The 130,376-nt window shown below is 52.8% G+C and overlaps 5 protein-coding genes across 8 annotated transcripts; 3 read left to right on the top strand and 2 right to left on the bottom strand.

Annotated features, from left to right (window-relative positions):
- Positions 1 to 13,368: 13,368 nt before the first annotated feature.
- TMCC2 (transmembrane and coiled-coil domain family 2) lies at positions 13,369 to 39,961 on the bottom strand (the record flags this gene model as incomplete). Of its 2 annotated transcripts, XM_082330110.1 has the most annotated exons (6): positions 39,851 to 39,961; positions 31,068 to 31,574; positions 23,953 to 24,117; positions 14,720 to 15,654; positions 14,266 to 14,401; positions 13,369 to 13,680 (listed from the first exon to the last, which is right to left on the bottom strand). In XM_082330110.1, exons 1-6 carry the CDS (start codon positions 39,932 to 39,934, stop codon positions 13,369 to 13,371), a joined length of 2,139 nt encoding a protein of 712 aa, XP_082186236.1. In that variant the 5' UTR covers positions 39,935 to 39,961. The 2 variants fall into 2 exon arrangements, with proteins under 2 accessions (XP_082186236.1, XP_082186237.1); XM_082330111.1 differs by lacking the exon at positions 23,953 to 24,117 and having other exon boundaries at positions 39,851 to 39,960.
- Positions 39,962 to 41,020: 1,059 nt separating this feature from the next.
- On the top strand, positions 41,021 to 68,966 carry DSTYK (dual serine/threonine and tyrosine protein kinase). Its single transcript, XM_082330475.1, has 13 exons — positions 41,021 to 41,398; positions 48,944 to 49,329; positions 55,525 to 56,188; positions 58,685 to 58,959; positions 59,336 to 59,419; positions 60,595 to 60,771; positions 61,057 to 61,186; positions 61,441 to 61,597; positions 62,339 to 62,471; positions 62,658 to 62,771; positions 63,261 to 63,375; positions 64,290 to 64,424; positions 65,456 to 68,966. The coding sequence occupies exons 1-13, from the start codon at positions 41,158 to 41,160 to the stop codon at positions 65,641 to 65,643; spliced, it is 2,799 nt and encodes a 932-aa protein (XP_082186601.1). The 5' UTR covers positions 41,021 to 41,157; the 3' UTR covers positions 65,644 to 68,966.
- An 892-nt stretch (positions 68,967 to 69,858) lies between these two features.
- On the top strand, positions 69,859 to 81,487 carry RBBP5 (RB binding protein 5, histone lysine methyltransferase complex subunit). 3 transcript variants are annotated; one of them, XM_082330472.1, is made up of 15 exons: positions 69,859 to 69,922; positions 70,048 to 70,073; positions 70,193 to 70,365; positions 71,184 to 71,324; positions 71,812 to 71,974; positions 73,030 to 73,139; positions 73,317 to 73,436; positions 73,728 to 73,881; positions 73,992 to 74,063; positions 74,631 to 74,748; positions 75,550 to 75,619; positions 75,743 to 75,972; positions 76,243 to 76,437; positions 79,267 to 79,341; positions 79,638 to 81,487. In XM_082330472.1, the coding sequence occupies exons 1-15, from the start codon at positions 69,904 to 69,906 to the stop codon at positions 79,664 to 79,666; spliced, it is 1,695 nt and encodes a 564-aa protein (XP_082186598.1). In that variant the 5' UTR covers positions 69,859 to 69,903; the 3' UTR covers positions 79,667 to 81,487. The 3 variants fall into 3 exon arrangements, with proteins under 3 accessions (XP_082186598.1, XP_082186600.1, XP_082186599.1); XM_082330474.1 differs by lacking the exon at positions 79,267 to 79,341 and having other exon boundaries at positions 79,641 to 81,487; XM_082330473.1 differs by lacking the exon at positions 79,267 to 79,341.
- A 1,519-nt stretch (positions 81,488 to 83,006) lies between these two features.
- TMEM81 (transmembrane protein 81) lies at positions 83,007 to 83,977 on the top strand. Its single transcript, XM_082330435.1, has one exon. The coding sequence runs from the start codon at positions 83,117 to 83,119 to the stop codon at positions 83,933 to 83,935; it is 819 nt and encodes a 272-aa protein (XP_082186561.1). The 5' UTR covers positions 83,007 to 83,116; the 3' UTR covers positions 83,936 to 83,977.
- Positions 83,978 to 99,274: 15,297 nt separating this feature from the next.
- CNTN2 (contactin 2) lies at positions 99,275 to 111,677 on the bottom strand (the record flags this gene model as incomplete). Its single annotated transcript, XM_082329919.1, has 22 exons — positions 99,275 to 99,384; positions 100,098 to 100,266; positions 100,355 to 100,467; positions 100,834 to 101,020; positions 101,384 to 101,499; positions 101,942 to 102,176; positions 102,369 to 102,439; positions 103,185 to 103,334; positions 103,477 to 103,635; positions 103,917 to 104,037; positions 104,176 to 104,351; positions 104,724 to 104,851; positions 105,134 to 105,284; positions 106,168 to 106,297; positions 106,809 to 106,945; positions 107,650 to 107,825; positions 108,098 to 108,197; positions 108,800 to 109,009; positions 109,336 to 109,431; positions 109,757 to 109,932; positions 110,216 to 110,378; positions 111,653 to 111,677. 22 exons carry the CDS (start codon positions 111,675 to 111,677, stop codon positions 99,275 to 99,277), a joined length of 3,099 nt encoding a protein of 1,032 aa, XP_082186045.1.
- Positions 111,678 to 130,376: the final 18,699 nt, after the last annotated feature.

Genomic DNA, 130,376 nt, shown 5'->3' with positions numbered 1-130,376 from the left:
TGCTGCCCTGGCTGCCTCCAGGCTGGGCCCTCGGGACGTGCTGGCAACGGGGTCCAACCACCCATGCCCCGGCTCTTCCCTCTCCTGCACTGAGAAACCCAACTGGATCTGGCCGAAACCCCAGTCTGAAAACACGCTCTGATGCCAACATCTATTTTGTTTTTTTTTTTAATGTTGAAAGGAGGAAAAAAAAAAGTGCCTTTGGTGAGGCACCGCTTCTTTATTTATTGCATTTGTCCAACTTGATGTAAGACTTCAGCAGCGCGGGCTGTGTCTGGCTCCGTAGCGGCCACCCAGATGTCTTTCACAGGGGGGTGGAGGGGTCTGTGCCGTTGTCTCATGTGCCGCACGTCGAAGCTCCGTTGCACTATTGCCATGTGTTCACTGGCCCTTTCCCTTCTCCAGGGAGTGTGTGTTTTCCCCTCCTTCCTACAAAGTGATCTTGAGAAAACCATTAAATTAAAAGCAAACCGTAGCTGTGAGTTGTTCTCTTGATTGCTGTGCTGCTGCAGCTGGAGGGCAGGGAGGTGGGATGGGGTGCTGCTGCCTTGAGCTGCCTGTCCCGGGCTGGTGTCTCATGGCTTGTGCTGGGACAGGGCTTTGCATGGCACTGAGCCTGCTCTGGGGGCTTAAACTGGGCTTAAACTGCTGCCTCCGCCCTAGTGCTGCATGGTGCTGAGCTGCAACTTGGTATAGCCGTTATGTGGGGGCCCAGTACCCCCGGGGAGGGTGAGTGGCTGTAGTTTTTAAGGCTGAGCTGCTGCTGGCAGCATTGACAGGGGCCTGGCTGGAGGCAGGACTTGCTGTCAGGGTACCATGGCGCTGGTGCAGCGATGCTGCCCGTGCTGTGCCCTGACCCAGAGGGGAACGAACCAGCAGAGCCCAAAGGTTGGGGGAAGCCGCACTGGAGGTGGGTGGCTGCTGAGGATGATGCCCCCTCCCCATCGCGGGCAGCCCTGCTGTCCCAGCTCTGCTCCCAAACCGCTTTCACAACGCTGGTGGTTCATGGGTTTAGATTTGTGGAATACCTGCGGGTCTTGGCGGCAGGAGCTCCCTCCTGGGGGGAGCCGCCCTCTCCTCTCGCAGTGCCTGCAGGTGCCTCCGCCGGAGGAAGGACCAAGGGAGGCTGAGCCCCAGCAGCCAGCACTTGGCCGTGGCACGTACCACGGGGCTGTGTCCTCTCCGGCCCTTTCCCCGGCTTCCTTTATCTTCTCCTGCTGTGGCATTGAAACCAGTTTTATTGCTCTATAAAGCACTGTAATGATTTCCCGTTTCCAGTTGGGTTAATAGGAGACATTTCGGGTCTCCTCCGCCCCGCTGCGGAGAGGCTGAGCCGCAGGGGCAGGACACAGGGCTGCCTGCCAGGAATGCTGCCCCTCGTCCGCGCAGCCGAAGCCTCAGCCCTGGGGGGCCACGCACGCTCTGCCCCCCGCCGCGCATTCCCCGCGTGCTTCCCGCGCCATTAAGAAACGCTGGAACGCTTAAAGCCGCTCCGAGGGCATCCAGCTTAGCCAGGGCAAAGTCCCGGTGCCCTGTGGGCTGCTGAGGTGGGATGGGGCGAGCTGGGGGCTGCAGCACCCATGGGTCCGGGGCATGGCGCGTCCCAAGGCGGAGGTCAGGTCGGGCTGAGCTTTTAGCAGCCACTGAGGGACAGAGCCTCCTTTTTGGAAAGCGTCTGTGGGTTTGGTTCCGGAGCATCCTGGGGTGCTGCGGTCCTGTTTCATTAATGATTTGCAAGAAAATGTTTTTGCATGCTGGCTTCAGCGCTGGACTGAGCTGCAGCAGCTCCGGGCGGGCACCACATGGGTGCGAGGCGCACGCTGACCGCCCCATCCCGCGTGCCCCAGCCGGCAGCAGCTCCTGTTTGCACTGGTTTAGGAGCGGTGTCTTTGTCGGCTCAGCCCAGCCCTGGCTTGTGGCAGCTCCCCGGGGCTGTGGCGGCGAGCGGAGCCCCTGCCCACCCTGTCCTGGGCCGCAGCAATGTGCAAGGGTGAGAAACGCTGTCGGAGGCTCCCAGGGCTGGATGAGCAAGTGAAAGAGGTAGTCCCAGCCCGAAGGCACCTTGGAGGCGGTGGGAGGGGGCCGCAGGGACTGTCCCCATCCCTGCTGGTGCCCCCTCCCCGCGCTGTGCCCGTGCTCCCGGCATTCCCCTGCCAGCCCTTGGAAACAGCCTTTTCATCCCAGCCCTGTTTTCCGCTGCCTCTGCCCCCCGTACGGCGGCTGCCCCCCACAGCCAGGGGCCGAGCCCCCCTTTCAGGCCACGACTATTATTAACGGCTCTCTTTTATTCAGCCCTTTCATCCCGAGGATTTGCAAACCCTCTGCTTCCCTCCTGCCTCCCCAGCTCCCGGGACTCGCTTGGCGCAGCCCCGGCCCCCCCGTGGGTGTTTGAAGTGGGTGAAAATGACCTCAGCGTCATTTTGCTGAGAAAATGCCATTTTTTGGGGGTGACTTCAGCCGACCTGCTGTGTTTGCTGCCAGCGCAGGCAGCGCTGCCTCGGCATGTGGGAGCAGAGCTGTGTTCCTGCCAGGCTGGCTTGGGGGAGAGGGAAACGGGGAGATACACCCAAAGATAAATTGTCCCAGATGATGAGGTGATGCTGGAGTGCTTGGAGTGGAGCACATTGCCCTACAGATTTATACCAACCCCGTGCAAGCTTCCTTTGTCACTGCCCCGAGGGGTTATCCAGGTGAAGCCGGCCCGCAGCAAGCGTCGTGGCTGCTGGGGGACAGCCTGGCCCCTCTCCTGCTGGTCCTCAGGGTGCTGGCTTCTTACTGGGGACAGCTGGTATGTCCCCATGGCCTGCACCTCAGGGACTGGTGCTGTGGACATTGCCAGAGGGCAGGTGTGGGGATTTTCAGGCATGAAAATTGGGCATTTCCAGGGATTTTTCAGGTGGGGGGCGTTGGGGTGGATGGTGTGGCTGTGGCTTGGTGGGTCACTTGCACCCCAGGCGTGCTGCACCATGCACCAGCCCAGACCTATAGCCCCACTCATCTGGGGGCTCTTTTGGGAGCCACATCCCCATGCAACATCCATGAGCAGCCCCAGGGCCCGTGTGCCCTGAAAAAGGGGAGAAAAGGGTATTTTGGGGCTGGGGCGGCTGGCTGGAAGAGGGGAAGTGAGCAGCTCCGCCGCCACTCCCAGCAGCTCCTGCCCGGGCCGGGCTGGGTTTCCCGGCGGAGGGGAGCTGCCGGCGCTCCCCTGGCCCCGGGGAGCTGCCGGGGCCCTGAGTCACCCCGCGGTGCCGCGCTCCTGTCCGGGCTTGTGCCGGGGAGCCCGGATGCGCCGAGCCCATATTTGGGGCTCGGAGCGGGGCAGGCGGAGCAGGCTTGGGGGGATGCGGCGTGGGAAGGGAGACATGTGCCTTCCCGGGGGATGGATGCCTGTCACCCCCAGGGACAGCCTGCAGCAAAGGCCACCTGCACATAACTGTTGAGAAAGCGGCTGCAAGCAGCACGGGGGTGCAGCTGGCATCTCCGCTGGCGCTTGCAAGAACCGTTCTCCTATCAGTGGAAAGGAGACGGTGGCAGGGCCACAGGCTGCTCTCGTCAGCAGCCGGCTCCTAACGATGCCCAGGGCACAGAGCAGCTCAAGGAAACGTGGGTGGATGCCCCAGGTGCTCTGGGGTTTTCCTATCAGCTGCCCGCCGGCTGCCCTCTCCCCGCCGGCCACGACTGAGCCGTGCCGCTGTTCCTTCCTGTAGAAAGCTCCTATTGTTGGTTTGCTTTTCCTCAGGTTTTCTGCTTGAGTTTTTTTTTGTCTGTTTGACACATCGCGGGCCCAGAGCCAAAAATATTGCTAAGACATTTTGTCGTAACTTTGAGTGCCAGAACAATTAAGACAACAAAGTTTAGATGTTTCTTTTGCATGTGATGCTTTCAAAGTAGGGCTTTTTTTTTTTTCAAGGTGCCTCCACAACTACCTGTTTGATTGCTGGATTTCTTTGAAGATCTGAAGAAGAGAAATCCCCACATGAAAGTCCTCCCATCTTCAATGGCACTTTGCTGCAGCCTGGAGCAGCTGAAAAAGGGGAGAAAGCGGCACCCAGAAACTTTGATCCCATTTCCCTGGAGCATGAGGAATGGCTGCATCACATCTGAGCCTGAAACCTAAAAATGTAATCCCGGACCCTGCTGAGGACCCAGATAACCAGGCGCTGGTAACCACCCTGAAGCCCCGGTGCCCTCACAAAGCCATGGCGGTGCTGGGTCTCTGCCGGAGGAGGCAGCCCGCGGGATTTCTCCGAGCAGGACGACTCTGCCCAGCTATCCAGACCAGCAGCTCCACAGCCTTGGGGCGTGCAGTGCTGGGGCTGTGGTCCTCTCTGCAGCAGGATGGGGCAGAGGGGATCAGGGAGAGGGTGCTGTGCTCTGTCAGCACGGCTGGAGCGCGGTTTGCAGCGGAGGGACCGTGCGGCCATCTCTGTCCTGCCCGTCATTTGCAGGGCCATCCACCCCACCGGGCCTGCCATGAGCTGATGGGACGTGAAAGCCGCACTTGCATCGCGGGACCCACAAATGCTCACTGGACAGCCGTTTGCCCGAGCACCCTGCCCAGCACAGCCCATCCCTTGCCGAGCCCCTGCGGGGGCCGGGCACGGCTGCATGGACAGCTGCCATATGGCAATAAAACCCCATATGCTCCTCAAGTACTTCATATATGTGCAAAGCAGGCACGGGAGGCACAAAGCTGGCGGGGCTCCCGCGGAGACACGGCGAACCAGCCCCGCTGGCTCGACCGCCCAGCCGGGTGCGCCGTCACCGGCTGCCTGCGCCGGGGGCTGCCGGCTGCTATCGCCCAGCGAGAGCAGGGCTGTGATCGGGCGCTGCAGGGACGTGGCACACCCAGATGCTGTCTCCTTGCCAGGCTGCCAGCTCGGCCCTCCCTGCCGGAGCCGGCTGAACTGCTTTCTCTGGGTGCAGGCTCGGCTTCTTGCAAAAGCAGGTGAGGCAAGAAAGGACCGCATTTTTCCGGAGGCAGCGGCTGGGGGGGTCGGGGCTCAGCACCGCTCGCACGCAGGGCAGTGCCGCTGCAGGAAGTTCCCAGCTGGGATGCAAACCTGCTCCTGACATGGCCATGGTGTCCCAATCTATGCAAACACTGTGAGCAAGAAGCAGGCCTCCTGGCAACTCTGCGGTAGGTCTTGTGGGTAGATGGGTACTGGCGTTCCCATTTTACACCTGAAGAAACTGGAGTCACACAGTTACTTGGGTGCCTAAAGATGCAAAGTGTTGCCTCACTGGATCGTCAGGACTGCCTTGGTTGGCTGGGTACCAACCTCCCAGAATCAGGACCCGCCAGCTTCAGCCCTCCGAAAACACCCGTCTGGGTGCTTCTTTGCATTCACAGGCAACCAGATACGCTGGGAAAATCACCCTCCCCTGCACCTCCCAGCGGTCCTGTGCTCTCTTCCCATGTGAGACACGGGACAAGCTCCCTCGTGGTGCCAGGCTGGGGGATGGATGGAGGCTCCCAGCCGATGCCGAAATGGCTCCTGGCAGAGGTGTTTCAGAGCCTTCTGTTCCCTCTGTGCTGGCTAATGGCAGCCCTGCACCTGCTGCCGTGCAGACCCGGCCGGGAGGGTCACGGTGTGCGGGTGCAGCCTTGCTTGGGATCTGGCTTTCCCCCAATGCACCAACCTCAGCACCCGGCCGGAGGGGTGCTGACCTGGGCGCTGCAGAGATGCCATCGGCGTGACACAGTGGTGAGAGGTGTTGCAAACCTCGGTGTCCCACGGGGCCACCTGAGTCACTGCGCTGTCAGGGCTTCGCCCCAGACGGGCCACCCTGGGAACCCGCGCTGCCCGAGGGACAACTGCCAGCGGCTTGTGCAAACCCACAGTGCTCCGCAGGCAGCCCAAGGGCCGGGATGAGGGTGCCTGTAGCCAGGGAGCTGCCCACAGTGCAGCCCCGCACCTCTGTGCCCTGCCTGCTTCTGCCCACAACACCCTGCCCTCGGCAGCCGGGAGGGCACCAGCCCACGTGCACAGGGCACGGGGACGGCAGAGCCATCTCGGAGCCTCCAGGAGGCCTGGGAGGGTAGCAGGACCCTGAGCCTTTGGCCAGTGCCTTTGGCCATTTGGTGCCTGGCATGGGGCACCGAACGTTTAATTTGATTTACGCTGGGACCTGTGCATCGCTCCTCGCTCAGCCCCGCGCGGGTGACTGGGGATCGGCACAACCAAGCCGTGGTCTCAGCTGAGGGGTGCCCAGCTGGTGCTCGGCTGGGTCGGTACCGTGGGATACGCCAGTCCGAAAGGGAGGGACGGCGCTGCCCCTTCCCTCTGCTCCTGCCCGGTGGCTCTTGCCAGGCAGGAGGCAGCCGGGGGCGGTGGGCAGCCAGGGAGACAGCGCAGACCCCCCCAGCCTCCACCGTGCTCTGCTCTGATCGACCTGCGAGTCCGGGCCGCCCTCGGGGAGCTACGCAATCAATTATTTTTCTAATCTCATCTAGCTGTCTTTCTCCTGCTTTCTCTTGTGTGCCTTTCTCTCCCTGCCTTCCCCTCCCTCCCCTGCGCTTTGTAGCCGCCCGACAGCCCCGCTTCCCCCCTCCAGCCCTTCGCTTTGATCCTAGGAAGAAGCAATTGATCCTCCTTATCTTTATTGTGGTAGAGACATTCCCAGCACTGCCCTTAATTAAATTCCTCTTCATTTTCTTCCATAAGCCCTTCTTTCCCCCAACCCCAGACAAGTATTTATTTTTAAACGTGCAATTAAATTATTAGATTGGCCATGAGTATAACAGCAGCCAGACTGACCGGGGCTCTGCTCTGCACAGTTTAGGGGGTAACCCCGGGGCTTTCCCCCTGCTCTTCCTCCCCGCGCAGCTGAGCCGTGAGCTGCCGGGTTCATCCGAGCTCAAGGTGCTGCTGTTCACCCCGTGTGCCCAAGCATGGGTGCATGGGGCAGGGAGCTCAGGCTCAGGGGCTGGCAGCTCCTGTGCTGCTGCAGGGCCTGGGACCAGCCTGTGGCAGAGGGACAGCATGTTTCCAGCAGCCAGCACCCACAGGCATTGGCCTTTCCAAAGCCCAGTGTCACCAGGAGCTGCTCCACGGTGTGGCTGATGTGCCTCTGATGGCTGCAGATGATGTGCCTGGGTGCCCCGGTCCCCCCGCCTCACTGGCAGCAGACCCAGAGAGGGAGAAAGTTGCAGCCCATGGGGTGATGGTGTTCACCGCTGGGTGCTGAGCTTGCCGAGAGCAACTCCTGGGAGGGCTCTGCACACCCCCGGGGGCAGCCGAAGCGCCTGTGTTGGCCAAGAGCATGAGGGCATACGGCAGCAGAAAGCAGGCGATTCCCAAACCCACGTCACCGGTACGGTGCAGGCAGGCGGCATCTGAGACTGCCCGTGCCGACCTACCTGTCCCCGTCTCTGTCTCCAGCCAGGACTCGCCCTCCCGGAGCGGCTGCAGGGGCTCACAGCAGCAGGCTGGGCTCACGAGCCGTGGTTTTAACTGCGGTGGCTCGGAGGAAAGGGGCTGCGTGGGGCGTTTTTGGCTCCCAGCACTGGCTCCCTCCCCACCTTTCCCTGGCCACAATAAAGAAAAGTGAAGCTGCCCGCGGGGGCAGGCAGACACCCCCGGCCCCGATGGGGATGAGGGAGGCGGGACGGGCTCACAGGATGGCAGCAGCAGCCTCCTGCGCCCTGCCGTGCCCTGGCGAGGGCCATGGTGCCATTGGCACCGGTCACAGTGGCACGGGCACTGCCTGCGGTAGCACAGACACTGGCCATGGCGGTGCAGGCACTGGCCATGGTGGTATTGGCACCAGCCATGGTGGCACAGGCACTGGCCACCGCCGCTTGCGCCAGGTGAGACCCGAGCGCCCCGGAGCCAGCCGCCGGCTGTGGCTCTGCACTGCTTTAAGCTTTTCCGCTCGGAAATTTTTCCTCCAGACACTTTGACCTCGGGGGCAGCGAGTATTTTTCATGTAGATCAGTCGAAATTCCCCCAGAGACAGCGCAGGAATGTGAAGCATGTTATCCTTGGTACCAGCTCTTTCTTTTTACGGCCTAAGCTTGGCCACGACGGCGGGGGGGAGGGGACGTCTGGGGTCCCGCCGTCTTTCCCATTGATGATTGCCAACATCCCCCCCCCAAACCCCTTTCCTCCTCCTCCTCCTCCTCCTTGGGAAAACTCCCCCTCTGCGTTGCACCCCCACGGTGCGTGTGTGTCGGCCGTCCCGGCGGGTGCTTGGGTGAGGGTCTCCGTGCCGGGGTTTGCAGCGGGGTGAGCAGGGGTGAACCGGGGGTGAGGCAATGCCAGCAGCACCCCAAAAAGGAGGGGAGCGCCTCTGGGTCCCTGCATGAGGGAGCAGCCTCCAGCTCTTGGGGCTCCTCTCTTTGGGCACGCATGGAGGTCCCTGGAGCAATGGGGATACTGCGGGGATATTCGGGAGATCCACCAGTAGAGTGGAGGGCAGCAAATACATTATTTTATCATCCGAGGCTCGTGCAGCTGGAAACCTGACGGCGTAATGCTAGCGAGATAAATCGCTGCCTCGTTCGTCTCCATTAAGTGCAATTACCCCTTAGATACCAAAATAATTTATTATTATTACTTCTTCCAAGCTCGCTGCAGTGACAGGCGATCACACACACGAGGCAGGGGAAGGGGGCCAGTGCTGCCTGGCCACCCCTCGCCCCACGCCATGGGGCCCGGGCACCCTGGGGGGCCTTTGGGTAGCACCGCGGTGTGGTTGTAATGCTGCAAACCGGCCCCAAACGGGGAGCGAAGGGAAACGCTCCCCCAGCTGTGCCAGTCGGAGAGGTCCCACCCGCGTTGGTGCCCCTCACCCCTGCAGAAACCCCCCGGCCCATCTCCAGCTTTCCCCACTGGGCTCCCAGTGCCTGCCCTCCCAGCCTGCCATGGGCACCGGCCTCTGCGTGCACCCGTGCCAGCCCCAGGCGATGCATCTGGCAGTGGGTGCGAGTGGCTCCCCACGCTGGGGAAGGGGTGGCTGTGCCCCGGGACCCCAGGGTGCGGGCCCATGAGGGGCCCACGCCTGGTGGCACCAGCTCGGCGTGCCTCGCAGCCACTGGCGCTGCCCGGGCCCCCGCCGCCCCTGTCACTCTCTCTTATCCCGCTCTCAATAGCGGACTGGGAGCCCAGCTGCAGCTATTACATAAAATGCAATTAGCAACGCGGGCGAGGGAGGCCTGAATGGCATTAAGGAATTCCTCCCGGGCTGACGTCAAAGCTTCACCTCTCCTCCCGCCACCCGCACAAAGGGGGCCGTTATGAGCCCCCCTGGCCCCGCTGTGCCGGTGCCCACTGGGAGAATGCGAGTCCTCAGGGAGCCCCAGGCTGCACATGCCATGCGGGAATTGTCCCTGCGACCAGCACGAATGTCACCGGCAGCTCCCTGGCTCCCTGCGCAGGATTTTCTGGCTCCTGCCTCCCCCATGCTGGGCATGGGAAGATGCCGGCAGGCCCCGTCTGCCAGCTGCTCGCCCACGAGAGGGGGGCTCGGCCGGGTGCCCGGGCCCGGGGAGCGGGATGATGCTGGATGCTGGAGGGGCAGCAGGGATGGCACTCGTGGCTGGCTGGCACAAGCCAGCCCACGGGCTCTGCTCTCCCCGGGGCACGGTGGAGTGGAAGTGGGGACCAGCCCAGGCAGCTGGGCGGGGGGGACAGGCAGGTCCGGGAACAGGAGGTATCAGAGGTCCTGAAATTCCTGCTGGGATGGCAGTCGCCCAGCAGGCTGGAGGAGCTCTGCTCACTGCCCCAGCACCGGGGCCTCCTCTGGCCGCTGCCAGGACATGAGCATCTTGATGTGAATGCCCCAAAGTGTCACAGGCTGCTCCTCCGCCTTCAGCCAGCTGCGGCCCTGCCTCTGCTGCCGGGGGCTGCCCAGCTTTGCAGCGCCCCCCGGAGCCAGGGGAGGGAGCAGGGCTCACGCACGGTGCTCCTACCCCAAAACCTCCTCCGCTTTGCAGAGGACACAGCGATTGCTGGTGCTGAGCTGTGGCACACAGCCTCTCCGTGCTTGGACACCCTGTTGCACCCATGTCCTGCTGCAATGGGGGCCTGCAGCCTCCTGAGACAAGGTGCTTGCTGTCTCCATCAGAAATCCCCTCCTTTCCAGCGAGCTCAGGGACCCCAGCCCTCCCCCTCCACACCCTGGGCAGCCCCTCCAGCCCCTCCATGCCCTGGGCATCCCCTCCTCGCCCTGGGTATCCCCTCCAGTCCCTCCTCGCCCTGGGCATCGCCTCCAGCCCCTCCGCACCCTGGGCAGCCCCTCCATCCCCTCTGTGCCCTGGGCAGCCCCTCCAGCCCCTCCGCACCCTGGGCAGCCCCTCCATCCCCTCCGCACCCTGGGCAGCCCCTCCATCCCCTCCGCACCCTGGGCAGCCCCTCCAGCCCCTCCGCACCCTGGGCAGCCCCTCCATCCCCTCCGCACCCTGGGCAGCCCCTCCAGCCCCTCCTCGCTGCTCCAGACCCCCAGGGCAGGGAAGATGGGGCCGTGCCGCGCTGCAGGCAGGAAGGGGTTAAAGCGCTCACCGCGGGGAGGGCCCCCACCCTGCCCCTGGCGGCACTTCGGGAGGATGCTCCGGGGCGGCTCCCGGGCCGCCGCCCACCGCCGCGCTCCCTGCGGCGGAGGCCGGGGGCCCCCCTGCGGCCGCGGGTCCGGCAGCGCCGCGGCCCCCTGCCCGGTGCGCTGCCCGGTGGGATGCCGAGACCGGCAGGAAAGAGGCTTTTCCCGTCCTCCTCCTCCTCCTCCTCCTCCTCCTCCTCCTCCTCCTCCTCCTCCTCCTCCTCCTCCTCCTCCTCCTCCTCCTCCTCCTCCTTCTCCTTCTCCTCCTCCTCCTGCGGGCATGCGGCTCGCAGCGTTGGGCAGCTGCCCCCCCCTGCCCCGGGCTCTCAGGGTCTGGGGTCGGGCAGGGCCAAGCAGCAAAGGGAGCTGGGTTTAGGGAGCTCAGACTTTGAAAATTAATTCCTCCCTGTTTTGTTCTTACAGGTATTTAATGGCATAAAAGGTGAGCGGGCCCCGGTGCAGCCTGTGCTCGGGGGGGTGCGGCAGGGCGGCTAGCTCTGCTGAACCTGAGGCTGTGCCAGGCTCCCCAGCCCTGCGCCTGAAAATCGCTGCGGCTCTGAGCAAGCCCACCTTGCTCAAATGAAGTTCACGGAGATACGACCGTTCCCTCCGGAGAGGATGTGCCCTGGGTGTCACCTGCAGCAACGGGCCAGGCTTCAGGGAGCCCCCACAAAGGTCTGTACTGTCCCTGCCTGCCGGTCTGGGCACGGCCTCTGCTCCTGCTGTGTCCTGTGCACTGGGGCTCGGCTGCCGTGTCTCGATATTAAACCCCTGTCACCTCCTGGATGCCCTTTCCAGTAAGTACAGGGGATGCCTGGGAGCGGGGTCCATCCTTGTGCCCCCAATCCATCACCAGCCAGAGGTACTGCTAGGCCCTCAAGCCCCACCACCGCTGCCTTCTCCCCACTCGTATCTGCTCAGCAGCCAGTTCAGATCCATTTGCCACCTTCCCAGGTCAAAGCAGCAGAAACCCAGCCTGCTGCTGGGTTCAGAAACAGTGCAGGCTTATCTCCCGGCTGCCCCCCTGCTCCCCTGCGCTGAGCTCGCTTGCACCATGCGTGGTGTAACGTCGGTGCAAACCTGCGGGCTGGGATGCAGCTGGTACCTGCTGGCCCTGCTGCCAGGTCTCCGCAAGGACAGTGGGGCCACCTCTTGCTGTGGTCCCCCTCCACAAGCCATGGCTCTTCTCCGTCCTTGGTCTCCTCCACCGCTTCTCTCCTTGCTGATGCATCAGACCCAGCACCCTGGGGTTGGGGCTCTCGGCTGTGAGCCCAGGGTACAAGTTGGGGTCTCCAGCCCAGTGCCCCCCAGCCCTCCTCCATGCAGCCCCCCACCCTTGTGTTGCTGGTTCCTTTGGCAGAGTGCAGGGCTCCTGCAGGCACCCGCTGCCCCGTGCAGAGCTCCTGCACCGAGCCCCGGCTGCTGGGATGCACTGGGAGCTGTGCCAGCGTGAGAGGTGATGCTCAAGTGCTGAGGGGATGCAGGGAGCCCAATGCGGGGCCGCAGGTGGGCTTGGCTTGGCCCCGGGAGCACGGAGACGGTGGGAGAGGACACGCACCTTCCCCTCCACGTGCTGGAACTGCCTCTGCCCCTTCTGTGGGCCCCCCCCGCCCCTCCCCAGCACCCCATGCCCTGCACCGGCCCTGCGCATCGGGCTGGGAAGGGCCACAGAAAATGTTAAGGGCCAAATTCTCAGCTGAGGCAAACTGGTTCAGGGCCTCCAAAGGTGGTGGAGTGGCACCCATTTGCACCAGAGGAGGATCTGACTGTGCATATACTTTTATATATATTTATATATATATATGTGTGTGTGTATAGATATATTACATAAATATATATGTATGAAATAATTTAAGAAACATCCGAGACAGCATGCTGTGCTCTTGTGTAGAGCCAGGGAGGCTGGGAAGGCAGCTGCTCGCCTCCCCCCGCTCTACCAGCTTTGATTCACAAATGGAAACAGAGTCTTGAATTAAATTAAAAACCGCACACACACGCGCGCGCGCACACACACACACACGACACAGTGCAGAGGCTGTAAAACTCAAGAGGCGTGATGCTGGAACGTCCAGGTGTCCCTGAAGAGATCAGATCAACTAAAGCCGGAGGAGGGGGAAATAAATAAATGAAGGGAACCCAGCGGAGGGGATCTGGCTTGTGCCAGTGCTGTCTCCGGCATCGGGTCCCCCGTGTTTTGCCAGGCCCCTGTGGGGACACAGGGACAATGTCATGGCCCCGCTCTGCCCTGGCCAGGCTGTGGTGGGGTTGGGAGAGGCTGGTGGGGTGTGCATGTCCTGCTGCATTTGCCTTGGACCCGCTTTCTCCTTTGCCACGTGCTTTGCTTTCGCTCCATCCCGGGACTGAGCTTTTTGCCATCTTGGTCTTCAAGGATGAAAGGGAAAACCCAGACCCAACTTAACCCCTCTCCTCTCTCTGCAGGAAGTTCTCCGGGAGCTGGGTTTGGTCCAGCTCGATCCTTCCCACCGACAGAAGAGCTCTGCAGAAGACCTCCTTCCCATGGACTTTCAGAACAGAATGACATTTAAAAAACAACCCCAAAACCCTAGAAAAACCCAGCGCCCCATAAATTACCAGTTTCTTCCAAAAACAACTCCTCATTCCCCATCCCGCGCTCCCCAAACATCCCAGAGGACTGACGGATCCCGGCTCCGAGCAATCGCTGCTGGCTGCAGCGAGGATGGAGGGCCAGGAAAGCAACCAAACCGAGTGTGTGAAGAAACAACCCGAAGGCTTTGGACCACCGGCCCCCCGGCTCTCTCCTCTGCGGGAAATGGAAAGCCCCTGGGGCTGCAGCGGCCAGGCTGCGGATCAGCTGGGGAGCAGGACGTGCTCCAGAAAGTAGGTGATGGAGTCCCAGTGCTTCCAGAGGAAGAAGAGGAAGAGGACGAGCAGGGCGGTGCTGAGGATGCGCATGCGGGTCTTCATGAGCGGGGTGATGAAGTTGGCGATGGTGGAGACGAAGACAAGCAGCACGGCCATCAGGGCCAGGATGACGTTGATGAACTTGCCCAGCAGCGCCCGGGCGTTGGCGTTCTCCACCCCTTCCAGCTGCACCACTTGCTGCTGCTGCTGCTGCAGCTCCAGCTTGGTCACCCGCGTCAGGCAGGACTCCACCGCCTCCTGCGAGGGACAGCAAGTCAGGGCCGGCCAGCGGCTCTGGGGATGCCCCACGAGGGCTTTCGGTACTTGCCCCATGCTCTGAGACCTTGCTGCTGGAAGGTTTTGCTTGCACGGCTCCAATGGGTGCACGACCTTGTGACAGTGATCACCCCAGCTGGAAAGGGGTTTCCCCCTGCAAACCCTTGGCCCATGCGATGTGCAGTGCATGCCCATCCCGCTCTGCCTGTGCTGGGGAAGGTCTCGGTGCCAGCAGTACCTACTGCAGCAGGGGAGATGACCCAAACTGGGACAGCAGGGACTATGTGTTGGCCCACACATGGCTCGTAACAGCCCAGCACTGCAGCCATCCACCCGGAGCCTTGCCCTGCCTTGAGCACCCAGGGACTCACTGGGGCACAGACAGGGATTTTGGGGACATGGCCTAGTTACCTGCTTCTTCTTGTGACAGCATCACAGTGAGGACCTCGTCTGGAGGGTGCTAGAAAAAGGGATCCCCCTTGCCCACCCTCTTTCCCAGCCCAGGGTCCCTCCCTTGCCCTGTGGATGGAGGGTGCAGCGGGGGGCTGAGCCCTCACACTCCCCTACCTGGATGTCCCGTGCCCTCTCGTAGGACTGGTAGGCCACCTTCTCCTCCATGCTGGCCAGCTCCTGCTTCAGGTTGGTCATTTCGTTCTGGTGCAGCTCCGTGAGGTCGTTCAGCTGCTCCTCCAGACGCTCGTACCTGTGCACGGGGGTGGAGGGGCGCTGGGACGGGCAGGTCCCCCCGTGGACCCCCCTGCCCTCCTGACTCTGGGGAAGCCGCCCGGCCCCTCTGACCCACCCCGCTCCTGGCTGTAGCTGGTTACGGCTGCCGAAGGGAAAGCATTGCATGATCCTCCCCGGGAGTGGTGCTGCCAGGGGTCTGGCAGCGGGGACTGCAGCTCCCCACGTCCCTGGCATGCAGGGCTTAGCTGAACAAGCCCAGGGTGGTGGCCTTGTGGTCCCCGAAGAGCCCCCCTGGGTGACATGTGCTGCCACCCTGGCACCCACCCATCCCTACCTGTACCGCTCCTCTTGCAAGCACTGTGTCATGTAGGTGTAATCCCGCTGCAGCTGGGCCTTGAGGTCCTCCATGGAGTCCTCCAGGTGCGACTGGCTGTCCTTGATCTCCCGGAGCTCCTCCAGGATGGTGTCGAAGTTATTGTGGTGGCTGTCCAGCGTGTTGGACTTGGGGCTTCCCAAGCCGCCGGGTCCTGCCCCTGAGTTGCTGCCACCAGCCGAGCCGGAGGTGGCACTGGAGCACTCGTCATCGCTGCCGTACTTGGGGCTGGAGACCAGGGTGGCACTGCCGCTGAGAGCCCGCGAAGCCTCCTCTGGGTGCCCGTCGTCCAGCGTGTCCTTCAGGTGGGCGATGTTGTCCGCGCTGCCAAACTTGTTCCGGATGAGGCTGGCGAACTCCCGGGGCTTGGAGACCACAGCGGTGTGGGTGGCCTGGGACAGACCCGACAGCCCTCCCTTGACGCCCTCCACCACGCCGCCGCCGAAGCCGCTGATGCTGGAGCGAACGTTGGCGCCCACGTCCTTGAGACCCTGGTGCATGTCCCGGAAAACATCCTTGGGCTGCCGGGAAGGGCCGTTCTGCTCGATCTCCTTCAGCTTCTTGTGGTAGTGCTCCAGCTTCTTGTGCAGCTGCGCGATGGTCTGCGCCGACTTCTGGTTCTTCTTCTCGAAAACCTGCTTGATGCGGGAGGCTTGCTGCTTGTCCGCGTTGTTGGCCAGCTTCAGGTACTCGGCCACGTTGTCATCCCGAGCCTCCTGCTCGATCTTGATCTGCTCGGTGATCTTGAGGATCTTCTGGTGCAGGTGCTCAATGGCGGCTTTTGTCCTGTGAGGGTCAGGGGTGCCATCGGGAACGTCCAGGCAGACGGTGCCATCGGCGTCGCCGTGCCCGGCGGTGGAGGGCAGGCTGAGCGCGCTCACGTCCCCCTTGTCCAGCTGCGAGCAAAGAGAGAGGAGGGCGATGCTCAACGGAGGGAGCGAAGGCCCAGGCAGCCCCCGGGGAGGGGGCAGGAGAGGAACGGGGTGCGGGGCAGAGGAGGGAGAGGGAGGCAAGAGAATAGTTAACCAGAGCAATAGCGAGAAGTTGTTTTTTTGGCTTTTTCTGGCTGGTTAAGCACTTCCCAGCCATACCACTACTGCTGGCATCCCGGGAATAAGCCAGTTAGAGGGTGCAGCAACAAAATCATTAGGGTTTTGGGGCTGGTTTTGGCCAATTGCTTCCAGCAAGGGGCATCTGCTGCCGGGAGCTCGACTCTGACTTTCCGCCCTCGCTCTGTGCAGACGGGCACTCGCATTTCTGGGCTGCTGGACACCCAGCGCCAGCCAGGGAAAAAGGAGCTATAACGGGAACCCATCAGCAAATCTCCCACCAAACCAGCAGTGAGAGCAGGGATTAAGCAAGCCGGAGGTATTTTAGTCTCATTTTCAGACTTGGGCTTTTATCCTAGATACACACAGTTGTTGTTCAGCTGCAGAGAAACTCTGCCGTAACCCCCGTTTGCAGGTTACTCAGGAGCAGCTCCTGCTCCCCAGAGAGCTGCTGGCTGCAGGTGCAGGGGCTCCTGTGCTTTCTTTTGCAAGGTTTCTCACCTGGCAATGCCAGACCCCTCTGCAAACACAAGCTGCCACCTAGAAAGTTTGGCCGTGCGCTGATTTCCATTTTACAGATGGAAAAATTGGAGCATTGGGAGAGGAAATCCCTTGCCTGAGGCCACACTTACTTAAAATCACTGGCAGAGCCTGGACTGCAACCCAGGGTCCTGCCTCACGCTCTCCGACCCAGGCACGCCGCTTTGCCACTTGAAAAAAAATCACTAAATCTTTCCAGTTGCTGGGTTTTACATGCAGATTCTTATGCAAATATCAGTGGTTGTATAAATGGCTCCTGGCTTCTAATTAAGAGCTGCTTGAAAGTTAAATACTGTTGGCAGACCTGAATAATTTCTAATTTCCATCACACTTTCCCCGAATGACCCTTTAATAGGGATAATGCTGCGAGATCATTACTTAGGAGTGTGTTATCACCAGGAAATGCCTTGCGCGGGAGGGAGGAATGTCCTCAAGATGCTGCTTATAAACACTCCCGCCTGCAGCAGGTCCCGCGTGGGGCTTGGAAAAGTAGGGCCAAAGGCTGCCCTCCTGCTACCTACTTGCATCTCCTCTTTCCCCGGCGCTGCTGTCCTGCTGGGAGCCCGGGGTGTCGGTGCTTCATGCTGGGGTCTCCTTGCAGGGGTCTCAGCCTCCTCGGGAGGCAGAAGCAGGCAACCACGAGCTCGGTGGGAGCGTCCCCAGCCCCCTCCCCGAGGTTTCCCTTCTCTCTCCCTTGCAGCAGCGCTACTGTGATATGGGGCAGGGGCTGGAGGATGAGAGCAAAGGGGCAACCCAGCAGCCCTCAGCCCGCAGGCGGACACGGGGCAGAGCTGGCAGCTGGATCAGCACTTTTAAAAAAAAAAATAATGCCCAACGATCCTGCGGAGTTTTCAGACCCCGCTGCCAGGCTATTCTTAGCTGCTCGGCCAGGCTGGGCCCTCCGGCCGCCCTGCGAAGGGTTTTGCTTTGGTTCCTTATCGAGGGGCAGAAATTAGAAGCAGCAGGAAACAGACTTTTTGCCCCGACGCCCAATTCTCTGCACAGTAAGGGACAAACCGGCCGTGGAGAAGGAAATGGCAGCCCCGGAGATGCCGAAATGGGAAGCTCCAACTGGGCCAGTAAAGGGGAAAAGTTGCTCAAACTTTGTTGCCAAACAGGGAAAGGTTTAGGAATCACCCAAACCTTTGCCCCTGCAAAGCCAGTCTTTTGGATTTATTTGTGGGAGTATATTTGGGAGCACGGGGGGGAGGGAGGGCAGGATGGGCGGTGAATGGCGTGGATCCGATGCTGCCCATCCGTGCTGACGTGGCTGGGGTGAAATCCTTTCCCCAAGCACCACTGAAAGCTCTGCTCTCTCTCAGACACAGGGCACATCATATGAAAGCCACATCAGGTTATTGCTTTGAAAACAACCAAAAGACAATACTGATCTCTGCAGTATTAACAGACAGTGTCTGCTAAATCCCAGCAAGCCTAAACGACTGCGCAGAGGATTTAACAGGGGGATTAATAAAAGCCACACTTTCCCTACATGCAGAAAACCTTCTGGCAGGCACATCAAAATGAAAGCGCTGCTTTCCAGCACTTGTTTTCTAGGCGGGCTCGGAGGGGAGAGCAGGGGCTGATGTGGGATGCAGGAGGAATGCTGGACGCAGGAAGAAAAATTATTCTTATCAACAGAGTTCAACCCAGGAGAGCTGAGATATGCAAAAGGCTCAAGCTAATAAGCTGAGCGAACAGTACTTAGAGGGCCTTGGCCAGGCACAATTATGCAATGCTGGTTTATTTGCTGCTGCAGGGGTGATGGAAGAGAGCCCGGGTGGCAGGTGAGGAGCTCGGGGCCCAGCAGCTCGCTCGTGGCCGTGTCCCCAGCGCAGGGCTGCGGGTCTCCCGGCACACCCACCACTGGAAGGGATTTAAACCCATTCTTAAGAAATTGCACAATTATTGCAAAGTTCAGAACAAAACTCTCAAGACACTTACTCATGCCCTGAACTATTCTGTTTGCCATACCCTATAGCCTACTAGGAAGCGCAGTGGATGAGCTAACGCCGTGGCTTCTGCTGCATTGACCCCGAGCGAGGACTTTCACTACAGAGGGTGACCATGGTTCTCAGCTGAAACACAGCCTGGGGATGCAACGGCCATGGGAAGGACCATATGCACCTTCGAGCGTGGAAAACATAAGTACCACCGAGCTGTCGAGGTATGCTGGCAGGTAGGGTGGACACCGATCCGGCAGCTCTGCAGTGTGGGTGTCACCATGCCCTGGGCCCTTGGTGGCTGTGGAAAGCCACAGGGGAGAGGCCACGGCCGGCAGAGAAATGCAGGTGGGCAGTGGATGTGGGGAGGTTGATTTTGGGGCAGTCATTAAATGTGGGTGCTTCCATGGCCCCTCTTCCCCAGAGCACTTTATCAGCGTAATCTAGGACAGCATCTGTCCTGTGAGTTGGCGACTGCAATGAGCCCAGCATTACAGGGGACGCTCTGGGTGTCCCCAGTCCCCTCCCCATCCCCACGTGCGTTTGCAGCCCCGTGCCTCCCAGAGCGGAGCCGCTATTCCCACCGGACTGCGTTACCCACCCCAGGCATTGAAAATAGAAGCAGGAGCCCTGACTCACACTTCCCACCCTCCTTTCAAGCCTGCAGCAGAGAGCGAAGCAGGCAGCCCTGTGTCCCCCTCCGCGCCCTGCCTGCCCTGCCTGCCCTGCCTGCTCCCGTGCCACCCCTGGACGGACACAACGGGCTGGCAGCAGCTGCCTCCACTAATTTATCAGCCTGAGAATAATTTTTCTTACATAATGTAGGGAGGCACGTTAAGGGTTTCAGCTTGCAGCGGAGCTTCCCACCCCATCTTTGCTGCACGGGCACGGATCATGCCAGTGGGTTTCATTCACGGAGCGCCAGAAACAGAGGTACCGAAAGCCCCTGTGGGTCTCTCTGCCCATCACCATCCTCCCCGCGGTCTTATTCCAACCCCAACGGCTGCCGGGACCTACCTCCATGGCGGGCAGGGCTCAGGTCCCCCAGGGCTAGTCGGCGTGGGCTGCTCGGCCGTGTCCCCGCGGCGGCACGGAGCCCGGCAGCGATGCGCGGGCAGCGCTGGCTGCCATGGCAGGGTGCCTGGCCCGGGGAAAGCGGCAGCTGACAGCAGCAAAGTTTCGGGGGAGCAGCAGGGAGGGAGGGAGGAGGAGAGCCCTCCTGCAGACCCCCGTCAGGGCTGGCCTCGCGTCCCCGGGCGCTTCCCGAACGCGCAGGGACTGAGCCGATGGCTGCAGCAGGATTGCCGACTCAGGAAATCTGCTGGAGCTGTTTACAGCGCTCAGCGACTGGAGCTTTCAGGGCTGTAACGCAACCCCCCCTCGTCCCTGTGGCGGGATGTTCACACGCCTCCAGCCCCATACACTGCCTGTGCCCTGACGCAGGGGGTCAGGACGGGCCCTTGCCATCTGCTCTGTCACATACCAGGACCTAAAGCCTGGGAGAGGCAGGGGGAGGCACGCATAAAGCAAAACCCCGGCTGGGACCGACATGCGGGAAAAACACAGTCGCCAAGCAAGGATCTGGGCAGCCTGAGGGAGCTAAAAGCACCAGGACCAGGCGGTGTCTTGGCTCACGCCGTGCACTGGGATAGACCCCAATCCGGCCCGCTCACGCCACGGAGAGCGATGGGGAAGGTTGCGCCGACCCGATTCTGCCACGGGAGAACACGCAATGCAAAGAAACCACATCCAGCCGACTGACCAGATACAAGTGTTTGAGACTTCACGTGCAATTAAAAAGATACTAAATGGGATGTCTGAAAAGCAAGCAGGGACGACAGCAGGCTCTGGTTCTGCAGAAGCCAGTGGCAGTCTGGAGTCACCCCCCAGGCGCTGCATTTATGCCGGGACCAGTGGAGATGGTGAGGGGCCAAAGCAAAAGTCCTGGGCGAGAAAGGAGACCGCGAGCTTGTGCATTTGACTCAGCCCAAACCCATGGGGTTGCACAGAGCAGGGTTTATGCAGCCAGTGCTGCAGGATCAGGCCTGGATAAAAGTGATTGAGGGAAGCAGAATTTAAGCCCGCAGCCTTACTCTGTGCCAGACCAAAGCCCTGAACGTGCCCTGCTGATGCGGAAACCTCAAACCAACTGTGGCTGCAGACCAGAGCATCTGTGCAGCCGCAGACAACGGGCTAAATGAGAAAGGTTCATTTGCAGCTCTCTGGTTTGGTTATTCTCAAAAAAGGCAACAAGACAACAACAGCTTAGGAAGTATCTTCAGCCACACATTGAATTGTACAGGCCGGACCGAGGAGCTGATCGTGACCTAGATGCATGTTTAATGGGGAAGACCGTGCCGCTCCCACAGCTGAAACAAGCCGAGCACTGCTCAGCCTCGCGCTTCCCAGCACCTCTCGGGCTGTCCCTATGTCCGGCCGTGCCCTGGAAGCGTAACCTGCCGTCTCGGAGAGGCTCTGGGTGCAACGCTGCACCTCTGAGCTACCCCGCGGTGCACAGCCAGCACGGCACAGCCAGTGCTGCCCGCGCCAGAGCTGGCTCTGCCCAGGTTTAGCAGCTGGGGTGGGCAGCACAAAAATCAACCCAGCCCGGCATGGATGGATTTGAAAGGTTCGGTTCGACAGCTCCATAAAAGCACCATCGCCAGGTCTTAGTCCCTCCGTGTCCTCCAAATGTGAACTCCCTTAAACCTCACCACAGACACCGCAACAGCGGCAAAGCCTCCCTGCGGGAGCTCTTTCCTTCCAGGAGACTTCAGGTCTGACAGGTCTGGGGCAGGGGCTGCCACGGGCTGCCTGCACTGCTGGCCACGGGCTGCCTGCACTGCCAGCCACGGGCCGCCTGCACTGCCGGCCGCGGGCCGCCTGCACTGCTGGCCACGGGCTGCCTGTACTGCTGGCCGCAGGCCGCCTGCACTGCCAGCCACGGGCCGCCTGCACTGCTGGCCGCGGGCTGCCTGCACTGCTGGCCACGGGCATACGCAGCTGCAGATGAGCTGACCAGTGTGACGGGAGGAAAGGGGCACAGAAGCAACAGCCTCTGCTTGGGCTGCTCTGAGCTGGGAATGGATTTCCTTGAATCACCCCATCCTTTAGCCCAGCACTGCCGGACCAATGCTGGTGCCGGTGCCCACGCTCGCAGCTCTCCGCGCCCCACTGGGTGCTGGGAGTGGGGAGGAGGCAGAGCCGGAGCAGCCCATCACGGACCGATCTGTGATGCAAAGCTGCCAAAGCACAGTTAAACACCAATAACTAAAATCCTTGGCCCCTTCTAGCCCAAACTCCCGCCGCTGCGGCACCGGCACCGTGCATGGCACCCTGCCCGGGGCATCCCCAGCCGTGCCGGCACGCCTGGCAGGTGTTCACAGGAGAGCAAGGGACAGGCCAAATCGACCACGTGGCAGCACAGCTCGCCAGTGCCGTCTTCCCAAACTGGGCTTGGCTGCGGGCCCTGCACTGGGGAAGCAGCGCTGGTCCCTGCACCCCAGCCTGGGGACGGCACAGCCCCCTGCTGACCTGAGCATCCCCGCAGGCCACATATCCCCGGCAGGAGCTGCTTCTACACACGGAGCTGTTAGCAGCTCCCGTGTTTCTCTGTCTGTCCTCTCGGGAGGACAGGATCTCGTAAGCAAAAGCCTCCTGTCCCCATCGGGCTGCGAGTTTGCATGAGCAAGCTTTGTGCATGCCAGCGCTGAGGCCCTTCCTCACCCACCGTTTGCAGGCACTGGCAGCGGGCTGTGGTACCATCGTACCGAAAGGCACAGAGAAGAGCAGATTCCCCGGTAAGTTAAACCCGTCAGGAGCAGAAACCAGCTGTGCCTACCGTACAGGGCTCAGCCGCGCTGGGGAAGGGCGAGGAGGGAGCAGAGTTTCCTCCCGGTGCCGCACCGACACTGCAGAGACGTGGGGTACGGCCAGACCCCGCGGGCAACGCCGCAATGCTGCCCACGGGGACCGGTGCTGGCAGCACACGCGGCTCCTTGCCGGCGTGGGTAGGAGCAGTGTGTCTCCCATGGGCAGGCGCCGCTTCTCGTCCGTCCCTCCGATCCCACCGAGCAGCCCCAGCGAGGGTGGATTTTGCAGCCTGGCCAAGCCCCGGGCCGTGGATGCCTCCGGGCATGACGCAGGGCAGATTACCGAGGGACATTCATCTTTGGTTTAACATCTCTCATAGCATCACTTCTCGTTTTAGCACGGGAGCCAGAGGTCACTTCCCATCACTCTTCCGTCGCCTCAGCAGGGCAGGAAAAATCCCCAGCTGCACGTGGCGCTCTGGAAAACACCCTCCCTGCTCCGAGCTCTGCTTTCCATTTCCCTCATTTAAAGCGCTGGGGCCGGCCCCGAAGCCCTTCTGGTCCCCAGCAGCCGCTTGCAGCCGTGCTGCAGGCAGGGAAGCGCTTTTTGGGGCTGCCAGGCACAGCCCCGCTTCTGTGCTGCGACTCGGTCCTCCCAGCCTGGGGTTAACTGTAATGGCCCCCCACCCCTCCTGCCAGCTCCCAGCCCCCCGCAAACCCTGCCTGACCCGCCCGGCTGGCCCTGGCCTCGGGGAAGGACGGAGGAGCACAAATTTCCCCAGACGAGGCTGAAGAAGTGAGGATTTGATAAATGCCAGGATGCTCGGGATGAGACTTTGCAGGCAGCCTGTTGCAACGAGACCTGGAGAGCATTTTTTTATTTATTGGGGACCTCAGATAGCTTGATTCATAGGAAGCAACCTGTTCTCAGCTCCCCAGTGCAAGGGGAAGGTTAGGGTTAGCAAATAATTGCAGAAGCAAGAATTAAAGCACCTATTAATGCCCTGGCAAAGCACGGTGGAGAAGTGGTGCAGCATCTCCCCTCCCAAGGGCACAGCCTCCCTTCCACACGATGCAAAAACCCCGCTGGCATGGGAACAGTGCAAGGAAATTACCCAAGAGGTTGGTGGCGGACTCCCCTTCATCCTTAGCACCAGCTCTGCTTTACATTTAGTCCACTGCTTAGAAAGCAGCAGCTCTGTTTTTCAGGCCTGCCTGTAAGAGGCAAATTAAAAATAAGTAAACCCCAGCTCCCATGCAAAGAAAATCCCTGGATGGCCACAAAATCACAGCACATTCGGTGTGTGCCAGTGCTGAGTCGTGCAGAATCCAGCCCTGACTGCCTACAATGTCCTGGTCCGAGCATCTCAACCAAGAGACAGGTCACCGAGCGATGCAACACAAACACGCGGCAAATTTTGGGCTTGGGCTCTGCCTTTGCTGGCCAGCACAGGCGGCAGCTGGGGCTGGGCTTAGCAGGAACGCACAGGGCCTGAGCTTAGCACAGGTTCTAAAAGAAGGAGGAAGGCTGGCCGAGCTGCACCAGAGTGTCCTCGACCGGGCTGGGAAAGCTGCGTACGGATTATCAGGAGCCAGGACGCTGATACACGTGAAGATCTGCAAAGTCCACTGCTCCTTAACCTCGCGTTCCCAAGGGAATTTGGTGTCTAAAGCAAGTGGCTTCTTGGCTAAGACCTCAACCCTTGCAAGCAGCAGCCACACAGAGCCCAGCAGCAGCCTGACCTTCACCTGCAGGTACCACCTTGCTCCTCACCCCTTATTCTGGGACATCCCGAGTCCTTGCCTTGCCGGTGCCTAGGAGCAGAAGGAGAGCGGAGCAGGGTACTTACAAAGACACCCAACAGAGAATTTAAGAGCAATATCCTTTTCCCGGGACAGGATTCGGGAGGATGCTGTTCCGGCATCAGGATGCCCTGGTCACTCCTGCAAAGCGCCGGGCCGATGCTCCGCGAGGCGGCCGGATCCTCTCCCTCTGTCATGGCTGCGGTTAAGGAGTCCAAGGGGCAGAGGATCGTAGGACGTGCGTTTGCAGAGAGGCACTACGAGGCTCTGAGGCAGTCAAGAACAAGCAGCACAGGCTGGCGAGCTTGGAGGGAGCCCGGGGGAGCGGGAACAGGCTGGGTGCCGCAGGGGCTGGTCCTGCTCCTCCAACTGTGCTGGGAGAACAAACAGCACCGCCAAGAGCTGCCTGGCCAGGCTGCCTTCCGAATGATGCAGAGAATAAACAAACGAGCTGCCGCGACGCGGCGGTTCCCCGGTCCCCAGTCTGAGCTGGGATGATGCCACCATCCCACGGGGCTCTCAGTGGCAGCAGGCGGGGAGCCTGCTCCTGCACAGCACCCGGCGCAGAGCCCCGTGGGGAAGGCGGCTGCGTGGGTACAGACGGGCAGATCCCCGGGGTGGCAGGGATCTGTCCCCGCTGCCTGCCCCGGGCTCAGGGAGTCCCTGTGCCTCTGTGCCCAGCCACACCATGCGGACCCCAGCGTTTCCTAATTTGACACCACGTCCTCCGGGTTGGGGACTGTCCCTCGTGCCCTGGGCTCACAGGTCACCAGGAGGAACACTTCTGCAGAGATGATTCAATGACCATCCCTCACGGGTGAAGCTATTCAGGGCCCTGCCTACGCTTGGAGAATCTTTGGAAAAATTCCCGTTGTTGTTTTTACGGGAGGGAGTAACCCTGGGTGCTCCAGCAATGGTGCTGCTATTTCGCTTGCTGGGTGAGACAGCATTAAAACCACCAGCAGCACCCCCAGCCCATGCTGCAGCTGGGTTTCGCCGCCTCTACAGGGTGCTTGTGCAGCTGGGGGGGGGATTTTCGGCAGCTGATGTAGGAAGGGTTTGAGGGGGAAGGCAGGCAGAGGCAGAGCTGCAGCCGCAGCGGGGCGAGGAGTCATAAGGCAGGACCCTGCTTTGCTCATCCTGACTCAGGAGCCAAATCCTGCTCTCAGCTACAACCCAGCCGCCTGCCCGCGGCAGCAGGGCATGGGCAGGACAGACTGCAGGACAGACACGAACCCTTGCTCCCCCAGTCCTGCCCTGTCCGCCCTGGCCATCCACCCCGCACACCAGCCGCTCGCTCGACCCGAATCCCCCGGGGGCAGGCGGCGAGGCGCGTTCGGTGCCTGCCTGTCGGAGCGGGAGCTGCTGGTGGGCTGGAAACAACAGCCATATGTCAGCGAAGGCTGAGGAACACGATGTCTTTTGCTAGGGGGTGAATCAGTACCAGAGTCTGATATTCTTCTCCTGAATTAATTAAGCAGCAATCTTGGGTATCTTTGTCTTCACAGCTATTATCTGCTTTTCCCGAACTGCTCCTCGAAGCACCATCCCGATGGGAGTGAGGGAACGAGTTCCCACCACCACCCCGCACTCTCAGACTCTCGTTCCCCTGTGACACGCGAGGAAACGGAGGCAGAGAAGTGGAAGCCAACCTGGACACGAGTACCCTCGCACCTCCAGTTTCGTGATGCCTGGTCTGCAGCAGGTCAGCAGTTCCCCCCCCCCAGACCCTGGGCACTTGTAGGGTCTCCGCACATGGGTGCTCCCCGGCTCACCCCCTTGGGACCCTGCCCGGACGCCGTGGGGTGCCCGGCCGTGGGGCTGCAGGGAGGGTAGCTTTTCCCCACCGGTCCATCTATTCACTTTTGCAGTCACCGCTGGCCTATTTCAGCTCCTTCCTCTGGGATTTTAACACCAGAACTTGCCCGGAGTTTGGCTGGGGGGGGAGGATGTGCTTTCCTTTTGTCAGCAAATCCTCCTAAAGAGATGCAAGAGACTTCACACAACGCAGGGAAATGTTGGCCCTGGTTCCCAGCTGGGGAAACCGAGGCAGAGAGTGAGGGGAAACCCCTGCCTGGGTTAGACATGTGGGGACAGCAATCAAAGCAGTGAGACCTGAAGGTCCTGCATCCCTTTAGCTTCTGCCAGCTCCTCAGGGATCCTTAGGTGCTCAGCACCTCCAGGAAGCAGGCTACCTGCTCAGGAGCTCAGCTTCAAGCTCCTGGTTTTAGGATTGCTGGCTCCGGCGCCACGAAATTTCCACTGAACGTGAGTTTTAGGGACAGCAAAGCGCTCACCAGCATCCCACCACCCGAGCCACCCCAGCGCGCCCGGCCGACCTCCCTTGCCACCACCACGTCCTCACCCACCGCAGGGAGAAAGGATACTCAAGAAGCACCATGGAGCAAACCCGGCTTGCTCCCAGCACGTCCCCGGCCCCGGGGCATCTCCCCTCCGAGCTGGAGCCAGGCTGGGGCTGCTCAGCCCCCTGATGGGCCAGGCCAGCCCCGGGGGTCACGGCTGGGTTGTGCAGAGTCCCTGTCGTTGTCCCTGTCCCAGTTGTCGACTGAGACCAGTTCTGGGTAACCGGAGCCGTAGGAGGCGAGAAACCACGTCCCCGCCCTGAAACCGAAGGCGGTCGGATGCCGGCAGGGCCAGAGGGAGCCAGGGCTGAGCTGGACACGCTGCAGCCAGAAAGCAGATGCCCGAGCAGGGGAGATGAACTTTGCCTGACGGCCCCGAGCTGCCGGGGCGAGGGCTGAGCTGTCCCAGGGCGAGGGCTGAGCCGTCCCGCAGCCTCCCAGCCACCGCTCGCCCAAACCCCTCCATGCCCGTGGGCCACAGCCACCCCGGAGGCGGATGCTCAGAAACTGTGGGTTTCTCCCTGCTGACTGTAATCCGCCTCGCCCTGATATAGCCACTGACCCAGCGGCATCTAAATTTAGCGGGATGAATCCTGCCCTGTGTTTGCAGTGCTGGTGCCCTTGAGGCAGCAGGACGGCGGGGATGGGGCCGTAAGGACAGGTCCCCCCGGCAAGGCAGAGCCCCAGGACCACAGACCACCCATCTCCCGCAGAGACGGGGCAGGCAGCAGGGGAGCGGAGGGAGGAGACGGGAGCAGGGAGGTGGCACACTCAGGCTACAAGCCCATGATTAAGCATGGCTCGTAGCCGCTCAGCAGCCGGCCTGGCCCGCAAGCCCAAAGCTGAGACGTGGCACGAAGCCCCCCCTGCTCCCCCCCGTCCCTCCCCCGTGTCTCACGGGAGAAGCATCCGCATCGGGGGGCCAAGGCGGCTGCAGGGGGGATGTGGGGGGCCGCGGGCAGCGGTGGCAGCTGGTGCCGTCACTTGCCGAGGGAGGCCGAGGGCAGGCGGGCAGGGAGCCGGGCCAGGGTCCGGCCCTCGCCCCCCTCGGGGGATGCTCCGAGCCCTGCTGCCGGCCGGGGCTGAGCACTTGCACTCGTGACACTTGTGAACGGATTCCTCTGGGATGCCGGGCAGAAGCCGGCTGGGGCTGCGCGCAGACGGACGGACGGACGGACGGACGGACAGCCACCCGTGCACGCCGGTGCGGTAACGCTGCCCTCTAACGGCCACCGGCCCCGCATCCAGCCCGCTCGCCCCGGCTCCCTCCCGCTCGCCCCCCGCCGCTGCTCGGTGTGGCTTGCGGGGGCTCGGAGGGACCCCGAGGCCCCGGCGCACGGGGGGCTCACCTGGACGTGGACCATGCCGCAGTCCCCGCAGGCGTCCGCGCAGCCCCCCGGCAGCACCAGGCACAAAACCCCGCGGCCGCCCCGCTCCGGCTCCGTCTGCCCCAACGGGGACGGGGACGAGGGTCCCCCCGGGGTGCTCTGCCCCGCCAGCACCGACGCTCGGTGACCCCACTGCCACGGGAGAGCGGGGTCTGCGGGGAGACCCCGCAGCCGCTGCTGCCGGTGCCAGGGCCTCGGCGGCCGTCCCAGCCGGTAATGCCCGTCTGCCCGCCTCTCCGACAAGGCGCTGGCGGGTCACCAGGAGGAGATTAGTGAGATAACGAGAAAGCTCTCCAGAACACTCCCATCGCCACGCGTGGTCCCTCTCTGCAGCCTCCCCCTGCTCCAACCAGGCCACTGCCACCACCGCTGTCACACGTGCCACCATGTCTGCAAGCCGGCACGTCCTCGTGTGAAACACCAACACCAGCCACGTGCTCCCCCGGACACACCGGCACCAACGTACGCCCCAAACACACCACCTCGCTTTGGCTAAGCAGGCGAGCCACGCACGATGGGATGCGTGGGAGAGCGGCTGCTTGCAATCCGGCGGGGCTCCTGGCCGTGGGCACCCGCAGCCCCGGAGAAGCGGCTCCCCCAGCCCACCCGACGGGCTCGCCGGCGAGCGGAGAGCCGTGCCAGGGCAAAGCAGGGAGCACGCACCCCGCGGGCACACATCGATCGGCTGCGGTTCTCAGAGCAGAGTGGATGTACAAAACCTTGGTCCCAAACTGCGTTCAATTGCCAGCGGGAGGCAGGGGACGTCCGGGCCATCGCGCTGTCATCCCACCCTCCTCAGGAGCTGCTCTTTGCATGCACAAGGTGAGCAGAGCACGGCGGGGAAGGCCGGCGGGGGGGAAGCCATGAACACGTGTGCTCCAGGTGGGCATCACCCCGTAAAGCAAAGCCTTGTCCCCAGCTCAGTCCCCAACATGCAGTGCTGGTGACAGACCCCCAGCCCCAGCTGGGGGTTACGGCTCGGGGATTCTCCCCACGACAGGCAGCTGTGCCGGGGCATGGGGCAGCTGCAGGTGCAGGCAGCGTGCAGGCAGCGCAGGGGCATGCGAGGCATCTCTCTGATTACACCGCGAGCCTCAGGCAGAACCGGCGCCCGGCGCTGAATGCCCAGACTGTGCCGTAGTCCCGCTCACCGCCTCCCGCCGCCCTGTCTGCTCCCCGGGGCCGCAGCACCCCGGCAGCTGCCTCCTGGGGTACTTAGGGGTGCAGGGGGGAGGAACTGTGTGTGCCCGGCCCCAGCAGGGCTGAGGGTGGCCCTGCGCCGGCGGGGACCAGGCGAGGAACCGGTACAGGTGAAGGTAGGGAAGGGAAAATTGCGGGAACCTAATTAAGAAAAAAAAGGAAAAAAAAAATCAATAGCTGTTCAAAAAGCATTTGCTGAGGCTGAGCGATCCCATGAGGGATTAATCCAACATGCGCTCAGGCCCTTATGCAACGGATGGAAAATTCAGCATGAAATTTCTGGGGGAAAAACCGGCTCTTTCACAGGGGCCCTGTGCACCCCCGGGGCGGCGGCTTCCAAACTGAGGGGGAAGCGGGGAGGAGGCAGAGGCGGCTGGCCCCCGCGGGACAGGGCAGAGGTGATGTGAAGTGCTTGCTGGCCCAAAGCCTGGGTGCAAACCCGCCTGCCGGGGTCCGGCGGAGCTGTGCCGGGTGTACTCGTGCCCAGGGCACGGCAGCACCCGCCGTCCCTGCGGAAGAGGGGCCGGTTTGCTGCCGGCAGGCGGCTGGGTTTCCTGAGGGCTATGGAAAAATAATACGGCATGAGAATATCACATAGCTCTTGTTTCTCTAAATAGGTTATTTTTCCACTGCCCCACAAAGGCCCCAGTATCGTCTCTCTTCTTATTACTCTTTGTGTCATATGCAGTTAATTATTCATCTCCTTTTCGTGCTCTTTGCGCTGCTCCGCGAGCGGACGCAGACCTGCTCTGCTCTCGCCTCCCTCCGGGTGCTTCTGTCCTGAGCCGCTTCGGCTCGAAGCTTCGGCCGTAACCCCAGAGGGCTCAGCAGGACCGGGCTCCCTGCGAGGCCGATGCCACGGGCCAGATGGATGAAATTTTGGCTGCAGGTGCTCAAGTTAACAACCTGAACGGCCCCTGGCCCTGCTCGGGCACTTGGTCCGGGTGCGGCACGGGGGTTGCCAGGGAAGGGTTGGGGTGCCCTGATTTGCACACAGTAAAGAGGGGAGAGGACCTGGGCAGCTGTTTCTTGCAAATACAATGATGCGTTTATCCTCTGGGACCAGATTCCCACATCCCGGTGGTGGCCCCGTCCCTGCACGGATGTGGCAGGGCAGCCGCGCTGGCACCCGCTGCAAGCCGTGAGCGTCAGCTGCAGCTTGGCACTGAAACAGGCAAGTGAAAACAGAAAGAAAAAGTATCTGGTTGATCCTCTTTCCATTAGCTCAGAGGGCAACAGAAGTCTCCAGGTCAGATTTCCCTCTCAGAGACTCGGTGCCAAGGAGAGAGGAGCGGCTGGGGGGGGCGTGGGACACATTGCCCCCAGCCCCTGCGCCCGCTGGGTCCCACTGCTCAGGAGGAGCGCATGGACCCGACCCCCGCCGCTGTCCCACCCCGCAGCTCTGCCAGCCACTGCCATCCCATTACACAGCTATTCCTGCAAAAGCCACCCACCCCCGAGCCCCCACGGGGTGCTGGAGCCTGCCTGGCCATCTCCCCACCCCAAGCTCTACTGCTTTGCGAACTCACTGCTGGCGTTTTCAGGTAAATTAAGAAAAAACCAGGATGCATCTAGGGCTGCAGAGAGTGGTTTTAGAGTGTGACACCCCCCTGAGCTCCACAGGCCGAGGAGAGGAGCCAACATGGAGAATCCTACTGGCACCCGGAGCACCTCTCCCCGCTCTCGCCGTGTCCTCAGCGTGCCGTGCTGCTGCGCTAATCTCAGCTGTTTCATAATTAACAGGGCTAAACGCTAGATGGAAATACCATCCTCTCTATGAGCTCTGCACAGAGTGGTTTAAAAATCACTTCAGATGGGACCAATTTGCAGCCGCCGGGCCAAGCCCCTGGGCTGGGCTGCCCAGGATCCCCCCCGAGCCCGTGCTGGGGGTCCCACCCCACTGACACAGAGCTCTGGCCAGGTCCCTTTCTCCCTCCCTCATATCGTGCTCTGGGAACCAGACCGATGCACGTCCCTGCTTTCGCCTCCCCACGAGAGGAGCATCAACCCCGGCAGCCTCTGGACCCAGCTCGCTCCTGGGCAGGGGCTGCTGTCCATCATCCTGCACACCCAGTGCCACCAGCGCTGCCCGGAGGGACAGCCTCCTCCCGACAGCATTTTGGGGTGCTCTGCACCCAGTCCTGCCCCGGCCCCCCGGCATGCGCTCGTGCCCCCCAGCTGCCCAAGGAGGCCCCCGCGGCGCAGCCCTACCTTATCGGCCAGGCACTCGGTGTCCTCGGTGAGCAGGTAGACGGTCCCGCTCTCGGCCAGGAGGATGGCAGTGTCGGTCGTGGAGGAGGACCTGGGGCGGCCCTGGTGCTGATGCAGGATGGCGGTGAGGCTGCTGTCCTGGGGGGCCTTGCGGACGAGGTGGGGGCTCCCTTTCTGGGGCTCCAGCGAGCTGCTCTTGGCCCGCCGGCTGCCGCTGTGCAGGCTGGTGCCGCGCTTGATGGAGGGGCGAGAGCGGATCTGCTGCAGCACCCGGTTGAAGGCGGTGGGACGCGCCGGGAGGTCGTGCAGGGACATGGCATAGGAGACGCGGTGCATCTCCGGGGACCGCTCCTTCTCGTCGGGGGAGTCGTGGTCGGACATGCCGTAGTGCGGCGGCAGCGAGTCCTGCGAGTTCTGGTGCTCCCGCTCCCGTGACCGCCGGCGGCTGTGGAAAAGGTGCTTCAGGCCATGGCCAAACATGGACCCTTCGGACAGCTGCTGGATTTTCTGCAGGAGAGGAGAGAAAACAACCCCGGTTACTGTCAGGAAGGGACAGCATCACCCCACTTTGGCACACACGGCTCTGACGGACGGTGCCCATGCTAACGCCAAACCAAAACGTGAAGCTCAAAGGATGAAAGAGCTTCTGGTGGGCTCTGGGGACCCCAGATCAGCCCAAAGGAATCTGCGAAAGAGAACAAGCCTTGTTGCTTGTTGCTGGCACTGCACTTGTTGCTGGCACTGCACTTTACACCCATGAAAAAGTACTAAACATCAGTGGCCACTTGAGGGCTGAGCAGGGTGGCTCAGGACGGCTCAGGTATGCAGCTCCAACAGCATTACCCACACTGGGGGAAGGTCTCCGATGAGCGCTGGCTACCCCTAAAAGTAGCAAGAGGAGCAGAAAGACCCTTCAGAGCAATGGAGGGAGGAGGGTGCCTGCTGCAGCCAACGCCACGTGCTGCGCAGAGACCCCGACTCTGCAGGCGGCAGGGACCGAGAAGCCTTGTCCTTAGCTAGAAAAGCCCTGGTTACTCCCAGCCTTGGAGCCTCGGCCACCAACACGCTGCTGGGAGCCACCTGCTCTCCGAAACGTGCTCCAGGACGGATCGGGGAGGGCTTTTGCCGAGGGGATTTTCCATGGCCTCTGAGCACAGCACGGACCAGGCTGGCCTCGCTTACAGGGGTGAAATTGCAGCTCGTGGCCCAGTGCCCCCAAATCCAGTCCCCACTGGGCAGGAACTGGTTTCCAGCAGGAGATGGGGGCATGCTGCTCCCCTGCGTACCCCCGGGTCTTCCTCTCCCAGGGGGCTGAGACTCACGTTCCCACAGAGCACACGGCGTTTCTCATGCCGGCTCCTGGGAATCGGGGCGGAACCACAGCAAAGTCATGCAATATGGATGGTGGAACAGGTCGTGCTCTTGATTACAGCCGGGTCAGCCCGGAGTGGTTTCCCTGCAGACACTGGAACACCCAGATTTGCATCCACGGGAGATTTTGGCTGGGTGCCCTCCGCAATCCCCTGCGTGTGGTCAACCGGGAGGCAGCAGCGTGGGCAGCAACTTCCAGCATCTGCAAAGGGCTCAGCAGATCCCAGATGCCAGATGCCAGATCCTCGGTCCATCCCAGCTCCCAGACAGCAAGTAAATGATCTTGGGATGTTGAAAGATCTTCTCGACTCCCAAAGCAGCCTCAGCTACCAGGAACCCAGCCGATCACAAGGCACAAGTCTGCCCTGTTGCTCTCTGTCTCGATTTTGGAGTTAAGCCGAGCACCCTACCTTTGCGGACGCCAGTCCTGACCCTGCTGACGTTCGGGGCATTTCACCACTGATTCACTGCGGCTGGGACTCTCCCCAGGGATGCTGGTTCCCGTAACTGCGGCGCTGCCATTTACTAATGCTTGAAAACCAGCGTGAAGCGGGTTCCGAACTGGGAGCTACTTATAGCCCCAGCGGACACTTGGCAAAAGCCCCGGCTTTTAGAAAAGCAGTGATGTTTGAGACACGACCTCCAGGAGCTGCAGACTGTGGAGGATTTCATGGGCATACGGAAAGGACTCCTCCTAAAAATCCCAGGCATTTAAGCCACAAAGTCCAAATCCATAAGGGTCTAATTCTCATCACACCTGTAATATTGACAAGGAATCAGCAATTAGATCCTGTGTCACTAAACACTACAGGCAAATCCTTTAATCCTTCTGTTATCCATTCATAATGAAAATTTCTATCCTTTTGCTTTTTCCTAGGAAATATATAATAAATCTACGGTGCTGAATTGCTACTTCAGGAAATAGTGATTTAAATTTTATTCTATTTATAGAGTCTCTATGGAAACAGAGAGAGCATTAGATAGGTAATAACTCTAAACCCACTGATTTCTACCATCAAGGGTACGGCATACCCACGGATGCACAGTTAGCCCTTTAGAAGGTCCAAGTGAAAAGAAACAACCAACTCCCTTCCTTGAGGGTAATGAAAACAAAATAAAAGCAAAGCCGGCAATAAAGGAGAGGACATTTTTCCAGCACCAGCGTGGAGCTGGAAGCCAGTCGCCCCCCAGGTGTTCTTGGCCCAACAGCTCGATCTGACAGAAATTCACCTTTTAAAAGAAACTTTCCTCAGGCCCTTTCCAAGTTTTCCTGGAAGAACCTTTCCTGGGCTCTGCAGGTAGGGCTCCCGGCGGGACGGTAAGAGATTGCGTGGGAAAAAGGGGTAGGAAAGCAAAGAGAGGAATCCCAGCCCTGCTGTCCTGGGCTTGAACCCCCACCAGATCGACGGCTTGTCGAGCTAAAGGCTTGTCTGCATTAAAGAGTGGTCGGGAGCGGTCACCACGAACAAGCCGTTCTGCAATAGTTATTGCAGAGCATTTGCTGATGTAAAAACTCTGTTTTTGTATGTTACTCCGGGATATGACTGCACTTCCAATGCAGAGGCATTTTTCTGGCACGAAACTACTCGTGGCTCAGAACAAAGCGTCTGCACGGGCTATTTTGGAACAGCCGTTGCTTAATAACTGATGCAATGGATACAGAGATTAATTTCTCAGTGTAGACAGCTGTGAAACACTACGATAAATACAAAAATATCTTTGTTTCTTCCGTCTTTTCCATTAATGCAGCCAGGGTCTCCTGCTCGGTGGTGGGGACTTGTTGCCGTGGACGTCAAAGGAGCGGCTCCTGCTTCACGGCCCCGGTAAGTGGATCGGTTCTTGCTGGCTGCGACAGGGTCAAGCCCCAGGCACACGGCTTGGCTGAGCACGGCTCTGGGCTGACCACGGTCACACTCTCTCCCTCCTTCTTACGTGCTTATCCACTGACGGAAACTAATTGCTAAAATGTGAGATGCTAGGAGGGAGCTGCACGAGCCCCCCCTTGTACCCATCCCACCGCCCTGCCTGCACCGAGAGCAGAGTCCCGGCCCTGCAGGGACACTGTGGCGACAAGGCACACCTGGCCAAGAGCTGAAAAAAAACCATTTTAACCCAAACCAACATATACTGCAGGAAGGCAGTGACTTGGATGACTCTTTTGCCTGGGATGCTGCTCTTTGGCAACATCCCATGGGAGAGCCAGGTGCTGCCCTTGCTCGCTGAGGCGGGGACTTGCATCCCTCCCTGCCTCTCGGGCCGTGCCGGGCTCTCCGGGGCCAGTGTTCCTCCCGCTGCCAAATGGCCACACAGCCTGAAGCCTCCCAGCTTCTCGCTAAATGGTTTTCCAGCTCTGCCCCAACATCCAAACCTCTTATTGGGCTTTCAGACGCACAAGGAGGGGATCTTGTTGCCATGACCTTATAGCACAGCCACATGCTGCAAAGTCCCACTCTGTTGTTGTTGTTGTTGTTGTTGTTGTTATTGTTTGTTTGTTTGTTTGTTTAATTTATATCCCTGGCCCACCCAGAGGCTCCAGCCAAGACTCCGCAGCCCTTTGGAGGCATTGCATATACACGGTGGAAGACCATCCCATCCCCTCCCATCCCCTCCCATTCTGTTCTGTCCCGTCCCGTCCCATCCCATCCCACAGCACTCCATATTTTAAGGTGTGGGGGGAGCCATTCCTCCAGCAGGCAGAGACAGGGAATGAGCCACTGAGCAGCTCGCAGCAAACAGCAGCAGCACCCCGGGAGGTCCTGCTCGCCCCGGCACAGGGTTTCTAGTCCTCCTGCTGCTTTCTCCAGCTGATCCTCCTACGGGTCCCCAGCAAGGGGGTCCTGCCACCATCCTGCACCCCACTGCCAGCAGCCAGGCGGGGGGCCGGGGGCAGAGTTGTCCCAGCGGGGTGGCAGCCAGCCCAGCTGCCCCTCGCATCCCTATCTCACACCAGCATCTCGAGCCCCTGTTCTGCCGCTCTTCCCGCTGCCACAAATGCCAAGGAAAACGTATAGATGTTCTAAAATGGAAAATAAAGCACTCCCCCACACACGCTTCTCCTCCCGGGGACAGGATGAGAGAACAAACATGTGACAAACGTTAGTCATGTTGTTTAATGCACTACCAAAACGCTATAGTGACACGCAGCTCCTTGAACGCTCTCCAGAATAACATCTGCGGGGCCGGCACCGACTGCCCGGGTGTGGCTCCAGCTGCGGGGCTGCGGACCCCCGCGAGCTCCCAGCCTCGGGGGGCATTTGCAGGGTGAGATCTCTGCTGCTGGTGCTGAGAGCAGCCAGCTGTGCTCCCAGGCGAGTAACACAGCGAGCGGCAGCCCACGACCACTTCTCCCACGGCTGTCACCTCTGCGTCTCCTGAATTGACTGTGGGGATGCTGAGCACCGAAATTCAGTGGGAAGCAAGGATGGGGACCGTGGGGGGTCAGATCTTGCGGGGGGCTGGGCCTGTAGGCAGCTGGGCACAGGGTGCTTGGCCTCAGCCGAGTACCGCACACCAACATGAGCGTGTGTCTGCTGGGACGCACCGTGCAGCTCCCGGGAGGGCAGCGCGCCCCGGCCTCGGCTCTCGCCCTCCACCGCGCCTGGCACAAACCCCGGGGAAACACGCTGTCCTTCTGGCTGCACCCTGCCCGGAGGATGCTCTCCTCTCCCTGCGGGACAGGGGGTCGCGGCGTGCAGCTTTGCAGCGGAGAGAGCAGGGACCCATCGGGGTCACTGCCAGCAGCCCAAGAGCTTTTGATGAGCGATGCCCCGGGGAGATGATGGATGCGGCCGCTCCAGGGACCGCGCTGCTCCTGCTCGAGCTGCTTGACAACAGCTCCATCCCGCTAACCGCAGGGGAGCCGGCTCACCTTGGCGGTGTCCTTTCAAGACCAAAATATGCCTGGAAAATTGTTCGTGCGAGGGATTAAATATAAATGTACCTGAGGGTTTAGAATAGGGGCCGGTGACCTTTATGGAGAGGAGTCGTCCTCCGCATCCTCCCTGCAGCGAGCAGCCTGCACAGGCACCGCCATGGGGGGGCCTCTGAACCACGTCAGGGGGTCTCCACCCCCAGACCCATCCCCTAGTAGCGAGGGACCTTCGAAAAAAATAAACTAGCTGAGGGGTTTGACCTGCTATGAGGAGGTTAACACTTCACCCCGTCCCCTCCAGCCACCCCTGTCCCAACCCCATTGCTCTGGGCAGGACCTGTGCTGGCGACTGCACGTCCCATGGTGGGACCTCTCCTTGTCCTTCATCTCCCTCCTCCCCAGGAGAGGCTCCCCACCTCCAGGAAGCCCAGGGGAAGATTTTGCCCATGGATGTGGGGTTTCAATCAGGCCCTGGGAAGAGGGAACAGCTTAGGCCAGTGCCTCTGGACTCCTCCTGATCTTAGCTTTCAGGTTCAAAGGAGGGAAAGGCAGGAGCCATGAAGACCAAGATCGTGAAACTGCAGATGGAAATGATGTCAGGCTTCAACTTTCCGCCCTTGGCCAGATCAGCCCATTTGGGAAACCAGAGAGAGACCCAGGGAAAACACTCAGCTCAGAGATGCTCGGGGAAAGTGGGAGCAGGACCAGGCGGTGAACTCCTTGGTGGTGGGACGCCCCGGACACCCCGGCAGCCGCAAGAGGCTGAATGTCTCCTTCTGCAGTGTTTTGTATGGATCCAGTCACTCTGCTGCAGAGCGCAGAAATCCCTGCCACCCAACGTATTTTTGAGCAGAACTATGTGTCATGCATCTGCTTTGCTCCTTGCCAGAACTTTTTTTTTTCCCCGCTTTTCGCCTAATGGAGCCCTTGCTCTCGGCAAAGGAGACGGAGTCGGGACTGGGGAATGGAGAGCTGCCGCGGATCTGCCGGGGTTAGGGGATGGAGATGACACAAGGCAGCCTGTTGTTTCCAGGTTGCCAGCTCAAATCCATCTTCGGCTGGCAGCAAACAAAAGTTTACATCTGATGCTTGTTCAGTGTCCCCAGGGAGATGAACCTGTGGGTCTTGGTGTGTGGCACCATGCCAGCCTGGGGACAGCAGAGGGGCCACGGACCAGCTTGTCCCAACCCGCTCCACCATGGCGAATGCAGTGCAGCTCCAGAGGGGGTTTGGGGCAGGAAAACTTTAAGATTATATTAACGATGGCACTAATCGTAGCAACAGGAGGCAGAGTGGCTGGATCGGTGGTGTCTGTGGCGGGGCCAGGCAGAGCGCCCAGCTCTGCCGTGGAAGTTGTGGGCAGCACCGAGATGCAATTTTTCATGCGTTCTGCCTGGCGAAGCAAATTTGAGGATTCGCTCCATGCAGGCAATTAATTGCTGAGCTACAAATGCGTTAAAGGTGAGCATCGCGAGGCAAACCTGCATTAGGGTATCATACTCGCATCGATAAAATCAATGGGCATTTGGCCACTGCTGTTGTTGCGAGTTGGACTGGGCTGCAGACCAGGCTGAGCTCCAGCTCAGAGCTGGACGCGCCGACCAAGGAACGCTTGGTCTGGTGGCCATCCCCATCGTCAGCCGCGGCTCCTTCTGCCCCACGCTCCCACCCCTTTCTGGAAAGGGATGAAAAGGGCCCCGGGTGGGATGGAGAGAGGCTGGGGGATGATGCGGATGAGAAGCATAACCTTGGCCAAGCCAAGTCGAGCCTCCTCAAGATAAGGGTGTCCCACCCCACCGAGCCTTGGGTGGCCCTGAGCACCACATCCCCATGGATGTGCCTTCCCCTGGCATGGGGTTCTCCCCTCCAGCTCTTTTTAGGGCAGCAGCAGCAGCTGGACATCACATCAGCAAAGCCAAAACAGCCTCAGGAGCCAGAGCTGCTGCTCGGACATCGAGGAAAAGGCACCACGTGTTGCAGCAAGCAGCGCCCTGCAACCACAGGGCTTCTTGTGCTTAAAGCAGCTGAGTTCTCCTACAGGAATGGGAGTTTTTATTTCTTGGCTGCCTTTCTGGAAGGGAGGCATGCAGGCATGGCAGCAGCCTGGCAGTCCTGGCTGTGCTTCCCTGCTCCCGCGTGACCTTGACCGTGCTGGTAAGACCTTCTAGGCCGAGCGGCAGGCTGGGGTGCTCCACAAGGGTCTCTGTCCTGGATGCCAGGCTGCCCCTGGGTGACCAGGGACATTTTCCACTTTTGTCTAGGTCTTTTTGAAACCAAAGAGTGGAAGCGGCACCTCCGTACCACCGCGGCGCGACTGCCACATCGCCTTTGACAGCACTGCCACGAGCACGCTCTGCCCGCGGCCGCAACGTGCTGCAGCGCCTGAAAACACCAAAGTTACAAGCAGGGAATTCATCTCTGCAACAAAAAACCCCACCGCATCCACGCCAGCGGGACCCTGTTGAACAGCTGGGGGTGAGAGCTGCTCTGCTTTCAAACCCACAGGAAATTTCTGCCCAATTCCACCCGGGACCGCCCCGTCCTGCCTGCCCACAGCTCTGCCCGCACCCTGCCGCCGGGGACCGGCTCCCTTCCCTCCCGCAGCGCTGCAGTGCCGCGTAACTTGTTTTCCTCATTAACTGGACACAGCCCGAAGGCACAGGAGGAGCAGCCTCGGGGCCATTTATACACCATTTATACACGGTGCTTCCCGGCTGCCGCAGCACTAATCCCATCAGCGCGGCTGGCGGTCCCCCGAGCATCTCCCCCACGCTCAGCGCTGGGCTGACTCCGGCAGTAATTTACCGGGGTCTGCTCAGCCCCTCTGCAGGGGGACAGCTCTGTTACCCCAAAAAAGCCTGCTCGGGTGATGGCAGCCCGCTCCAGACCTGCCCTGGGGTGCGACCCTCGTGCCCGCAGCCCCCTTGCCGAGTGGTGTCACCAGGGTCCTCCTGCCTCTCCCACCGCCGCCCTATTGTTATCGCTGCTCTTGGTGGCCAGGCTGCAGCAGGGCCACGGCCTCGGCGGTGCCCAGCCCCGTGTGTGCCTGTGCAAGCCCACCATGAGGCATCTCGGCCCTGGGAGGTGGCCCGCTGTGGGGGCACCCACACCCCAGGGCCATACCCTCCCCTGGGAGCATCCCCATGCAGGAGCATCTCCAGTCTGGGAGCATCCCAACCTGGGACATCTTCATCCCAGGAGTGTCCTCATCGCAGGAGCATCCCCATCCCAGGACCATCCCCATCCCGGGACCATCCCCATCCCGGGACCATCCCCATCCCAGGAGCATCCCCATCCCGGGGCCATCCCACATCCTCCAAGGTCACACCTGTAGCAGAGCGGGGACCAGGGCGTGGGGACGGTGGTACCCACCAAGGCGTACAGCCCACCGGTAGCCCCAGCGGTAACGCCATAGGGTGCTTGCCCGATTGGTAACCCTGCTGGCGACCCTAAGGGGTCCTCGTCCCTCCGCTGACCCCACCGGTTTCTCGCCCCATTGCCAGCCCCCCGGTGCCCGCCGGCCGGTGCCGCCGCCGCTCACCTTCAGGTCGGGGGGCTTGGTGCGCGGCGGCGGGACAGCGCCCGCCTCCGGGGCCGCCGCCGCCTCCCCGGGCTTGGCCTCCATGGCGGCGGGGCCGGGCGGCTCCCCCGCGGCGCCGGGGTCCTCCTCGGGCTGCCGCAGCTCGTCCGACCGGCACCGCTTCATACCGGTGCGCCGTGCCCCCGGGAGGCGGGGGCGCCTACGGCCGCGGCGGCGGCGGCGGGCGGCGTCCGGGCGGCCGCTGCGGGGCCCGCGGGCTGCGCGCCCCCGCCCCGCCCGCCCCTGCCCCGCCGTGCCCGGGCCGGGCGGCGGCTCCGCGCCGCGGCGGCTCCGCGCCCGCCGGCATCGGCATCGCCGCCGCCGCCGCCGCCGCCGGCGGGGCCTGAGTGGCGGCGGGGCTGGCCAATGGCGGAGGGCGGCGGGCGGGGCCGGCGGCGGCGATTGGCGGCGGCGGCGCGGAGCTGTCGCGGCGCTCGGTGCTGCCGGGCCCGCCGCCCCCGGCCGAGCCGGTCCGCGCAGCGCGGAGACGGGGCGAGAGCCCGGCGGGCCGCTGCCCTGCCGCCGGGGCGCTGCCTCGCCTCTTGCTTCCCCTTTTTAAATAGGTCTTTTTTATTGTAATCAATTGTTTTATCATTATTCTTTCCTCGCCCGCCGCAGCTCCGCGGGCCCGGTGGTGCTGACCGGGCAGCGGGGCCGTCCCGCCGCGGCCGAGTCTCCGCCGCCGCTCTGCCTCGGTGCGGGCGTGGCTCCGGGCGAGGGCTGCGCCGGCCGCCGGCATCCGCCTGCTGCTCCCCATCTCCACCCGCCGCGCCTCCCTGCCGGCCCCCGCCTGCCCCCCAGGCTGCCCGGGGGTGGCGGAGGCCCCGGGGAGGGGCCGGCAGCGGCGGGAGGGCGGACGGGGGCGCTGCCCCCGCCCGGGAGCCCCGGCGGCCCCACGGGACTACAGCTCCCGGCGCCCCCCGCGCGGCGCGCAGGCTCCCTGCGCGGATGAACTACAGTTCCCGGCATGCCGCGCGTCCGGGGTCCGCCCGGCCTCCTCCCCCTTTGCCCCGCGGCGCACCGATAAAGGTTCCGCGCCGCACGCAGCGCGGCTTTGCTGAGGCGCTGCCCCTGAGAAGGGAGGCGGCGGCGGCGGCGGCGGGGGTAGGGGAGGCGGGAGGGGTGGGGGGGGAGGCGAGGCAAGCCAAGCCCGGCCGCCGGGGGCGCGCCGTTCCCTCCGGGAGGGCGGAGAGGTCGGGAGCGGCAGCCTGGCAGGGGCCGAGTGTCCCCCGGGGTGGGGAGAGGATAGCGGAACGGACCCGGAGGACATGGAGGGAGAAGGGGCCCCTTCGTGGCGGGGTGCCGGCGGGCTGATCCGCGAACTGTGCCGCTCCTTCGGCCACTACAACCGGCACCTGGCGCGGCTGCAGCACAACCTCCGAGAGACCAAGAAGTTCTTCCGCGACGTCAAGTACTCCCAGGGGCACCCCTTCGCTTCGGCGGCGACTGGCGAGGGCCTCCCCACCGGGGCTGGGGATGGGGCCCCCCGGGACGGCCCCGCACCCGGCGGTGAGAGAGGGACGGGGAGGTCGGGCAGGGCCTGCGGCGGGCGGGGAGGCCTGTGTTTAGAGGGTGTGGGGGGGAAATGGGAGCGGGCTGTGGGGATAAACGGGGGTGCGGGGGGCTGTGGGGTGAGCTGTGGGCAGCGAGGGGTGGCCGGGGCTTGGGAGGCGGTGGGGGGGGCCATGGGGAGGGAAGGGGGGCTGCTGGGGGGCTGGAGGGTCTGTAATGGGGGGCTGTGGGTGCATATGGAGAGCTGGGATGCCTTGGGGGGTTTGTGGGGTGAAGGGAGCAGGCCGGGGGTGATGGGGGCTGTTGGGGGAGATGGACTCCTCTACCTATTTTCCCCAGGTGGGCTGGGAGCTGCAGGGTGGGGGTTAGGAAGATGCAGCACCTGGGGAGTGGGTGTTTTGTGGGGTTGGTGTGCCTCGTGTGTGTCGTGGGAATAGTGCCAGGCTTCACTCATCACTTTTATCCTCATCCATCACTGTTGACAAACATCGCTGCTGGTGGGAGCCCTCCTGCCACGTGCAGAACTTCGTCTTTCCATAAGACTGTCTTGTGAGAAGAGTTTAGCGTGACATTAAATATATATAAAGATCTTCTTTATTCATGTCCAAATGGCTCATGAGTCATCTGTTGGCTACTTGTCCGAGATGCTTGTCCACGCTTGTCTTATGCTTACGATTCTGATTTGAAAATTGAAGTGGTGTTGAGGTCTTCTGTTGGTCTGTGTAAAAAAAGTAGTGTTCCATATAAACTGTCAGAATAGAAGTGAATAGTTGTGTAAAAATGTGGTGTCTCTGTTTGTTTACATCTTTCTGTGACTTCCAAAAAGTAGGAACTGGTTGGTTTCACTCATTTTCTGTGGATCTCAATGCTGTTTGAATGGTAGCGCTCCACTGGAGTTGCTCTTCTGTTTGGTTACTTCTTGTAAAACATTGCTAGCATTTAATTGCATCTCTGAAAGTCTCCTTATAGGGCTTTGTAGATGTGGATACCTCATTAGTTAAATATTACCGACACAGGGTACAGATTTCACCAAATACCCTGCCTGTTGTTTCTAATACAGAGCGCTTATAACCTCCTTTTTTTTTTTTTTCAAATACCTACCTTGACCCAGTTTGACTTTACTGCCAAATGTGTTACCAACTGGCCCTTAAGTATCAGGGCTTCAAGGAGAGGCTGACTGCTTTAGAGCTTGTTCATGCGAACAGTAATGACAGTGTAGGCTCTTGGTTCAGGATTTCAGGCTGCAGAGGTTGTATAACATTTACTGTTCTTAAAAATAAAACTTACATCAGTAGCTTTCAAACTGGTGAAGCGGTGACATGTTTCAGGTGGGGCACAGATCGGGTTAATAAACCTGCTCCATGTTAGAGGGTGGGAAGTCTTGAGGGGAGTGTGGAAAGAGGAAGGGGAGAGGATGAAGAGCAGGACTTAGTAAAATAATGGAGGCTGGCAATTTTCTTAAATGAGTCAACTGCAAAATAACTGTGAACCAATGATGGTTATTTTTTTAAGCAATGGGAAGGTACAAGGCTTTGCCCAAAACCCAGAGCCTTGGTGTTCCTTATTACCTTTGTGCCTGAATAATCACCTTTGGACAGAGCTTCTTGTTTCTGTAAAATTTTAGTTGTATTGTACATTTCCAGTGCTCTCTGAAACTTAGTGGCTGGTAATGAAGCTTTTTTCCCCTGTCTAACGTGGGGAGGTTATTTTAAGTGTCAGAGGGTTTAAGGAGCACAGTTCTCGCTGACTTCAGAACCACTTTTGCCTGGAATCTGCCCTACGGATGGTGTCAAAGTGAGAGGAATTTTAACCAAGGCGTTCTGCAGACTTTTTGCAGTGCTCTGCAGTGTGCTGAGGCGTGAATGCGAAGGTGTTGTGAAATACAAAGGAACTGGGAAGCGAAATGGACAGAATGCTTACTGCCTGTGGTTGAAGTGGAAAAATAAACTGTGAAAGTAAATTTAGATGCCTTGGAAACAAAACAAATGTGAAGGGGTTTGCTTTTGAGACACCTGTGAAACTAGTGTAACAACATAAAAGGTAACTGCCCTTCGAATCGACACAACTCAAGCAACCTAAAGCACAGCCTGGGTTACCCTGTCCAAAACCAGACCTAAGTATCTGCTAAGCTGAGTAGTAGCCACTGACCTTTCAGGTAAGCTGGGTCAGTCAGGGCTGGGTACTTGAAGGAGCAAATGTGTACTTACTTTTACATTCCACGCTCCTCTGCTTAGGAGGATGACAGGCAATATTCATCAATAAAGGATTGTCATTGTCCAAATGTTCCCTCTGTGGCCTTAGTACCAGGGCTGACTTGCTCCTCATAGTAAGAGAAGTAAAATAAATTCAAGGGAAAAAATAATTGCCTTCCAGCTACCATTTACGAGGGGAGGGAGAAAGTCTGGTTTGCACTGTCTGCGTTTCTGAAGCATTCAACAAAATATTGTCTGTTCTTTGGGTCTGCTTTGTCATGAATAGGCTTTTAAGAATGATTTGTTAAAGTACTATGTGTGCTGCTTTTGGCTGGGATGGTTCATTTTCTTCACAGTGGCCAGCATGGGGCTCTGATTTGGCTTTGTGCTGGAAACGGTGCTGAGGACGCCGGGATGCTGCAGTTCCTGCTGAGCAGGGCTGACACGGAGCCAAGGCCTTTTCTGCTCCTCACCCACCCCAGCAGCGAGCAGGCTGGGGGGCACAAGAGGCTGGGACAGCCGAGCCCGACTGGCCACAGGGCTATCCCATGCCGTATGGCGTCATGCTCGGCATAGAAAGCCGGGGGAAGGAGAAGGAAGGGGGGACGTTCAGAGCGATGGCGTTTGTCTTCCCCAGTCTCCGTTACGCGCGATGGAGCCCTGCTCTCCTGGAGATGGCTGAGCACCTGCCTGCCCATGGGAAGCAGTGAACTTTTCTGGCGTGCGTGGCTTTTGCGCTCCCTATTAACCTGTCTTTCTCTCAACCCACAAGTTTTCTCACTTTTACCCTTCCGATTCTCTCCCCCATCCCAGCAAGCGGCTGGTGGGGCTGTTGCTGGCTGGAGTTAAACCAGACACTATGACAATCCTGTAGCTTTAGCCTGCACAGGTCTGACAGCTTTTTATTCTTGGTGCTGTTAGCTAGTGTGTTTTGTACTGACTTTCTGTAAAAAGAAAATCTTAATTAGGGACTCAGTAGCAGATTTTACTAAAATATGTAAAGGTACTAAGAAAAAACCCCAGCAACCCTGCTTTCTACTAATTGTAGTTGTTTTCTTCATTCTGTGCTTGAAATAACTTGAGCCCTTTGACCTAGGAATCTAATTTTTTTCTGCTATTTCTTTTGTCTTATTTCAGAAGTTTCTGTAAACTGAGCTGTTCTTGTGCAAGAAGACACAAGCTGCTCTTGTGCAGACATCCATAGCATCTCCAGAGTTGGGTCAGCAGCTGTGGTGTTATCTTAATGAGTGTGTGCTGGGGGAAAGCCCTGGGCTTGGTAGCCTAATGACTCCGTATGTAAGTGGATTTCATAGGGGGTGAATGTATTAACCAGGGAGTTTGGAAGAGTTTTTGTCTCAATGCTATATTGACCAAGGGTGTGTATCTGGTTAAAATGTGACTGCTCTGCCTGTGTTGCTGTGATCCTCAAAAGGCTAGGACTCCTCTTGTGCTGTTAGGTATGTCAACATAAGATGGGGTTTAAGACTAGATAATGTGTGGAGAGGTGGTTGGGGAGGGTACTTGTGAAATAACTCCTCAGATAGATGGGAGGAGGCACTTGCTAACAACCTTCAAGTTAAGCAGAAGATGAAGCTTGCCTCTGCAGACCATGGAGGCTGCTGATGTTATAACAGCCACGCCGGTAGGAACTGCTTATGTTGGTATATTGATGAGTTGCATGTGTTCTCCTGGAGTTAACACCACCGTGCTGACAGATGTGTGGTGGAGTGGAACTAAAACTTGGTTTGTATAACTGAGTGTGTTAATCATAAGTCTCATAGTAGTCAAAGCACCCTGCAAGTCCTTGCCAGCACCACAGAAATGTAAGGATTTCTATGAAAGGTATCAGTATTTGCAAGAAGTATGAGGGTCTGGCCTTATTTAGGCACTGTTGTCTGCATGTATTATTGAAAATGGAAGAGAAAGACAAGTGAGACTGGCAGTGTAGTTGGCCTTCCTTGAAAAGGGGATGAGTAAATGCTCAGGGCTTCTATAGATATCATAAATTCATCCTAAGATTCTTGTGCCAAGTGTTTGACTGAATTTTGAGATGAGTCTTGGTGAGAGACGTCCTTGTTCTTGGACAGGCCTCCTTTCATCAAAAGGAGCTTAATAGGATGCACGCGCTTAAGGACTCCCCCCGCAGCCATTTTTTTTTTTAAGTATTTATCACATGTCTCCCAATGATACGGTATATGGATACAGTGTGTAGCACCACCTAAAATCTTTGGCAAAAGTCCTTTCACGAACAGGAGCTGCTCGCATAGAGTATCGCTACATCCCTTCAGTAAGCAAGTTCTAAATCTGCTTTTTGTTAGGTACCACAGGAGGTCATATTCTTCCCAACTTGAATTCATGTTCAGATTAGTGGCATCACCTATGAAGTGCTGTATGAGTGTTTTTACCCAGGGTCTTATTCTGATGTGCAGAAATAGTAATACTTCTTCTGCAATGCAGAATATGAGCAGTAGCTCCATCGCTGTGCGATTTGCTTCAGGTTTGAGACCTCGAGGTCACTGTAAGATACCCCGTGACAGATATGCGCAGGGTTGAAACCACTGCCACGACTTGGGCGCCTTGATGGTGCGCTGGGTTAGTTGTGATATGGCTGAATCCTGCTTTTGGTGCTGGTTCTGTGTTTGTGCTTCACATACGTGGAATATCGCTGTGTGACATAATGTTAAATGTAACGGCTTCGTTACTGATACCGCTTGTAGTAAACTTGTTGAATAAGTGCTGATCACAGGGAGGTTGTGTGCATGAAAAGAGGAAAGGTGTTTTAAAGATGTAGTATTTATATAGCTGTTCCATGCTTCAATAATTTCAGCTAAGTTGCTGTATTTCAATCATTTGTGCTGGCATTAAGTACTTGTAACTACAGAGGCCGCCCAGAATGAGGAGAGGATGCAATCTGCCCCTTCTTTTCTTTTCAAAAGCCTGTGCGGAGAAGGCTTCACGGCCTGTACAATGCCTTCTGAATTGCTTTTTTCGTGCTTGGTAGCTGAAGAGCGAGCCTGAATTCCAGTTGAAGTTTCAATAGGTGTAACCAGATCAAAGAAATTCTTTGTTGTAGATGAAGGCTTAAATGTGCTGTTTCTGTGTTTTTGCTGATTTTTATCTTTTGTGAGCTGCTAGCCAGATTCTGCCCTTCAGTCACTTGATGTGGCCACTCGCTATGGTTGTGGAGCTTGAAAGGCTTGTTTAAGAAACGGTTATGAAGAGTCATACTTCAAGAAGTGATATCTCCCATAACGTTTTCCAGACTGTTGGTTTCTGGGGCTCAGTGTCTGGGGCCGCGTGGGGCAGAGGTGCGGGAGAGGGGCTTGCTGAGGCACGGGGAGGGCTCCCCCGTAGTGTTGTGGGGGGTGGAAGGCCTCCTCTGGTGGTGAGAACTCCTCCAGCAGTCCTATTTCCAGACTGTGGATTTGAAGGAAAGGTAAATCTTAGGCAGGATATTAAAGAAGCCTTAAACTGGGTCTAAGACACAACCAACTATGTGTGGTGTTGCTCCTGATTTGAATGATTTTAATTAAAATAGAGGAATGGAATGCTATCAGAATGAGGACTAGAATAGCTGTTGTATGTTATGTTTAATTTGGGTAGTAGTGTTGAGGAATATCTTGGTATAGGAGAGTATCTTGTTTTCTTGGGACTTGAGATGCTGAAACAATTTTGGATGCCAGAACATGACTCATTAAAAGAATTTTAATAGCCCTGGTGAAACAGGACCTTCCCCTACAAAATCCCTGCTGGTGCTTCTCTGCTGTGTTGTATTTGAGTCTATCTTTGAACAGTCGTTCTCGTCAGTTTGCCTGATATCAGGGCAATTATACTGGTTTATAGCTTTCAGGTTTGGCAGTTCTTTTGGGGGCTGGTGTCTCCATTTGCCATTTCATTCTTGGGTGCCATCTGCCTTCAGCTCTGGGAACACGGGCTAGCTCTCTGGCTGCGGTGGAACACTAGCTGTTTTGTACTCACGGGGCTTGTGCTGAAGTGCAGCAGATGGGGAATTTGTTTGTATCTGCTTTTTGTACTACCAGAATTCTTCTGTTGCTATGCATAAGGTAACGCAAAGCTTCTTAGACTTCAGCTTAGATGACTGAGCGTGGGAAAAGCTGTATTTAGGACTTGTAAAAGAATACAGAAGCTAAATTCAGTACTGAGACTGAGAATTAATGTAGTAAGGCAAATGCAAGTTGTTGCGGCATCATGGACTAAGAATTCAAACCAGGGTTAGTGGGATGGTACAACTGATGCTTCAGGTGGAAGATGGGTAAGGAGAGTGATTACAGGGAGTCCTGCTACTCTGAAGAAGATACAGATGTTGAGTAATTTCCTTTTGCAGCTTAAATGTTGTTCTTAAAATTGATAAGGATATCTGGCAAACTGTGCCTATTTAGTTCAACTGTATAGCTTAGGAAAGATGTGTACTGTTAGCACGGTCAAAGGAGTAAAGCTGTTTCTTATTGTCTTTTAGACTGCACTAGGAATCGTCTGGCTGCTCGCAAAGAGTGTCTTCCCTTGGGCTCATCTCTACCCAGGCTGGTGAAAGCGTGACAGTTTCTTTCGATGCTGTGATTCTATTTCTGTCATAGGGAATTGCTGGCAGAGGCTATTAGTTCTGCTACCATGTCTCAAGCAAACTTGGTCTTGTCATCTGCTTTGTGTAGAGAAGCAATTTTGCAAGAATGCCTTTCCTTGAGGCTAGAAAGGAGGTTTTGCTGCTTTAACATCAATGATCCTAGGCTTTGGTCGACAAGCTTGTGCAATAATACTCTTGGGATTTGGTAGATGCAAAGTATTTGACATTTTTAAGTGCGTGGGTGGAACTGTCACCGATTCATAGTTGATTGAATTTGATATGCGACAGGAATGTTCTGTACCACCAAGCCATCAAAACTTGGGAATAGTTAGCCTTAGCGACCCATTGGGCCTCCTTGAACTCTAGAGCAAGGCGAAACACTGTTCCAACCCAAGGCAAAATTAGCCCTTTGGCTGTTTCAACCTTGACAACTGTTTCCTCTTGAATTTCAAGGCCTACCGTTAGTCTTCCACTAACCTGCTGAAGAGAGCTCTGTGTAAACACTTTCCAGTGAAATAGGTGGGGAGAGCAGTAACAAATTGTCTTAATGGCTTTGGGAGGATCAACCTGCTGTGGACCTCTGTTGGTGCAGTAGAAGTGCTGAATTGCTGACACTAGTTTCAGGATACATAAGCAAATTCTTGGTGCTGTGTGGGTTTCTTGGCGGGCTGTGGGGCAGCAATGTCTGAACTTTTGCGTTCCACTGGCTTAAATACAAGACTTATTGTTCGGCCAACCTGTTCTAATGCAGTCTGTCCTCAATTTTAGGGCAGAACTTCATTTCCTTCCCTCGCCATGAGGAAGAGCATCTCCAGCGGACTGTGAGCTGGCACCCTTGCCTTCTGATTCTTGGCCAGAACTGTAATGCCAAATGCCAGTTACTCAACATACTGCTGGGTGAGAAGCTGCTCCCTACCACCAAAATCAGCAACGAGGAGAATTGTAAGAGGCGACGGATCCGTTTCACGCATGGGACACAAACACGGATTAGCCTAGCGCTGCCTGAGCAGTATGAACTGGTCCATATGATGGCAGCCCACCGAGGGCATTGGGACACGATACCAGAGGAGGACTTAGAAATTCATGGGGACAGCGAAGATCCTGCTCACCAGATAGCGGAGCTGGAGGTCATGCTGCCATACTCACTACTAAAGGTAACTAGGCGTCCATGTACCATCGTTGTAGTGAACTTAATGTAACATTTATAGTCCCTAATAAAGCTAGTGGTGTAAACTCTCAAGCATAGGATTTTTTTTTTTTAATTAAATAGAAGCTGGAAGTCTGGTGTTAGGATTTTAATTGAACATCACTGTGCTTGTGTGCTTTTGTTTCAATGTTGACTCTTAGCGTTACGATTCCTCTGTAATGTTTCCATTCACCTCAGAAGCCAACCTTACTCAGACGTAACTCCAAGTGTCTTCTAAAATTTGACTCCAGTTTCAAGGTCATTCAGTCTTAGCTTTGCTGTCTGATAGTAGCTAAAGCTGTTGTACAAGGATATGTACTGTTTTATCTCTTTCCTGAAGAGCTTGTTGTCAGGAAAGAAGCTTCTTAATTCCAACATCTGATAAAGTGACCTGACTTCATTTGAGAGGGTGGCTTTTTACATATCTGTGGTGCCCATGGAAATCAGAGGTGTTAAGAACAAGAAGGTGGGAGTCTGTTCTCAGTGCTGTTTCTAACGTTGTCAGTGTCTTCCTTTGACTCCCTTTTTACTTTTCCATAAAACGCGTTCCTGTCCTGCGAGTGTTGCAGTTTGGTGTTTAGCATGTATCTGTAAAGGTGAGGGTTGTATTTCATAGCTTTTTATAGCTTCCATAAGCTTTCATTGCATTTTCATATCTTACGTTGAGCCTTTGTTATTGCAGTATAATACTTCTGAAGCATTGTGTTTGGCAGTTGAATATCTGGAATAGATAATTAATTCTTAAATATAAATTGCTTAAGTGCAAAGAATATGACCTGTTGTCACTTGAGTAAGAGTGTGAAGTTTATAGTTGAACAATAAAATAGCAAGGTAATTTTTTTCTGGACATATGAATCAAGACATGATTGTAAATAGGCAGAAAATGAAGGCCTAGTCTATCTTCATCAGTTTGAAATAATGTTTTACAAACCCGGTCTGTAGCTAAATTTAAGCCTATCCTAACGAGATCAGCCGAGGCAATGCTATGTTGTAGTGCGGTCGTGGCATCCAGTATCTGCTGATAGAGAACAGAAGTGTCATGTTTGTATAAACTGTATGTGAGGCATCCAGTGCTTTCCCAAAGAGCACCAGATCAGCTGCTGGCGCTGCAAAGTAAATGCCTGTTCTGCATCTTCTGCTTGTGAAATCCTGCCTTGCTATGCATAAAAGAGAATACTCTTTTATGCTTTACATTTATTTTACTTGGTTACGTTTTTATATGGACCAGTTTAGACACACTGCAGTTTAGACACTGCAGTTTACAGCCCTCTTTCAGATTTCTCGTGTGAGTGACAAAGCTCTCTCTGTCTGGCTTTGGTTATATTTAGGACACTTAGATGAAAACAGCTACTCAGATTAATTTGAAAAGGGTTGGTGCAATAAAAAGCTCTTCCAATAGAAGGAGAGGGAGGGTGAATCACAGCTAGCTTCAGATTGATTCAAAGGACTCCTTACATGAATTCAAGGGGCTAAAGGAAGAACAAGATTTTTTTAAGGCTGACAGGAGAACATAATGCATTTTAGCAGGTAATTGGGCTGGGGATAGCTCCCTGTTAAATTAGAGGAGCCTGACCTCCTGGTGAGAGACCTGTGGTTTTTTCCATCCTCCTAGCTAATGTCCGTTCTCCAGCTCTGCTCAGCATACAGCAAGACAATAAAGTTTCTTAATATCTGCTAGTCATGGACGCTACTTCTCTAACTAGTGGGATATGTATCTGGAGCAATAATGGATGAGGTTTTTTGGACACTATCCAAAGTTGCATGTCTGCAGAACTACTCTGAAGGAACTTCTGCTTTTTCTTAACTTGTGAAGCAAAACTAGGAGTCTAATAACAATTGCGTCCTTGATGATGACATGCTACTCAGTACAGATCTTAAGGAGTTAGATTTGCCTGGGAACCACATAATCTGGAAGAGCTCAACACTTTTTGGGCAGAGGGGGAGGGAAATCAATCCGAATTTTACCCCGTCTGTTACCCAGAATCTCTGTATTTTCATCTGTTTGTTTTTCTCCCAGTAGCAGAGTGCTTATAAGTAGTACTGTGTTTCATGATAACCTTACATTCTAGATATTCAAACACCTTACTAGCGTTTGAAGAAACATTTGCGGGTCCTTATCGCGGACTGGAACTGTCACCGGAGCTGAGACTTTGGTTTGTGGATTTCTGTTTGAAATCCTTCGTTCCCCTCGCGAGGACACTTCCCTGCCAGTCGGCTGCCGTCAAAGGAGCTGTCAGTCACTTCAGGGCCTGGGGAATGCTGTGCAGCTTTTCAGGCCTAAGCACCTCTTGCCAAGAGACTTAATTGCACAGCCTGGCTTGGGCACCTAGATTACATGCTGCTGTTTTGTGCAGGCACTTAGTGCTGAATCATGCTTCTTGGTGCAGATACTTGTTTGCTAAATCCAAACTCATTAGCCATTACTCCAGTAAAGAAAGGCTAAGTTATTTGTAAGTTAACAGTATCCAAATATTAACTAAACTGCTTTTTTTACTTGGAGATAAATTCAATGCAAGTGTAGAACATACCACTTTTTAATATCGAATGGCCAGTGGAGCACCCTGAGTTTTTCTTTAGCCTGATATCCAGGATGGGACCATGCTTGCTTTTCTGTGGTACTTCAGGGGGTCTTAATCAAAACTTGTTTCACAGAAAAGGGGGTGAGGAGGAGGGAGCCAAAAACTTCATTTGCATGGGTCGGCTGCTGTGAGAACGCTACCTTGTGCTAATAGGTATGTGAACGTAGTTATTTTTAAACGTAAAATGTCAGGGAAGGAAAAACTTCGGCAAAGCTGCTCTATTCCTTGGGGATCGCTGTACGCAGGAATGCATCTAGGTCATGGGGAATAATCCATCTAGCCAGACAGATTATTAGATTTATAGTGGGAGTAAACAGTTGGCTCTTTCCCTAAATCTTATCAGTTATGCCTGGAAGCTGAAATGGACTTCTCTGAAGTATTGGTTTTCATCTGGGTGGTACAGCTGACGGGGAGGAGGGTAACAGGGCTGAAAGCTTCCTTTTTCATGCCGTTGTCTTGCTGTGTGCTTCATGCGACTTTGAGTCTCGGGCTGAAAGGTTTTAGCTAGGGCTTGTAGGGAAAGAAAAATTTTCAGCTGCTCTGACAAAGCTGGAAAATGAATGAAGAAATACAAGATGGTTCTATGAGCTCTAACAGAAGAATTTAATTAGTTTGGGTCTATTGTTGCAGTTCTTCAGGTACTATAGCAGTGATTCAGGTCGTATGAATTAGTAGTTGTTACAAGTAGTACAGAATGTGGTTAAGTACCTTTTGGGTGGTTATTTTTATGTACATTCTGCTTAAAACTTGGAAGAACGTGCCCTGCTCTCCTTCTTGAGAGTATTTTTAATGTGTTTGGTTGTGGTGTTCATACAGAAAACTGAAAAGCTTTCACGTTGGCTGAGCCGCTCTTCCTTCCACGTAGCATCAGTTTACTTTGGGCTGCGCTGAGGTGTTCCTGCCGTGTACCAGCACCAAATACCCGAAGTCGTCTTCCTCTTTCCCTTTACGCTGGCATAACTGAGGGTAGACGATACTGAAAATGCCAGCACCATGAAATTATTCTTTCACACATGTGAAACTTGTTCTCTATTTCTAGTTTTGCTGGCTTAGGGATATCTTTTACAGGGGGGAAGAGTTCATGATCAGAAAAAGAGCATTGCTTCTCAGACTGTTTTGTGAGTGTGTACACCTCGCGGGCTTTCTTGGGCTGGCCCGTCCAGCAAAAGTAAAATGAAATTCCTTGATGAAGCGGGGTTCAGAGTCATTGCACAAACCCAAAGCAATTATGGCCTGTAAAGGACAGCAGTGTTCGCTGGAGACCAGAGGTATAGTTCAGTTTTCTTACCTGGGATTCTCTCTAGATTAGAGTTACTGAACTTCTGACTCAGATCCCCATGGAAACAGAATAAACTGGCAAGATTTCAGAAAAATTGGGAGGAAATGTGTGTAAAAAAAAAAAAAAGTTCTAAGTAGAATCTAGGGGTATATATGTGCCTCAGATTAATAGGGAGGCAATGAAAGTAGATCACATATGTAATAAACGCGGTAACTGTCAGACTTCAGTGATTCACAGACTATTCTTGGAAGGCAGAGTATTCAAATTGACTTAGAAAAAGACTGAGCTGGGCCTTCAAGCATAATCTGCTTGGTAGGAGTTTGGGTAAAAATCTGACTAAATTGGGTTAGCTTCTCAGCATCTCAGTTAACTAAACAAACAGTGATTAAACTGCCCGAAGCCTAGCAAAATAGGACAAGGCCCTCTTGGGATGTAGCAAATAAATGCTTAACTGATTGGGAAATGAAGAATTACCTGTGGACTTAGTAAAATGTCACACTTCAGTGGTCCCTGAATGCATTTAGTGAGACTTCACTTGTCTTATTGTAGGTCAAGACCTGCTTGATCCTTGATTTTAATTTTTGTTCTGGGATATGGGATGCAGTGGTCATCCTGGCATTGCAGGTCTGAATCCATAGATGGGTATGTAGTGTGTCTGCATGGTATTCTCTTTAAACTGTATTTTTTGTATTACTGTTGACAGCACCTGTGCATCATATTTTGAGTGGAAGAGCTGTAACTCTGATACTTGTGTACCTGATGTTCAGATTGCTAAGTGGGAAGCTTTGATATTTTAAAAAGGACTGTTTAGTTACAGAAAACATGAATGAAGTTACTTGACAGCAATTTCGTGCTTACAGCTCTGTCGGAAGTCTTCGAGTGTGTTCATAGCGGTGTGGCCTTGTGAGAACCAGCTTAAAAATTTCAGGAATCCAGTGTGAGTCATAGGCATTCCCCATATAGGAAGAATTGATCCCTAATAGTATGAAGCTGCATAGACAGTGCTTAAACTTCTGTAGGACATCTAAAGAAAAAAAAAGGAGGGGGATCAAGAAATGTTGGTAATGCTCTTTGGAAAAACCTGAGAGGCCTCTCTGGAAACAGCAGGAGCAGTTGCTCATGCTGTATTGGGTTGTCTGTGTTGGTTTTCTCCCTGTCTCCTAGAGACAGCACTGGCTTCCTCCTTTGTTTACAGTCGCTGGCGTGAGTCACCCGTCCTGGTGAGTATTGCGGCACTGCGCATCCCGTTCTGCTCAGCCTCCTGTGCATCGGGCAGGTCTGAGTTCAGCGCCGGGGAGCCCCGTGGCAGTAATGACTTCCTCTTAGCTCCAAGAGCAGCTGGGAGAGGTGGTCAAGTCTTTAATTTTTCTGGCGGAGAAAAATGACTGAAGAATTCTTAATTATCACCCCCTGTTACGAGTTGGGAAGATGGCACTTAAATTATGTCTTCAGTTCAAAGCCTTTGACGTTTTCTTTCCTTATTTTAGTAGAACGATATATGCAATTCTAACGCTGTTCTCTCGTATCCAAAGTCAGCCTTGTCTCCTTCCTTGGAAGGGAAGGAAGCAGGTTTCAGAACTGGCCCTTTTCAGTAGGGTTAGTAAGAAGTGGTGTCAGCAGGAGTGTATGACCAAAGCAGTGAAACTCTGTGCAGTAAGAAAATAAGTAAATAAATTACATCTCTTGGGTTTTGGTTGGATTTGAAGAAAGTCATAACTAAGCTTGCCACAGCCATCTGTTCCTCCTTGCCTGTTTTTTGGCTGTGAACTCTTTGGAATTGGTTATCGTGCTGCCTTTGTCTTGGCAGTCGTGGCTGGTGTAGTGCTTTCTGCTGTTGGAAGCTACGCTGAAAACTGACAGCATGAACATCTCAAATTGCTGCAGATCTGGTAAACATCAATGGGAGGTTGAGCGCATCTCCTGGGAGAGGTGGTTGCAAAATGGGGCAGCTATAAGCTAAAGAATAACAGCTATTCTGCGGTAGCACTTACCTGGGAAACTTGTTCTAAGTTTTGTTTTGAACTAGGCTAAAACTCAAAGGCACTTGGTACAAAATCAGAGTTTTGGAGTCAGTGGGCACTAATCCGTGTCTGGCTGCATCCCTGCGAGAGGGCTGTCATCAGCCCTGCCGGTAGGCTGTGTACTAAAGCATGGTGCGCTATGGGAGGCTCCAAAACTGTTCTAAAGGGTTTGAATGTTTCTGGTTTTGCACTGTGTGAATGAATTACAGTGCATTTTTGCATGTGTCGGTTCTTAAAAGGATCTGTACAAACCTTTTTTTTTTTTTTACTTCCTCACTTGCTAGGAAGTGGATGTTGTGGTAGCACCATGTCGTGGATTCCAGTCTGCTGAAGCCACCTTGGGAGAGTATGTGAACCAAGTCTTGCCTGTTGTCATCTTTGCCATCAGCGAGGCTGAACTGTCTTCATCAGATGAGAATGAACTGCGTGAAATCAAAGAGAAATTCTCTTTGCCCATTTTCTTCTTCAAAGTGCCAGAGTTGGGGGTTGAGCTGATCTCGCCCAAAAAAACTGACCATGAAAAGTCCTCCCTTTACTGCCAGCTGATGGACTTGGAGTACCTGAGTACCAACCACTGCAGCTGCGGGGCGCCCGGTCCTGACGCTGATGCCCAAAGCATGCTGGTGGAGCAGTTTGAGAAGCTCCGTCTCCTAAGCACTTTTTCCAGGCAGGTGCTTCAGAAGCATCTCGTGGAAGCAGCTACCAGTTTAAATGAGGTGCACTGCCGCTGCCTGAACATCTTCATCAATCAGGCTTTCGACATGCAGCGGGACCTGCAAATCACTCCCAAGAGGCTGGAGTATACCCGCAAGAAGGAGAATGAGCTGTATGAGTCTCTGATGAACATTGCCAACCGCAAACAAGAGGAGATGAAGGACATGATCATAGAGACTCTTAGCAATATGAAAGAGGAGCTCTTGGAGGATGCTGCTAATATGGAATTCAAAGGTAACTACTGGCGGGAGAGTAACGGGAACGAAGAGGTTCGGGGCTTTAAAGGAGAGTGGCAGAGTAATATTTGCCATCTGCTAAGGGACGGTTGAATGGCAGTCTATACAGGTGACTTTGCAAGAAAATTCAGAACTAATACACAAAGGATTTTTCTGTAGTCTCTCCTGGGTGAAAAGCACTGTCCTTAAATGGGAAGCCTGAACATATTAAGTCTTGATTTCTTAAGAATAAGACATTTTCCTCCAGAGCTTGGTGGACAGTTCAGGGTTAGGGTATTTTACTTCTCTGCTGTAATTCCTGATTCTGCCAAAGAAGAAAAGAACTCTCTCAACTTTGCCTCAGTGGTCGTGTTGAGATTTGGGAATAAATCTGTCCTAAGAAAAAAAAGCTGCTTGAGTTTTAGCAGTGAAGGCTTGATTTGTACTTTCTGCTTGGTTTCTTTGAGAGAGGTTTGCATAAGACTTTTGGGTATAGAACCTCCTAAAGTGAAATCCTTCTGGGTAGGTAAGGTTTTCATTTTAAAAAAAAATCAACACAACATATTGTGCTCCTGAGGCCTACGCTTGGCATTTAGTGTGTGTTTTGGGGAAATGTGAGAATTCTCACTATATCTTCTAGTACCAGGACTTCCAGGAACACACAAGCTGGAAGCATACAGAATGATGTGTAAACTGCGAAGGGTGAGCGGCTATCCAGATTTTGTCTGCAGAAATACATGGTCTGTCATAAACATCAAAGTGAAATTTGCAGGCTGATACTCCACAGCGCTCTCCTCCTCTGCTTGCTAAGCAGAGGTTTACCATAACAATCATTTCTGTTCTAAGGAAATGCAGTTCACCGAGCTGATGGGGAAAGATTTTTCTATTTAAAAAAAAAATCAGAAACAACTCTATAGGTTTAGAAGAAAGTGGTTTTTTGTGAATTGAGTGCTCTTCGGAGGCATGAGAGGTGAAAACTCTCAATGTTTTGTTTGTCTTGACTTACTTCCTCCCAGTTTCAAACTGGAGTGTTATCTCCTGGGACAAAGAGGAGAAATGATGGATTATGTTTAATCCTGCAGGTTAGGATCTGGATCTTTTTGCTTCTGCAGGTGGGAAATGGATAAGATCTTTTCTGTTTCTTGAAATGTTTGCTTTGGTGTGCCCATGCAAAATGTTGTCCTCATAAAGAGCTTGTTATAATTGCAACATTCACCTATTTGCATGCTGCAAAAAACCCCAACAAACTCGCATATGCTAAGGGTATAGTGAGTGTGTTAATTCCACCCGTTCAGGGCTGCTATTGCTCCGTTATCAGGACGGGTAATAATTCCTGTGCTCTGTCTGTCCCACTCTTTACAGAGTTGGAGCACTGTAGTGCCCGAGTTCAGGATTCTGTACGTGCAGGAGTATGTTTAGGGGCAGCACAAGCTAAAACATCTGCAGTAAATGTGCGTATATGTTTATATAATTTACAAATATCACTTATGAGTACTTAAAGTGTAGAATCTTGTTGGCTATCATTATTTGAAGTAATATGCTAAAAGGAGGAAGATGTTATTTTGAGGAGCTAATGCCATCTGCCGATCACTGGATTTGTTTTAAGTAGGCTGGATTGTTGTTGGCCAAACTCCAGAGTCAAGGTCTTCAGCTCCTGGTAGTAATGTAGAACTGCTCAGAGTGGTTACAGTGCGTGAGCAGTGATTGCTCACTCTTTGTTTAAAAATACCACGTGGTAATCAACCTTTTCAAGGTACCAGGAAAAAAATTTCATGTAACCGGCGTGTCTGTTAAATCACTTTCCTCATAACATTCAACATCCAGCAGTGCTTACGGGTTGCAGCGTGGCCTGGAAGAATTTCCTGATCTGCACTACTTTAGATAGAAAGACAGCTTTGTGCTTCTGCCCTGTAATTTTTGAGATGATAGTTGACTTGTCATCACTGTACGACTGTAAACCTGTAGTAGCTGCAGAATGCTTGTATAGAGTCTATCAGGTGTTAGAATTGAGTATCCTGTGAATTCAAGCACCAGTGAAGGGAAGAGAATATTTTCCACCTTGGTCAGATGTGATTTTTAGCTTCCCTGAAACTGGAGTACCAGATGCGCATTCCTGGAGCTGCTCTAATGCTTTAGTACTTCCTATCACAGAACACCAAATTACTCAAAATCTGTAGGATTGGTTTGGGGACCTCTGTAAAAACTGGCATTGTAGCATTAGACACACAGACTGGCAAAAATCTAATCCTTTGCAATAGCCAGTATATGTGTCCTTCTGTTGCTCCTGGGTTTCTTTGTATGACTTAGAAACACTGTTGGCCTCAGGTTATGTCGTCTGGGTCTAAAGTAATGAAGCTCGGAAGGAGCAAAATAGCAAAAGAGCGTTTGGAGCAGCAGCTGGCTGGAGTGGGGCTGCGCTGTGGCTCCTTTGCAAGACACTCAAAGCAGCTCGCAGTAGCGCTTGGTGCAGCAGTGATATGTTGAGTACAAAAGATGTCTCTCTTCTTTCCTGCAGATATCATCATTCCTGAGAATGGGGAACCTGTTAGTTCCAAGGACATAAAATGTTGCATTAAGCAAATTCAGGAACTGATTATTTCTCGTTTAAACCAAGCAGTTGCCAACAAGTTAATTAGTTCAGTGGACTATCTGCGAGAGAGCTTTGTAGGGACTCTGGAGAGATGTCTGAAGAGCCTGGAGGAGTCTTGGGAGGTTTCAGTACATCCCGCACGGAGTTTGGAGAAGTCAAAGGATGTTTCTGTACACATCACAAGCAATTATCTCAAACAGGTATGGCGGCTTAAATGGCTGTCTAGAATATTCTTAATTGTCTTTATCCTGATCCAGCCAGGGTGGTAGGAGACTGAGGTGCTCGGTGAAATTAGAGGAACACAGCTCTGGAGTACGTGGGTCTGGTGTCACTAAGGGAGCTGCTAAAACTGGGGAAGAGTCACTTAAAGGCCTATACCTTTCCTAAATCTGTATATAGCAGTCGGATTAGAGCCTAGAAACACCTATGAGCTTAATACAATAAATGAATTGAACCAAGTGAATCATGGAGTATTCCATACAGTGTCCATTTTCTCATTTTCAGAGGGTCTAGCAAATTTTATAGTGACTATAGCTTCCAAAGTTCCCATACTTCCATCTTTCCCCTGCTTTCCAGATACTAAATGCAGCCTATCATGTTGAAGTCACTTTCCACTCTGGCTCAACAGTAACCAGGATGCTGTGGGAACAGATCAAACAGGTATGAGCGTCTTTGTCATTTATTTCTAGTACGTGTCACTGGATAGTGAAATGTTTTTGGGGCAAAGAATAATGTGAATACTCACAGCTGCTCTCTAAATTTCGACTCTGGGCACATGCATTGGAAAGCTGTTGCTTCCCCACTCAGCACTAAGGCTCTGTGTGTAGTTTATTCCCGGGAATGCTAATATTTAATTTAAAGCAAATACCTCTTTAGTGTTTTCTTTCTCTTCTGAGACAGCAAAGGAAATGATGATCAGCATTTTGAAACTCTCGCTGTTTATGTTTTGGGTAACTGGTTGTTTATTTGGGTTTGGGGGTTTCTTGTGGTTTTTTTTTGTTTGTTTGTTTTGCAGTGTATCTTGATTCAGGTCAATTCACTCTGCTCCCTCCAGAGCAGACCAGATTTCCTCAGGTCTTTTTGTTTTAAATTTCTGTCTGTTAAAGCATTCATCTTTCTGAAGTTCCTGCTCTGAGCTGTTGATGACCTTTACTGCCTTCTCCCTCTTGAGATTCCTTGTATAGATGGGTGAGAGGAACATGAGTTTTTCCCAAATAGGTGCAGTGCAGACTGCATGGTAACAAACCTTCAGATTCCTCCTTCAGCCTGGGCGAAGGAGCCAGACTGGGTGTGCAGCCGCTGGATTTCTGTGGCTTCTAATAAAGGGTAGGGCAGGGCATCTTAATCACCCAGCAATTTAAGGGAAGTGGTGCGTACCGACACCCAGATTTCCGCACCTTGACAGCCTGTCCGTCCAGCAAAAAGCTGCTTCACTGCAGCTTTCACCAGTTTAGGAAGATCTCTCTTCCCGAGTCCCTGGGTTACTGCTTACGCTGCCCGTTCTTTCAGCCTACAAGCTGCACCACAGCTGTGTGGTTTGCCAAGTGGTGGCTGTCCGGCTACGTACGCTCTTGGTCAGACACGAAAGGATGGTTGGCTCGTAGGAATGAACTGAGCAGATATTCAGAAAAATCAAATCTCTTATTTAGTGTGCGTGTACAACAATATTGTGATCGGTACCTCTAAATCGTTAGCAGTTACTGTAAGGTAATTATTTAGTCCAGTTCTACGTGCAGATGACTGCATTATTACAAGGTATTGAAGCAGTCCGAGTAAATTGACTGACCCTTTGCTTTTTTGTGCTAGTGCCTTAATTCTGTTTCCCATTTCACTAGATAATCCAGCGGATTACATGGGTCAGCCCCCCTGCCATCACCAGTGACTGGAAGAGGAAAGTTGCTCAGGATGCTATCGAGAGCCTCAGTGCGTCCAAGTTAGCCAAGAGCATTTGCAGCCAGTTCCGGACCAGGCTAAACAGTTCCCATGAGGCTTTTGCAGCTTCTCTGCGACAGGTGAGTGTGCGGAGCTGTTAAGAAGAGGGTCTTGTTTTGTACGTTGCCACTTATGGAAAGAGGATTTTTAATTAGAGATAGCTAAAAGAGCAGCTCATGCAGTTCATGCTGCCGTTCTGTAGGTAGAGGGGGCAGAGCTGATGCGAGCACCCTAATACAAGGTCCTGTTTCTAAACTAGGCTTGCTTTAAGTAGGATCTCTACTCAGTTGTGCAAGGACCCTCAACCTCATGACACTAGGGCTTCAAACCAGGCAGGATCACAGCGTATATGTGATCTCTTGTAGTTAGAAGATGGCCATTCTGGCAGGCTGGAGAAGACAGAAGACCTGTGGCTGAAGGTGCGGAAGGATCATGCTCCTCGGCTAGCACGACTCTCGCTGGAGAGCAGGTCCCTCCAGGATGTGCTGTTACATGGTGAGCACGGCGGTTGATGTTCTCTGTATTATCTTCTGCTCCCTCCTTCCAAAGCAGTCAGTGGGTGTAAAGGAGTAGGAGGGGTGTTTTGCTTTTCACTCAACCACTTCAGCAAGCCTCCATCTGACACATACAGAGTACCTTGAATTGTGCAGCTGTTGGCCCATGAAAAGCTCTGGGCTGCCAGCCTGATAGTGTATGGGAAGAAATAAACATGTTTTAATGTCTAACTAAGTGGCTGTTGTGCCTTACAGGCAAACCAAAGTTGGGCCGTGAGCTGGGCCGAGGACAGTATGGCGTGGTCTATCTGTGTGACAGCTGGGGAGGGCATTTCCCATGTGCACTGAAATCTGTTGTTCCTCCAGATGAGAAGCACTGGAATGACCTTGCACTTGAGTTTCACTATATGAGGTGCGTATCGTAAGCCCTTTTCTCATTCCACATGGATCTCCTTGACTTCACTGCTCCAAACAAACGCTATTTGCATTTGCATAGGCAGAACCTTGCTTGCTATAGTTCTGCCCTGCGATCAGTGACTTGACCTCCTGAAATGCTAAGCTGCCATTTCTAGCAAAGGCAAGACAGCTTGCCAGTGCCACTGCAAAAATATAACAGGCACCGAACGGTAGGCAGACATGCTCCTTCCTGTCTTAATCTGATTCTCTGGTGTCTATGCTGTTCAAATGCTTGCTATTTTGCAGAGTAAATTAGAATTAATAGAATATGATAGCAAACAGTTCTCCCCTGATTTGTGGTGTTGAATCATCCCTCCTTTCCCAATCTGTCTTTGTCCTGTCTGAATTCACACAAGAAAATGATGGGCCTGCACTGCAGAAAACAGCTTGTTTTTAGTAAACAGCTGCAGGTAGGTGCTGCAGTACAGACAGCTGAAATTAAATACAGTATTTCTTTGGTACTATAACCTTTAATAAGCTTTCTTGAGTTTAATTGGATCAGACAGCTGTACATTGCTATGGTCCTTAGAACTGTGGGGTGCTGTGAATTTTTACTGTGCGGCACATGATATACGTGTATCTTACTATTGTGCTCAAGCTGCAGCCTTTGGGCATTTTTTCTTTACACGGTGAGGCTTGGCCTGGGGTGGAGGGAAGGATCTAAAAATAACCAACTTTCTGTGCTGACTTTCTCTAGGTCTCTGCAGACACACGAGCGGCTCGTCCATCTCCATGGTTCTGTGATAGATTATGGCTACGGAGGAGGCTCCAGCATTGCCGTCTTGCTGATAATGGAACGGTTGCACAGAGACCTCTATACAGGACTAAAGGTAACAACTATCTGTGTGTATGTATATACGTTTTTAATATATACATTAAAAAATCCATACCTAAATATCTATTAATAATGTAAAACAAAGCTAGAATTGTTTAATTTTCAGTGTCTTTGGCAAATAAGAGTAAGCAAAAGTAACTTCTGCTTGTAGGAATTAAATCTGTGTGTGTTTATTCTTCAGGCTGGGCTGGAATTAGAAACACGATTACAGATTGCCTTGGATGTAGTTGAAGGAATCCGTTATCTTCACAGTCAGGGACTTGTGCACCGGGATATCAAACTTAAAAATGTCTTGGTAAGGAAAACTTTTGTATCTGGCTAATCCTGAAGTTTCACGAGGCCCTTTTAGTGGGAGGGAGGAGCATAATGCAAGTGAAGTAATAGCTTTCTTCATACAGGATCTTTTAACTTGTGGTGGTGGTAGCCACAACAAGCCTTGCAGTGAGGTTTCCCTAACTCATTTTCAGGCAGAAAGCCTAGGGAAAAGGGAGCAGTAGAGCGACTTCTCTTGAAGGTAGAGAGCTTGAGCTACAAGTAGGACTTCCAGTTCCCAGTTCTATGAAACCCCAGCCACACCCTCTATGTAGAAGACAAGTGAAGGCGTGTCTTGTTACTGAGCTTAACTAGGTAAATGTCCAGGAGCAGCCAAGTAATCAGAGAAGCTTACTTAAGAACAAATGCCCAACCCTTCAAACATAAACAGAGTTTAAAAACCTTAATATTAATGCAATACTAACACTGAGAGGTATGGTTATCAGCTGCCTGTGTGTGAATTCTCCCACAGCTTGACAAAAAGAATCGAGCCAAAATCACTGACTTGGGGTTCTGCAAACCAGAAGCCATGATGTCTGGCAGTATTGTAGGCACACCCATTCATATGGCTCCTGAGCTCTTCACAGGTATGCTTCTTGATCGAATCCACTGCTGTCTCTGGCTTGAATTTTGAAGGCCAATACTTTGAATTAATATCTCAACTTGATTATGAGGGAAAAATAATTAAAATAAATCGGAAGACTACCTGCTTACAATGCATAGTATGTATTTTTTCCTTTATTTTAAGTCTCAGTCTTAAATCTTTGTTTACGTGAAAGAGAACTGTGGGATTCATAAGCTTTGCTGAAGTGATTAATACTCTTGCAACTGGGAAGTTAAAATATTAGTTATTAGGAAGCTGGAAATATTTGGCTTTCATAGGCAAATACTTCAGAAAGGATCCCCTGGTTTTGGTATAGATAGCAAGTAAGGAATTTCCAAGCTGTTACTAACATGTGGAGTGTGTTCAAATTCACGATGCGTTGTGCTTCTGGCAGAGAGCTTCTGGCTCTCAACTTTTTTCCCTGTGCAAGCATCTTACAGCAGCACTTAGAGGCCCATACCACGCTCACCAGAATCCTTTTGGTCTGAGGCGCTGTCCCTGCTTTGACAAAATCACAATCAAATTGAAGCACCCTATTTGCGTCCATCAGACTCCCGGGCTAGCAGCAGAGCCAAACAGAGCTGACAGTCTTACAGATGCGGTGGTGAGGTCTGAAATACACCTGAGCACCTGTACCTGCGGTGGTCCATGAGCCTCAGCTTGGGAACTGCTGGTACAGGTTAGGTGTATAAATCCTCTGAGAATGGAAGGTCTTCACTTCTATCCCTCCACCTTTGGCAATGACTCCTGATGTGCGACCAGGCTTCATACACGTCTTGCCTTCTGGCAACGAAGTTGTGATTTTAATTGGAGGAAGTGGAACAGACATTAGTTCTCAGACTGCTCGGTTTCCAGTGAAGATATTTGCCCTGCTGATCAAATGTATTTTTGTCACAGGAAAGTACGATAACTCAGTGGATGTTTATGCATTTGGCATTCTGTTTTGGTACATTTGTTCGGGACACGTGAAGCTACCAGAGGCTTTTGAGAGATGTGCAAGCAAAGATCACCTTTGGAACAATGTTAGAAGAGGTATGAACGGCTTATTTTGAACTCTATTGGTTGATAACTTATGCCTGAGTAAAATTTGAGAGGAGATTAGGAAATCCATTTTTATCCTCTTGGAACTGAAAGGTAAAAATACAAGTTGTCTTGCTTCATTGACAGTCTAAAGAGTAATGCTTATCTAGTTAAACTTGGATGTATTCTACTGAAAGCCTAAAATTAGCAGGGAATGAAAAAAAAGGCTTTTGGTTAACCGCCTCCTTGCCATAGTGTCATAGGAGCTGTGCTAGCACACAGCTTAAACCGTGTGAAGTCGTACAACAGTTAGGACGTAAACCAGATCGCAGAACCAGCCAAGCGTGATCCCCTAAAGAATGTTTAATCCCTTGCAATTTCTGGAGGCTGTGGGGATCTGTACATTCAAGTGCTTAATATGCAGCATGCTGGGGAAGCTGTCACTGGATGTTGAGCAAAACACACTGATAGTTTTTCCCCCAAATAGAAACTTATTCTTATGCCTGTGTAGGTTTAGTGTAGTTCTGTGTTTAGTGGTAGCTTAATCCTTCATGCTGTGTCATGGTATCAGAATGCTTTACTACTTTGTGTCCTTAGTTCCTCTCCACATAATCTCTCCCCTTCTCATGTGAAAAAGATTAACTCAGATGAGTGTCTTGTATTTGGTCAGAAGGCTGCACTCGCTGCTTGTTCTCATGGTGAACTTGCTCCCAAAGGCACCGTTGCGAGTGGATGGGGGGGACTTGTTTTCTTACAGAAGAGGATACTCATTTTGCTCCCGAATAGTTGTAAAGAGGAGGCTCCAGTGAAACTAAATGTGTTGGCCATCCTCTGGAAGTGTGCACGACCTCCTGAGCGACTTCAGCAATGTTCCCAAGGATGTCTCAGTGGCGTTGCTGAAATGTCAGCTTTCATCAAGAGCGTTAGACCCCAGACAGTCCACTCTGGTCACTTCAGCCTGCACCAAAGTAATGAGCATCAGACGAAGTTTCTCTCAGATTTGAAGTGTACTGGTGGTAACCGGGTCCCTCTCCATTTTCCAGGAGTTCGGCCGGAGCGTCTTCCGGTGTTTGATGAGGAATGCTGGCAGCTGATGGAAGCCTGCTGGGACGGAGACTCCTCCCAGCGCCCTCTCTTGGGGATTGTTCAACCTATGCTGCAGGGGATCATGGACAGGCTCTGCAAGTCAAGCTCTGAGCACCCAAATAAAGGGTTGGATGACTCTACTTGAAAAGGAAACACAGAAGAATTTTTAATTGTGAGAGAATTCTGAACCCCTAACTCTGCAGATGGCTTCTTCAGATGTAGCTCTTTGTGGCTAACATGAGTGGGACAGGTAATAGCAACCAGAAGATTGCTCATAGAGGTGAGACCTTGGGGATGTTCCATCTTGAATAGCGGCCAGAGAAATCTCCCCGGTACACCCCATTGATGCTAGTTACCCCGCTGCAGCTTTTATTATGGAGTTGTGCAAATAAGATAGAAAATCCACGCCCTTGAACTGAAAGGGATTTTTGCCAATCCCACACAAATACCAATCAAAGAAAAGCATCTTGTGTGTTCCAGGTAGCGTCTGTGTTGCTAGGAGTTGGTCACGACAGTCTTTACTCAGTAAAGTAAAAACGCTTCCCATTAACTGATGGTCCTAGGTGGCCTTCGGTCCACACGTAACTATCCCAATCACTTATCGATTGGCACCAGCTACAGTGCAGTCGGAGAGGAAAGAGAAAGCAGAGGCTCTAGGCTAGAAAGTGTTTAGAAGCTGAGAGCATCTCTCTGTATTAGCTTCTTGCAACACTCAAAATGTTTACATTGACAGGAGCGAGGCTTCCATGTTTTACCTAAGGGGGTTTATCTACTGTTCCACTGCAGTGCAAATACCCCAAGTTATAAGCTATTTCTCTCTCTTACGTACCCTTCACCTCTTACTTACGTAAACAAGCTCTTTTCTGGTAGTTTTGATTCATAATAGTTATTTGAATGTCTGAAGAAACCTGACCTTTCTTTTACAGTCTTCTGGTAAAATGGAAGACTGCTCAGAGATTACATATTGTAATACCGAAACAAAGTCATTACAACTAATGACTGTCCATGGGGAAGATGCCAATTAATTTTAATTAAATTTGGTTTTTGAATTGGTTGTAAAGGCAATGACAGTTTTAAATTGTGCTAACTGTGACAGACATATTTTTTTAAAAATAAGGTTTCTTCAGCTTTTTTAAAGTCACATGCTTGGTGAGAGCATACTCGAGGGAAAACAGGTCATTCATTCTTCTTCAGTAGCTGTGTGTTGTGGCTGTGTCCGTTCATCTGATCGTTTCACTCTGGGATATCTAATTTGGCTCTGTTGAAAAGAATAAAAAATGGGGGGGAGGGGAATCCTTCGCAAGGAAGGTGTGGGCTGGGGTGGTCCTGCTGCCCTTCCCAAGAGGGCTGCTTTTGAAAATCGTAGCCTTGCCCTTTGCCTTTTGCATTTCTTGGGCAAGATTGGCTCATCTTAATGTAACATACCTGCGGGGTGGAGGCTTGACTAGAAAACGCACCTCGTTGGCTACATGAGGAAATACTGAGTTGGCAAGTTCTCCCTGGGTTTACTGTTCCTCCCAGCTGCAGGGGATGAGCACGCAATGGCTTTGTTTCCCAGGAAAGCTAGCATGCTGCATCCAAAGTAGTGTAGGCATGTGGAATTACTGCATCTTGTTGCTGGAATTTATCGGCTAGTATACAGCAAAATTAAAACCGGTAGTCTGCCTGTTAAACAGCTTGAACAAAGGAAAGGGATACATAACCCTGCAGTATTAGTTTAGTTTAAATCTTCCCTTCTTTGTGCAATAAACAGAATTAATGCTTTTTTTATATATATAAAAAAAGACTTTTTTTTTTACTTACCTGCACATGTGGGCGTTTTCCTGGTCTGCGATGGCATTGACAGCATGGTTCTGCACAGATACGGCCTCGCCAGCTGCGCCAGCTGAGAGCGCAGCGACCAAGAACCCCGTGCGCAGAGGAACAAATACTTTTCCGAAGTAGAATTGTTAGGCGTTTCACTGCCTTGGTGCACACTCATGCCACCGATGACACTAACAGTATTAACTCTGTTCTACTGTGCGTGGTGGTTATAACCTTATTTAAAACTAGGAGAGTCAAGGTCAGTCTCTGGCAATTAATAGAGGTAGCTTGTGTAAATAATAAATGTATGAATAAAATTTAAACCTCTGTATATGCAATTCCAGAAATGTCTTGTATAGCTTCTCCTGTGTAGCCATCTCCAGACACTTACCTGATGCCTTTTTATTGTTGTTTGTAGCTGCCTTGACGTCGTTTCCATTTGGTTTGTCTTTTTGCATGTGCGGCATTGTAGATCTGCAGGTTTTCCCAAACTCGGTACAGCTGCTTCTCTGCATTTTTTCTTTCCGTTGGGTATAAAGTCTGCCTGACTGAACTTGTTTGGAGAGATTTCACACACCCTGTTTATCTTTAAAACTAGTGTTCTCCCCCCCGCCCCATTAGAGAAAGGAAAACAAGGTGAATAATTACTTCATTAAGATTAGAGAGACTGTAAATTGAAAGTGGTACCGAACTCAAACACCTCTGAGCCTGGTGCAGCGAGGCTAAGCTGGGCGGGTACTCGTCTCCCAGATAAGGCTACCTTTATCACCTCAATCTCCTGAAGGCGTTTGTTACAGTTATGTTTTAATGTTATGGTCTAAAAGGGTACTTGGAACTTGTGCGTTGTACAACGTGCCACACGTAACCAGGTGCTGGACTGGCTTCTGCTGTGTACGGACACACACCAGCAGCGGTCCAGTAACGGGATCATTGCCGCTTAAACCAGTTAAATCCCCGAGGCTGAGGCTGACTTCTGCGAACAGCGAGGGGTAAACCTCCCCTCTCCCTTCCCCTAGCTCTGAAGTGGAGATCAGGCCTCAACTGATTTTTGGACAAAAGCTTTGTTTACAAAGGCGTGAGGTTTACACGCTGCTGTGGCCGAGGTGGCTCTGCGAGAGGAGTCGCTAGGTCATTGCGAGGTTCAAGTACAGCCCCGGAGGTGCCAGGAGCTCGCTCTCCCCAGTTGTAAGCCTTTCTTTCACACTACACTTAATGGGATGAACTGGGAGAAAACGCACCCACACTATGCAGGCTGAGGAATGGTCCGGAGCGATGCTGCTGTCGCTGGATCTCGCTGGCGGAGCAGAGGGCTGCAGGACACCCACTGCGTGTCTTGAAGCACCAGATACTCTGCTTCATTCGGAGGGTTCTCACACTAAAAGCCTTGTTTTGGGACTGAAAAGCAGATGTGCTCAGCTGGAGGGGGCCAGCTGGGATCTGGTGTGGGATCTGGGGAAGGGGAGAGCAGCCCCCGCCCTCCCTGGCCCTGCTCATTTGAGCTTAAATAAGTTACACACGGAATTCTTCTTTTTCCCTTTTTCTTCTTTTTCCCTTTTTTCTTCTTTTTCCCTTTTTCTTCTTTTTCCCTTTTTCTTCTTTTTCCCTTTTTCTTCTTTTTCCCTTTTTCTTCTTTTTCCCTTTTTCTTCTTTTTCCCTTTTTCTTCTTTTTCCCTTTTTCTTCTTTTTCCCTTTTTCTTCTTTTTCCCTTTTTCTTCTTTTTCCCTTTTTCTTCTTTTTCCCTTTTTCTTCTTTTTTCCCTTTTTCTTCTTTTTCCCTTTTTCTTCTTTTTCCCTTTTTCTTCTTTTTCCCTTTTTCTTCTTTTTCCCTTTTTCCCTTTTTCTTCTTTTTCCCTTTTTCTTCTTTTTCCCTTTTTCTTCTTTTTCCCTCCCCCCCTTTTTTCTTTCCCCCCCCCCGCCCCCCTTTTTTTCCCTAAAGCAGAACTGACCTTTTCAGGAGAAAGCGGCCCTTTACCTGCTTCAAACTCCCTCGGGGCTTAGAAATAAAATAGCACTAAATGTTCTTGCAGCGGCTTCGCGCCCTGCCGTCGGTCACGGCCTTATAGGAAAATGTAAGGAGCTTTACCGAGCGCGTACGAGACAGTGCAATAACCGGAACGACCGAGCTCTGCCGTTGTATTTTATTGTTGTTGTTGTCGTCTGTATCGGCCCGCGCGGTACGAACCCCCCGCGCTCCGCGTGTTGTACAGCCGCGATCGTCAGCCGGGCGCCGCACAATAAAGCTGCTCTGAACGGAGCTCACGCCGCTCGCCCTGCTTCTTCCGCCGCCCCCGGAACGCCGGGCCCGCGGCCGCGGGGCCCGCCCGGATCCCTCCGTGCGCAGGCGCCGGGGCTGCCCGCCGCGCTGCCTGCGCCCCGCCGCCGCCCGGGGAGGGGAGGGGAGGGGGGGCAGCGCCGGGCGCGGCCGCCGCGGGTCGGGGCGAAGCGGGCCGTGAGGCGCCGGTGGGCGGCGGGGCCGGAGGAAGGAGCGGAGCGGGGCGGGGGGGAAGGGGCGACTCGTCAGGCGAACGGCGGGAGCGGCGCGGCGCAGGCCCCCGGCGGGGTCCTTCGGCGACGGGGACGGAGGGAGCGGGACGGCGGCCGCGATGAACCTGGAGCTGCTCGGTGGGTCCGGGGCGCGGCGGGGCGGGCCGGGGGCCGCGCGGGGGCGGGCATCCAGCCGCCGCCCCGCCGGCGGGGAGGGCGCCGGCCGCGCCCGGCTCAAGCGCTGTCTTTGCCTTTCGTTGCAGAGTCCTTCGGCCAGAACTACCCCGAGGTAAACGCCCTCCCCGCCCCGCGGGGCTGCCCCCGGCCCGCCGGCTGTGCCAGCGGCTCGGCGGCCGGGCGGGGCGGCGGCCGCCTGACCCCCCCCGCTCGGCTGCCCTCTCCCCGCAGGAGGCCGACGGGACGCTGGACTGCATCAGCATGGCCCTGACCTGCACCTTCAACCGCTGGGGCACGCTGCTCGCCGTGGGCTGCAACGACGGGCGCATCGTCATCTGGGACTTCCTCACCAGGGGCATCGCCAAAATCATCAGCGCTCACATCCACCCCGTCTGCTCCCTGTGGTGAGAAAAGCCTCGTGGTTTTTTTTTTCTCCTGACAGCTGAATTCGATGTTCAGTTGTGTTCAGTTCAGATGTATTCAGCTGAATTCAATGTTCACTTGTAATTGAGCTTGCAGCCTCCACGCTCGGTGCGAAAGGCTGTTCTCGTTTTTCTTAGAATTTATCCGTGCCTGTGTTGGCTGAGCATCAGGTGCTCCGATACCTTGGCAGCTCTCAACACCTGGGCGTGTTGGTGACTGAAATGCCAGCCCGTCGTGGGACACTCACTTATGTTCATAGAGTCCTAGAGTGTCCTGAGCTGGGAGGGACCCACAAGGATCATCGAGTCCAGCTCCTGTCCCTGCGTAGGACAACCCCAAAATTCCACCATGTGTCTGAGGGCATCGTCCAAACGCTTCTTAAATATTGGCAGGCTCTGCGCCGTGACTGCCTGCCGGGGGAGCCTGTTCCAGTGCTCCACCACCCTCTGGGTGAAGAACCTTTCCCTAACGGCCAGCCTAACCCTCCCCTGGCAGATCTTCCTGCCCTTCCCTCGGTCCTATCCTTGGTCGCCAGGGAGAAGAGATCAGCGCCTGCCCCTCCTCTTCCCTTGTGAGGAAGCTGTAGACCGCGATGAGGTCTCCCCTCAGCCTCCTCCTGTGTTTTAGGGTCGTTTCCTTTAAGAGAGTTTGGAAATGTGTTGTGCTGAGGTTAGGTTATTTTTCAGGCTAACAGGTTTATATCTGAGCCTGATAAGTTGGTCTGATAACTTTAAACTATGGGGGTGTGTTTTATACATTTAAGAGTAACTTTTACTTCAACTGCCTCTCGTTACTGTAGCTGGAGTCGAGACGGTCACAAACTGGTGAGTGCTTCGACCGATAACATTGTGTCGCAGTGGGATGTGCTCTCGGGAGACTGCGACCAGAGATTTCGATTTCCTTCGCCTATCTTGAAAGTTCAGTACCACCCTCGAGACCAGTAAGTCCTGTGAAAAAAGAGTCAAATGCTCTCATTTTGGTAGAACTGCTCTCACTTCGGTAGAACAAATGGTTATTAAAGTGTTTGTATTGCAGTTTGCAAAGCGATTTTTTCCAAACCTAGTAGATGCTGTCAGTGTATCTTCTTTTTGTGATTAGAACCCTAACTGGATTTGTTGTGGCTCTTTTTATTATGAAAATATCAGGAAGGGAGGAGAGTAAACAAGAGAATAATTCTTAGAAATGTCTTGTTGAGTTTACAAGATACCGCATAAACTTGTAGAAGCGTCCAGAAAAGGAAAGGAAATGGAAGTAGACACCAGCTGAATGTCCTGTTGTGATTGAAGTAACAAAGATGAAGTAAGATAATAAAAATACAGACGTATTCTGTATTTCTTGCTACAGGTTGAGACTTTTTTCTTACTTCTAAATGTGGAAGCTTCTTTTCCAGAGAAGAAACTATTAACTCTTCTTTTTCTGCTTTGCAGAAACAGAGTTTTGGTTTGTCCCATGAAGTCGGCGCCGGTGATGCTAACGCTGTCAGACTCCAAACACGTTGTCCTGCCCGTGGATGATGATTCTGATCTCAATGTTGTGGCCTCCTTTGACAGGCGAGGGGAATACATTTACACGGGCAACGCCAAGGGGAAGGTGAGACTTTAGCAGGCGGCACTGGATGCAATAGCTGAGATTCCTTCCTGTCTTTATCAAGATGCTTAACGTTTCTGGGTTGCGTTCTTTGTTTTAATACACCAGGAAGGCTTCCTGAATATCTCTTGAATAATTGATATTGCACTGATATGATTTTCTGAATGAAACATCACACTTTATCTTTGAAGGTCTCTAGACTATAAGACTTTGTCTGAGTCAGGTCTTTGTGTTGCTGTTGTCTTTGACCGTATTTGTTGGATCCTTTTCCAGTGTAAATAAACCAATGTTTATGTCACAGAAACTGTAGTAGAAACTACAGCTGGAGAATCCCAGCTCTTCCTGTGTACATTGCTGAGGCTTCTTGTCAGGGTTAGTAGCTGATGTGAAAGGTACCTGTCCTGGTTTTGGCTGGGATAGAGTTAATTTTCTTCCTAGTGGCTGGTGTAGTGCTGTGTTTTGGATTTACTATGAGAGTAATGTTGATAACAGGCTGATGTTTTGGTTGTCGCTAAGTAGTGTTTACACTGGTCAAGGACTTCCCAGCTTCCCCTGCTCTGCCAGGTGCACAAGGAGCTGGGAGGGGGCACAGCCGGGACAGCTGGCCCAGACTGGCCCAAGGGCTATTCCATACCATATGATGTCATGCCCAGTATAGAAACTGGGGGAGTTGGCTGGGGGGCAGCGGTTGCTCTCAGGGATGGGCTGGGCATCGGTCAGTGTGTGGTGAGCAGTTGTATCACTTGTTTTTCCAGGGTTTTGTTCCTCTCTTTTTTTTTTTTTTTTGTTGTTGTTGTTTTCCTTTTCAGTACGTTTTTGTTGTTGTTGTTATCATCATCATCATCATTATTATTTTTCAATTACGAAGCTGTTCTTATCTCAACCCACAAATTTTCTTACTTTTGCCCTTCCGGTTCTGTCCCCCATCCCACTGCGGGGGGAGTGAGCGAGTGGCTGGGTGGGGCTCAGCTGCTGGCTGGGGTTGAACCACGGCAGCACCGAAAGGGGAATGAGTTACCCTGAAGACACTGATTGCCTTCTGTCTCCTTAATCTTCAGATCCTGGTCTTAAAAACAGACACGCAGGATCTTGTTGCTTCCTTCAGAGTAACAACTGGAACCAGCAACACCACAGCTATTAAATCGATTGAATTTGCTCGGAAAGGAAGGTGAGTTACTTCCTCTATCGGGTGGCATCTTTAAAGATGAATTGAAAGCTATAGAGTAGATTGACAGAGCATACAAGGTCTTAAATCCCCCCACAGTTCTTTCATGGAACGTACTCTAATTCTTTTATTTTCTTAGTCTTCTAATGCAATGCATGTTCTGTGCCCTCCTTCCTACAGCTGTTTTTTAATAAACACAGCTGACCGGATAATCAGGGTGTACGATGGCCGTGAAATTCTAACTTGTGGACGAGATGGGGAGCCTGAACCGATGCAGAAGCTGCAGGATTTAGTGAACAGGTAGGAGGCAGCAGAATGGCTGGGCAGCCGGACTTGAAAAGGTGAGGTCTGTGTGCACTGCACTAATGGGAGTCTCGGGATGAAGGGTAGCTCGGTATCGTATTCAGTGTAATGGACAGATGCTTTCATACGAAACCCATCTGTCACGACTTGATTGGAAGTTTAAATATTATTTGTGGATTGGGAGTATGCGAGATCTCAGTCTGAAGAGCAAGCCCACTCCGCAGTCCTCCATCCTCCGTGTTGTGCTGTTGTTTAACTGTTAACTTGCGATGTTGTTTTTCCACACAGGACACCGTGGAAGAAGTGCTGTTTCTCTGGCGATGGTGAATATATAGTGGCAGGGTCAGCACGACAGCACGCCCTGTACATCTGGGAGAAGAGTATTGGAAACCTAGTGAAAATCCTCCATGGGACCAGAGGAGAGCTGCTCTTGGATGTAGCAGTAAGAAAACTGTCTGCTATTCCGATGTTTCTTGTTATTTTGAAAACTAAGCTTTCTTAATTCCATTTACCAATTAAGTTCCTTCTCTTTTCTCTTTCAAATAAATCTAGTGGCATCCTGTCCGACCGATCATAGCTTCTATTTCAAGCGGTGTTGTGTCAATATGGGCTCAGAATCAAGTGGTAAGCGTTTTTGATCATTTCCTTAAGAGGGTTCCCCCTGGTCTCCATACTAGTAGACTGAATTATTGCATGTAGAAACCCTTTATTAAATCCCAATTCCACAAGCTCGGTAGGTTCACCCGTCTAACTTGAAATACGTTTGCCATCTTGTTGAATGCGAGGAGGGTGCTCGCGCTTCAGTTGCTGAACTAGTCAAGCTTTGTGTTAGTGACTTAAACATCATCACAGGGACGCTTTATGTGGAAACGGTGTCCTGAATGTGTCGTGTAAGGGCAGGAAATCTGTGAGCGAGCCAAAACTTAAGTGGCTAAACGTGAACATACAGCTTTGGTTTTAGGGGTAATTATTACATACGTTGCAATATTTAAGGAATATTACAATGTCATATTTTCAGTAGGGGCTAACTTGCGCAGTTTCTAATTTGCCATGTGACTGTGAACCCGAATGAGGCTTGATTTTTGTGATCTTGCATGAGGGATTGTAATGCAGAATGAGATTGTAATTGCATGAGTCCTCACCTGCTGTTCCTTTGCATAAGGTAAAAATTGTTTTGAATTTGTGGTTTAGGAAAACTGGAGTGCCTTTGCGCCTGACTTCAAAGAGCTGGATGAAAATGTAGAATATGAAGAGAGAGAGTCAGAGTTTGACATTGAAGATGAAGATAAGAGTGAACCAGAACAGACAGGTACTGTGTAAACTGTGTTTCTGGGTAGCAAATAGTTTGTAGTCTGAATACATGAGCGTGGTTAAAATTAAAGCTAGCGGTCACAGTAGTATACATGGGCGTTAAGGGGCAAAACAGGAGTGGAATAAATGAAGATGTATGAACTCGCACTGTCGATACGCTTCCTGCCAATTGACATGCAGCATTTTTTTTAGAAATGCCTCCCCTCTCCAATATACGTTTGAGCAAAAAGCAATAGCAAACAGACCTATATCATACGGGCTTGCTCTCGACAGAAGCAGTGCTGAATTGGAATCATGCGCAGCACTGCCTGGCCACTTGGTGGTGCCAAAAAATTGTGTACTGGGGAAGACTGTAGTTAAACTATGGAAAGAAAGAAGGATTATTCCCAGCACACCACAGAGCTCTCCTCATTACCAGGCTTTGCAGCACTCCTCATAGTTAGATTAATCGCTGTTTAGCAGTTTTTAATACTCAAGTGTAACATTGGCTTGTGCGAATTAAGCATTGAAACAAACTTTATCTGATTAAGAACTATTTTAGTGAAAACAATGAAACATTTAGAAGATTTAAAATCTTCTATCTGGCTTTACTACTAGTGTTTTATAACAATAGATCTGTATGAGAACATAGAAAAAAAAATAAAAACCTGACGGATTTAAGAGGGAATTCTTTAGGTTTGTTTTCTGCTTTAATTCTCATTTCTGCATGCTGAGACATTTAAGCACAGTCTCATTCTTTCGAAGTCATTTGGACTTTTCCTTACTGTCTTTAATTCTTCTTTTTTTCCCTGATGCTCAGGTGCTGATGCTGCAGAAGATGAAGAAGTGGATGTAACGAGTGTGGATCCCATTGCTGCCTTCTGTAGCAGGTGAACGAATAATTGTTTAGTTTAAAGTATGAATACAAAATGTATCACTAAGATTCTCTGTATAATATGTTATAATAACCGCTAATTTTAAATGAAAGCAATTTTTTTTTTTTTCCTTCACAGCGATGAAGAACTGGAGGACTCCAAGGCTCTGCTTTACTTACCCATTGCTCCTGAAGTCGAAGATCCAGAAGAAAACCCCTACGGACCTCCACCAGACGCGGTTCAGAGCTCTTTAACTGATGAGGGAATAGGTTCTGAGAAGAAGAGGCAGTCCTCCTCTGATGGACCTCAGGCACCAAAGAAGAAGCCCAAAACCACCAACATTGAACTACAAGGAGTACCTAATGATGGTGCGTAGAAGCTGCCATTGTTTTATTGCCTAGTCTGTATCTGAGCTGGTCTGAAGACCAGAAGTTCAGAAGATCACTCCTTAATTTTCTCCTTCCTGTGAAGTCACTTCTTAGAGCAGGTATGAGCGGTCACCAACTGCAAATTATGCTGGCATTTTGCAAACTGGGAATGAGTAAAGGCATGCTGAAACTGTAATTTTTAGTGATGTATGTGCTGATAGAAGCATCCCAAGAGACAACTCCCTTTGGTAACCCATTGCCTCTCCACAGAAGTCCATCCGCTGCTGGGTGTGAAGGGAGATGGTAAATCCAAGAAGAAGCAAGCAGGCAGGCCTAAAGGATCAAAAGGTAAAGACAAAGATTCTCCATTTAAACCGAAACTCTACAAAGGGGACAGAGGTGCTTTACCTCTGGAAGGAGCAGCGAAGGGTAAAGTGCAGGCGGAGCTGGGACAGCCTTTGACAGGTAAGGAGAACCCAGCGTGAGCGTCGTTGGCTTGCTTGGTGGCCTTGCTTTGTACAGACCCTGACTTAATATAGCCGTAGCATTTTGTCTTCCCAATGGCACTTGCTCACTAAACGTTTAGCTGCTGTCAAGGATAGGTAAAATTTTACATTTTTTTAAGTGGAAGTGCTTTCAGTATTTTTAATAAAACTGATATGCGTGCCTGTGTTGTTGCATGTAAAGAGCATGTAGGGTTTTTAATAGAGATTGAGCGCTATTTCAAAAGCAAAATTTCTTTCGATGACTTTAATCTTTTCAATAACTTCTATCAACTCTTACATAAACAGTAATAATGTTTGGTTTTGCTGGGTTGATTTTGAGGGGGGAAAAATGTAAATAGTGAAGGATTCTGAAGCTTAAGTTGGCATTTTATGCCGTCAATATGAGACAGAGTGATGAAGAAAAGTTCTGTAAGCAGAACTAGGAAATGGAGCCGTATGATAAACGAACCCTGAGATAAAATTCAGGAGCTGAATTTTCTATTCCGAGCTATACAGCAGCCTCAGTTAAATTCCAGAAAGTACCGTTGCTGTAAATGAGGATAGATTTTGGTGGACTGTTCTCTTTTTTTTTTTTTTTTTTTTCTTTTTGGTCATATTTTGTTGGTTGTGTCCTAAAACAGGACTGTGGCAGTCACTTTTGTTGGGACCCAGACTTAGTCTCAGAGAGACTAAGTGTTTCCCATCTGTCTCGTTCGCTACTTCAGCTTCTGATTTGGGAGAAGTTCATTCAAGTGTAGTAAAGAAAGCACACGTTTGGATGCAGCGATGTAGACTCCATTATTTTTATAGCTTGTAATGAAGGAACTCAGGGTTGATACATAAACAGTTCCAAAGACACAGTGTAATTGATGTATCAAATTTTGCATTTCCTTGAACTCAGCAGCTGCTGCTGTGGATTTTAGGCTGTACAGAAGTGATTTTATTTCCCCCCCCCCCGCTTCCTTCCCTCACTGCTGGTCCTGTGCTACCCACCTTGCTCCTTGTCCTTCCTGCTCAGCTCCTGGTACGTTGCTTGTACTCGTACTGATAATCGCTGTTTGCAGAAAAAGGGAATGTGATAAAAGAAACTTAGTCTATACACGGAAAAACGTGGTGGATGTTTTCTGGGCTTCCAGTTAATCCTTTCACACTGCACCTTGCAAAATCCAGAGATTAAACAGAGAGCCAAGAATGTCCTTAGCCCTTGTTTATACCCTGGGAGGTACTAAGTAGCTTCTAGTGTCAGATTTACTGGACAGGGTGATTCTCTTTTGACTTCTCAAGTCATTAGGGGGCATCCAGTATGTTTTAAAGTGTGATAGTAAGGAATTGTCTGGATTGTGTGGATCCTTGGATGTTTTTGCTGGCATCTGTTACACATCCTGATGGCTCTGTTGTGCCGTGCTGGATGGACAAGATTGGTTTGAAGACCAAATGAGTATAACCGTTCGTTTCATCAGCAGGCCTGTTGATTGCTTTCTTTTATCACGCTGCTAATTAACATGACCGTATGCAAAAGGATATAAATGAGAAAGAGTCGTGCACTGGAATGGTCTACATTTGTAGACAGACCTCAGTGTACTTTCTTCCTGCAGCTTGCGATCACCATTGCATCGGTCTGTTCTGAGAGCTGGAAAAAGAATACTCCCATTTCCTCTAACACGTTTCAAATGAAGCAACGTTCTAGGCAGGCTCCTTCCTTGATTTTTTTTTTTTTACACATCCTTGCAAAGCCGTATTTGGGAGGATTTTTGTGTGGTTTTGCTTGTCATGCTCCCGTGCAGTTGTTATAATCTGACTTGCTGTAAAAGACAACAGTGGAGTTTTACAGGCTACTGCTGCTGAGCTTGGGATGTGCATACCTGTGCCAGTACAGTTAGCTTTGGGCTTTGGACACTGTAAAATGGAAATTTTCTTTTCTTACGAACAAATGGGTTTAGACCCAAGTTCCCTACTTACTTGGCCATCTATCAGAGATGGTAGAGCTTTCTAAAGTTTACTTTTAGTCTTTGTTGCCTGTAAGCACTTTAAGGTATTTTTCCGTGGTGGTGTTCTTTAGCTTGATTGAGCTATAGGCAAATACATAATATTGCTATAATGGACTTCTGTCTCTCATTAGGACCTGTTATTATGCTCCCTTCTACGGTCCTGTTGACTTAAGAGGATCTAATAGATCCGTGCAGTAGATCTCAGGCCGCGGTGTTGGAAGTGTCTATATGAGTCATGTTAGGAGAAGAACAGATTGTCCACTGAAAGAAACTGTCACTTGGATCTTTCCAAACTCACAGTAGTCTTTTAGTCCGTGAAGTTCATGTCTGTCTTCCTTTGTCCTCTTCACGGCTTGCACTTACAATTCCTATTTTGGGCAGCCAGTTTTTTCTTGGGGTTGTCAGTGTTCCGCTATGTGCAAATAAACGCTTCCAAATTCAAATGGCCACCTGCTTGGGATCCTGACGCCAGGCTGCCTTTTCTGTCTCTCGTGCATGAAGCTGTTAATTCTGCTAGTTCCTTGTGCTGGTGCTTTCTGAAGTAACTAATCAGTGGCTAAAACAGTCACACAACAAGCCTTTCTCTGGAAACTGTTTGCTGATATGCCATAATACAGTGTCTTTCTGCAAGCTGCGTGGCCGGGACTCGGAGCTGCTGCAAGTGCGTCTGTGTCGCTGTGCTGCGCAGTCTGGCGCTAAATGTCTTATTCTTAAAGCTGCTATGTCAAAATCAGGTTGCAGTATAAACAAACTGAGAAGCTTGATCCATTTTATAGTTTTAGAATAAAATCTTACGGCAATCTGGTTTAACCCAAACTTAGGTGGAACTTGTTGTTTTCAATTGTGCTTTTGCCCTGAGATTTTGGGATTGATGAATCAAAAAAATTTTACACCAGGTAAGTTTGCTCGCAACTTTGTGGAGTTAAAAGCTCAGAGTTCCTTAGCCACCTTGCCCACGCCTGTGCACGTGATCTCAAATACAAATGCAGAAAAATACTCGCGATCTTAATTTGTCATAGGCAGTGTCTTGTTGATTATATTTCATTCTGAAAAGAATGGCTTTATCTAGAAAAATCTTGTTCTCTCTTTTTTTTTTTTTCTGGAAATGCTACCATGTTTGGTGGTCTCTGGTTTCTGGTAACATCTGTTTGAGTCTGATTACTTATTTTTCACCTGTCTTTGATCTCTTTAGCAGGTGGTGCAATCTCAGAATTGTTATGAAGACACTCTTCTTTATCTTCCTGTATTCTTTCCTCTATTGGCACCATAATGTGGAAAATAAATTAAATGCTCGGTCAGAGTGGACTGACTAATACAGCAGACTGATTGATCATGGATTCAGGGAGTGACTTTTGTAAGAAGTGAATATGGAAGAGGAAACGGCCTTCATTCCTCCTTAACTGCCTCTTCATCGAACAGTGTAAGATGCTGACTCTCAGGTCATGCGATTTGCAAAGAGACTAACTGGACTGCCTTTGTGGTGACATCTATCGCTATTTCTAACGTGAGCTGGTACCCAACACTCTGCCACTCCACAGCTTATCAGCCATTGTCTTTTAAATATTTTTTTTTTTTTTGTTCCTGGATTGAAGAACACCCAAAGTGTGTATTTTTATTCCCGATGCCATATGACTGTGTATCCTGGAAACTTCCCTTTCTTTGCTGTTAATTTTCATTTCAGTGAGTTGTAAGTCCTTCTATGCCAGCTGCATTACCTTGCCAGCTTTTCTGTTAGCTCAGTGCGATGTCTTCTGTGCTGACATGCTTAGCGAAACACTATTGCTGATGATGTGCCAGGTTTGATTTCATCTCAAGTGGATAGCGATCTAATGTGAAGAATCAAGACGCCCTCTGAAGTCTGCAAAGAATGAATCTTCATATTGTGAAGTTTTTAGACATGAAGGATGACTCTGCTTGTGGGAAAAGGAACAAGTGAAAGTAGCTCTAGATAAAATACTCGGTTTATATGCTTTCTTCTAGCCTGTGATATGAAAAGCTGTGTTGGCAGTTTCTTTCTGTCCGTGCAAGTATTTTCATTCGGTCTCCCTCCTGTGAGGTGCCCTACCAGGGACAATTGGTTTCCTTCTTTGCTGGTAGGTACTGGCAGTTAGAGAAAAAACAGAACCAGTATTTCTCCGAACTGTAACGGTAGTTTTTCAGTTTGTTTTTTTTTCCCCCACTTCTGGATCGAGAATGGAAGAAAGATGAATGCTAACAGCTCAGTCCCAGCCATGCTTTAACTTTTTATTTCTTAGAGACGGTTGTAATGTTTTCCTTGTGGGAATGGGAAGAGGCACTTTCTCTATCCAATGCCTACAGCCTGACACCGCTCTGTACTAGACCAACCACCTGTTAAAAGAAAGTTTTCATTCCTAATACCCCTTGTTTTATAGACTTTTATAGTTCCTATGCAATTACTTTCAGTTTTTCCCCAGATGTAGTAATTGAGATTATCACTACGTATTTAAATTTTCAAAGTATCCTGCAGACATTAAAAACCAAGAAGAGGAGTCATAAAGAGATTTATTAATTTGCAGTCGGAAGTGTGCAGTAGTTGCATGAGATACAAGCATGGGAAGAGAGGAAACATTTTAAATCAGAAGGTTTTTTAAAACTGGTATTTTCATTTCCGGCTTTGGTACAGTGGCCTGCTTCATTTAATGAAATTCATTCCCATGCGTACAGTATTAGTTTTCTTTGTTCTTTTTGCTCGTAGGATGACTCGCATCTTTCCTGGAACACTGTTACGTCAAATCCACCCGTGTGTGGTGTCGCTGACCCCCCAAGCTTTAAAGGATGCAGAGGCAATGGTTCTCTAGATTGTTTTAAAGCATATAATTTGCCACAGACTCCAGCCTTCGTTTCTGTTAAAACTTCTCTGTACAGTGTATATGTCCTCGGTTTATTTTCTTCCATCTTTTATTTTATTTTTTGGTATCTGTAGTTTTGTACAATATTTGTCAGATACTGGCTTGATGGTAGCATACAGCAGTGATGTTAGTTTTTGTGTTTGTAAATAAAAGGTATGTTTTATTTCCTAAAGTCAATGGGTAAGTTTTGGCTTTTCCATATTTCCGTGATTGTTTATACTGTGACAGTGTTTAGGAATCCTACAATACAGCTCCCCTGCAAACACAAACATATTGTGCCTTCACCACAGCTGGTGTGGTGTTGGTTGGTTGGTTGTTTTTTTAGCGTGGCATTTAGTTGCTGGTCTCTTTTCAAGAGGCAGGAGTAAATCTGTGGTCTATTAAAGCCCTGTATAGCTGAGCGCAGCCTAGGCGCTCCGAGACAGACGTGCGAGAGGGGAGCTGAACGCAGCGTGCTGGGTGTGGAGTGCACCTCTGGGGAAACCGAATGTGGAAAATATCTATACTAGATCTTCAGAAGTCTTCATTTTAATAAATTAAGGATTGTTAGGGAGAGAAATACGGATATTCATATAGCAGAAGACCTGTTGAAGAACATAGCAATCCAAATGCTTTCTGCAATCCATAATTCAGTTGCTGGTAAGGAGACACTGATTATTGAACTGGCTTGACCGCAGTTCCATTACACCATCAAAAATAAGTAACTTTGATTTTTTTTTCCATGAAGAAGTTTTTCAGTAGTGCGTTATTCTTTTGGGACACTCGAGCACTAAATGAATTATTCTGGGTGTACGAGTGGCTTCTGTTTTACAGACGCATCAGTTGAATGTGGAGATTTTGGCTCAGATTGCTCTTCGGAGTCGGCGGCTCTATGTGACGCAGAGCGCGGAGCTCGGACTCGTAGCTCCTCTGAGTGATGCCGTGAGGCCAGGGCTGTTGAATCCCTTCTGATAGTGGATGTCAGGAGCCTAATACGGTGCTTTTATACTGAGTACTCGGAGGACTCGCTTTGGCTTCAGACTTAGGGGAGTTCTGTGCTCTCCCTCGGGAGGTTTGGGGCCGTGTTCTGACCCGGGCGGCCGGACTGTGACATCGGCACCGCTGCCCCGGGAACGCGGGCTGACGGAGATGTGAGTGACTGTGCTGAGCCCCGAGTAGAGATGGATATCACCAGTGATAAAATACTGTTCAGCCTCCCTTCGATGTCAGTGCCAGCAGACTTATCTAGAGGTTGAAATCGTGTTTTTGTGATCTTGGTAGCTTGCAGAGTACTTTAGATTTTGGGATACGCATACGTAAGACAGAACTGTACAGGCGCTGCGTAAGGAATTAGGATTTCCTTATGCTCAACAGCATTATTTTAAGGGTTCCAGTAATGATTACTTATATTGCTTTGTAGTTTGGTGGGAAAATTCAACCGGAACAGTACTTCTTTACAGTGGAAATTCATCTAAAATAGTATGTAAAATCTTACAGAGAAGGGAGGACTTCATCTTTTTTTAAATTGTCGAATATATCCCAATCGCTGGAATATAGTGGATTAAAACATTCTGCTGCCATGTTACAAGAACTGGAATTCACGATTCACACTCTGACCGACGTAGTAACGTGTTTCATCTTCTTTAGCAGTGTTGTACAAGCTTGTTTGTTGGAGGATTTTTCCTAACAGAACGATTGTGTCTTGAAGATGATGCTGGTGGGATTTCAGAAATGCTTAGTTTGAAGGCTTACAAAGAACGATTTGTGGGTTTGGGTTTTTTTGACTACTGAATTTGCACAGCTTTAGAGAGCAGTATGTCTGATGGATAACCCCGATAAGAAGACCTTGGGGAACAGCCACGTCCTTGGGATATTACTTTGTGCTTTCTATCTACCCTTGGTAGTTGCCTTTGAAAAAGTCACCATCCCAGCAGAGCTGAAGTCAGCTGTAGCGAGAGTCGCAGTCAACGCCACATCCTGCAGCGTCACCTGTGGGCCGGGCTTCAAAGTGGAGGAGATGTGTGAGATCACGCCCGCCGGAGAGAGGAGGAACTGTACCGTGCGCCGGTCCGACTGCCTGACCAGCTGGGCTTGTGGCTTAATCCACTTCACCGTCCCTGTGGGCAAGCCCTTCCAGTTCAGCTGCCTGAACTCGGACGCAGTTGGCTTTGCTAACCGAACCTATAGCTATACGTGGAGGCTTGCCGAAGGCCTTATCACCATAAACGATGCACTGTTCAAACCTTTCCAAAACCCCGATTCTGTCATCAGATTTTCCCCTACCAGGGAGTCTGATGCAGGGACTTACCGATGTGACGTGCAGATGTTGAAGACATTCAGAGTCATCAAGAGGGCCTACTTTGGGGTCAGAGTGATCCAAAATGACTTGGTGGATCTGGACTTCCAAAAATCCTTGACGTGGGAACAGAAGTTAGCAGCAAACGAGGAGGAAGAAAACACAGAAGACAGCACCCATGAAGAAGTGCAAGAGCAGCAGCACTTTTGGCAAGGAGAATTGTTTTATGAATGCTTGATAGGAGTTGGAAGTGGAGTGGTAGGGGGTGTCTTGGTGAGCATGGCTCTCTACTTCTTGCAGAAGATTTTGGGAAGGAGAGCTGCAGAGAAACGAACGGAGATTTAATGCAATTGCTCGTCTCTGTCTCTTTATTAGTATTGATGCAGTATTTCATGGCGATGTTTGTCATTTTTTTTCTGGCTGACATTTTATTACCAAATATTTTCTTAAGCTTCAGAGTCCAGAAAGTTAGTACAGGACTGTAGCACCAGGGCGTGAGTCTTAATGGAGTAGCACAGACAGCAGCTCCAGATGGGGCACGGCAGTTTGCCTCCACTTTGTGTGAAAGGATGGGCTGGAACGGCCCAGGCAGGACTTAGAGGACACTGAGCCACGGAAACTGCCCACTGCTAACTACCTGGCCATGCTCCTCTAGCTGGCCTTTATTTTACCTCTAGGTGTTTGGGGTTTTTTTTTATTTAGCTAATAACTTGCAATCCTGATTCCTGTCTTATTTCCTCGGATTTCTTCTGCTTTGCATGGAACTCTGTGGTGATGTGAGCTGACAGATCACTGTTTGGTAGATGGTGCTTCTCCAGCAAGAGGGGCAAAGAAGTAAGGACACTTTTGAGGTGGGCATACAAACGAGGTTTCCTGGCTGTCTGGTGTCCTCTCCATCAGATCCAGGTGGGCCAGCCTCAGCAGCTGTGGGGCAATGTGGGCAGGAGGGGTGGACCACCACTGCCTGCTTCTTCCAGGGAGATTTATCTCCCTCTGCTAGAGCCCAGAAAACCATAAAATGTCTTCAAGCGGTAGCTTGGAGCTCGCACCGTTTCCTTTGTAGTGTAGAATAGCGAAGCAGGGAGCATTGGGTAGCACAAGCAAATCTTCAGTTTGAGCACTGCTGCTTAGGAGCATAACTGGGTGTTTTTAATCATGAGTCAGAGCTGAGCTCATTCCTAAAATCTTTAAAGGGGGGGAAGGGAAGAGTTCAGTGGGCTTGTGGATCTTTCATTTTTCTTGGCGATTAATAAGTATAAAACATGCAGCAACTCAGTAGGGAGTATTGTTTCCCCCTTGGTAGCAGAATCCACAGAGGGACCTATTAAGTGCCTTCTCTTTCTACTTTGTCTCCTATTTTACAGTAAACAACTATATTTCCTAAGTCTGGTTCCTTTTTTTTTTCCCATCTGTGAACTAAAGTACAGGAATGCATAGCACACCCAATTCTGGGGAAAAGAATGATACGACTCTAGATTGAAGCATACTATTATTTTTTTCTTTTCACCAGAACAACAACAAAAAAGCTTTAATATAGAAAGAGATGGATCTAGAAGTAAATACCTTATTTGCAGAGTATCCTATATAAAAAAATGGGGCTGATCCGTAGCGAGCCAAACCTTTGTGTACAGTGAAGCGGGTAATCGGTATACCAGGGCAGTGATCTGTGGGCCCTGGGGCTGCCTAGCTGGATTTGAGTGGAGAAGCAAGCTTGTCGTCAGGCTTGAATTCTCAGTTTGTAGTTCTACCGAGTTCCCTGTTTCTGCGGGGAGACTTTAATGGGCACAATAACCAGCAAAAGTTTGGAAACGTTGGGGGAAACCATTCTGCAGTGAGAGAAGATGCCTTCGGGAACATGCACGGTTCCTTCCTGGTGCCTGGGGTGACCATGCCCCTCTGGGAAGGGACAGGAGGGTTGCTGCACAGTTGTGACAGCAAGGGACTCTATGTCCTCCTTCCGTCTGGCGACCCGGTCCCGTGGGTCAGCAGCTCCTGGATGGTGATCCAGTTGTCCAAGATTTTCTTGCTTCTGTTCTTCATCGGTTTCCTCTGACTCAGCTCCACAATACCGAAGTTTCCGCTGTGCTCAGTGCTGGCCTTGTCTTCGCTCGGCTGTTCCCTCTGGCTCTGCAATGCTTTTCTCTGTTTCTGTTCCTTGGCTAGGAGCATGTGCTGCTTTCTCTGAGCCTGATTCCAGTATTTCCCAGTCTTTAGCTCGCTGAGGGCATCCTCGTCGGTGGTCAGTCTGCTTCGTTCTGTGATTCTCAAGGCCCTGTCCTTTAGCAGCCAGTTCTTATGTTGCTTCTTCAAGGACCGCTTGCTCCTTTCGCATGCCAGCCTCCATCTGTTCCCGTTCTCCCCTGCTCTGCCCTCTGGGCTTTCATTGCATCGCCTGGGTTTTGCTGACACTCTAGCCGGGTCGCTTAGACACCCTGCAGCAGCCTTTTCCTGCAGCGAGCTCACGTAGCTCCTGGAATGACCTGCGTGGTCAGGAATCGTACGCTCTTCTGAGCCGGCAGCGATGTGTGGTGGTGGGCACGCGCCTATGGCCTGCGCTGATGGTTTGTCCTCGCTGACTTTATTTCTGTCCCAGCTCACAGCACTCTGCAAGCAGAGTTCACCCCAGTGCTGCAGCCCTTTCTCTCTCGGGGTGCGGTTTGCATGGCTCGGAAGGCACTTAGGGAGCCACAGGTCCTGTTCGCATTGCTTGCAGCCCCCCTCCTGACCCGCGAGGTGTTTCTTGTTCCCTGGAAATGGGGCTGTACTGGCTGCATCTGCTTTCCAGGAGTTCTTGAAATCTTCTGCGCTCCTCTGTGCTTACACCACAGAAACTGGAATTGCTTAACCCATCATAGGTGGGGAAGTCGTCCCTAAGTAGTCTTCTCTGTGCAGGTGTGCTGGTAGAGAGATCTGCGCTGGGACCCTCCTGGCCATGGGCTGGTTCTGCTCCTGCATCAGGCCCTGAATTCTCACCTGGCTGAGTGCTGGTGTCGGTAAAGCCCAGGCCGCTGTCCCACTCGGGATGGAGAAACGCCTGCTTTTCGTCTTTGCCTGTACAGAAAGCTTTTGCTTTCTGCCTAAAACCAACCACCCACAAGCTGTTAGATATCTTTGGGGCTATTCTCCCTGGCTGAGTGTGAGTCATCTCTCTAAGCATCCTCCAGCCATATGCAACGGCAGGATTTCTCTCTTGCCTTAAGCTCTCCCTGCTACTGCTGTAAACAACCGGAGACGTGGCCTTACCAAGCTCCCAGAGACACGGGGGAGAGCCACAGGGATGGAGTGACAGCTGCTGAAACTCAACTTGTCTTGATGAACAAGGGCTAATGCCTGAAAGAGCAGTATAATGAGAGCAGGGAACGTTAAATCTGGTTTAGCAAACCTGATGATGTAAGGCTGAGGTGACCGCAACAGATTTTCAGAAGGTATGGAGGCAAAATGGGATAGGAGACCTTACAGTTCAACTCTCCTTCTGTGGCACAGGGTGCAAGAAGTGGGTAATTAGATTTGTTATCACTGTTGCAATCCTGTGGCAGCAAGTAATCAAAGAAAGCCCCATGGAGAAACCAAACAGAAACACAGGTCCCTCCCCGGCCCCGCGAGAGGGGCTGGCTCTGTGCTTTGGCATGCTGAGGGCCGTATTTTTGTTACTGTCTGAATGGCCAAACCAAAGAACCAGGGCTGGGCAGGAGCTCGATCAGCCTGTTTTAAGGTGAGTGGATGCAGCTGATTAGAAATCCAGCTTCGAGACATGTTGGCTGACCTTGTGCTTCGTGTGCTATGCTGTTACTGCTTTCTAGGAGACATTTCTTTACCTTGAGCAACGCGTTGTACATACCCATCTAGGCAGGGACTTAAACCCTGTTTACTGCAGGGCTCTTCCTTGTGGCATTGCTCGTTCCCTGCTCCGAAGTCCGTCTGGGTTGCAGCATCAGATGTTTGGGGAGGCTCGTGGGCGGACTTCTGTCTGTGCAGTTCCAGTGTGATCTGTTCCCCTGTGCTCTGGAGTATTTCTAGGACCTCCTGTAAGCTGGCTCTGGGGATCTCTTTTCCATTGACCTGGTTAGAAGGGGAGTGGATTGCAAAATAGTCCATTCATACTAATCTTACATTTTCGTAATGCAGAATTCCTTCGCCTTCCAAAGAGCTCCCCTGTCCCTGAAGCCAGTAGCGCTACTACAGAATTAACTGCTCAGAGGCTCAGCAGTATCTCTCCAAGTTGGGGAGAGATCCATGTAGGTAGGGCTCTTAACCGCGTCCTCATTCTGCTGCAGAGATGGGAGCTTAAATCCTATTTTTGTATCTCAAGTGTGCTTATAAGATTAGTATGAAAAAAAGTTACAGTAAACTCCATGTTTTGCATTGGTTTACTCTTAATCTGCCCTGTTGATACCTGCATTAGGTTATCTGGCTTCTTTTATCTTAAAACTTATTTCTAATCAACTTGACTAAACCCACAGTGAGCCTCTTCTAAGCCGGGTGAAGCACTTGGACTCAGCCTTTTGCCCAGATTTAAGACCACAGTGAGCGAATTCTGCATACAACGAGCCCTAGATTTCTGTCCTGCTCTTCTCACCCGGAGGAATTTCGCCTCTTTCCACAGCCTGTAAAAAGCAGCAGCAGCAGCACCGTGCACCCGTGGTTCAGCCTGCTCGGGAGCCTGCTGCCTGCCTGCACTCAGCCGGGCCAGGTCTCTCCTCTCCACGGGTGTCTTTGTGGCAGGTGCCTGTAGCGTACATTCCAGCGTGTGCAAAGAGCAGCCACCCTTTTTAATACATACAAACAAAAATACAAATAGCTAATGAAAACTGAAGTAGGCACTTTCCACACTCCTGATTTAAAGATTTTGCCTACTGAACATGTAGAAACGGGCAATTGAACTTTGTAAATGGGAGATACAGAGGAGAGAGGAGGCTGCGTGCTGCTGCGCGCTCTCCTGTGCGTTTTGCTGCGTGGGACGAGGCTCCGGTCGCCGCTGGGGCAGGCTGTGGGATCCCCTCTGTGCTGAAGGACTCTGAATAGCGGGAGCAGACCTACGCTGGGTTTGGGAGCTAATGGTTAAAATCAACAAAGAGAAGCTGTCCCATCTGGAAGAGCCTCTCTGCACTTTGTAATGTAAATGCAGGGGCTTGCATCCTGTGGGCAGCTGTGTTTTAGAAATGCAGAAAGATTACATGAAAGGTCCGGGACAATCCATTTTCTCACCGCTTAGCTGAGGAGGTCAGAGTGGGAGCCAAAAGGGTCCTTCATCTTTTTATTGTGTCCTCCCTTTTTTTTTTCCCCAAGGGGAGCCAGATGCCTGGAGCAGGAAAGATTAATACTTTTTTTTTTTTAAATTCTTAATTTAAGATGGAGGGCTGTGATGGACAGTGCGGCTCCAGCTCTCAGAAAGGATGGGACTGGGGCTCTCATCGGCATAGTTGCTGTTTGAAATGGCACTTTCCTTGTATGCTTTTTGAGTTTTGCAGCAACCTAAAGTATGTTGGCTGGTGTTTGCAGGAGCAGGTCTGCTGGGGGACGGAGGAGAAGGAAGGGAGAGCAGTCTGAGCTGAGGGACCAAAAGGGAATAGGGGAGGCCAGGGGAAGCAGCTGAAGCAAGGACCCTTCGAAACAGCATACTCTCCGCATCCCTGCATTTCTTTCTTTCTCCTCCTGTAATATGCGTGCTTTCTTAGTCACTGTCCCTGTTCTTCCCAACATAACAGGCTAAACTGCAGGAAAAAAGTGTCTTTCTGCTCTGAATTGGTAATATGGTGCCTAAACTTCTTTTTCCTGCACTTGGCCAGTTTGTCTGCCTCACCTGGAGGAGAGGATGGCAGGGACTGCATGCAAACCCTGCCTGCTACCTGTTCCCAGCTGGAGGGGAGTTTTGTGGTACAAACTTCTGCCTGCTGATGGTCCTAAGTATTAGGAAGCAATTAGTGTTGTACTTACTAAAGCCAGACAGATTGTGTGAGGGAGGAAGTCAATTTGCTAATGGCATTAGCACTTGGAAAGAAGGAGGTAATAACAGAATGGTGAGGCATAGGCAGCTGTTTAAATTGCTGTTAGCTACTGAAGCTTATCTAAATTGAATAACTAGATTGCCTGAACTGCTGGAACTTGAATGGCAGCAAAGAGGAAAACAAACCCCATCTGCTGTTTTTGCACCGAGATGGGGCTGACTCTTCCATCCTCTGCACCTTGGTCTGTGTTAATTCTTTTACTTGTTCCTGCAGGTGCTTGCAGCAGTTCAGGGATCTGCAGGGATATGCTGAGCAGCACAGCTCTCAGGCTGTTGGGTTCTTGTTCCCCCCTTTCCCACTCACTGCTGCTTTTCCTCTCCCTTTGGCTCATTTATTTAGTATCTCGTTCACTGCAGGCACTCCCTAAGCCTCACACAGGATAAAGGAATTAACTGGAAATGTGGTTATTTTCTTTAATGACAGCTGGTTTTGTAAAACATCTTTCCTAGGCAGCTATTTCAGAGCATTTTGCAGAATAGCGGCTCTGGTGCTGTGGAAGCAGCAGCTGGCGAACGCAGCAGCAATGCAGTGCCCGCGGGCAGCGCTCGGGCTGCTTCGGGGGCTGATTGCAGCACAGGCATTTGCATTCCTCCCACAGAGGTGTTTAGGAGGTAAAGAGTAAAATACTTTGATTATGGCTAAGCAGCGCATGTGAGTGCGTAACTACTGGCTGCGTAATGCACCTCCCTTCCCCAGGCCAGGGCCGGATCCCTTCTGCGCTGTGCTGGGAACCACTTTGCCGATGAACATTTTCCAAGTCCCCGGAATGATCCTTTTGAAAACCAGGGAAATTCAGAGCTCGCTCTCCCCTTTCCTTCTGCTGCCTTTCTCCCAGCACAGACACATTGCGTAGCTATCGATGTTTTGCCTATGTTCTTCCCTGCATTTTTTCTAGGAAACTGCAGCTTTTTGGCAGTCATTTCTGCCACAGAATGCTGCATAAATACCTTCATTTATTGCCTACCTCTAGCGATGCTGGGTTAGGCCTGTGGAACTCAGGTACAAAGCAGGGTGTTTAGCTAAAGCGTGCTGAGTCCTGTGGGCTTAATTCATGCGTCCTCTTAGGCTGAGTATAGAAAAGCAAATTCACTGTTGCAGCACTAATCCTAAGCAGGAGTGTTTTAGCTAACTCTAAATTAGTGTATGCTGAGTCAGATGTAGACCATAATGAGGTTTTTTTTGTGCTCAGTTCTGATGATTGTTAGTTTGATGCCATGATTTCATTTAATCAGAACCTTTAGATCAGAATTATTTAGCAGCATATGAAATAACTCTTCCCTTTGCTTTGACTGTTTTGAATTTTTTTCTTCTTTAGCAAAACTTTTGTCTTTGGCTTTGGTGGGGGTCAATAAATCAATATTATTGAAGAGCAACTGAGTGTCAGTAAAGGACAAATTCTTTTTAGGCGGTAAAATACGGTTTTATGAGTTTTCAAATATTACATGCTGAGTTCTTTTGAAATTCTGGCTTTCGTGTTAGGTAGTAACTCCCCGAAATGATAAGACAGAAGCAAATAATAGCAGGATATGATTAAACAAAACCAACTGTAGCATAGATTTGCACAAAGCTTTTAAGGTTCTGTCCCTCTGTTGTCCCTGACAGTATAAGCATTGCTTTATTTTGCCCCCTGTTGTCCCCAGAAGTAAAAAGATCAACTGCTTGCTTTCTGAGTAGGAATTTTATGAAGGCGCTGGCTATGAAGCATCTTCAGAGTGGTAAGAACCTGTTGGCTTTAAAGATTACTCATAGAGGTAATTTACTTGTACCTTGATTTGGTCCCCAAAGGAGAGCAAAGATCATTTTCCAAGCAGTTCCTCTTTCCTGGAGCTTTCCTTAGCGGTTTCCCGGGAAGGACGCAGGCCGGGCTGATGTTACAAGCCTAGGCGGACTCCTCTCTGCCCGTCTGCCCCAGGCTTCCGAGTTCATTCCGTCCCCTGCTCTTCTCTGTCCCTTACATTTCAAAAAGCTGCTCCTGTTTCTCTTTCCGGGGCAGAGGGGTCTTCCCTTAACCCGTCACCGGTCCCGGGCTGGTTTGCCTTAACTTGGGTGCTCTTTGTGGAAACTGCCTGTTTCTTCCTGAAGCTTTTTCATTTCCAAGGAAGGTCTACTTTTATTCTGTCTCTACATCTGTTTTGTGAGAGGAGGGCTGGACGGGTGTAAAGCCTTTGCTTGCCCATTCGGTATTTCAAGTGAAGCGACAGTTGTTTGGAAAGCGATGAAGGAAACCTCCCGGGAGTGTCCGGGCTGGGGACTCGGCGAGCGGCGCTGTACCAGCAGCGAACGTGAGCCCAGCAATGTAAGACCTAGAAACAAGAAATCCTTTAAAATGCCCGCGGGGAGGTCATGAGGAGGATGTTTTCTCAGGTGGGATGCAAACCATTAGCTCTGGGGTAGATTCCTTTTAATTCTTGAAGTGTTTTGATACCAATTTTAAGGGATTTGCTTGAACTGTCTTTTTCTGTGACTTTAAACAAAGGAGCAGTAAACCAATTCAGCCACCCTCCCCCTCCAGGAAAAACCCCAAACAACTCATACGAATTTGAACCTCATGTGGAAATGCTTTAGGTTTCACAGAAAGTTATCTATTTCCCCTTGATATTTACGTGTAGAAAATTACCGCTCTTGGGACCAGGCCTGGCAAAATATCGCAGCAAGGGCTGTACTCGTAGTGGCTGCAGCCTTAACGCCTGAAACCTGTGTAGGAGCCTTTGCTGGGAACACAATGATGCTCCTGGATAAACCATTTTTTGTTCTTAAATGCAGCTGAGCTCTCGGGGGGTTAGCGTGATGAGCTGGTGCTGGCTGGCTGGGACTGACGGGCGGCAGCGATGCCTCACAGCATCCTTCCCCCGGTGTCCGAGCGGTGCGGCTGGCCGTGCTCTCTCCGCAGGGCCGTGCTCTCTCCGCAGGGCTGTGCTGGCGTTTCCAGTAGGACCCGCCTGTTTGCCAGCGACGATACATTTGTCTCCTTGATTTATATCATGTGCAGCGGCATTTAATGACGGCTCTTGAGAAAGCAGGAGTGCCCTTGTGGGGGATGAACTGGGGAGGGATTCACCTCAGTCTTGGCCGCTCCCTGCTGGTTTCTTTAATGATGCTGCCCTCAGCTTTACAAAGCCCCATTGGGGTGTAAATCCCTGAGCTAATTATGGCCTTGGTGATGAGCGGCCTTGCCTGCAGCTCTGCAGAGCATGGGGCAAAGGGGCAGGAGCCTGGCCGGGGTCTGAGCACAGCTCAGCCCGGCCTCCTGGGGCCCTTTGCCATCGGCACCCGGAGGCCAGGAGCTGGGCGGTGTTATATGGCAACCAAATACACTTGTCCCCTCAACCTGTGGGCGGCTGTAGCTCCTGGGGAGGGAAGGAGCCGCTGCTCTGCTGCTGCCAGGGCAGTGCTGCCCTCCATCCTTCCCTCTGTCCTTAGGGGCTCGGCGGCGGCCTTGGGAGCACATCGTGCTGCAGCCCGTGCCTGCGTCCCCCTGTGCACCCCATGTCAAGCGTGGTGTTTCTTTTAGGGGCTACGTAAAAGCAAATGCCTCCAGGATGGGCTGAGGGAAAGAGTTTGGGTGGCATTCCCCACAACCTGGTACTGCTGAGCCCAGTTTCTCGTCTGTCCGCTCTCCAGCCTGACTGCGTCTGGCTTCAGCTTAACTCCAGTGGGGACCCTCGGGCCTGTACCGCATGCAGTTGCTCTAGCTGATCGCTTGACACCCGTCCCAAAGGCAGAAGGAAGCCAGTAGATTTTTTTCTTTTTTTTTTTTTTGAGGCCAGAAGGAATGACTGTGATGAATTGATCTGACATAACATAGATGAGGTGATTTCATGCAGCGCTTCCTGCAATGAAGGAAATGATTTTCTATAATGTAAGCGAACCTTTGCAAGGCTGCTAGCTTGTGGCTGATCTAGTGGATATCTTTCCTGGAAGACTTCCAGTCTTGGCTTAAAGGCTGTGATTGATGAAGCAGCTTTTTGGCAAGCTATTCCATCAGTTACCCTTTCTGCTAATAAGGTGCATGAATTTTTTGACTTTGAGTTTTCTAGCGTTACTTCCTAACCATGGGAATACCAGCCAGAGGGAGCACATTAGGTGAACATCTCTAAGCAGACCCTCAACACCTGCAGCTCCTTGCTCCATGGACAGTTTCTCCTCTTTTGGTCCGTTATCACTGTCATGGGGTAGGATTTGAGTTTACTATATCTTAATTGACCTCACTTTTGCTGAGGGGTCCAGCTCCCCGCGGATGGGGTCTCACTGGGCTCCTTGGTTGTATTAGTACATGCAATTGGCGATCAGGAAAAATGCAGTCCTGGGCCTGGGGACCCCTGAGCAAGCGAGGTGCTAATTGCATTTAAAGCTGGACAGAAGCACTCCGGGCTCCGGTAGTTGTCTAAAGTCTCTGAAGATCTTTATTTATGAACTGCGTGCTACTGTAGCCAATAAATAACCATAATTACAATAAGTACAGTATCCTTACAATGTTTCCCATTTGGTTTTCTTAAAAAAATAGCGTACAACAAAGTTACCGAGAATAAAACTGCCCAGTTTGTGTGTAGTGAAGCTGGATTAAAATATTCACAGCGGAGGGTTTCTATGGATGGGGGATAGCTTTGTAGGTTTAGAGCAGGTGGGATTTAGACCCCCCAGGCATTAGCTGAACGCGATGCCTGCGTTATCCAGCTGATTCCTTGTGCAAAGATAGGAGCGTCTCCCATTCAGGGCACAACGCTTACTCTGTCCCGCTGCAAATACGAGCTGTTCCTGATTTAAACTCACATAGCCGAGTGCTGACAGGCAACCTAAAACCAGAAGCGCCATCTCCAGTTTGCAAGTTCAATAGTATCAGGTAGAAGATTATTTTATGTTAAATATGAATAAATCGGAACTGTAAAGCTCCTCTCATTTGGGAGTCTCAAAACATTTCACCCTTGTTGCATACTCCTTACAGCACCCTTGTCAGGTCGGTTTTTACTACTGACAAGTAAGATGGACCCTGTGAAATCAGATTACTTTCCTTAACGAGCCATTACAGTGCCGAGAACAAAACCCAGGGCACTTAACTCATTCCCTGTAAGTTAATCTCTAAAGCAAATGCTCAGAGCAATTAAATGTTGGGGATTCTTAAGGAGACAGGAAATTGATTTGCGACTTCACGCAACAGTGCAAAGCCAGTAAACTCTGCTACGGTGCCGAAATCGGAGTTTTCTCCCCGGGATCTGGACACCTTTCCTTTTAACCTCTCTGCTGTATTTTAGGAAGCTCTAACTGGCTTTACGGTAGGCTTCTTCCACATCTTTTTCTCCTGTTGGTGGCTCTGGCTAGGCTTTATATGTGATTTTTTTATAGCCTGGATAAAGTTTAACTAGGTACAAATGCTGCATTTGCACACACAAATCCTTTTCTGTGGGTCACCTAGCCCCCGATAAATAAAATGGCAGAACGGGCTGCCTAAGACAAGGCAGTCTGTCTTAACGTGGCTTGTGTCTGTGAACAAAAACTGAGCTGTCTTGCCTGGAGCAGGGTTTAGCCTGTAACCGCCTGGGCCTGACCTTGGCCTTTCTCACCTACCAGTCTTGCAAGTGGAAAATCTTTTCTGTCCCACTCCCTCCCCAACGTGCCCTGTCCTTCACCCGAGGGGTCTCCCTGTGCTTACCTTTGGGGTTTCCTAATGTGCCACTCTCTTCTGCTCTGCAGTTTTGCAGTATCAACAAATTCCCCCAAAATTAAAAAAAAAAAATCTGTGGGGGAGAGGCTGCCTGTTGACCATGTGCGTTTTTCAGAGTTTCTTTATGCTAATGCTCAGGAAACACCGATGTCGGCTGAGCTGGGGCTGGCCGAGCGAGGTAAGGACTAGTTGGCAGAGAGAGCACAGGGACAAGGACAGGTTTGCCACCAAGGACTCGGGCAGTGACGGATCAGCCCGGCTGGAGCCCGTGCTGCCGCGGGTACGCCGCTCTCGACGCCCGAGCTGGGCAGGTTGAGTCAGCTCCGATACCCTACGGGAGCTGCCGCCACGCCTTTGACAGCAGTGCCGGTGCACGGATACTTTCAAGCTGCAAATAACTTGCAAATACACAATGACCTGCTTGTGCCTCGCTTTTCGGGAAGGGAAACTGAGGCAGCGAGTGGTGAAATAATTGCTTGGAGCCGTAGATGGAGTCAGTGTCAGAACTGGGATTAGAGCAAGTGCTCGTAAGGCCGTTGTGGTTATCACTAGCTCATACCTCTTTGCTTCTGTGTTTAATCCTTAAAACGCTGCAAAAGCTCAGCAGTGTTTTGATTTAAGATGCATACTGGTGAAACTGTATGTAGTGATGATTTACCTTTTCAAAAAAAGAGGCGTAGCTTGAATGCAAATTGAAGACATTTAACTTTCAAGGGGATCTACTTGTCACTCGAAGGCTTTAGAAAATACCGTCCCATCAGTTTTAAAAATTAGAATATATTCAGCCCATTTGCAATGCAGAGCAGTGCTAACTGGAGCATTTGAAATCCAACTCACGTAGTTTTTTACTTCTTATATAAAATGTGCCTGTGATCTAGTTTAACAAAGTAATGTACGGAAAATGTATTAACCTTCCAGGGAAATGTTGCAGGTGGCTGCTATTTAAAACCCAGTGTCATTGCAGCCTCTAGATACTGTTTTAACCATGCAATAAAGCATCTCGCTTTCCAACACTGTAAAGTTCAATAAAACAGAGAGAGCCCCTAGTGTTGCCAGACACATTTGGAAGCATCTGTTGAGACCAAGTTTCTGCAAGAGACGTTGCATGGCCTGCGTGGTCACACCTAGACTGATGCTGAGCCCCAGCCCTTGAATTCCGCCGGAGTACCTTGCTTTGCTTTGCTCGCTTTGTGAGAGCTCATCCAACACGTGGTCCATCAAAGCACATTCTTCTGCCCTGGAGGTGTCTAGCGTGCACCTCGTGAAGGGAATTAGCTGCGTCCATGGGTGTGCAGGCGGAGCGGCCCCTTCGGAGAGCCGCTGGTTCGGCTGCCCGGGATGGGACTGGTCATGCACGATGGGGAGAACACTGCTGGCCTCGCGCAGAGCCCGTGCCCGAAACCAGTCTGAACCCCATGGCTGCAGCTGGGCTGTGCACCGAAGCAGCGCTCTCCTGCTCAGCAGTTCCTCCTCGGGAGCGCAGCAGGCTTCTTCAGTACGCGGGCTTTCTCTCCTGGTCCCCCCTGCAGAGCGCTGCCTGCTCCGCAGGATTGGACCCGGGGTGCCTCCAGCGTCCGCGTCTCCGTTCGGTGGAGGCTCTGGGCACGTCATTTAACCTTGCTGCTTTTGTTTGGGCCGCTCCCGAGTCGGGCCCGTGCTTCTGCAGGACGGCGGTGGGCATCGTCCAGCAGCGCTCTGAAGCTCCATAGGTCCAGCTAGTTTATGCCTCCTAAATATTGTCATTATGGCTACTGCTAGTTCTGCGTAGCGATCAGATGATTGTTGCCCAAGCCCTAATTTGCTTTGGTTTTGAGCTAACACTGAAGTCCTAATTTTCCTTTCATCCCATCTTTTGTGGGAGAAAGGTTGAAGGCCCAGCACAATGGAGGTGATAACAAAAATGCTGAATTAACAACATAAAATATTTTGCCAAACAAAGCTTCCAAACATCAATAAAAATATTTTAAAATCTTCAAGAACATAAATCATACAAAAATATAATTTATAGTTAGCTGCTGTCCTTCTGACCGAAGCGGTTGGACCTGCTAGAGGGAGCGGGGCTGATTCCTGGAGAGCTGCGGAGGGCCGCGGGAGGCTCAGGCGGGCTCCGGGGCGGCGGTTCCCTGCCTCAGTCTGCCCCGCGTCAGTGGGAGCTCGTCTTCTTTTTACCGCTCTGTCCCAGGTGTTATTTGTAATGGAAACAGTGAGGTGCCCTTTGTTTTTGCTGCAGCTGTGCTCTGAATGTTTAGACTCTTTCATTAAGTTTATTTTTCTTTGCCTGTTTCTTAGATCATTTCTCTTGTTTGCTAAACACATAGGAGCCCTTCTTCCTCAGCCCGGAGCCTTGCTGTTTGCATTGCACAGTGCGAACCTACTGGTGCATTTACCTTCTTGCTTCCAGGGTAGGCCAGATGCTAAAAAAGTTCTGATGGGATGCTATGGATATATACCATAGGCATAACTCCGGGAGGCCAGGGGTTTATGCATATGATCTCTCAAATGCTCACTAAGGCCTAGGACACGTTAGTTTTAAAATTATTAGCAAGGGCAAGGAATCGGCATCTAGTGTAGAAACTGCACGTCAGTGCCTTGCTATTGCGCAGTCCTGCAAGCGTAGCCCTTGCTCAGGTAATTCTGGAACTGAGGTTGCTCAGGCCAGCAGTATGGTCGGCTGGGAAGGAGAAAGGTACAGGCAGGTAGAGGTCCCTAAAAGCGTGCTTGGGATCTAACCAGCAAGCAGTGTTGTCCTGGTTTCGGCTGGGATGGAGTCAATCAGCTTCTCGTTAGCTTTGGTTAATTGCTTTACCAGGAGACAGAGATTTTAATATGCAACATCTATTCCCAGCCATTTGAGTTAATGGTGCACCTCAACATCCCTGTACTTCTTTGGGTTATCAGCCCTCCCATTTACATGAGCTGTATGAGCCTTGGACCTGCAAACCAGGCTGACTTACTGGTTGGATCTCAATCTTGCAGTCCCAAGTTGCGACTGGCATTTTGGCTGGAGGGAACCGTTTGTGTAGGGTGATGAATCTGACTGAGTCCAGATTTTCCTTGTTGCCCCAGTGATGGCTTCCTTGAGTCTCCAGTTCTTGGTTAAATTCTGTAGTATTCCTTTTTCTTCCTCCTTTAAGGCCCTCTCTCTATTGAAATTGGATACGTTGACGTCTCCATTATTAGGCAGAGCTGCCTCTCCAGATTGTAGATGCTAGAAAAGTATCTCCTTTTCGCTTACCCCTTCTCCTCCCCAAACAAAAAGGAAAGAAGCAACCGCTATAACAAAAACACCCCAAAAGCATGTGGGATATGGATAACATTGAATGTTGCACCTCACAGCATAACAGTTGATACAAACAATAGGCTGGGGTTGCAAGTTAACACCAGTGTCGTAAAAAAGCTTTTCACAATCTAAACTCTGTGTTCACCCATCTTCAGGGTGGGGCAGAGATCAATCTCTCTTGTGGCTTTATCTCCTTGGGCTGGTAGCTGCAGAATTTGGCTCATATTATGGGGGGAAACCAAAAATTCCTGTCCCATAATTTGTTAAGAGATGGCTGTGACTGGGATTGGTATGGAACATACTGATCGCTGTGAAATCCTCAGTCCCCGTCCTCCCCTTACCCCCCCAAAATTCACTGCACATATTTAAAAAAAAAAAAAAGTCAAGTTTAGCAGTCTGGTTATTTTAGTACATGGCTTCATAAGGCTGAAAACCTACTGGGTACAGTGTGTGGGGCAGTTGGCTGTCAGAATTCATGTAGAATTCTTCTTTGTTTTACTCATTTCTTTAAAAAATTTTTAATCGGTTAAAGACCCATGTCTCGTATGAAAGCTTATATTCTTCCAAAACAAACAAACAAAAAAAAGCTGTTCCTTCCTTCCTTAAAACAATGTTGTCAAATCCTTTCTCTGTAATGCTGCTGTCGTACAAACTTGAAGTTGCAGCAGCCAAGTGTTCAGTAGTTCCCCACTGGCTTGGGAGGAAGCGTGCGCGGGAGTCCTCTGCTGCGCTGGCCATCGTCAGAGCTCCAGGTAGCTGATCAGGGCCACCATTACTAGAGAGTTAGTTGTGATAATGACAGCGTGTGGCACTGGCCTCGTCACAGAGTCTTCCACCATCATACTTGTCCCTGAAAGAAAGGGAACAGGGAAGGAGCAACCGTCTCGTTGCACAGACGTGACCCGATGTCTTGTGGAAATTGTCAGGAAGGTTGGTAAAATGTTAATTCTGGGGTTCTGCGTGCTCGTTGCATTTATCTCTGATGAACCTCCTAGGATTTGAAACAAGAATTTGGAGGTGGGCCCTGAGTACTTACACCCTGAATCAAGGGAACCTGCTGGAGTTGGTGTTGAGGCCCCACAGTGTCAGGATTTCACTCTTAGTGAATATAAGTTGGGTTTGCGTGGGGCCTCAAGAGCTTTAGCTGCAAATAAAATAAAGCTGGGTTCAGACTAGACTGAAAGGTTGCTCGGAGTCTGGGGAGAGGCTGGCTGGGGAGGGCTGGAGAGGAATAGGTCAGAAGATCCTTTGAGTGAAGGGCACAAGGGAGCCAAAGACCAATTCCAGAGACTCAGCCTAAAACACTGGGGTAGGACATTCCCCCACGTTCCTGGAAGGGAGAGTGGGATTTTAAAACATAATAGCGTTTATTGCTAATATGCCATGCTACGGCCAGGTAGGGGAGGAGGTATGACTAAGTCATTTACTCATCAAAGAACAGTGGTAGCAAACGACAGGCAAGTAGTCCTGCAAATTAACTCCTCTCTCTGAGCTCGTTTTCCAGTGGTCTGTGAAGCACCCTGTAAATGAGCCTTTGTGGATGCAGTCAGGGAGCGCACGTACCACTGTTTCGGAGGATGTGAACTTCTGCTGGGATTCCATCTCCCCCAGGGCCCGTCACCCTGATCTGTACAAAGGCATGAGTGAAGTCCTCGGGGACGGGGATGTCGATCCGGCTCTTGCTGGCCAGGTACAGTGTGGGAGCAGAGTGGGAATCCTGCCTGTAAAGCATCTGTTGGAAGAGGCAAGTTTGAGTTTATGTTCACTGTGATTTCCTTAGGGTCACTTGTAAGAGAAGGCCAGCTACGTGCTGCCCGTACCTTGTACCCCGTAACTGCAGACTCATCTGCCTTCGCCACCACTGGGTCCCACTTGATGCTGACTGTAGACCCAGAAAAAGTCCAGGAGATGTTGCCAGGTGGCCTGTTCGGTGCTAAGAGATGGAAAACAAGACAGAGATTCAGTTAGTCAGGGACCGATGAGAAGGCTGTGCTGGTTACAACTGTCTCCTGAGGCTCTACGACTAGTCGCCGGGGCTGATGGCACCACTGTGGGTGGTTTGAAGGGAAGTAGCCCAGCAAACATTACTCTGAGCACAGATCTTCTCAGATAAGTGATACACAGACCACAAGACTGATGTGAGGAAATTCAGGGATCTGTGTTACGGACTACTTAAAATGGCATTAGAGCACCAAGATAAAAAAGCTCATCAGTTAGCTGCTCACTGGGGATCCTCTGGGGGAAGCAGCAGCCCCGGGGTGTACACTGTGCAAAACGGAGGCGGTCAGGGCTCACTCACGTGGCTTTGTCGTCGTGACGTTGGTAGAGGGACTGGGGGGGCCAGTTCCAGCCCGGTTGTAAGCTCTGACTGACACATGGTATTTCGTGTTGGGGTTTAGGCCTGTTACATGCGCCGACGTGACCAGCCCCGCTGTTCTCACTCTGTCGGCTGCCTCCTCTTTATCACCGTCCTTCCAGTACCGGATCTGAACAGAAAAGGGTATGATGGGTTTAGTAAGGATAGAGGCATCTGCAAATACCAGACTTAGTCCATCCACAGCCAGCGCTGGAGACCCTTTGGTATTTGTTTCTATGCATTTTGCTTAGTATGTGCCCAGGAATAAGGTTGCAGCCTGTGTGGAAAGGCAAGCAGAAAGAAAAAGGATGTTTCTTTCTTACTAATCTCTCTTGCGAGCAGTAGTACTGGCCCCGTTAGAGCCTCATGCTGTCCATTAATCATCCTCCATCTTTGGAAACAAAATGCTTTTTCCTTTCAGCTGACTTAGCCTGGGGGAATTTTCTTTGCTGAGCTCTCTGATCTCAGTGTCTCTCATTCCCACGGCTCGTACCTCGTAGCCCAAAAGCACTCCAGTCATGTCTCCCTGCTCAACCGGCTCCCAGGACACATCCATTTCTGAGGACAGAACTGCCTTGGCCATAACTCTGAAAGGAGCCACTTTTGGTTCTGAAAAAGAGAACAAAAGGGAATAAAATCCTTTTCCTTGCTCTGGGCAGCATAATTGCCACACTGAAACGAAGGGCTCTCCTGCAGCACCGTTACCGTGCAGGCAGACAGCTGGTATTATGTGTGCAGAGCAAAGCAAGGGGAAGGGATTTAGGGACTTGGTAGGACAAGCAGGGCCACAGCTGTGTGCTGCGAGGATCTGTGTCTGCTCTGAAGCTCTGGGTGTACAGTCACGGCTGGGCTTAGGGAAACGTCTATCTGTGTGTTTGAAGTAGAAGATAAATGTTATGCTCAAACCACTGTCAGCTGCTCTTTGACTAAAAGAAACCTCTCCTATCGTTGAGCTCCCAGGCAGACACAGCTCTACAGGGAGCTGGTTGAGGACGCATTGCTTGGTTGGACGAAGCACGGTGAATTCAGAGCCGCCGCAGTCCCCCTTTACCTTCTTCGGCAGAGTACACGATGGCAGTGAGGCTCTCCGGTCCCTCTCCCTTCCTGTTGTAGGCTTTGATCTTCACTTCGAAGGGGGTGTAGGGACCGATGCTCTCATTGCGATAGACGTAGTGCAGCGATTCTGCGTGCGGCACCCTTGCTGTCAGCCACCCCTGGGTGCCTTTCTTGCGAAACGACAAGATGTAGCCAAAGCCATCCCCATTCTGATAGTCCCGCAGCGTTGGCTGTGAGGCGGGCAGAAAGAGAGAGGAGCCTTGGTCAGTTCAAACGAGCAAGACTTTGGACTAAGCACAGTCTTTGGCTCAACCGCATAGGAAAATTGTAATCGTAGCACTCATTTCCCAAAAGAAATGGCACGTGCTCCTCCCCCTGGCCCTCTCCCAGCATCCACAGCTGGTGCCGTGCTGCTGACTTACCGTCCAGTTGATGATCAGCTCGTTGGGAGCCCCTCCGCCTCCGCTGAGCCCAGATGGTGCCACAGTCGGTGCTGTCGGGTCCCCGAACAAAAGCATACAGTGCAGGTTGGGTTAAGGAAGCAATAGTGATGAAGATGAGCACAGACACCGCGTGGCCTGGGAGCAGCCAGGCTTTGACAGCTCTCATGAAAGTGATTGTCTATATTTTCAGCCGTGAATATTTCAGATGCTTGTGAAAATCAGGCCTAGAATACTGGCTAGCGCCTGACGAGCTTATTTGGAGGCAGCATGTCTCCGACGTGCATAAGAATCAAGCTCAAAAGCAGGGATATGGGGGAGAACTTTTATTAGAAAGGAGTTAATATGCATTTGGTATGTTGAGAGCAGCTCTGCTGTTCTTACGTCCCTTCTGCTTGCCCATTCAAGCAGCAGAAGGTAGAAAGAACATTCACAGCCATTTGCTGGGAAATTTACCTTGTCTTTGCAGAGTTGTGCTCTGTGATATAATAGGGCTCCTTCCCCTTTCTAAGCATTACTGCCCAGAAGGCACAGGATTTGAAGCTCGGATTTATAATGGTTTAATATATTGTGTCTAATGCCGGTGACGTTATCTGCCAGCTCTAGTACTGCTTTGTCTTTGACGTGTAAACGGGCAAAAAGGCAGAAAATTTTGTGATGGCATCACCTCTAGGAGCACTCAAGGAGAGGACTAATTGTTTGGCACCAAGGCATGCTGCAAGCCAGCCTTCCCGCTCCAGCATGTAGGGACAGGTACCTCTGATTCCCCTTTCTACCTCTGAGCGTATCTGCACGTACCTGCTTCTTTGGTACGGATTTTGCTGGAGGGTAAACTTGGCTCCCCAACTCCAAGAATGTTACTCGCTAAGACCCGAAACTCATAATCCATCCAAGGAATGAGGTTCACCACCTGGGCTGTCTCTGCGTTGCCTTCAATATTTACAGGATCTATATAATCCAATAACACGAGAGGAGAACAAATAGAGCGAGTGGCAGCCAGCGTACGAGCACAGAGCAAGAACTTGTCAGCGAGCTGGTGCCCCGCAGCCAGCACAGGCCATGCCACCGCTGCTGCCATCAAGACACTTACTGGTACGCATTTGCTTCCATTTATTGGAGAGGAGGGTCCGCGCCTCGATGATGTACCTGGCAATAGGGCTGTGGTTATCAAAGCCGCGGCTCCAGCTCAGCTGGACGGTGCTGTCACTGATGTCTCTCACCACCACACCCCCGGGGGGGCCTGGAGGTCCTGGGATGATGTCAGACAGACGGACATGTTACTGAGATGAAAGATTTGGAGGCTTGTTGCTCTTTATATTGTGCAAGTCATAAATTATAATCAGGCCTTTCTTTTCTGGAGGCTAGGAAGCCTCACCTCCAGTTTTGGCCTCCAGAAAAGCTCATATCCCATCCCATTCAAGTGTTAGATGGTGAGGTGGTCGCAAGGGAGGAGCGAGCTGATCCCTTGCACGCACCATGCCATTACTTCAGGCTTGTGAGGAGCAGGGAACGTTACGATAGAGAAATTACCTCTGACAGTCAGCGTGGCTGACTCTGAAGCACTGTCCACAACTGTCTGGGCTGTACACGTGTACCGCCCCGAGTGCTTCAGCTGCGTGTTGAAGATGCTGAGGTCCCCAATAGCTTCCTTCTGCGTGGGGAAGAGAAGAGACAGCGGGGAGAGCATTTGAACACGCCTGATCACAACCCAGCGTTCAACATGCAAACAAAGAGGCTGTTATTAGTTTTCTGTCCTTTTTGACGGTACATAATTGCCCTTTCTACTCACCACACTGGCTCGCCGGTAGTGTCCCTCAGACTTGTCGAAGTCAATGGGGAAATCATCTAGTGACCAGGTGAAGGTTAGATCCATGGTTGGATCGTGGGACGCGTGACATTGGAGAGTAAGGTTTTCACCTACATTGATATCAGCACTAGATGGTGCCAATGTGATTTTGGTGGCATCTGCAGAGAAAGAGCAAGGAGGGCTGTTAGCTGCAAATGTCCGTGTACCAGATGTATATTAATGCTGCAGAGCATCCAAACCAACTAACGCTTTCCAACTTGTCGTCCCTCTCTAACAGCTGTAGTTTTACAGGAGGAAGAGGAGGGATTACAGTGGTTAGAAAATGGAAAGGCTTTTCTCAAGGACCAGTTGTTGGTAGGTATGATTTGGTGGGTCAGGCAGAAGATTTGCTGCTCCACAGGCTGAAAAGTCTTTGATTCCCTGAGTATTGCATTGATTTTGGGGAGTATAAGGAGAGGAGAAATATCACATCAAGGCATTCTTAGACGTTTCTTGCTCGATTGACCCCAAACCAAGGCAAACATCTCTACCTCGAACAGAGAGGATTCCAGTACTGTTGGCTTTGCCCATGAAATTCTCAGCAAAGCAGGTATACTTTCCCTCATCAGATTTGCTGATATTCTGGAGGATCAAGGTGCCATCTGTGGTAATAGTCACCCTGGAAAGGAAGAAGAACCATACAAGAGGAAGGTTAAAATGTCTGTTCACTCTGCACACCTGACAATTTCCAGCACTTGCTGATTTTAGAGAAATTGGTGCTAAAGACAGGACTGCAAAATATTACGTAGGAGTTTTCTAAAGAAGAAACTAGAGGAATAACAAAGTGCTTATGTTCGGGGATGTAGCAGCACACTTGGGTCATCAAGTCCAGTCTTCTGGCAAGAAAAAAAATGTCATTTTAGCTATGGTTTCTAGGTAGAAGCTGACTCTGTGCTGCTACCTGCTACTGTTGATCAGAAGTTCAGTCCCTTTGGTCCAGAGCACAGTGGCTTTTGGTGCTGCCCTTGGTTGGCATGGGATGATGACCTTCCCACTTCGGGCTGCAGGTATCAGTCGCTTCACTGGGTTTACTCTAAAATCTGGTGCTAAGGCTACAGGGGAAAAAAAGAGGATTAAGGAATGATTAGAAAACCCTGCTATGTGAGCATTTTAACTGCCGCCTAACTAGGTATTGATTTGTTGTTAGATGACTTGCTAAGAGAAGCATGGCAATATCTGGTGAGCAAGATGGAGTGATTCCTCTGCTGCCGGGTGGTTTCTAACGCCTGCCAAGGCAGGTGTTACGTGACACGCGTGTTGTACGTAGCGATGGGATATGACCCTAACAAGTGCAAGGTCTTTGAGAGACACAAGAACAGCTGCTTTTAAAAATGTAGAGGATATTCTCTTCAATATCCTGATCAAAGTCACCAATGCAGACATCCAGCTTGCCTAAAACTCCTCCTGGAATTGCAGCGAGAGAGTTGGGTTTTATCTGTTGCCCTCACGCATTGCAGTGTGCTAATGTTGAGCAGTTGATGCTTAGGGCCTTTAATTTATCTCTGGCATCTACTGCCCACGAGGAGATAAGCTTTTAGGCTAATGTGGAACAAGTTTGGTATCAGTCCAGTTCCAGTCACCATCCATCAAAGCTGGCTGAATGGATACTGAACTCTTTTTTGACCTCTCTCCTCCAAAAAAAAGGAAGGCTGTGTAGGGGAAGAGAGCTTGTGGTGCTGCTGTCTGTCCTGTACACTTTCTGTAGCTAAACAGATGTCCTTGTTCTCTTTCAGCATTACTGAATTGACACAAGATTTAAATTTTAAAGGGTTGTAGAGTGTCTTGTTGAACCAGTAGCTATATTTCAATGGTGAGTGAAGCAGTTTTTGTCTGCTCTTATCTTACTCTGAGATCGCAAGCATAGGATATTAGGAAGAGATCTAAAACGCTTCAGTGTCCCATTGAAACCCAGAGCACTGGGAGATGAGAAATTACCTTGCACTGTTAATTCAGCACTTGCATATACTGTGCCATGCTTGTTCTCAGCCACACACTGATACATGCCAGAGTCCTCCAGGACTAGCTTGGAAAATCTCAGCTCTCCACCGCTCACTTCGATGCGGTTCTGTGCAAACAAGAGGATGAACCCATTAGATGAGAAAAACAAAAACGGAACTCAAGCCTCATGTGTTCAGGGTTGAGTTTCATTACAGACTCTTTGCCAGTTTGAAGCCAGCCTGGTTTTCCATGGGAGAAAATGCAGGCCGTTTTTATTGTGTGTCCGGTCACTGCCCCACATCACTGTGCTCTGTTTGCTGAGACTTCTGAGTGCCTGAGCAGCAACGTGCAGGTCATGCAGAGACAGGTACGAGGTGCTATTTATCCGCCCTGATAACTGGCTGTGAGTTCCTGTAGTTGCATGAAGCAATGGCTGGGATGGCAGTGACGGGAGAAGGGACTTGCTGTCGGTAAGGACTGTGGCATTGCTTTGCAGCCTCATGGGGGCACATGGAATAGGGATGCGGGGTGATCAAACGGGGTTGAGATGCATTTGCAGCGAGGCAGTAGGGGGGTCTAAGTCTGGAGTAGCAGGTTCAGTGCTGCAGGTTCTGGCTGTCAGACCTGCACGGCGGTACCTGGGAGGTCAGCGGCTGCCCGTCCCGAAGCCATCGGACTGCCGGCCTGGGTTTGCCGGCAGCCGCGCAGCTCCAGCGCAGGTCGGACCCGATGTCGGCTTCCGTGTCTGTGATCACCTTCAGCCACTCTGGCTGAGCTGCAAAGGAGCAAGAGAGGTGGCAGAGCCAAGAAGATCAGACGAGAGGTTTGTCGTGCCAGGCAGGCAGAAGGATGCTCATTGTGTCATCTCTGCTGGCAGATTTATTTATCACAGTGTGTTTCACCATAGTAACAGCCTTCGCCTTTTGTGCAGCGATGCAAGACTGAGTCCTCTATGGGTCTGGCTGCAGCTGTGCATGTGAACTGCACAAAATTATGGTAGAATCCAAATCCGAGGGAAGAACATTATGGTTTCTCTTAAGAATAAATGCAGTCATTCCTGAGCTTCAGGAAAGACTGGATTCAGACTAAGAGAACCAGGTTAAGTTTTGTAACGTGCCTAGATCTGATTAATAGCTCCAAGTATTAACCCTTGTGGAAGCACCCCAGGCTTGGAGAGGATCTTTGTTGACAGCTAAATCTGATTGTTACCACTATGCTTCCATCCCTGGTTACCTCATTTTTGCTAGAACTGTTTTAGAGCGAGTTAGGAGGTGTCTCTCTCTCCTTGCCGTAACCTAAACGTATCCACTGAGGAAAGATACCAGTGATCTCTGCGAGTCTTTGCTAGGGCTTTGCGATAGGTTTAATTAGGGCTGATACGAGGCAGGATCAGAGGCGGTGGTTTCACTCCCAAAGGCTCGGTCCATCGCCTGGGGCACCTTGCCGTGCTCTGGAAAGGCACGTGTTTAAATGCGTTACCTTGAATGATGATGCGGCCCTGGTAGGTGTCTCTCCCTTTGATGTTTTCAGCCTCGCACTCGTAAGTGCCTTCATCCTCAAAGCCAACATCCTGGATCTGCAGGAGGGGCTCGCTGCCGATCCACTTGGAGGACTGCGAGCCGTCCAGCTTCCTCCACTTTATTCGAGGAACAGGGCTATGTAAAAGTAAATCTGGTGAAGGCCAGCTCCCAGGTGCCCCATGCTGCGTTACAGCCCAGTGTAACTCAATCCCCATTTAGCCACCCAGGTCCCATCCCAGCTGGGCCGTGGCCAGCAGGACAGATGGCTTTAGCCAGTTCCTCCCTCCTCCTCTTCTCCCCCCATCTCTGGTTTACAGTAGACCCGTTGAAGAGAGGGGCTGTGGAAGCTGCAGGTTCTGCGATGCCCCCCCCATCCCGAGCCTGAGCGACACAGACGCCGCACTCACTTTCCAAAGGCAAAACACTCCAAAGTCACCATCTGCCCAGCCAGAGCGTAGGTGTCTGCAGGAAACCTGGCTTTTATGCTGGGTGCGTACTGCCTGGCATCTGTTAAAAGGAAAGCACTGTTGAGGAGTTCTGGATGACTTTAAAATGGCACATGTGAGGTCTTAAAGGGCAGAGGTACCCGCAAGGTTACACTGCTTTCCAAACCTTTGTGCATTTGGATAAGGCAACAGAGGCTAAGTTTCATTTTCTTTTTAAAACAGTTCTTACTAAAGTCTCTAAAAATCTCTTTACATCATCTCAGGACTATTTCTCCTTAATTTCCTACCTGCTTAACTTCCTTTTCCCTGCCCAAGGAGTATCTTTAGCTGCACCTCTGCAAGGTCACCAAAGGCAGAGGAGAGTGGTTTCAGGGATGTGAGCCCGCACAGGCTGCACCGTGTGCCACGTCTCTTTTACGAACAGAGGAACCCCGTGGATGGGGTTTCTAGCTGCACAAGCGGCGAAGCCCAGAGAGAGGGCTGCTTCCCCCAGGTTCCAGCCAATTAATATTTTTGTAAGCTCTTAAGCTGCCCTGAGAGGGCTGGTGGGTGATTTGTGCACTGCTGGAGCCCTGTGGAGCCCTATGGAGCCCGAGTGCTTTGCAGTGGCTTGTTAATTTTGCATTTTGCCCAGTCCCCTTCTGATAATCCAAGAGCACTGACCCTCTGCAGCGAGGCTGAGCCGGGAGAACTTGCTGAAAACACTCTTGGTGATGAAGTCGATGTGGCTGGTGGCAAAGCATGAATAGTTCCCCAGGTCGGAAGCCTCTGTCTTGGCAATGTAAAGGTTTCCCGTGGTCTGAGAGACAAAACGCCTTCCATCCGCTGGGATGAAATTGGGGAACTCATTCAGGAGCCATCGATAGGATAAGCCTGTGGGGAAAAGAAAAAGGAACAAACTGCACAAGTTGCCTGTGTCCTCCCAGGTGGGAGCAAACCCAGCAGGCTGTCTTCTAGACCCGTCTAAGCTGAAGCTGGTCCTTGGATGGTACTTGTTTTCTCCACGTGCTAAGTCCCACCTCTGTTTTGTTACTTTACAGAGTCTGAATTAAAATGAAATTTGCTTCCGTAAAACTCCCAAAGAAAAGCAAGGAGCAGTTCACATGTCTGGGAATCCCTTGCTCTGTTGCATCTCTCCCCCTGGCCCCAGCAGTGCTGCCAGTCCCTGCTAGAGGCGATGCTGAAACGCGACCCCTTACCTGGGTAATGGGGAGGAGGGCTGCAGGCGAACATCACTCCCCAGCCTTCTGTAATCTTCACAGGGTCTCGCTCTTCTGCAGAGAATTCCTGCAAAACTAAACATGCAAAGCGAAACCTGTCTGTGGACGAAGAAAACAGCTGGAGGAATCACTGTGTTTTATCTCCCCCTCCACAGGCTGGTCTTTGCAGTGGTCGTACAGGGGGAGATCCAAAAATATTACTGACTTTCTCCATAGTGCATCAAATTTCTACTGCACCTCCATGTTAATGGAAAGCACCAGGGGATTTCTCCAAGTGATAACGCTGGGTACCATGCACTGGAGAGCTTCTCTCCAACCTTTATTAAAGCAAGCGGGGGGGCTCAGTTTACCCCAGCATAACTGTGGCCGTGTTTCATTTACCTCGTGGAGACAAACTTACAGCCAAAGCGGAGGGAGGCTTCCCTGCTGACGACCGTGCCCCTGGAATTAGATGCCACGCATTGGTAGGAGCCAGCATCCTTGGCTTTCACTGGGTTGCTTATCACTAGGTCGCCTGCAACCAGCCTGTAACGGGAATCTGGCTCCATCTTTATCTCTGTGCCATTCATCTTCCACCTGCCAAGAGCAAGTGTGAAGAAGTGAGAGGGGTGAATGCTCATTGCGAGCGCGTGCTTGCGTGGTGCCTTGTAGGAGGCCGTGCCTGGCTGTTTTCTAGCTGTGGTGTGTCGGGATTTGAGTTAGATTATGTCTGGTTGTGTCCTGGGTGGGATTGTACGTCACGTGTGGGCGAGGAGGCTGATTCTCATGTTAGTGATTTTCCTTATATAAAAGTGGAGAACGGAAAGCAAAATTCTCAGTTGTGTCCCAGTCCTGGTACAGAGAGAGCAGGCGAGCTCACCTGTAGGTCGCAGGCGGGCTGGCTCTTGCTCGGCAAGCCAGCGTGACCTTCTCTTCTGCTGAGCCTTCAGGGAAGAGGGTGTGGACGGGCTGCTCTTCAAACACGGGCCCGTAGTTCCTTGTGCTACTCTGTGCTTGGCACCAAACTGCAAGAGAGGGAAAAGCTGCTCAGTTCAATTTAGCTTTTTCTAAAATTTCTCGTTTTTAGTTTTGTAGGGTGTCCCTGGCAGCGCCAGAACTGCATCTAGAATAAAAGAAGGAGCAACGTGAAAATCGCAACCCATCTGTCACCACAGCCCAGCCCGAGCCATGGCTTTGGGCAGACGATAGCGTGGGCTTCCCACTGAGCATCTCGCACCATCTCTGCCATGCCAGCGGGACCAGATATGCTTAAAGACGTGCAGATGAAGGACTACTGACACAAGCCTCTTGGAAAGCCATGCACAGACAAGACGGGAGCTGGGAACCCGTTCATGCCCTCCTTGTCCCTGGCAGTGAGGATGTGCTGGTTCCTCCTCTGTCTGTACAAACTTTGGCTGGTTGGTTCCTCCTAAGTCCTCTCCAGGACAAGGGAGGAGAGAGGAGAACCTGGATCTTCGCAGTAAGTTCTCAGCTCTGCCACTGCCTCCCGCACGCGCCTGGCAGATCCCCTCCATCCCTGCTTCTGCAACATCGTCGGCTCTTGACGACTCAAACCTGCTGCTTGCTGGCGTGCAAACCAACGCTGCAGGTATCAGTTCTGCTTTTGAACTAACAGGATGAGCTTGAAGCTTCCTCTGTAGTGTTCAGACACGGGTTCGATTCTGATCTTGCTGTCATGAGTATGGCTCAGGCACAGGCACAAGAGGAACATGAGAACCTGCCTGCCTTCTCCTCCGCTGTGCCTGGGCCACCCTTTGGCGTGGTGATGATGTTTCACTGGAAAGTGCCAGCTGTCCGCAGTGAGTGACTCTCTGCCTCAGGTAAATGGCAAATGCTAGCAGACCCCCTTCCACGCAGGCTTTATGGAAATGGCAGTGCAAATAGGCAAGAACAAAGCCGAAGCTGCCTGGAAATCTCTTAACTGCAGAAGCGGCTAGTGGGATAACGATCGCCGGCAAGTCTGTTCCCTCCCTGGCACCCTGAGAAATGCCTGTCCCTTAGCAGGGACGGAGCCACCTCAAGGCAGCGTGCTCCCGGCACAGTCCCCTCTGCCTCTGCAGTGATAAGCTCGGAGATGCTTAGCTAGCCCCAGGATCCTTCCATGCTTTGTAATTGAATTAATAACTGTCTTAAAACTGCCATGCCAACCAGCAATCTGTTTCCTTCCCTACAGTACCCAGCATGGTCACTAGTTAAATTAAGTGACTCCAGTAAGTGTGATGTTTTATGCAAGAGTAACTTCCAGCAGGGAACGGGCAGCTCGGCTCTCCCGGGCTCGGGGGAAGCAGCCCTTTACCTGTAGCTCCTGGGGTTCCTCTCATGTTCCGGCTGCTCTCGCATGCGGAGACGAGGGGGAGACGGGAGAGGGGCTCCGCTAATTGGCTCGGGGGGTTCAAAGCAGCTGTCGGCTGCTCCTTGCGTCCAAGCATCAGCCAATTACCCCGGCCCTCGGCTCCGGCAGCGGGGATGTGCTGCTGCGAGGGAGCCGCACGCAGGCAGGAGCCTGGTGGTCCCTGGTGTCACCCAGGGGAGAGGGACTGAAGCCTGTGTCTAATACTTTGGAATAAGAGAAAAGCAGCATTTTGAGGGTTGTATTCCCTCCAAATCAGCGTAGGTGCCATTTTCCTTCTAGAATAGAAGCTTGTGTAAGCTGGAAGTCATCTCTCAGTTGGGTCAGCAGCGGCTGTGCTGAGCAAGTCGCGGCTGGAAATAACTCGGGTGACCAGCAGGTAGAATAATCATGAGTTAATGAGTATTAATAAGAAAGTAGTGGACTAATTGTGTTCTGATAGATGGTAATGAATGGATTAAGGTTTAACAGCTTTACATTTTGAGATTAGTAGGTAGCATATGGCAAATAGTTTCTATTTATTTAACAAATAAAATATATATTATTAACACTCACATGCATGCCTTTTCTCATGGGATGCTCCTTCCCAATCAAGCCAAATTACGCTAATCATCCCTTCTGATTCCACCCAGAGTCTGCACCCCGTTGCTATCCGCTGCTGTCCCTTTTTCTCTGCCAAGGTTATGGACTACAACTGTCAGGCATTGATTTTCTCAGATGTAATCAATGCCAGAAGTTCGGATGAGTTTTTATCTGCTGTTCCAAGGTGTCTGGTTGGTGTTGGGGGTGAAACGCCTGGATCTCCCTCATGAAGCAAAACAACGCTTAGGTTAAAGCAATAATTCAACAGTTACAAGATGGGGATATGGTCAGAACTAAGCCTTGAGAGCAAAGCGGAGTGGTAAACGTCAGCACCTCTGAGGCCGATCGTCTGGGCTACTTCGGTCACCCCAGAACTCTCATGTTTAATGTTGCCAGAACAGGTACCTTCCTTGGGCTCTAGCGTTTGGATAGTGGGGAGAAGACAAACACAAAATAAAGGTCTGCAAGCCTGCAAGCCAAATTTGCCAGAAGCAGAGTGACCTGCTCAGAGTTGGGCATGCCTTATGCAGCCCTACTTTCTGTGTTAAAATCCAGCTAGGAGAGGAGAAATTATGGTAAATATGCTGCTACGCCTCTCTAGAACAACACTCGTTATTAGGAAAAATAAATATTAACACAGGAATAAATAGGAATAGGTGAAACTGGAACATTGAAAATTAAGATTTGGAAAAACAGCTGCAGAAATGCTTGAAGATTTTACAAGAGTGACTTGTGCTACTGTTTGGAAGGGAAAAATACCGTTATTGTGAAATACACCCCCAAGGACATAGCAGTCTTTGTGCATATAAAAAAATCCCAAACTTTATACCAGATATTGCTGGAACAGACAAAACTCAAACCTTATCTCCTTTGCCACTGGGGTGAGCAGGGAGGTGACTGCCAGTGCCCGCCTCGTGCAGCGGCGCTGGCCCGTTTCTGGCAGGATGGGTTTGCGTCATTATTAGTGTTTGGAATATGCTGGAAGTCGGACCTGGAAAGCCCGGGTGTCCGGGAGCGTCCACAACGCTCTCCCTTTGTGCTGAGCCCCGCGCTAGCTTTGGAGACTGGGAATGTCTCAGTTGAACGTTTTCCAAGATGCGTTCCAGTTTATGAGGACATCAGCAGCAATCCTTTTATTGAGCACAGGCAGCATAGCCATAGCTGCGGAGCACTGACCGCAGCCCGAAGCCTTGGCACATGAGGGAGCTGGGCAATTAATTGGTTTTATAGGAAATCTGAACACACGCATGTGCACAAAATCAAAGTGGTTATTTTTAAAGAGCAGCTCTCTGAGGAACAGAGAGTTATTTTTAACGAGATGCTTTCTGAGGAACAAAGGGACAGCACTTTGGCTAGCCTTAGACTTCAAGATTTTCCATGGCTTTTACTGAATGAAGAAAGGCCAGAGAGATTTTTAGACTTTCCTGTCAGCCTTGTTCATTAGAGTCTCCTCTGTGCACTTCATAAGCTTTAATCCTTTACATACTGCTGGGAAGTCATCCTTTCGGCGGTACGGCCGAGGGAGGGGTGACGTTGCCAACCCCGCTTCCCAGGGCTGGAGCCGACAGCCCAGAGCTGGAGGCTTTGGGTCTTCACCCACCCCGGAGTGTTTCCTTCAGCCTCATCGACAGCTGGCATCGTTTTCTCCCTGGTCCCTCGCTCGTGTTCCCGGTGAGGATTTCTCTCTGTCCCAGCTGGTTCCTGAGATCCATTGCATCATCAGCCAAAGGTCAAGAGAAAATGACCCTCCCAGGCTTCACAGTGAGTCATTTTTTGTGGGCTCAGCTTGGACGGGGAGCAAGTTGCACGAACTCAGCTGGTTAATGGGAGAGCCCAACTCCATCTTGCTGCCTCTATCAGATTTGGGTCAGACCAATTTCCAAACAGGCTAATTGCCTCCCAATCTAGGGCAGCCACCCTCCCTCTGCCTCCTCGGGGATCCAGAGAACATTAAAAGGTAATTAGATATTTATAAGGACAGGCGAGCAGTCTCTGCCTGGGATGATGAATTAGCTTGAAGACATTATCGAATTCTCAGTTGTCTGAAATGAAATGTCTCCCTGCTGAAAAGGGACCTTCAGAGTGCAGCCTGAGACTCCCCGACATCCAGAAACGGTCCCCAATGAATGGGGGGATCTTTGCAGTCAGGGTATGGCCAAAAAGGCATCCCTAGAAAAACCGGGAGGCGAAGTGGCTTTGCCATGAGCGAGTCCTGCTGGCAGGAGGAGATTCCTCCTTGTGCGGAGGCCAGGACAAGCCTGGGCAGCACGGGCTGCAGAGGGGCACGGGCCCCGCCAAGGATCTGCATCTCCCGCATTTCACCCAAATTTCAGTTTAGAAAGGGGGAGACTTGTGTGTCAACCGTTCCTGTCCTCTTTCTTGAGCGGCACAAAGGGAAGTTGGGCAGAGCCCAGTTGGACACGTCCCCCGGCTGCATAAACCGCCCGGGAGAAGCGGGCTTCAGCATCGCTGCAGCCGCAAAAGCCCTCTGCAGAGCACGGAGGGGTGCGTCCCACGGACACCTCCGGGCCGGAGGGGCGAGGGGCTGCTCTTACCCAGAAAGGCGATGACAGCTAGGGATGTGCGGACAACTCCAGCGGCGCCTGCCATCCTGCGCCTCCGGCCGGGTTATGGCCTCCGCGGCTGAGCCTCTGCGGGCGAGTGGGGACAGCAGCCCTGCGACAGACAGAGAAAGGAGTTATCTGCAGCGCTTCTGTGGCTCTGCCCGGGGGCTCAGCGTCCAGCTGGGCGTCCCCGCTGGCCACGGGCCGAGGTGAGAGTCACTCGGGAGCAAACATCCAGCTGCCCGCAGAGGAGCACACAGGGGTTTGAAGGAGCTCTTTTTCTTTCTGAGATGACGGATCTCTTTGGGAAATTGTTATTCCTCCACCCTTACTATCTGCTATTCTTCCTCCCTCCTCCGAAAATAATGCTTCGTTCCTAGCGTTTTTAATTAAAAAACCACAAAGCCAGAAGCACAGAGGATATTGGTGGGGGGAAGGAGGAAGAAATAATTTGTTCTTGTTATTTCGTGTAAAAGGCATCTTTAACTCTTCAGGCAGGCAGTGACTGTCTCTGGGTGTCGTGCCAGCCCCGAGCCTCTTGTTCTGGCGAGGCTGGGGGGGCCCAGCCCGTCACCGTGCGCTGCACCCCAGCTGCGGAGCATCCGCACGGGGAGCTCGCGCTTGCGGGGCGGCGCGGAGGGCGAGCGGCACAAAGCGGCTGCTCGGGGGGTCTCCGGGGGGCTGCGCTGCAGCCTGCTGGGTCATCTCCTGCTTTTCTTCCAGGTTTAATGTGTTGGAACGGTTTATCAAGAGGTAACGGAGTGCCAAGGCATCTCCTGATGCTGTGAGACACATTAGTAGGTGGATCCGCGTTTCCCAGTCCCCTCCACAGACTCCTGTCTCCCAAGATCTCTCAAAAAGAAAAAAACGCAAACAAAACGGGGAGCTGTTTGTGCAGGCGCTGGTCCCTGCGCTCTCCTGGCTGCACCCACCGCAGGAGCAGCTTCAGCACGGGCACCGCTTTCCTTGTAACTCGGAGGGGGATGCTGGGCTCGGGTTTTCTTCCCCTCTTTCTTAACAAACGCTTTTGAAATAATGCATTGAGGAGCCCCACAGCCCGGCGGAGCCTCGCGTTCCCCGGTGCCCTCCCGAACGCGCACCCCGGTGAGCTGCTGCTGGAGGCGCTGCCAAGAGCCAGGCTGCTCGTGGGCTGCGAGTGCTGCTTATCCCTCTGCTCCAGCTGGTGCCGCTTCCACTCCTCTCCCTGCCCATCTGTCTGCCCGAGCAGGCAGTGCTGCTCCTAAGCTCCTCCGAGCAGGGATTAGCTTTCTATCCCATGGGATGCAGCCCCCGGTGCATCGCTGCTTTAAAAAATCCGCTGCCCCGTTCATTAACAGCAGCCCTTGAAACGCACCTGAGCAAACAGCGATAGTCCCGTGTTTGCTTTGCGTCCTGCCTGCAGCTGGGTGGAAAAAGCACCTGGCCTCTGTGTCCTCACCCAGAAAAGAAGATTTTGCTACCCACACTTGAAAGGGAGGGGGCTCCATCCCAAACCCTCCTCGATTTTTATCTTGCTTGGGTCCGAGGGCTGCATCCCAGCCTCCCGCTCCAGCGCCAAGAGAGCAGAGCCCAGCCCGCTTGCTTGTACCCTGGTTAAATATTTTTTTATGTGACAGGCCCCCAAATAAGGGTGGTGCGTAATTGTACGGCGCGGCCGGGGAAGGAGGACGCCGCCACAACGGAACGGCAGCGCCCGGCGGGAGAGGGCCAAGCTGGTTACAGACGGGCGATTCGGGGACGAAGCGGGGAAGGCGTCAGCCGCATTTACATGAACGCTGCTCCCCGCAGTTTGTTCCAGCAGCCCTGAAGTGAGTCAGTCACATGAAATCACTTGATGTCAACGAGAATCATGCCCCAAATGGTGTCCTGAACCCACGGCCTTTCGGCGAACACTGCCTCATTGTTCCCCTGCCTTCACCCTCTGCCTGCTTCTCTCTCATGTGTCTTGTGCTCCCGTCGTAAGCACTTCGGGACAAGGACCAGCTTTTTGCTCGATCTGTTTTGCAGGCAGCGCTGCGATGTGGGCTTGCAGGCGATGCCAGCGCTGCACTAATTAATAAGTTGACTTTTCCAAGTTTGGTTTCTTCACCGCTGTGTTACAATGCCCAGGGTGTGTGAAAGGCAGCGAGCATCGAAGCTCTCCCTACAGCCAGTGGCGGCAAATTAAAGTACGAGCACCGTGCTCCATTGCCGCCAGCCCCCTTTTCTGAGGCTGAGTCCTCTGCCTGCGCCCTGGGAGCTGCCCGCGAAGGCGCTGCCTGGGTGCAGCTTTGCTCCCTTCTATTCATTTTTCCTCTCACTTTTAAAACAAATAGGAAAGAGTTGGGGAAAGCTGGATTTCATCATTTTAACAAGGAGCAGGCGGCGTGAGGAGGTCGGGGAGCGCGGCGTTGGCCGTCCGCTCTCCTTTGGGGCTGGAGGCTCCTCTGGGCTGCCCCTGTCCCTCTGCCGCCTTTCTGGTTTTATCAGCACTTTGCACTTTCTGCTGTCTGAAATGGAGATGCTTCGGTTGAGCAAGAGCAAATTGCATCCTGCCTCTCCTGGGTGCTTTCGCCGAAGCAAGCAGTGGCCCCAAGGGCCGAGCTGAGATCTGGTCAGGAGGGAGAGGAGGGTGAGCTGCGATGCCCTTCTGCGGGAATACTCTGCCAGCGTCCCCCTTCGGCTTCCTTCCCTGCGGCCGAGCAAAGCTGGTATCTCGTAAAAATTAAGCTGGTTTGAATTATTTAATTAGTTATCGATTCATTATTTATGGTGTAAACTACAGGTTTGATCCCCAGTTCCGCTGCTGGCTCCGGCTCTGCAGCTTCCCCCTTTCCACCCCGATCTCCACATCAGCTCTGATCCTTAATGTTCACATCATTTTATCGTCTCAATTCCTCGTGTCCATCCCTCCGTTGCTCCAAAATCCCCCTCATGCACACCGACACGTATTTGCTCCCAGAACACCTGGGGCCCTTTCCGCAGACGAGGGGCACGGGGAGGCTCCTGCGGAGGGGGCACGGGGAGATGCTGCTGTTTTGCTCTTTTGCATCCAGCCTCAGCCCAGCCCGTGCTTCAACTCCTTTGTAAAAAATTAGGAATGTGATAGCCAGGGAGAGCTCCAGGTAAAATCCGCGGGAAACGAACACGTAAGAGAGTAACAGAGTAATTTCTACAAGTGCTGATGCTGTATTTGTTCGCAATTAGAGACTGGATGAAATAATCCTCCCAGATACTGTTTTGTGCGTTCCTGATTGTCTCATCACCTAAGTGCCATGATCAAATTGTGCCCCAGGGCCTGACGCTGCGAGATTGCACCTGGGGCTGCACTGGGACCCTGGGGGCACCCTAAAGCCGCAGCCCTGAGCCGTGGATCCTGCATCTGACACTGAACTTCTCCAAAGCCCGGGCGTGCGCTTTGCATCTGATGGTTAGGCCTGCTCTCTGTCCTTAATTAGAAGAGTGCCCGTGGGGACCTGTTCTTTCCCCTCTTCATAGGGTATTTTGACAGTCACTCGAGAGCCTTCTGTTGTATGGAAAGGGGATCTGTCATCCCTGCTAATGGATGCTGTCATTAATACTTCCAGTAGCAAGGGAGGCATGGGCACACTTGAAACCACGTGCATTAGCCCTTTCCGCTGGAGCCCCTGGGACCTGGGAGCGATCCATTATCGTGGAGGCAGAGTTAGGGAGCTACAGGGAGATTTTGAGTCCTCCCGAGCCTCTGGGCGAGGCGGTGCTGCCCGGCCGCTGCCCGCAGCTCCGCTTCTGACTGTGGAGCGGCATCGCTGGAGGAGGCGACTCCAGCAGGAGTCTGGGCGTGGGGGCCAGCAACGGCTTTTGGTAGGAGCTGGGCTTTAACAAGAGATGACACGGCCAGCACGGGCAAAGTGCGATCTGTTACCAGGAGAAACGAGTGTAATTCAGTCTCCGGTGGTTGGGTGAGGAGATGAGCATTTGCGTGCGAGTGGGGCAGCTCCTCCTGCTGCAGCATTCCCCGGGGAAGGACTGCTCCTGAGGGCGGGTGATGCAGGAATTTGTCCTGTGCTGTGAGTGTCCCTTTTACTAAGGATCGGTGCTAAGGCTGGAAAGGGCATGCTTTTCATCTTTGCTGGATTTTGGCTTGGAAAACCTGTTCAAGGTTAGGTACATTTTGTCTGTCTCCAGAACAGCATGTTTCACTGAGTTGCAAATGGTTTTATTGTAATGTATCTGTCCTCTTGTAAAACTGCCTGTGCTCAGGAGAGGTTGATTTAGATGCAAACTCTGGATTCAGCCTTTCCTGAGCTTCTTTGGTTTCAGATCTGTTGGTGGCCCCAGGACTTGCAGCAGAAATCCTGGGGCCACCCAAAAGCCATCCTAAGCAGTGAGGTCTCCAAGGTCCAAGTGAGGACCAAAAGCACCCTCAGGGGGGTTCAGAGCCCTGCGGCGGCGTTCAGCCCTCCCTGGGCCCATCAGTCATCCCCTAACGGGCACCAAACCCTGTCTGCAGCTACTGGGGGATCCCTGCTCCCCCACGCAGGTCAGGACCTGATGTAGAGCAGCGCTGCAGGCACTGCTTGCTCGCTTTGATGCTTGTCCCCTGCTGCAGCAGAGAAGTGTCCCAGAAACACTTCCAGCCACAGCTCGGGGTCCTGTGTGCCCTCTCTCCTGCCCAGGTGGGTTTGGATTGCTCTTGGCATGTTAGAAAAGTCCCAAAGGCTCTGCCCCCGCACAGCTTTTGAAGGCAGAGCCCTTCTCCTCTGCTGTGCAGGCTGAGAGAGGAGCAGCATCGGCTGTCCCGTCCCACCCTGTCACCCTTGCCCGGGGCAGAGCCGGCTGCTGTCACCGCTGCAGGGACTGCGCAATGGGCGCATTCACCTGCCCTGGGCTCGATGCTCCCCGTCTGCTCCCTGGCATCGCCCCAAGGAGCTGGGCAGCGGGGTCAGAGGAGGGGACAGAGCGGGGACCTGGAGGAGGAGAGCTCTCCCCCCGGCTGTGCTTGCACAGGAGGAGCGGAGGCTGGTTGCAGGAGGCTCAGAGGCTCCAGCCTGGGGCTGCGGGAGCAGATGGTGCTCACAGCCTGGCCTCCTTCCCTGCCGGCAGCTCCCTGCCGGGCCCCGGCGATGCCACCCGCAGCCGGGGCTGGAGCCGGGGCTCTGCTGTCTGGATGCATTTGTTATTGCCCGATGGGCCGAGGCGTTAGCACGAAGCGGGGGACGCGCTCTGCATGCTGCAGTGCCCGGCACAGCGCATCCTGCCTGCGGGGGGGCTTTGCTGCAGTGAAGGGGGCACCTGGGGACCGGGAGCTCACCCCCAGGTGGGGTGGGTTAAAGCCGGTGTTCTCTGTCTGTCTGTCCGTCCGTCTGCCTGCCCTCGCTGCTGCTTTTGCACCTGGGCCAGGCAGGCGGCAGGGAGGGGAGGCGAGGTGCGATGCTGTGGCCCCGATATTCAATAGCCAACTCGGGGAGAAGGGCGATGGTCTGGGGCAGAGGGTCTGAGCCCCAGGGCGGGAGCAGAGCCACCAAGCAGGGAGCAAGGGGCTTTCGCGGCCCAGGCTGACCCGGAGCCCAGCACGGCTGCCCTGGCCCCGTGCCCCAGGTGTGAGCAGTTACAATGAGCCTCGTTAATATAATTGCAGGCAGGGGTGAGCTCTGCCCTCCCAGCTCAGTGCAGAGACCAGCGAGCCTAATGGAGAGAGGTAAGGGGGGAAAAGAAGGGGTAAATGTTTAATTTGGGGGCATTTGAGCACCCAGAGGAGGAGGGTGGGGAGCTGCAGCATGGCAGGACCCTGTCAGGAGGGGATGGGTGCAGGGGTTTGCCCCTTAGCGTGGCTGGGAAGGGTGGCCCGAGCTCCCTCGGGGCTGGTATCGCTGGGTGCTGGCGCTGCGTTTGCTCTGGTTCTCTGTGTGGTCTGTAGCCCTGACTGGTTTCTGCTCAGGGTGACTGCTGCCAGTTTGGGATGCCCTGCCCTGGCTGTGCTGTGGTTGTAACCCCCAGCATGGCCTCTGTGTCCCTGGCCCTTCCCTAGCAAGAGCTGCCAGCATCCTGCCTGCCTCTGCGAGCTGTCGGCGGAAAGAAATTGTACTTTTAGAAATGAAGTCAAGCAGCAAAATCCCCATCCAGGGGTAGTGCGCCATGCAAACCTGCTTTGCTTGCTGCTGGAAGAGAAGTCAGTTGTGTTTGTTGGGCCACCTCTGAAGTCAGGGTGGGAGTTTGTTTGGTTTGGATCTGGCTCTGGTCCTGTCGCTTTGAGTTGAAGGGGCTCAGTGCTGCCGTCCTGCCTTGCGGGGCTGGGCAGGAATGCTGCAGGCCTCCTCCCAGGGCGCTGCAAACCAATTTACATCTGCAACTCTTCTGAATCACCATATCCATGGAAACTAACGTGCTTCTCTGACACGGAGCATCCAGAGCGATGCCGCTCCTGCTCCCTGTGCAGAGCAGACCTTGCAGGGCCGGGCCCGAGGTGCGCGGGCCCTAGGGAGGTGTTTCGGAGAGCGCAGCAGGCTGTAGGATTTGGTGTGTGAAATGGGTGCAGGAGCAGAGCCTCCCGTGTGAACGCTGGCGCCTAAACCAGCCCCTGGCTGTGCAGTGAATCCGCCGGCTGGTACCTGCGTGTCTCAGTGCGCGGGGTACCCACGCGTGGGCTCGTGCACGGACGCGTGTGCGTGGGCTAACGTGGCACGGGGGCACGGTCAGCGGCGACTCCAGCGTGGCTGGGTGTATTTGGTGTCCCCCGTGCCTTGGTGTGCTGGGTGCTGCCTGCCCGGGGGAGGAGAGCCCTGGGCACCCCTTCCCAGGGCGGAGGGACCAGCTGGGGAGGGGACGTGCTGGGACGGGTGCTCGCACCCTGCACCTTGGCTGTGCTGCTGCATCTTATCAATCACTGATTAACTTAATTGTAATGGAACTGGCTTGATAGGATCAATATTGGATCAGTGGCGGGTGAAAGGAGGGGAGCAGCAGAGGGTGCAGTGAGGGGGGCAGCCCAGATTATCCAACATCCTGGAAAAGATGGGAGAAAAATTCCTGCGAGGGGAGGGAAAGCCCTGCCCGTGGGACACGAGGAAGCTCTGCTTCAACAGATGGATCGCTGGCATGGCTGGGGAGGGCCCTGCGCTGCTGGGAGGGGGCCGAGGCTGCCACGCTCGTGCCTTTTGCATCAATTTTTTTAATGTTGGGTGGACCCGTGTTTGAGCAAAGCGGCGGGAGCTGGAGCCTCTCGCTGGAGAAGAGCTGCCGCTCTCGGGCTGCGCTGCTCCGAGTGGATGATACGGCGTGCTACGGGACGAGCGTGCAGCGTGCCGCAGGCAGGGCGGTCCTGCTGCCCGGAGCAACTCCTGCTAACGGCGGGGAGAGGTTGAGCTGCACCTGGGACTAAGCAGGCCCATCTGGTCCTTCCCATCCCGGCACAAGGAGCAGGCAGGGCTCCCTGGTGCGATCCCAGCAGCACAGCTGCGTTAAGGCACGGTCTTCAAGCACTTTCTGTTTTCTCTGTGTCTTTTAAGTGCTTTTTTCCTAATAATCAGTCGGTGCATTCATGTACATCGCAGGTCTCGGTGGGAGTTTTCTTTTGGTGTCCCAGCCCCAGGCAGGCAAAGCCCCGTGCCTGCGCACGGCTCGGCGCCTCTTTGTGCGGGGGACAAAGCCGGGATCTGCGTTCAGTCCGGAGGCGCGGGCTGGGGGTGCGCAGCACGGGGGCCTGGTGGGTTTGGGACCGGAGTCACTGTAGTGGCAAAACGTAATTGTAATAAAAGAGGTGATGTTATGAGTGGGCCTTTACGGCTCCTCTGTTGTGCCGGGCAGTTTGAATTTCAGATCTGAGCTTTGCCGTTAGTGTTTTTGCACCCTTTTTGTTTTTCTTTCCCTGAACTGACCAGATCCCACCTCTGGCTGCAGTCACCTTAGTGCCTCGGGGTGGTGGAGATCCAGCCGGAGCTGCGTGATCCTCAGCTCTGCTGCAATAAGCCCTTGGTAAATGCCCAGGGTTTGGGGACTGAAGCGCTCGGTGGGACCTGGAGGCTTCCCCGCAGCCGGACCGGGCTCGTGCCGCCTCCGGGCGAGACCTTGGGGTCCACGGGCAGCGCTGCCGGGGCGGCTGCCGCAGCTCAGCCCCGAGGAAATGCCACGGGGACCGGCACAGCGCGTTGGAAAGCAAAGGAGAGCAACAGAAACGGGCAGGAGACTTTCCCACGCGGGCCCTGGGGCGGGGGGATGGAGGAAGCTTTGCTCGGGGGGGGATTTCCCCGCCTGCTGCCTCGCAGGCCGGGCACTGGCGTGGTGTTCGACCGAGGCTGCCAGCGAGCAGCTCTTAAGCTCTCCCCGAAGACTTGTATTTCAATCAATAACCTGAGTCGATAGCAGCTGGAAGGATGCTCAAAGTCTTTGAAAACAAGGCCACAAGTGAGTCCAGTTTAGCACATGGATGTTTGAGAGATGATGTCTGCCTGAAATCCTTGTTAACGCCCTGATTACAGCTGCGAAAGTTCCAAATATTGGGCCCTTCTTACAGACGCTCCTGCAAATTCACTGTATTGCAAACCACTCTCTCAGTACAGCCGAGCACAACCTTGCAACCTCTTTGCTAGGAAACGCAGGTTATTAAGCTGGGGTTGCACGGGAGGGGATGCTGAGACAGGCTGAATGTCAGGCAGAATGCTGGCAGAAGGGACGGGAAGGGAGTCAAGGTCTGGCTGGACACGCTGCTCTCGTCTCCCCAGAATAAAGCTTCCCATTGCAGGTTTTCCTTTCCTCTTGCAGCGCAGCACCACGCATTGAGCACGCACAGCTCGGCGCGGGGAGCTCTGCCTAAAGCCCGGGATATCCACAGCGCTGCCAGCCTCGCAAACCCACCCACTTTCTGCTATTAGTGCTACCGTGGCGTCAGCAGCAGAAACTCTTTGATGTGGCACGGGTATAAATAGCTCCCTACCTGTGACGGAGCCTGGCTCCGTCCCCTCCGCCGCCTGGTAAATCACTTGGCAGGAGCTGGTCCTGGGGAGAGGCTGCAGCGAGGAAAAACAAGTGCAGAACTCGGGGAAACCTTCTGGCTAACGCAGCCGCGGGAAGGGGATGTGTTGTCTGGGGAAGCCCCAACGCCTCCCAGCCCGTCACACCAGCACTGGCTGCCCTGTTTGCGTCGCTGGCTAAGGTCAGGGCAGCAGTAAGAGCCTTCCCGGTGCGGTGGGGGTCCATGCGTGGCACCAGGCGTCTGCCTCAGCCCTCGCCTTGGCCCCGCTGCCCGCTGGGGGCTTGTGCTGGCCATGCTGGGGGGGCGATGGGCGCTGGGATGCTGGGGGGTGCAGTATCCCCAGGCAGAGAGGACCTTGGTGAAGCGATGCTAAAATCCTCTCCCTCCTAGGAGAAGGGTAGGGTGTCCCCTGCAAGGGTGTCATATTTATGTTGCTCCTTGGCAGGCATCATCCCAGTGTCCAACCTTCTCAACTGCCTTTGTTAAAGTGGTTTTAGTATTCAGTCTCCAAATAGTGCTAAGCTGCTCTCTTCTTTATAAAAACAAGCAAGAACCAGCACAAAACATATATCCCTCTTCCTTGCTCCCTGTTTTATGGCTCTCTGGTGCAGGACTGACAGCTCTACAGGCTGTACAATAAATAATACGTGTAATAATTTAGGACCTAGGCTGCTGGGGGGCTGGGTTCAGTATTTCACAACCGGCTGTGGGTGGGAATACCTCTCGTGCTCCCTGAGCTCTCGGGCCATCTCCCTTGTGGTGATGTTGAACATCCCTCCGGTGAGATCCTGGACCCTACAGCTGCGTTGTGGCAATGGGACCAAGGGGGTTTGTCATGGAGAAGAAAACATTTTGGGTTCAAGGGAAAAGCTTTTCTGTAGCTGGAGAGTCGACTTTGTTTCCTTGTCTGCTGAGACCTGTTCCTTCTCTGCAGCTCCGCAAGCACCCAAAGACATCTTGTGTCAGGAAAAGACAGTGAAAGAGCCTGATACAGCCTATCACAGCAGATTTTAATAATGTTTCTTCCCTTCCATCTATGTGTTTTGACTCTTAAAGGACTCTCTAAGGAAGCCTCTCTTGCCTCTTTCTGCGTGTCTGCGCTTTAACAGCATCCCTGAAGGCCCCTGGGCAGTGCCGGGGTTTCCCACGTGGCGTTTTTGTTTATATGGCAATGCTGTGAGCTGACCTGGCGCGAAGGGGGGGTGTGCAGCGATGTGGTCCCGTTGCTGCGGAGCCCGGGGCTCACAGGGTGGCCATCAGCCCATCCCAAAATCTTCCTGGCCATCTGTGGTTCCTCATCCCTGGAAAGCAGGGCTGATAGTGCACGACACTGATGTAGGAAGGAGAGAAATGTGCCTCCAGCTGTATAGGATAACTACAGGCAGTGCTGTGTTAAGCCAATCCCCATGAGACAGAGCAAAACCCATCCCTGTTTTGAGCAGAAGGGCAATGCTCGGGCTGGCCAGCACGGGCGAGCCCGGTGCTGGGAGCCAGCCCTGCGGCCACTGAGCCCGGGGCTCGCTGGCTCCCGCAGCTCTGCTCCGCTGAGCAGGGAGCCCTGCGCTTCTCGACTGGGGGGCTGTCGGGAGGCTCCCTCGGGATGGGGTGGGGTGGGATGGGATGTGCTCCAGGTGACTGCGTGGGTTTGCTTTGTGCCCAGCACCTTCAAGGAAAACTCTCAAAGACCGGGGTGTGCTTGTGGCATGGTCATTGCAAATAGGCAACATGCTATGGGGGATCTCGGGGGCTGCTGAAGGGGGGAGGCACTGAGCAACATGGGGGGGCCTCTGCCGCTCTTTGAGGTTGATGACTTTTCATGGATAATTTGGACTGTGGACATACACAAAGCATGCAGGATGGCGAACAGCCGGGCCGTGCTTTAGTGCACGTGAGCTCAGGCTCCACGTGGGCTCCCAGCTCCGTGGGCCAGATCCTCCGTGCACCGTGTTTAGGCACATCTGGTGCGTGCGTGAGAAATACCTCCCTAATGACACGGTGGGGTTTTCTGCCTTCTTTGATTTGCTTGTGGTAAATCTGCAGAGAAAATAATAACACAGGCCATTAAATTCTCTGCAGATGTATTTTGAGTGACAAAAGTCAAGGTAGCTCTGTTTGGCCGTAATTGATCGGGTGATGGAGAAGAGCGTTAGCATCCCTTTGTCTTGGTCTACCCTAATCGTGCTCCAGGGAGAGCGTGCAGCTGGGCTTGACATGACCCTCTCGTTTTCTGTTTCCCTTAGTCTTGGGTAATTCTAATCTACCCCTGGAAAGTACAGCTATTTCTGGAAAGTTTGGGACCTGATGCTTTCCTCTATTAGCAAAGCAAGCGGCTTTCAGGGTTGGTGTTGTTGCTGTCGCGTGTGCTCAGTACCAAATATACAGCCTTGAGAGGTTCACCCGCGGATGCAAACCTGCTCCTAAATCTCATGCAAGAGCCTGTGCTTCAGCTTTGTACCCTCAGAGCTCGTTGTGGACGTGCCTGGAGATGGCCTGGGAGGAGCAGGAGCCGTTCTGGGGGTCTGGCTAAAGCCTCGGGCCGGGGTTGCTGCTCGGGAGGGCTCGGGTTGTTCCCAGCTCTTGGATGTAGAGGCTGCTGCCTCCCATCCTCAAAGCAACTAGTGTTTCCGTGGAGAGATGACAATCTCCTGTGAATGCTCCCCAGTCCAGCCAGAAGAGGAATGCTGCGGCTCGTGGGAGTGGCGCGAGCCTGGGGGAGTCGGTGGGTCGGCGTGGGTGAGGCGCAGCGGGAGGAGGGAGCTCGGGAAGTTTGAGGCGTGGGACCGGAGCCCCGCGAAGGGCACCCCAGCCTGCCCGGCCGCCGGCTGCTCCCGTCCGAGCGTCCGTCCCGCTGCAAGCGGGAAAGAGCAGAGCGGTGCCCTGCCTGCCGCTGCCCGCCGCGGCGCAGGCCTGGGGCGGGCAAGTTCTAGTTCATGGCTTTGCACTGAGCCCCTCCGGCTCCCCGCTGCCCTGAGCTTCCCCGACACGCTGCAAAGCCCCGACCAGCCTCGGACACAGAAATACCCCCGTGTGCCCAGCGCAGCCCGACCTCCCGCTGCTCACCCGGGATCTGCCCTCATGGGGGGTGCATAGGGAGGGGTCTTGGGACACTGTGGTCTCCCTCGCCCTCCCTCCCTGGAAAGGAAACTCGGGTCCCTTGGGCTGCTCTTGGCTCTGCCAGCCCGTGCTGGAGATGCTCGAAGTAGTTTTGTGCAGTAAAAACTGTATGAGCCCCCCTGCCCCTCCCAGGCACTGCGTTGAGATGCCTGACCCCGCGAGCGGGCTCTCAAAGTGCCCCCAGCCAGAATGCACCAGGAAAAGCATAACAGTAATAATTATAAAAAAAATATTCCCAGACTTATTCCATACAGAATGTTTCTGCTGACAGCCGTGTCGACCTCGGCTCAGCCCCTGCCACAAGTGACACAGCCGTGGCCCCCCCCTTCCTCCCAACTCCACCCCCGGCTCCTCTCCGGCGCAGGCAGAGCCCGCATGGGCTGCAAAGCCATCGCCTGCCGAGAAATGCCCAAGCCGACCCTCTGCTCTTGCCTCCCCGTTCCCGCCGGAGGCGAGCGGGATCTGGCAGGTTTCCTCTTGCCAGAGCGAAGCCGAACGCGCCTGCAAGTTGGCTCTGATGGGGAATGGTGCCCTGAAACCCGGAGCCTCTTTCCTCCCTCTTGGATGGAGGAAGGAGGGAGAAGGCGCTTACCTTGTGCGGGGTGGATGCTCGTGCGTGAGCCGGGGGCCCGCGGGGCCCCGCTGCTGCCGGAGGCTCGGCTGCGAGGCAGTGCTTGGCTGGTGCCTGCCCGAGTGTGGATGTGTGTGCCCAAAGCCACTGCAGCATCTCTGCATTAGGATGTGCTCCTCCCTCTCCTCCCTCCTTGCGTGCGCGCTCCCTCGCTCGCTGCCAACCACCACGCCGGTCCCTGGAGAGGGTATTTTTTTTCTTCTGCCTTTACCTCACTTGCCACAGTCCAAGGACCAGTCAGGGAAGCAGAGCGACTTGCAGCATCATGCATAATTCATGCCTTTCCTCAGCCTCCCTGGCTGCTGCTCCCACCAGTCCCCAGCAGAAACCCCTCGTCTGCCCCGATCGCCGCCGGCTCGCCCCGTCCCTGGGGCTGGAGCAGGTGGAGGCTGGGGGGGAGCGGGGGGGTCCGCGCCTGAGCCCGCGTCTGTGGGGTGGCAGCAGGGAAGGGATTAGCCCCAGCTGGGGGGGTGTCTCGACAGGGACGCCCACCACTGTGCAGTGTGTGCATGTTTCTGTATATATGAACACCCCCATGCCTAAATATATATATGTATATCTGTATATATACACATATAACCAGGCTTATGTGCATGCTGGGGAGACCGCTGTACAGCAAAATTTTGGGAAGCTCCATCGAGCCGAGCGCAGCCATCGTACGTGGTACCCGACCTGCGCGGCGCCGGGGAGGACGGGGTTTCCTCGCGGCAGGGTTAGCGGTGCCTGACCAAGCGGGTGGCTCTGCGCGCTGCCGGCGTTCGGCCTGGGGGGGCGGGGGGTGGCAGCTGGGGTCAGCTTTGGATTTTTGGGTGTGCAGGAGCCGCCTCTGGCTGTTGCTGTGGTCCAAGGGGCTTAGGGCTGAGCTTGCCGCTGTTGGGAGTGCTCTGCAAGCAGTAGCTGTGCCCCCCACGAGGCTGCACGCAGAGCCCTTCCCGGTGAATATCTGCAGCCATGAGATCTTTGCTGTTTTCTGGCTGCTGGGGGAGGTCTGTCCGGGTGGAGCGATGCTATGAGATGTGACAGGGATGCTCCAGAACCTCCTCCATGGTACCCCGCAGGCACTGAGGTCTGGGGGAAAGAGATGCTGCCGATCCATCACTGCTGAGCGTGCTACTGTGCGAAGGACCCCTGCCGCGGGTTTTGCGGGTGGGCAGGTCGCTGCCGGACCGTGCACAGCGAGGTGGGCAGCGGAGGATTCGGGAGCGTGGCAGGGACCACCCTGCGCTCTCCAGCCCTCCCAGCTCCAGCCCAGACCTGTTAATGATGTAAGGAGATCAATGGGCGCTGGGGCTGTCCGCAGGTTAATAGCCTGCAATTACAGAGGAGTAATTAAGGCATTAGTATCTCTATTGATTGGCAAAGCTCCAGCGGCCCTGACTCCTCCAGCAAATGGGTGCGGGCAGGAGAGTGCCTGTGATGGAGTGGAGCGTGTGGCTGGTCCCATCTCCCGTCCCCTTGCCCAGCTTGCCCCCTTCTCTGCTCCCCACTGCCATTTTGGGGTGAGACTGGGAGAAACTGGCCACAGACCTTCCCGCAGACCTCACCTGGGATAGCTGGTGCTTTTGCTGGACAGAAAGGAAGAACAGGGTTGGATCCTGACCCCCAGCAAGAGTAATGGAGGGAAACCTGAGAGAGGTGACGAGCCCTGTCCCCAGTGGAGGGAGGGGGACCTGCCCTCTGCCCCCTCTCCTCTGTGTCTCTGCTATCAGCAGCTCTCGAGGGTCTCTGCAGGTGACAGGGGCATCGGTGACCTCTTGGGTGTGCGTCCTAGCGCAGACGTACCGAGACCGCAGTGAGAGCGGCTGGGGGAGGAAGCAGCTCTGTAAGGGCTCCCTTGGATATTCCCAGTGCCGACAGCGGATGGCTCTTAGCTACGGTAATGGGCGATAGGCTGGAGCTGCCGCTCCGAGGAGGAGGAGGGTAATTGGAGGCAGTCTGTCGGCATCGATCCAGCCCCACCGCCCCACCGGGCGGGCAGAGGTCAGGGAAGAAGTGGGTGTCATTATCATGCCATACAAAGGGATGAGTGCTAATGCGTGCGTGTCTCCCCCTGTATCGATTGCGAGGATGAGGATGGGTCCATTGGTGCTCTCTCATGGATGATAAAAATGCCGTGTGTCCTCTGGGAATGATGGAAGCAGCCGCCTGCGCAGCCCTTTGCGAGGCTGAGACCTTGGGCCCCGCTGGTCCCCACGGCTGTGGGAAACGGCGGCTTTGAGGTATTGGGGGGTCCCTGGGTTCCGGCTAGCTTGGATATCGGCATCAAGGGCCAAGTGCAATTCCTTCTTCATCCTTCCTCGGGGCAGGGACCGCAGGTGGCTGGTGCCTCCATCGCCCCAGTCTGCACTGGGAGGTCTCCTATACTGAGTAAAAGGTGCTTTTTTCCTCACTGCTGTTCAAGTGAGCGGTGGGGAGGGGGCGGATAAAGCCCCTGCAGTAGGAAGCACTAAGACTTTCATCCTATTAGCGAGGGCTGCAGCAATTACATCTTCATTAGCCAAATAGGCTCTGCTGTTTTTCCCCCTTCCTTCAGCCCATTCTCGTCAAGGCTTTGCACCTGGGAGCCTCGGTTAAGAGCACTTCAGGGCCTCAGGGCAGGAAAGGCTGGGGAGGGCAGGATTGGCCCCGCGGGGAGGCATCGCTCCTCTGCCAGGATGCAGGCGGGGGGAGCTGGGTTAAACCCTCACGCTCCCGTACGTTTGCTGGGCCATGGGGCCTTCTTCCTCCAGCTTGTATCGTGTGCTTCCAAAGGGGGTTTGTGCTGCAGCCGGCACCGGCGAGGATGCAGAGCTGCTGTTTGCCAGCACACTGTCTCAGACATGCCAAGTATCTCCAGGTAACTGGGCAGCC

The sequence above is a fragment of the Platalea leucorodia genome, assembly GCF_965183815.1.
Source record: "Platalea leucorodia genome assembly, chromosome: 19".
Classification (NCBI taxonomy): Eukaryota; Metazoa; Chordata; class Aves; order Pelecaniformes; family Threskiornithidae; genus Platalea; species Platalea leucorodia.
The sequence above is the reverse complement of the archived record's forward strand: the minus strand, read 5'-3'. Positions and strand labels throughout refer to the sequence as shown.

Bases quoted from the DNA above. Each gene is read 5' to 3' on its own strand.
- DSTYK (XM_082330475.1), top strand. From the start codon at position 41,158: ATGGAGGGAGAAGGGGCCCCTTCGTGGCGGGGTGCCGGCGGGCTGATC. The intron at 41,399-48,943 runs GTGAGAGAGGGA...CCTCAATTTTAG, and splicing joins GGACGGCCCCGCACCCGGCG to GGCAGAACTTCATTTCCTTC. The intron at 62,772-63,260 runs GTAAGGAAAACT...ATTCTCCCACAG, and splicing joins TCAAACTTAAAAATGTCTTG to CTTGACAAAAAGAATCGAGC.
- RBBP5 (XM_082330472.1), top strand. The intron at 73,140-73,316 runs GTGAGTTACTTC...TCCTTCCTACAG, and splicing joins GAATTTGCTCGGAAAGGAAG to CTGTTTTTTAATAAACACAG. The intron at 74,064-74,630 runs GTAAGCGTTTTT...TTTGTGGTTTAG, and splicing joins TATGGGCTCAGAATCAAGTG to GAAAACTGGAGTGCCTTTGC.
- TMEM81 (XM_082330435.1), top strand. From the start codon at position 83,117: ATGGATAACCCCGATAAGAAGACCTTGGGGAACAGCCACGTCCTTGGG.